Source organism: Calonectris borealis, chromosome 12 (assembly GCF_964195595.1).
Source record: "Calonectris borealis chromosome 12, bCalBor7.hap1.2, whole genome shotgun sequence".
Classification (NCBI taxonomy): domain Eukaryota; kingdom Metazoa; phylum Chordata; class Aves; order Procellariiformes; family Procellariidae; genus Calonectris; species Calonectris borealis.
The window spans coordinates 13,108,089-13,229,984 of record NC_134323.1 but is presented as its reverse complement, the minus strand read 5'-3'; the positions used below and the strand labels follow the sequence as shown (position 1 = coordinate 13,229,984).

The 121,896-nt window shown below is 37.4% G+C and overlaps 5 protein-coding genes across 13 annotated transcripts; 2 read left to right on the top strand and 3 right to left on the bottom strand.

Moving 5' to 3' along the window:
* Positions 1-550: 550 nt before the first annotated feature.
* Positions 551-29,747, bottom strand: DYNC1LI2 (dynein cytoplasmic 1 light intermediate chain 2). 6 transcript variants are annotated; one of them, XR_012675410.1, is made up of 14 exons: positions 29,566-29,739; positions 28,568-28,641; positions 28,032-28,148; positions 20,977-21,207; positions 14,151-14,317; positions 13,743-13,836; positions 13,036-13,171; positions 12,581-12,692; positions 11,426-11,485; positions 10,653-10,694; positions 10,086-10,203; positions 8,942-9,058; positions 8,031-8,156; positions 3,516-3,583 (listed from the first exon to the last, which is right to left on the bottom strand). XR_012675410.1 is itself a non-coding variant. In XM_075161427.1 (13 exons), the coding sequence occupies exons 1-13, from the start codon at positions 29,658-29,660 to the stop codon at positions 3,477-3,479; spliced, it is 1,470 nt and encodes a 489-aa protein (XP_075017528.1). In that variant the 5' UTR covers positions 29,661-29,747; the 3' UTR covers positions 551-3,476. The 6 variants fall into 6 exon arrangements, 3 of the variants coding, with proteins under 3 accessions (XP_075017528.1, XP_075017527.1, XP_075017526.1); XR_012675408.1 differs by lacking the exon at positions 8,031-8,156 and adding an exon at positions 6,560-6,652 and having other exon boundaries at positions 3,520-3,583; XR_012675409.1 differs by lacking the exon at positions 3,516-3,583 and adding an exon at positions 6,637-6,652.
* Positions 29,748-30,393: 646 nt separating this feature from the next.
* On the bottom strand, positions 30,394-51,806 carry TERB1 (telomere repeat binding bouquet formation protein 1). Its single transcript, XM_075161440.1, has 22 exons — positions 51,341-51,806; positions 49,425-49,483; positions 48,390-48,500; positions 48,069-48,197; positions 47,474-47,605; positions 46,957-47,017; positions 46,744-46,859; positions 46,484-46,606; positions 45,789-45,941; positions 44,517-44,648; positions 42,439-42,564; positions 41,276-41,433; positions 39,934-40,295; positions 38,704-38,765; positions 37,592-37,684; positions 36,075-36,245; positions 35,512-35,592; positions 34,077-34,190; positions 33,571-33,683; positions 32,833-33,032; positions 32,163-32,256; positions 30,394-31,027 (listed from the first exon to the last, which is right to left on the bottom strand). The coding sequence occupies exons 2-22, from the start codon at positions 49,456-49,458 to the stop codon at positions 30,929-30,931; spliced, it is 2,664 nt and encodes an 887-aa protein (XP_075017541.1). The 5' UTR covers positions 49,459-49,483; positions 51,341-51,806; the 3' UTR covers positions 30,394-30,928.
* A 451-nt stretch (positions 51,807-52,257) lies between these two features.
* Positions 52,258-67,956, bottom strand: NAE1 (NEDD8 activating enzyme E1 subunit 1). Of its 2 annotated transcripts, none has more exons than XM_075161442.1 (20): positions 67,866-67,956; positions 66,635-66,738; positions 66,485-66,545; positions 65,523-65,553; positions 64,851-64,922; positions 64,468-64,547; positions 63,205-63,314; positions 62,736-62,845; positions 62,087-62,149; positions 61,765-61,828; positions 60,561-60,652; positions 59,202-59,261; positions 58,982-59,115; positions 57,279-57,354; positions 56,879-56,918; positions 55,640-55,726; positions 54,508-54,600; positions 53,964-54,078; positions 53,839-53,888; positions 52,258-52,486 (listed from the first exon to the last, which is right to left on the bottom strand). In XM_075161442.1, the coding sequence occupies exons 1-20, from the start codon at positions 67,919-67,921 to the stop codon at positions 52,386-52,388; spliced, it is 1,599 nt and encodes a 532-aa protein (XP_075017543.1). In that variant the 5' UTR covers positions 67,922-67,956; the 3' UTR covers positions 52,258-52,385. The 2 variants fall into 2 exon arrangements, with proteins under 2 accessions (XP_075017543.1, XP_075017542.1); XM_075161441.1 differs by lacking the exon at positions 52,258-52,486 and adding an exon at positions 52,519-52,749.
* Positions 67,957-73,299: 5,343 nt separating this feature from the next.
* Positions 73,300-82,467, top strand: CA7 (carbonic anhydrase 7). Its single transcript, XM_075160726.1, is given in 8 exon segments — positions 73,300-73,440; positions 73,443-73,467; positions 75,385-75,582; positions 78,153-78,271; positions 79,163-79,258; positions 79,503-79,565; positions 81,902-82,057; positions 82,345-82,467. Coding segments are annotated over 8 exon segments (921 nt in total).
* A 9,746-nt stretch (positions 82,468-92,213) lies between these two features.
* PDP2 (pyruvate dehydrogenase phosphatase catalytic subunit 2) lies at positions 92,214-97,512 on the top strand. Of its 3 annotated transcripts, none has more exons than XM_075161424.1 (3): positions 92,214-92,436; positions 93,438-93,530; positions 95,384-97,512. In XM_075161424.1, the coding sequence occupies exon 3, from the start codon at positions 95,440-95,442 to the stop codon at positions 97,042-97,044; it is 1,605 nt and encodes a 534-aa protein (XP_075017525.1). In that variant the 5' UTR covers positions 92,214-92,436; positions 93,438-93,530; positions 95,384-95,439; the 3' UTR covers positions 97,045-97,512. The 3 variants fall into 3 exon arrangements, with proteins under 3 accessions (XP_075017525.1, XP_075017524.1, XP_075017523.1); XM_075161423.1 differs by having other exon boundaries at positions 92,214-92,469; XM_075161422.1 differs by lacking the exon at positions 92,214-92,436 and having other exon boundaries at positions 93,030-93,530.
* Positions 97,513-121,896: the final 24,384 nt, after the last annotated feature.

Sequence of the window (121,896 nt, the reverse complement as noted above, 5' to 3'; positions counted from 1 at the left end):
CAGGGGAATATATAGGCATCCAGTTGAAGTAACAATGAAGTAAACAAGTAGAATCCTAATTAAATCAGTCTACTCTTTCTATGCTTACCAGGAAGAACTTGTTACACCCACCAAAGGGAAAAAACTTAGCTTTGCTATTGGCAGAGAAGAGGCATTTGCACTACTCAAGCAATTCACTCCTGAAACTTCTCATAACCTGGATTGTAATCCTGCAAATTTAGGACCAGTGCTCTGCTTGGATACAGTATTACACAAAATATATTAGAATGTATACATCTTAACTGTTTATGTGTAAGCTATCACGAGCACACCTCTCTCGGCAAACGTAGCTGTACGACTTCGCTTTACTTACACAAGGTGCATGCTCTAAACTCCAGAGAGGAGTTGCATTAGCAAAGGCTGGTACAAGAACTCCCAAGGAAGTTGTCATTAAGGTACACAACTGTACAAGCCAACTTATTTCTCCTGCTCACAGAACTCACTAATATTCTGCTCCCACAGAAACAGCTCTAGAAGGGGGATCTTAAAAACAACAAAAAAGCACATCATAAAGCAGTCTGGATTCGTGTTTATTGAAGCCAGTAATTAAAGACGTCCTCATTTTGCCAGCACTAGAAAGCAAGATGCCACATGACTGCATACTGCACCTGGTTAAAGCCATACAACTGGACTAAGGTTTGTTTCATACATTTGCAGTCCTAATTGTAAGTTGGAAAAAAAACCAATAAACTTAGTATACAGGACAGTGAACTTTCATTTACAGCATGTATATTGTTAAGTTCATGATGTACAGAGCAGTCACTTTCAACGTAGTTAAATTAAATAAAATACGAAATTCTGTTCAGTTTAAACAGTTTTTTAAATGCCAATAAAAAAAGTGCAAACTTAAAATCAAGCAGCATAACCACAACATTTTTATGGAGGGCCAATCTTTAAACTTTTCTATTTGCTTCAAGTTGAATGCTTTCATCTTTTGTTTTCTTAGTTTAAACATGAACAGTAGATGCAGTCACTATAATGCATATAAATATAGTCATATAATAGTTTAAACAGTCTACCATACAAGTGTATCTGCAAATAAAATGAAGTTTCACTTGAAAATGTAAAGGCTGTTTGCAATTTGGCCTTTGGTTCCAATGCTTGAAGACACCAGAATAACAACTGTGCAGCTCACCAAAGTTGACAGACTTTGGCAACCACAGGATGCTACATTACTTACAACTTTCTTTCAATAAACTAGGAGCATTCACTTGCAATTAGAAACCGGAAATCTGTTTCTGTTTTGTCAAAAGCATCTTTCTGCAAAGCTGTTAAGTATCATACATTATCAGTTTTGATCAATTTTAGTATATTTAACATTTTTATAAAACTGGAAAGTACTTCAATTTTAAGTTTTAGCCATATTGCTAGAGAAAGTGCTTATCAGGATAGATGACAAAAAAATGCAGTTTCAGACTGAGGTTTTCAAACTATATCCCGTTACGATCACACACTTTTTCAATTTTCCTGTCGAGTTTTTCATGTTTTAGTCTCCAATCTCAATTCTCAGTGTCAGGAGGACAGTGTGTAATTACTTCTTCTGGTGTGGTAACTTGCAGCTGGCACACATTACACCAGGAAGTACATCCACATTACCCATCAGCCATCCACAGTCTTAGTCTAACTGTTATCTAGACAACTGTGTAACTTCAGGTCATACCGTTTATTTAAAAAAAGTAAAAAAAAAAAAAAAAAAAGAAAAATATAGTTTTTTCAACAAAAAAACTGGCACAAAAAACATACTCATGTTAATGTTTGTCAAAGAGGCAAGTAAATACTCTTAGCTTTCTAGATAATGTTTAGACAGACTTACAAGAACAGCCTCTTGATGTAACATAGGATTCGAAGTTAACATCCAGTACTGTGTTAGTGGTCAATCTAATTCTGTATATTTAAGTAACAATATATATTAGGGAAGTTATATCCAGACATCAGATTTAGTACAACAAGTTCATATCAATAAAAAGTAAACTCTGCATAATTCAAATTGTGGTTTTTCCCTTCAGCGTTAAGAGCACAGAATATGCTTGGTATTTTTAATTTATGGTAGTGTGTACATGTAAAACAAGCATACCGTATATAAAATCAAAGTGCCACTTCAGTAACCATAGCAGTTTTGTTTGTTTTTACAGAATGATGGTTTTATGTGACCATGGACAGAGCTCCGTTATAGCAACGGGGACAACCACAACCCATCTTTCCAAATGAAATGCTACATTAAAGGAAATACAAAACAAGTTATTGAGTATGTTCATCATGTACACATTCATACCTTTTAGGTTACCTTCAGAATTGGAGCTGGCTGCACCTGCAGCAGATGTGGTTGGAATTAGGGCCTTGAAAGTTTTTTTTAAAAACCTCCATAGGTGTAAGGCAGGAATCAATTTTAGCTTGGTAGCTAATATTTAGTTACAAAAAGTAAGAAAAAAAAAATACTGAGAGTGTTCTGTAGCACATTTCATTATGGGAAAATGATACGTCACCCACCATTCTTCATAGGCTAGCCTCTTGGCATAAAAAAAAAGGCAGAAGCTATCAGAAAACAGGATTTAAAATTAAATACAAATTGCCGAACTACTGATTTTAAAATAAAACCAAACAGTGACTGTTTGTACTACAGTGCACAATAAGTTCAAGCACCTTCTAAAGACACATCACACACTGTGCCAGGCACTTGGATCTAAACAAGTTATAGTTTCTCCCTTCGTCAGCTACACCAGAAAGGGCATCCACACTCTTAGACTTTTTTAAAAACTAAAACAAGATTTATAACAAGAATAAATTCCCATGATGCTTAGTGTTTGGCCTGGAATTCTCCAATGTAAAGTAGTCTTTTTAAAACAGTGATTATTTACCCTATGTGAAACACAGGGTTTAACAACATTGCTCCTCTCCAGTCAATCCAACATTCTAGTTTCTTACTGTCCCAAATCTGTTGCCCCGTTTAGGGCTCCATTCCCTACCTGGGCTTCTTTCACCTAATTAATGCTCTCTTACACCACCACCACCACCACCACCACCACCTTTCCAAGAATATAATGCATTTGCAAACATACAAGTAGCCAATTCCAGTAACTCTGAAAGAGGATTTCATTTCTCTTTCTTGCCTTGTGTGCAGTCAGTAGTAGTATTTTAATAAGAATTCTCCATTTTGCTTCTCTGTGTTCCTCACAACAGGAAATGCAGCTGCACCTGCTTACCTCCAAAACCAAAAGAATTGCCCTATATAAACTCTAAATGGTTATCTTATACAGAGGGATTTTATATGCAAACTTCCTGAATGTGCACTTTTTACTGGGACAAGGCAATGATGTAGTAAGCTCATTTCCCCTGCCCCAAGAAAACTGATAGCATCTGCCATAGCAGAAAATTCCTGGTCTTATCAGATCAATATACATAGTTATTTGGTCATTTACATATGCATTTTTTATGCGCTATCAAGCTTCGTTCTCTGTTGGAGGAGAGTTTGTTGTTACCATAGAGTCTGGCTTGCGAGTCATCCTATCCAATTCCTCTTGAACATTTGTCAAAACTGTTTTTTGTCCTAAAAAGAAAAAGGACAAGGTTAAAGCAATCTAATTTCAATGAAATGTTTTAACCAATGAGTACAAGTATTCATAAAATCACTTTTATATGACAGTATACTATTTAATTTCTCATTATTTCGCACCTACCCAAGAACACAGGGCCTGACACAATGCAAGGTAATGTCTATGTAAAGACTAAGATTTGATTCAGTTTAAAGAGATGAAATGCTGAATTATACAGCAGCATAAAGCACAAAAATATCTGTGATATATTTTACAGCAACTAACATTTTAAAAACAACCACATTTAGAATGTTCTATAAAAATCAACTGTACACAATTCTATTATTAGTATCGATAGCAAGGACTTTATTTAAACCCAGATTTTAACCACAAGTTTTTCCAAGGTACATAGGACACCTGCTACAAAAATCATATTTGTTTGGTCACACTTACACTTGCTGCGTTTTTATATTAAACAACAAACAGGAAGAACTCTTATGTCTGCCAACAATGTTTCCCTTAAAAAAGGGGACATGAATTGCATATTCATGTAATATCTCAGAGCAGTCATTTCAAAGGACTTCTTCAATTGGAAACAGACACACTGAAGTATTTCATGGAAAGGCGTATCTTACATTTTTATATTAGACTCAAAACTTTTTAACAATTCTCTAACTGAATCATCAGTTGAATTCTCTCATTCTGAAAATTATAAACCCACAGACAAATTAATCGCTAAAATTGGAACAATACGTTCTAATGCTTAGAGCATACAAGCATTTAAGATTAAAAAGCTGTATTTTTAGACAAAAAGTAGATTATATAACCATGTACAGCTTCCTTACATAGCCAAAGAATTTAACAAGCATCTGTTTTCCAGCTCAAATGTGTGTGAAATATTAGGTGGATTTTTTCCAGGGTACATGCTGAAAACATTAAGAAGGCAAGATTTGACTGTTAGAGATGGAAGTGATTTTTTCCCCAAAGTACAAAGACATAATCAAGTTAAAAGGTTACCTTTAATCACTATAAAGGTTTTAGATTTAAGCACTAGTCATAAGCCACAGTACTCTTAATAGCATCTATTCAAAGCATGAGTATTTAAACAAAATTTAAAAATTAGTACATTAACTGTAATATAACTTAAATTACAAAACACTTTACATGTAGACTAATGGCACCTTGGAGTTAAAAAAACCTAAATCCTAAAACAATAAAAACCACATAAAATTCTTGCTCAAACAAAAGTAGGTCTAAACAAAAAATGTGGCTTTTTTTAATGCTAGATGAACTGGATTCTTAAGCCTCCAAAATAATACCACGCAGCTGTCTCCTGCAACTACCTCATACTGGACAGGAAAAACATTGCCAAGCTGTTCAATAATGTGTAGGTTTACATACTCCCCTTTACCACCATCATAGGTGAGCACCTTTCAAAGGAGAAGAAATACAAGGACCTGTTTTTAAGAAAATAAAGATTTCGCCTCCGTTACAAATTAAATTAATACTTGCTTTCAGTTTCCCTACAAAAATATTGTCAAGGACGGTAATAACCTTAGTCAATTAGATGTGTTCTATACAATTATATGTATTCTCCTTTCTCGATTAGAGTGAGAGCAGGGAACCCTAGTTTTTTATCTATTGCACAGGAATAGAAGGGCGAAGGCAAATCTTAGAATTTACAAGAATCTTCTTGTGAATATAAATGAAATAACTTTTTAAGTCTAGAAGTCCATGCGAAGAGAAATAATCCACCACAGAAACCACCAATTGAAGTTCTTTGAAATATCACAGTCTACACATAGAAGACAGACAGTCCAGAAACATAAAGGCACATAAGATGGGTGAGGAATTACACAGCATGAAAAATGGACATGACATTGCAGCATCTGCCCAGATGACAGAGTTCTCTCAAGTAAGAGTTAACATAGCAGAAACCAATCAATCAATTAGGCTGACCAGTATGTTGAGAACCACAATGTCTCCCTCATCCTGTAACAAAATCTAAACATCTCAACCACAGGATATTCATAGCTGTGGGAGAAACGGAAGGTCTCTTTAAAGCTAAATATTTATAGTGTCAACCTTCTGAAAACTTAGGACTCTTTGAACAGTTTAGATTAGACATTTAAAATGCCTACAAAGATAATTTTAGCACATTTACTCACACAGAGGATGCTGCCATAAATAAGACTTTCTCCAAGATATTCTCCTCAACTCTTCCACAAAAGAGCAAGTAATCTCTTGTGTTATCACCAGCACCAGCTACCTTACAAATTCAACAAGAGCTTTTCAGATATCAATGTGAGGAGGCCTTACCTTCTCAGGAAAGTTTAATCTTACATTGGTTGAATATAAGATGCGAACACATCAGCTGACAAGGAACAGGCATATCCTCTTTTGAGTGAAAGCCGATTGTTCTGTTCCGAAAGTCAGGGAATGAGTGTGAGCTGCCAACTTGATGCAGCCAAGAAAAGGCAACTGCGATCTTGAGATCACTCGGGAGAAGTACTTCCACTAAAGAAAGAGAACTGCTGTACCAGGCACTACAATGAGATATATCTGGAGTGCTGCATACAATTCCAATCACTCATGTTCAGGAAAAGGTAAGATAGATAAAGATAAAAGATAAGACGGGAACTACTGAAGAATAAACTAGTAGGGAAAACAGAGCTCAATCTCTAACAGAAGACTAGAAGAGAACTTATCTAATTTAGTGCAACAAAACAAAATTAAGAAAGGATATATGACTGCTGTCTCTAGATGTTTCAGGAGAGAAATAATCTATTTAAGTTAGAAGTTAATGCTGACACAAGGAGGAAAAAAAAAAAAAAGAAGGTACACATAGCCATGTGTTATCTTTGAAAACTCCTGAAAGGCACATGATGTTCTAGAAGACTGAAAGAGGAAAGAGTAAAGCCCATTACAGACTAGTTAGTTTTTACTCTAGTATTTTTTCCAGAAATTGCAATTATGTTTCAGATGCTTACAAACAGCCTACCAGCACAACAATCAACACGGATCTGTTACCAACAAGTTGTGTCAAGCCAACCAAATTTCTTTCTATGATAGGATAACAGGTCCTGTGGAGAAGGGAGAAGTGGTCGATATCACATCTCACATAACCTTCATATAAATAAACTAGAAAAAAAAGTCTTGTATTTCAGAAAAATGAATGTATTGTAATTCATAAAATTACCCATTAGTTATCCATCGTACTAGTCGATGTTTTTATTCAGCAATCTACCCTGTCCAACTGTTGAAGATATCAGATATGTAGGCAACCATGCTTGAAGGGCTACAAAGGATTTTGGAAGACAGGATTGGAGGTAAAAAGTTATTTATATAAGTTATCAAATGGAAAACAACGATAAAGCAAACATTCACCCTTTGGAAATACTAAGCTAATTTGATACAGACTAGAAAACCTCCTGCTAGGAGGCAGAAATTGTATTTAACTGGCTATACTGTTGTAAGAAATCCTGATCAATATCATACAGATGAAAAAAAACTAGCATCATGCTGAGACATCTAAACAGAAGCACAATACAAAACACAGATTAAGTAACCCCTAGTTAGGGCAGACAAAGCCTTGTCTGAAGTACTGCATTCATTTCTGAGCACCAAAAGAAACAGGTCATCTGAGTAGACAGTCCAAAGGAGAAGAGTAAGAATTATCAGAGCCATAAAAAGCATGTGCTGTGAGGAAGGGCTGACAGAAGTGTATTTTTGTAGTCCAGACAAAAGTCACAGGCAAAAGGGTAATAGCTTTCAAATATGCAAAGGACTGCTGCAAAGACAAAGGGGCTACACTGATCTCTGTCTCCACTCAGAAATACTGACTGTACAAGAGAAAAAATAACTAAGAAATTAAGTACTGGAATAGGCTGTCTGGAGAGATGACATTACATCTTTTATTTCAGAGTTTGTTTGCTTTTTAATCATTAGCCAGGAACTCCCTAACTGATTCTGCTTTAGATAAAGAGCATGGATGAAATAATCCCTAAAAATTATTTCTAGTCCTGTTTCTATAAAAGCAGGTAATTTGACATTGTGGTCAGTAATAGCATGATGCTGCACTTGATGAAGCAGGGGGCACCTTTCAGTGTTTAACTAAAGAGGGCATTCTGGATTAAGAAGGAATGAATTAAATATTTTTATAATGTAGGTACAATAATATTATGTAAATGATACATAACACAAATAATTATTTTATTGTTATCTTTATAATAAATAAATTTAATAAAGATAAATTACAGAATTCATCATGCTAGAACAAAAAAACCCAACAAAATACTGACTTGCCTTAAGTCAAATTCTAGCCATTTTTGAGCTTTCAGAGCATGGAATGTCATATAAACCCTTCCCAATTAAAAAAAAACCCTACTTCCCCTCTCCAGGAATAGTTTCAGTTCAAATACCACACTCCAACAACTGCTCTGGTTCTCTTACTGGCAGTACCATCACTATGGCTGGCATCAAGTACTTTTCATTTCCAGTTCAGAAAGTCGGGGCCTTGCACACTCCTCTAAGCACCAGAAACTGTGGGTTTGGCATCACCATCGAATTTTACGTGATTTCACAAGTCTGGGATCAGAAGTAGAATATCTATCAATAATTTAGTAATGAAATAATTCTGGAAGGAAAACTCCTAAACATAAGTGTGATGGGAACGCCAATATCAAAAAGAAACAGTTAAATAATCAAAGTAGTATATTTCTAATATTGGGTGGAACAATCACGCGTTTTACAACACTGAGTTTTGTATAGGTACCAAGTATTCTGATGGGTTTCTTTTATTTTCACCTAAACTAGTGCAATTACTTATCAGCAAATAGCTTATCCAATGCAGTCATAGGCACATACACAGAACAAATCCACTTGATCGGTGTTATCAGTTGTGTGGGATCACAATAAAATACTAAATCAATGAGAGAATAACTTCAAACTGTCATAAGAAGTAATTCATTTAAACCTGAACTCTGGAGAGATTTCAATAGTTTCAACTACAGTCCAAACCCAATAAACTCCATTTCCTTCAAGCAACAGCTAAGTGTCAAGAAAGAAAGGAATTCTAAAGTAAAAAAAAGAAAATCAGCACTTTCTGAATATGATCCAGACTCAAACGTTATTCATATCCCAGCCGTATAACTTCACTCAAAGAATCAAGTTACAATAGGCTTAATAGAAGCCCTGGAGTTGTGAAGTTACAGTAGTTTACTTCTTTTTTAAAGATTGCACATTTTGGCACTGTCACCTGCCAAGGTCTGTCGCTTTAGTGACCAGTTTAACAGATACACACAGTTAGACCCATGTGGGCCAAATTAAATACTAAAAATACGCAAAAGAGCCTGCAATAACAAGTCCAATACCTGATTTCTTGGCTGTACTTTGCACTGCTCCAGCACCAGGACTCCCAGGAGAGCCAGTCTTTTTGCTCAAGAGACTGTTAAAGAAACTAGCCAAGACACCTTCACTTGCAGCATTATCTAAATAAAAAACAAACATATATATACACATATCTCTCACAGAATAGTTATTGATGGTAAATGATAGAGCTTATTTTTTAACATACATATGTAACTCTCTTACCAATCAGGGAAATAAACCTCAAATACGAGAGAGTCACTTTGCTCAATTTAAAGACACTAGTCCTTTGCACTCTTTGGTAAAGTCAGAGATGACTGAAAGCATATTACTGCTCTTCTGGAATGGCGGGGGGGTGGTGACAAAATTTTAATCTAAGTATTTGTATGCTTTTGTATTTTCTAAATGTAGAAGCCAAGAAACAAAATATTAAGTATGGATGTGCAATTCAAAGATTTATAAGTCCATTAACAAACTGCGTAGATGTTTTAGTGCAGTCTTTTCATGCTACACTACTTTTCATAAATCAGAACTGGGATATACAGCAATGAGACATGATCCAGAACTGCATGACTATTTTATCCACTGTAAGTGAGGTGTGGCACCACAGTGCATAATTAAAAACAATACTTTGCCCTACCAACTTTCTTAAGGCATAGAGAAGAAAGAAACCACTCAACAACGTGGAGCTCCATCTTAGGGCTGAGGGAGGAGAAGGGTGCAACTTCCAAGTTACTTCACGTACTATAGAAAATGACATTCTAGAGAGGGTTTAGTAGAAGAACAGGTTTCATTGTGGATTCCAGAATAAGTGATATGAAGTATAAAACTGCGTGTAGTTTAAAGCAGTCCCCACTCTAATAATCCAATTGATGCATAATAAATGTATTTAGGCAACTTAAGGAAATAATGTATTTGAACTCTGTCTGACTGCTTGGCAATAACAGAACTCTACTTCAAGTCATATGAATGACTCAAAAAAAAAGAAAAAAAGAAAATCAAACCTGAAGCTATGTCATAAATTCATTCCTGTTATTAAACTAACTATACCATTAGTGAATAAATTCCAAAATCTTTCTACAAAAGAGAATTTTTTTTTTTTTTAAGGGAAATAACACATGATAAAAACAGTAAAATGCTTATTCATACTTTTAATATTTGGATCTGGTTTCTTAACTGATGTTATTGGTGAGGCACTGGGTACATTGGCGGGACCAGCTCTGCCTTGAGTTCTTGGGGATCCTGCAGGGCCTCTTGCAGGAGATTCCTCAAAAAAAGTCCAAGTCACACAAATCAGAGAAGAACTTAAATGGATTAGTTATATAAAGCAAATGTAACATTATATAGAAATTCCTTTTTAAACCTTTATATTAGCACCGTAGTGTCTGCACACTGGGGAAAAAAAAACCAAAGCAAAACACCACCAGTTATGTTGGGCATGTGCCTCCACTAAAAGAAAGGATGAATCACTGTAGGAAATTTTCAGTTTAATGATTATAAGTATATTTCTATGTTTCCACAGTGAATTAGAATGAAGTAATTTATAAGCAACATTTTAAAATACTGGCACTTTTTTTTTTTTTTAATTTACTTTCTGCAGTTTGGGGAGATTATGTATTTTACATTTACATAAGGAACCTCTACAGGTTAGAATCATTCCCTCTTCCCTAGAAGGAAAAGCAAAACACTTCCTACTTTTCTCTTGGATCTACTTACTGATGCTCTTGTAGGCGTTGCTGGCTGTTTGGCAAGGAATGACTGCAAAAACAACATATTAAGAATATTAAATATATTTCAGAAACTATAAAGGAATAAAATACAGTGAAGCTGACTAACCATTAATTTATTTGATAATTTTTTTTTCTGATATTTACAGGCTTCCTCTTTGATATTTATATACTTCCAGACTCTACCACTAGAGGACAGAGTTAAAATGAGTAAATAAGCTTCAGTCCTTTGTCTTACACAGCCATTCCAGAACTATAAGCCAGAACGATAGACACCCAAGTCTGTAACCTCTATGATATTTATAATCAACTATACAGGAAAGTATTATTATTTTTTAAACAATAGAGCCGTAAAGAAAATAACAAGATACAGCATAGCCAAATTTGACATCTTTAAGTCTTTCAAGCCTCTGGCTGTAAGAAAACTGCAACACTAAGATGTTATGTTTTAAAAATATTTCTATTTTACAGATCAATACATCTATGTTGTGAAATTTCAAATTATCTTCTAGCTCTTCTCCTTTGAAATGTAAATTATTTCTGTTCTCAGCATATTTTCCTTTCAACTTGCCAAGATAAGTGGCCATATTTTCTACTCGTATTTGTTAAAGTCTTATTTCACAATTATATCTGAATTTGCAAAGCTGAAAAGTGGCTATCTAGTGATTAAAATGAGGAATGAAAAACTGAAGGCAGTAACAATGGAGAGCTTAAAGTGAAATCTCATTTATTAAGGACTTCTTTTCATTCTTCCATTCTTACCTGCTGCTTCATAAGAAATACTTGTTCATCTTCTGCTGCCAGCTCTTTATCATGGACTAACTGTTGAACAAAATATTTTGTTATTAGACGTAAAAAATGAAATTACTGTAACTGTTTCTATGTTCTGGTGATCAAAAGGGACAAAAAAGAGGCAAATTTTAATACCATTCTTTACTTTTTTAAAAAAAAACAACCCACAAACTTCTTTCACATTTAAAAGAGTAGTAACATTAAAGAAGCTGTCATTAAAAAAAAAAATACTGTAAGTGAATGGAGTAGATTAGCACTGATGTCAGCCTGTGGGTATTCTCCAGAAAGATGAGTACATTTATCTTTTTAAGTATTAATCTCATCAGCATCTCTTCAAAGACCTGAGATTACCTTACTCCATAAGACCCCACACTCAATCCCTCAGCCCCAAAAGCACTATACTAGTTTTTATCAGTCATAACACTGCTATTAGGCAACGATTATTTCCTATAGGTGCCATGAGTTACAAACAACAGGATTAAATCTTTCCCTTACATGAAAGTTTCAAACAGCTCTTCCCTTTTCCAAATACTGGGGCTTGAGCTAGAAACATTAAGTGTGTAAGGAAGTTGTAAAAGAAGCTTTCCGATACAGACGAGAATGCAATTTCAGTTACAATTATCCATTTTACACATATCCTATTTCTGTGTGCCTATACTCACAACATTAGCAATATACAGAATTATATGGATTATTTACTGCTCTTGCCTTACATGAAGAAATCTGTCATTAATAATATCTTAATGCAATAGTGATATACTGTCTTGTTTTACAAGATTTGCCTTCACATGGTAACCTCAATGCCATGTGTGTATATATGTAAATTGGTGAAGTCCTTCAACAGTATTCTCCATTTTCAAAAAGTGTTTTTTGCCCCATGCATGCAAAAAGGTTCATGTGAAATGGTTATTTTTGGACTGCCTTTCATTCACTAAGGTGAATGATTTCTGTGTTTGCTTGCAGTATTTTAAACAACTGGAAAATGAAAGCCTGATGTTTCACACATTTGGATAAAAAAAAATTACATTTAGATTTGGAGTTCTTCAATATTAATAGTTATCAGTAGCCATTCAAGTAAACTGCACTTATTTGTCGGGGGGCAGGGAAGAGTTTACGCCTTTTTACCTTTCTTATAGGAGGTTTTACAATGAAGTCCTCATATGCATCTTCTGGTTTCACTGTTGTGAAGTTTTCATGTAAAATGGCAATTTTCTTTTCATTGTCCCAACCAGCAGGTCTATAAAAAGAAGGAAAGCTTTGCCTTTTCAGTCACAAAAAGCGCTTCTACAGAGACCGTTTATTTACTTCCCCCTTACCTGAATAAGGCAATTTTATTACAGGTCAGTCCTAATTCTCAGCTAAATTCCAAAGATAGTAAAAAGCTGGAATGGTATACTCTGAGCCAAGTAACCCAAGTAATATGCACTAAGTTGGTTTTTTAATTCAGGATTTCAGAAGACTCACATACTAAGCTTTTGAATGACATAAACCATTAAAGTTATTTTTATACATATGTTATATGAAGTGTAGTGCTTAACAGAAAACAATCTGAAACCATGCTGCTTATACAATTGACTTACATAAAAACTGCATCCTTTTCTACCACTAAGGCAGGTGTAGTAAACTGAAAACCGTATGTTTTATGTACAATGTACTTATACAACAGATCAAGGTTCTTTTCCTCCTTAACTGATGTATAAATCAAGGCAGCCCCATCTGATTATTTATTTAAGGAAAATTATGCAAGATATAATTTTTAAATTATAGTAAGAATTTCAAAACAGGAGCTAATGGACATATATCTACTAGGCCTAATTTTGAGAAGTAGTTCAAAGCAAAAGCTATAGCCATTTAGTATTCAGGGAGAGGAAGCATTATAACAGGAGAAGACTCATAATACTTTTCTTTGACATACAGAAAAGTTAGCTACCCTCCCAAGCAATTAACTGTGAAAAAGTCAAAAACTTAAGAGACAGCTGAGATCTCAGGTTTACATGGAAATTGCAAGTTCTGAGCGGAAAACCAAGACAAGCCACCTCACAAAATGCAAGACAAATCCTTTGTAAAGGAACAAATGCTCCAAATTCCATAAACAATTTAAAAACTATAAAAAGTTTTATACATCTCTCAACATTTTCAAAACAACAAACGCTACATAGTAAATAACTGAATACCAAGCAATCTTGAAGTGCAATTTTCTCAGATTAACTTTATGTGCAATTCAACACTAAAGTGTATTTTCTTGCTTCCAGATTACAGCAAATCTCTTCAGCGCAGGAAAGGATACACTGTAAGCAGAATCTACGAATGTGCGACTGAATGAAGTCGAAGTGTTCTTCTCTGTAATCATGCTCCTTCTCTAGTACACTCACTGCATCACACTGGAAGAAAGGGAGAAAAACAAAACCAGAAAAACCCAGTCAATTAATCCCAACATCTTCCTTAATATTACACACACATCACATTTACTTTGAGCCCTTGGTTTTAAAATGCCACCAATAAATCAAAAGATAAAGTAATTAACATATAATTAATAAGGTTATTACCCTTCTGCAAAATTAAAAATTGACACTGATGGCAGAAGCTTACTTTCAAAATAAATCCAGAATTCATTTTGCATGTCTGTATGAAGCATGCCTTCTAAAGGCAAAGTAATTAAACTTTTCCATAGTAGCCAACAGAACTAGAAACTCACTTTTGTACAAACTACCAGCACAGGAATACCAAGGTTGTGAGTCAGCACATTTTCTCCAAGTGGCAAAGAAACATGTTCATCCTCTTGGCCAGAAGAAGGGCCTCTTCTCTGCGGTGATCCTTGATAGCCTTCTTCAGGTTCTACATATTCTTGAAACTCCTTTATAACTATTAAGAGAGAGATCTTCTTAAGGTACAACAAAGGAACTAGTTCTTCTTTTTAAACCATAATTAATCTATAACTAACTAGAAATCTCAACTTTTTTTTCCTTTTATAATGAGGCACTACATGAGAACAGAAATCTCAACTCTTTTTTTTGCTTTTACAATGAGGCACTACATGAGAACAGAATGCAAGCTTAAGCCTTGTTGCCCCTTCAAACACAACAATTCTCCTCCATCAAAATTTACAGCAAGCTAAGCCAAGTCCAATTTGGAGCTGTTAAAAGTACTCAAAACTAGCTGCAAGAGCTATAGTATGCACAAATGCACATTCCTCAACTCAATGCATTTCATTATAGGGGAGCTGACAACAGAAAACGTAAATGTAGTTTAGCAACATAGCCTATACTCACTGCAATTTGTACCTGGTTTTGGAAGAAAGCATGGTGAAAATGTAAATGGACACAGAAAACACCACGCTTTCTTATAAACGATTACTCAATTTAAGTTTCTATTACTCTACATTTCTGTTGCAGGAGTCCAATGATAGAAAGATAAAAAAATACACTACATAAATACACTCTCAAGGACTTCAAATGTTATCTGAAGAGAGTCAGTTATATTCTGGAAAAGTACAATGGAGTCCAGAGGAAACTAGATGCTTTCTATGTTTTCAATGTTTTAATTTTATGGCAACGATGAGTGTTCCAATAATACTGAATACTATCAACTACTGAAGTGCCTAAGAAATAGCATTAACACCATTTTGGAAGCGCACTGTGACCCCATGCATGCTTTGTCAAAATTGGGCTGCAACTTACAGCTTTTATGTCTTTTTTCAGGATGAAAGCCACAGACCAGATAAATCTGCCTAGCGGATGTGTCTGCTCCCAGGCACAGCACTTCCCGAAGGCCCAAGGCTCTCTTCACATGACAATCCCACCTGAAGCCTCCTCCTGGCTCAGCCATGAGGAGCCCTCAGGAAAGAGGCAAGCAAAGCTCCGGGATTTGCTCCCATGACGGCGTTTTTATTTTAGAAACAGTGGGAGCAGGCTGAATGTACATCCAGTAAGCAAAACTCTCTGAAAAAGCTCCCCATCTCCAGCACAGTCACAAAGACAGTGTTGTTCAGTACATCCATCCATGTGACAGGGAAGGAACTGCAACTGTATTGCAGGCCATCTGATACTTCTGAGGTTTAGGAAGAAAAGTTTATAATACAAATCTTGCAAAATAAAGTCATTGTACCTTTTCAAAATAGGAACCATTCCTGCAATAGAATGGGCATGTGGAAGGAAGAACAAATCAGAAAAATACTACTGTTCAAAGCTGCACAATCTACAATTTTTATTTGAAATATAAAATCATGTGATTTTTGTGGAAAACAAGAGAGCTCTAGTCCAGAGACAAGCTTAAAAAACCACATTAAATATAGACCATAAGACCATAGGACAATCACCAGTTCAATATACTCAAGGTCCAAGGAAATAAAAAAAAAAATTTGAATGCAGTTGCTTTTAAACTTGGGGAGGCAGTGCCTTCTGGTGGAGAGGAAACAACAATGCTTTCAAAGAGATGCTTTCCTCTAGTACTGTTTCATATTCAGCAACTGGAAACCAAAATTCCATTATACATTCTGCACATTAAGTATGTTTACTGACTATCTCACAGAAAGCAAATTAATTCCAGAGCATTTAACTAGAAAAGGGTTTAAAAAAAGTACTTATTTCATTACTCAGACTTTTCCTAGCTCAGGATAGGAAAAAACCTATTGAAGACAAGTGTATTTCAGCAATTAAGAGCCTATCATTAACATGCACTACAAGCATTCAGATAAGCCTCTCTGACTTAATTTGACAATACTGCTCTCAATTTACTACAGCATTATAATCAGACAATATTAGTTTCCTAGGTTTTGTTCATATCAAAGCAGAAAAATCTTTTTTTTCTGAGATATCTATTAGTATAAACCCCCTCAAATTTGGGAAAGAAAAGTTTTCTCTTGAAAACAGTAAGACTCTGACAACATGATACAAATCATGATTCAAGATACCCCAAGAACTTTACTAATATAAATAATAGCAAATGCCAACATAGGAACTTCAGAAATCTGATGGCACATCCTCATGAATTTCTGCTGAATGGGAATGAAGACCATAATCTAGAGAACCGAGATTCCCAACTCCTCCCTATCCCCAAGAGTAAGCATCACAGACCAGCGACCAACAAGGTCATATCTCACTCTGGTTGATCCATGCATGGAGGGAGAAAAAACTTGACTGTGGAGATGAACTATTGTTGGGGATTGTTAATAATGTATATGGTCTGGCATTAACCCTTGACTAGACACTGAGAAATGCTACAGCATACACTCAGCTTTAGTTAACAAGGTGTGTTGAACAAGAAAACACTAGAGTTAAAAGAAGGTAAAAGCTATACTAAGAACCTCTAACTACTGTATCCTGAAGGCAGATACACTTGTCTCTAAATTAAAGTAGTTTAAATCCCTGTTAGTGATAGGCTCTTAAACGCTTTTTAAAGACTCTCATTCAACCCCCATTCCCATTCAAAATTTAGTCTTGTTAAATCCAAAGTAAACCTGTACCACAAGTGCTGTCAGACTACCTCTTATGAACAAGCTGCATTCTAAGCAGCTAATAAAGCAACTCACTTCAGTTAAAGTGTTTTTGTCACACAGCAATTTAATATTTTTTCCTTACCTTCCATATCTATTTCTCACTTGATCTCCACTCTCAAACTTTTCATGGACAAAGTTCTTTCTCCTTTTTTCTAGCAAGCTATGAATATTTTCTCCTCCACATAATTCATATTAAGGAATCACATTCTGTATGGTATGGGAAATAACTCCTTTATTAAGAAGGAGGGGAAAATGACTTTGGTTTAAATTTTTTTGAGCAGGAAATACAGATAAGATGATGCACATAAAATAGGAAGCCAGAAAAACAACTGTTCATCTGACAAATCAGTAATATTCTGCTACCTATCAGTAAGGCCAAGTACTAGGAATGGCCTATTAAATTTGAAAAATTATCACCAGGTCATAATACGCCATAAAAATCACACCCGCTACAGTGTGCTAATACATCTACCAAACTTGTGGCTTATCTAGGTAAAAAGCCTTTTATTTAGACTTTTGCATTTAACACAGCAAACGAATGCAAGTTTCCAGTTAACTGTTTTGTTCTCATGTTACTGCTTATTTACACAAGCTACTAAAAGCTAACTATAACAATAGATGTATCATTCATGTCACAGGAGCAACTGACTTGAAGTACCACCAAGAAAGCAATCCACAATTATTCTTAGGTTTGATTGTTCTAGTAACAGTAAAATCCTCAGTCTTTTAGTACTGTTTAACTGCAATATGGAAATAGCAGACAAACACTACAACTTACTTAACTAGACGGATCACAAAAGCACTGAACAGCAGAACAAGAAAAACACAGAAAAATTTTCTGAGACAATCATTCCATAATTACACTGTATTAAGTTTCACAATCAGTTTGTGCAGCTTTTAGCTTTTTTGTGCACTATCTTTACTGATCATAAATTTTAGTCTTGTGAAAAGAATTCCTAGACAAAAGATATCTGGGCAAAGTGAGTTTCTTTTATCTTCAGAATTCTTTTAGCTCTACGTCAGACCAAAAAAAAAACCGAACCAAAACAAAACAAAAAAACACACCAGAGAACCTGAAACTAATTCAGCTTGAACAGGACACTACTTAATTTTCAGAAAAATATGTTATTGTGTTTCAAGTCTTCAGCTTCAAACGCTCTGGAGGACATTAATATAATAGCCATTTTACCAGTATACTTCCTTTCTGCATTTCTTGATTCTTGACAGTCGTCTTTTCTGCTTTGTTGTCATAAACAGGGAGGCAAAATTTAGATCTTCCCTGAAATAATTATTCAAATGTGTGTTATTTAAACAATGATTTATTATAATTGAGCCTGAATTAAATTAGAACATTTGAACTGACATTATTTATCTGAATCCACACTAGCCAAGCTTTTTGCAAGGAATTTCCAGAGCAGCTCAGTGGTAGGAGTGAGTGCAGACAAACAATGCTCTTGGTATACACTGAATAATTCAATTTCTTTCAAGGCAGCCTGTTGCTTCCGTATGTGTGTCCTGCCTCCCATTCTGGAAGCTCTTCAACAGAAAAGGAAAGCTTCTCGTATACCAGATGGAGCCTAGCGTCATCCACCCAGTAAAGCCAAGAGTCAGCATCTCAAATAGCAAACACAAGACAAAAGGCTGGGTGGAGAAAGGCCACCAAAACCTTGAAAGCAAAGACAAGCAGTTCAAAGTTCAATTCCATTGAAAATGGTGAGCTAACAAAAGGATTTCTGGAAACTGGTGTTAAGATCCTGGTGTTAAGTAATGGAGAAAGAACAACCCAACAGCACTTTAAACAGATGCTAATGGGATAATACTAGAAAATGTTTCCCCACGTCAACAAGAACTACTGGTTACTGGTACTGAGTGTAATAGCTAGGGAAAGCAGTGCAGGCAGACATTCAGCTTGGTCCACGTGCCCCAGCTTACATCTAGAAGTAAGCATAAGGCAATTTGGTTCTACAAGCTGAAGTCAAGAAACATATACATCCATGTGGTGTTATGCTGCGGTGGCGCTTTACTGGAATGAATTTAGCATATCTCCTCTCTCTGCACCCTGTTTCTATGTTTTGACTGCCTGCTTTGCATATGCACTTTATTATCCCAGTTTTTTCATATCTAGGCTATTGCAACACAGTGATTCTCCATTTTCTAAGCGGCAGCTTATCTCAGGAAGCATATGCAGGACTTTAGTAAGAAAAACTCTGCTGGTGTAGCTTTATTGATGGACCACAGTCACAAGGCATTCTTCAGGCATGTGTGCTCTATATTGTCGAAGCAGTTACACTAATATAGCCACAGCTGTAATAGGAATTTCTTTTAGCACAATTTGCTGTTAACAGAATTACAAGCTATGGTGGCCAAAGTTTTAAGCACAGATCTGGCCTTAGGGACAGTCTGCAAGAACTCAGAAGACAAGGGTCATCTGAGATGACACAAGTGTCCTACACAGCAACTGAGAAAAGGAGAGAGATGGAAGTTTGGGAGCAGAGACATTAAGGCCCCCGGTTTACCTGCATGCTGGTATTGGACCGAAGTTCACCGCTCAGCCATAGGATGGCAGCAGAGTCCTGCACAGGTGTGAATTAGGCAGCTCTCAAATTTTCCTTTTCCCTCGACTCTATTAAAGCGCAAGAGAAACTAGGAATTTCTATGATACTTCAATTTAGAAATCTCCAAGACAATACTATTCGAATGTCTTCTAAGTTCCCCAAACATGGTGCTAATTTGCCATAGCAGTAACTGGCTCGTCCACACAGTTCACTCTCAGTGAAGGCTGAAAACACTTCTCTTTTCAAAAGTAAAACTTAAGTGCACAAACTCCACATTTATTTGGATTGCCATAAAACTTGGTGTATCTCAGAAAAGTCAAAATCGGGTTAGCTGCTGTATTTTGAGAATAGAACTGCCTTTCCACCTCCCATTCCCAAAAAATCTCTCACACTTAAAAAAAAAAAAAAAAAGATGCTTTTTGCCTTAAAAATTGTCAGGGTTTTTTGTTTGTTTTTTTTTTTTTAAAATATAAACTGGTGATCAACCCAGGTAGTTTCAATCATTAAGTTTAAACTCTAGCTAGTATGCTGTAGGCACAAGCCTTTTGGGAAAGTAGTATTTAACATTCAGAAAGGAGATCAGCTATACAAATATGTCTGAATGCTCACACGCCAAACAGATTACGCGGCTCCCTAAAGTGAATCTAAGAAAGCTACTAGACAGTATTTGCAAGGTTTAAACACTCCAGTACAGTTAGCCACCAGTCCTGAACAAAAGCAGCAACCAGCAAGGATCAATCTGAATCTATACTTCAGCTGAAAAGGAATGCATGTTGCTAAGGTCTTCTCCACTGAAGAAATTTATTTTAGAGTAATTCAATATGAAAACAGAGAAAACTCTCAAGAAACATTCAAAACTATTTTAGGAAAGAAAAGAAGCTGCAGCAATGACTGCTCGCCAGTGCCAGATTCTTTCCTGCCACAGATATGCCAGGAAAGAAAGTTAATTTATACAACATTCCTAAAGTCACAGGGTAGGAATGGCTGTAGTGAGACACAATTAGATGTACCAGGACCACAGTCTGAGCCTCGTAACAAAAAAGGGCAAAGAGACCTACTAGAAGACACAGTACGGGAATGGGACCTGGCTGAGATACCACAGAAAAGCAGACAGCTCACTTTGTTGCTGAATTTTGTCACTATTTTTAAAAATGTGATTCTGTACGGAGTTAGTTTTTTTAAAAATTGGCCTTTCAAAAAATCAAATTATTGAAATCTCATTATTGCAAGGGATTTAGACCATTAATGCACCTGATGTTTTGTTAGCACAGCAAAATTGGAAGAGTTGTTTTAAAGCCTAATAGAGTCTATTTGAATTAGAGTTGTAATCACAACTTCAAAGTAATTCTTATCCAACCCATTCTCAAAACACTAATCTGAAGAAATTTATCATTACAAAAGAAAGTTGCAAGAGCTAGTTTAAAAAAAAAAAAAAAAAGACAAGAAGTATGGATGGATGCACAAAGACTTACATTTCTGTTCCATCTCTCTCATCTCTTCCGGAGGAATTTTCATCTTATCAATATGTTCTTGCAAGACACTGGCCCATTTCTGTAAAGACTCCATAACAGTCCAAGGTCTAGACATATCTGCAACAAAGACTACAATGGTGTCTTGCAGCGATTCTGCAGAAACTGCAAACTTCAATAGCCCTTTATGGTATAAGTCTCCATCCAGAATCCAAACGTTACAGCGAGTATGATCTGAAAGGAAAAGGTACAGTTCTAATTCAACAGATGCCAACTTTTTGCTTTGCTAGCCTACAAGTAAACAGATGAGCGCATTAGTGTTAAATGAAAGACCAAAGCCCAGCTACCACCAGATCTTGCCTGTTTATTTTTAACACAGGTGCATGTGTAAATGCCTACATTACTTGGTAGATGCTTTCATTTAACAGGATTTTTTCTGTTCAGGTTCAGACTCTTTTCATTTAAAAAATAATTTCTGTTCTTTACCTTTTACTAAGGACAGCTGACACAACAGGTTTTAGATGCTGCACAGCATTCCTGAATTTGAAATATGTATATTCCAAGTAAAACCAGAATACATATGATACATATGTAACTCCAAGTTCAAAAGGGGGTGGTTATAGCTGAGTCCAGCAGGGAAGCCTTAGGTGTCCCTCAGACACATAAGCTGCTTTAACATACTAAAGACATCTCACAACAGAAATAAGCTGCAAACAAGATGCAAGCAATAAGCAGCTTAGGTTTCTAGCACAGGAGTAGGAGGAGCAAACACAGGATAAACTTACAACCTACCAAACTTTAAAGTTGTGCTACCTGCTCTTAATTCACACTGACATAACATTGGCTCCTACTTGCAGGCTCCTTACAGAATGAGTACTGGACAAAAGATTTGGTATTTTAGGTTTTGCGTTTCTCTCCCCAGTATTTTGATAGTGACTGGACATTTTTTGTTGAAATGCAAGGGGCGGGGGGCAGAAATTAGCTGGGACAGACAGCTGGCATGAGAAGTTTTACCCCAAACATGAACTTTGGCAAGAACAGAAGAAACTGAAAATGGAGCATCATCCAGGAACGATGTATCAGGTACTCTGAACAACCGATTGTGTCCAAATTTTAAAAAAAGAAAGGAAAAAAAAAAAGAAAATAAGTACATGATCCTCAGAACTTCCTCCCGAAAAGAACAACTCCATTTGTTCCTATCTTCTAGATTCTTCCTAGTACTTCTTCCAAAGTATTCCCTATTCTACTACAGCTGTCCAGAGGGAACAATGGGTCTCCATAGGTATTACATGCAAGATACGTGAATTCTGAAATACATGGATCAGCAAACCAATCACTGCAGAGCCCAGATTTTCAAAACAGCTACTGAGTTTCTATCGTGGTTTAACTCCAGTCGGCAACTAAGCACCACACAGCCGCTCGCTCACCGCCCCCCACCACGCCCCCAGAGGGATGGTTTGAGGTAAGAACAGTTTAATACTTGAAATAAAATAATACTAATAATAACAGCAACAACAAATTGTAATAAAGAGGAAAACAACAAGAGAGAGAGAAAGAGAGGAACAAAACCCAGGAAAAACAAGTGATGCTCACCACCTGCTGACCGATACCTAGCCTGTCCCTGAGCAGCAATCGCTGCCCCCAGCCAACTCTCCCGTTTATATACTGAGCATGACATCATATGGTATGGAATATCCCTTTGGTCAGTTTGGGTCAGCTGTCTTGGCTATGTCCCCTTCCAGCTTCTTGTGCACCTGGCAGAGCATGGGACACTGAGAAGTCCTTCAGTGTAAGCACTACTTAGCAACAACTAAAACATCAGTTGTTATCAACATTATTCTCATACTCATAAATCCAAACCACAGCACTATACCAGCTACTAGGAAGAAAATTAACTCTATCCCAGCCAAAACCAGGACAGCTTCATAATTACTCTGCCTCACTGTATTTCCCTGCCCTGTGCTCCAAATCTTTTAACTTCACAAAATAAATCCAGTTGCTGTGGCTATCGTAACTTTACTCTGAGAAAGAATCCATCAGGATCAAAAACACTGGCTTTAGAAAAAGGCAAAAACTTGACTAAGGAAATTGGAAGGAGAAAAGAGTACAGAGATACACAGACTACCCTCTAATCAGGTCTTGGATAAAATTACTGAACAGCCAAATTACAGACAGATTAATTACATCAAGATGCTATACGTGGGCAGTCTTCATTTGGCATTTGTTATGCTCCTACTTAAGTACTGTTAGGCTGTCATAAGACATTCAAACATCAGTCATCACACAAATAGACCAACAGTTATGCTCTTAACTTAAAGATCTTCTTTCTTCCAACTGTGCATCTCGGATCTATCCTTTGCAGTAAACAGTTACGGTAATCGTTATGTATCTAAGAAATGCACCTTTGTGTATTCATCATTTCCCCCCTCTCTCCCCACCACTTAGGAAACCATTTCAGTGATATCACACAGGATTCTCACAGCACTGGATGTACAAATCTAAAGCTATCGGAAGACCTCTAAGGACAGAGGCAAAGTCTGGTAAAAAAGTTTGGAAAAACAGAAAGGAAGCTAGGACATAATGTGAACGCATTTACTATTGCACAGCAGTAAATGAAACATCAATGCAGAACTCTCTTATCCTCTGCATTCCAGAAGCATCCTTTGTATATTCCCAAAAGCAGAAATCTACCAGTGAATAAAAACCCTCTGAGCGTTCTACAAGCGAAAGGTTATTAATAGACATTAACTACATCTATGCACAACTGTCTCCTTGAAGAAAATATGAAAGTTTTAAAAACGTAACTTAAGTCTACCTGTAGTCTATGGAAGTTTACAACTCTCATCAGCACTTTCATAGCTTCTCCTGTGGCGAGTGCTTTGATTACAGAAAAGATTTTCACACCTTAGCAAGCAACAAAAATTAATAAATATCCAAATTCACTGCTTCTAAGTCACATTTTTAAGCCAATATCTAAAGGTTACAAAGGTTTTGTTTGCTAAACACCTTTATCCTACTTAAGGATTTAGTTTCTGCTTAACATCTAGAATACAGACTGGAACTAGAATAGAGGTGGAACTAGAATGCATTTGCAACTATCACTCAAATGAAATCAATCTGCCAGGAAGACTGGAAGCACTCACATTAAAATGTACTTTTTTAAGAAAAAGATAACATTGCAAGAAAATGAAAGGTTTTCCTCCTTTCTTACAGTAAAGAGGTATGACTTGTGATCTACATTTGCTACAAATACAAAACACACTTAAGATACAGTACTGGTTGTTCATCAGTACATTTGACAAGGACTCGATGGCAAATTCAACTTTGTCAGCACCACATCAAGCTCCTAGTTAGTCATATGATGTGAATGTTAACTGGACCTTTCATAGTGGCTATGACATGAGACACCAAAACAGAACAAAAAATTACCAGATCCTGTTGGAAAAACAGGCGCTATTTATTAAGGACTATTAAAATAGTTGCTAAAACTACATTTCTAAATCCTGTCAGTATTTCATTATCCCTTTAGCCATGAAAAAGATTTTCCAGCTTTGATGAATTTTACTGCAGATATTGATTCTGTGAACTGCAACTACATCTCCTGCATTTATTCAAAAGGTATCAGTGGTAATTAGATATCCCTTGTCCAAGCTGTGAAGAGAAGCAAAACAGGGAAAAATAATTTTCAAGAGAACTACTTTAAAGATATTGACAAAAAAAACATTTTTCCCATTAGAAACCAGTGTACCAGCAGCACTTAGCTCAATCTGGAACAACCAGTTCAGCTGGAATATGCATATGATATGACTGAGGCCAGTCCAAACCTGAGGCAAAAAACCAAGACTACTCGATTTTGTTACAAGGAGGAACACAACAACAGAATGGCTCTACTTCATTGACACGTTTGGCACAGTCAGGACAACTGTATTGCATTTGTAATCTGAGGCAGTTCAACTGAAAGTTCTCTATGGTGTTTATAATTACCAGTTAACCCATACAGTATCGCTACAAAACCAGTCAATGTAGTTTGTCTCACTGTCTTGCTGTACGCCCTCACTTTAACTCTGCCCCATCACTGCAAGAAACTTTGAAAGCTACTCCAGAAATACATATCCTTTAACAAAATTGCACAGAGCCTCTATTCTACCTCCTACAAAGTAAGATTTTCAGCTCTCAAAAGCAGACTAACCAGCATAGACACAAAACATCTGCTCATCCCAAAGAAAGGCAAAAAATTAAAACTGGCCACACTCCCTGAGAAATTCCACTAACAGAGGACTCTAGGGCCTGAGCTCCAAGGTCATTTAATATTTGGAGTTAGCTTTACAGCTAGTGCTGTAAGTGCTTTCATCCAGATGAACTGGATACAGGTATACAGAAGAAGCCATATGCTCCAAGGATATTGTACCTGGGGCTAATGATCTAGGAGAATCCTCCCTCTCTCAGGATTGCTTCTCAGGCATCCCCGAACCTCTTCTGGAACAAATGCCTTAGCCTAGGCAAAATTTGGGATAGTACCCTAGGAAGGGGATTTTTCAGGTAGAGATTCAGTAGTGGACTTATTCTAAGTTATCCTGAGACCTAGGGACCAAAGTACTGCATGTTACATTGAACAACTAACATCTAACAGAACTGAACCAGCTAATTACCAACGCAGTGGTGATGTGTATCTTGCCATCCAAGCTAGGTATCAGCCACTGCCAAGAAACAAGCAGATGACAGTGAAAACCATAAAGTTAGTGGGCACCCGTATTAGCCACGGGGGTTCTTCAAAAAAGAGGTGTGTTCTGTGCATTTGTTTAGCTTTCCTACAAAAAAAAAGAACAATTTAATCACTGATCTAATCTTTAGGGGAAAACACAAAAGTAACTGTAAACTAAGATATGCACCCAGCAATCTAGAGTAATTCTACTTCAAATGTAGGAGGAGACAGATTCAAATATCCCTTGAAGAGGAAGAGGGAGGATAAGAAGCAACACACAAGATTTTCCTTAAGATTTCCAAAGGGAGGTGGGAGGTAGATAATGACTCAGCACTATGACCAAAATATTTCTCCTGGACAGAATAAACTCTTCTGAAATGAAGAAGAAAAAGGCAAAGAGAGCAAAGAAATCTTCCAGCACCTGAGAAAGAACTTGAAAAGATCTTCTCACTCCACTACAGAGTTTCAGTTACCAGTGTTGATCTGACACCCCTGGAAATCCTTGTGCTTTGCTGGTTTTGAACAGGTTGGGGTATAATAAAAAGTAGATACCCTCAAAAATGAATATGTGATAGTAAGCTCCTGAATGCCTATCCTCAGTTTCTTTATGGCTTCCAAGAATTGTGAGTCAATTATAAAGGCTTTGTTTTTAAATCTGTATCTGAGCATACACACATCTATAGCACACAGAGAGTTTAAAGGAACAAACCCAAACCTGTCCTAGAGAAGGAAGAGTGTTATCTTTGCCTGCTGGGAGGTCCTGACCCACTTTGCTATTTATTTTGCTTGCTGATGACACTAATGAGACAGAAAGGAAAAAGGCATGCATTATTAGATCCTAACACATCCATTAAAGGGATGCATGAAGACCTAAATTCTCCAGCTGAGTCTGGTAGTCAAAAAGGTCTTTTTCTTTCCTGCTAGTGCTGCCTGAGTTCTTGTGACAGGCTTCTCCCAATCACCTCAAATACTTATCACTTCCAGATACTCAGGAATAGCCCCAAAATATTTCCGAAGTAGGGACATACTCGAGGTTTGATAGACAGCACCAGAAAAAATAGCACACCAAACATTTTTCTATTTAAAATACTATCTCCTTTGATATTGCAAGAAGCCTCATGTCACAGGCTGTCTTAACACTCCTAATCGTGGGGTTTTTTTCCCCCTAAAGTATTTATGCAGTACTAAAGAAGATTGTGCATGGTGAGAAAGCCCTTACACCAACAACCTCAAGAAGCCAAGAATGGCTCAGCACTTAAAATTACAGCACAAAAGATTTTTAGGAACTGCAAGATTAGGTGGCCACTGAAGACAAGGCAACGTACTCATCCTTTAACTGTGCTTAACTTAGTATCCAAAGACAGTTTATCACCACACGAGCGCAGGACAAATCTCCATAACAACCAGTCACATATGGTACTTAATCACTCGTGCAAGCTTTAGCACATTTCCATTTCCAAAATACCATTATAGGATCTTCCTAGTTCATTTGTTTTCAGGAACATGGATGAACCACCATCATTGCTTCTCTCTTATGAACTGAAAACTCAGAAGGAAGTAATGAACAGGAAGACTCTCATTCCCTGTTTTTGAAGAAGGAAACTAACACAAAGAGGTCCAGCAGTTTGCCCAAAATGAGACAAACAGAGGCAGATTTAGGAGCAAGGTTAACGAACTCACTCCCCATCTCTTCCTGCCCCAAACCTTCCTAAAAATAGGAATATTCTGATCATTAGACCTGCTTTTAAACAGTCTCATGTTGTCATCCCCCTCCCGTATAGTAGAGAAGAGCAATCATCAACAGCAACAAAGAGAAAGACAAGGGGCAAAGAGACAAGCTCCAATTTGACAAAAGGAAATACTAATTCTGATTTTAAGTTCTGTTCTTCACTCATTCAACTCTAACAAAACATTTCAGTTATAGTTAACCAAAATTCCGCACACAGCCCCCACAAGGAACACAAATCCCACGCTCAGAAACCCATACTGAGAATTAAATTCTCACAGATGTATCACTTACTTTCTATAGTTATCAAGTAGCCATACCAAATGACTGCTAGTAAATCAACATCAGCAAATATATCTACCCTAAAAGTAAATGGATCCTGAGAGCTGCTCAAGTGTACTTTTTGCTGATACACAGGCCAAGCTGCAAGAAGGGTAAGAGGGAGAATGTACACTGAATGTAAAATGCATTTCACTTTTAAGAAATTGATATAGCTTCTAAAACATACAGAACAATGCTGGAACCAGCTACTTGGGCGTAACCCAAAATACACTGATGAAACCACAGTTATAAAAAAAGCATGTCAGCTACTTAATTACAGTAAAGAGATTACATATAAAATGAACTTACCATCTCTGTCTTCATCGTGAATATTTAGATACAAGTATTCCAGCCCTCTTCCTTTCTTGCCATGCTCTGCTCCTTGTATTTTAGCCATAAGTGTGGTTTTACCTGAACCATCATCACCTGCCAGTAAGTTTTTACAGGAAAAAAAGACACTTTCAGAATTAATTTTAACTTTGTAGAAAAGATTTTTCAAAACACGTTTAAGGAGTCAGAAGTATCCTTGTACATTTTTGGACTGTACTTATTTGTTGTTTTCTTTCAATTATTCCAGCTAAATCCAATGGCTTATACCATGACAATAAGAACGAAGCATTTACATTCTGTGTTACATTCAATTTGTTTAAATATGTTATAAATCTAACAGTGTAAACCAAAAAGAAAGTAAATCTATCAGCCTGAAGACAAAATTACTGTAGATCGTATTACATAACCTAATTTTAACAAATTGATATGTCAGTTTGTTCACATCGTTGTTTTAAACACGCTTCGTTTCTACAAAAAAAACCCCAACCACCCAACTGCTTACGTGTGTTACTTACCAAAAACAAGAATATTCTTGCCCGATGGCAATTTAGACCTTGAACGGGTAGAAACTTCACTCAATATTGAGGACCTAGAAAAACAGCATCATTCTTGTTAGGCTGACATGCACACGGACATGCGCACATATGCACGCACACATACAAACACAACCCACGCGTTGCCCATTTGACAGCACCGATGAACTCAGCAGCTCTGCACGGACCAATCCAGTTACATTCATTCTATTTACAAACTAGAGATGCTGTCACAGTTAAAGATTTAAGTTCATTTTAAAAGACCAAAAATATGCCACCTTTTTGAGAAAAGAAATGCAGCAACATTTTCTTAAGTTTTTCTCCTGCATAAGAGATCACATTACTGCAAAACATTACTTTCCAACTGATGACTAACTCTTCCCACAATCCATTACTGCATTTTATACACAATTGTTTCTGCCATTATTTTTAAAAGCGTTTCTCAGAGGTAAGCGACGGAAAAACAAGAGGTCGAGTCCCCTGGAGCCTATCCCGCAGAGCCAAATCTCCCGGGCTCCGCACACCTGCTCTCCCTTATCCTCGCAGCAGCGATGCTGCCCTCATTCACGCAGTGCGGGGCTCCCCTCAGGCACCCCACGAGCCCCTTCAGAGCCGGGAAGAACCGCATTCCTCACCGTCCCCGGCGCCTCGGCCGCCGGGCGGGCCGGCCCCCGCCGCGGGCAGCTCCGTGCCGCGGCGCCGCCACCCCCCGCTCCTGTCAGCGGGGCCCGAGCGCGGCCCCGCATCCGGCGCCCACCGCCGCCCCTGCCCCGGCCGAGCGGGGCGCACGCTCCTCTCCAGCCCAGCCGAGGCAGGGGCTCACGCCCGCCGCGGGAGGGCCGAGGCGGCTCAGCAGAGCAGGGAGACCCCGACGTGATAGGAACGGGACTCCCGAGAGCAGCCCTCGCCTCCGCCGCCGGGGTGCCGCGGCCCAGGAGGCGCCCCCCTCACCCCCCCCCCGCCCGGGGCAGGCCGCTCACCAGAGGTTCTGTCCCTCCTCCTCCTCGCTGGGGAGCTCGGCGCCGCCGGGCCCGTCCGGCCCCAGCAGCTTCTTCTCCACCAGCACCGGCGCCATCTTGCCAACTGCAGCCACAAAGAGTGACCTCACCCGGGCCCGCCGAGGACCCCGCTCCTCCCTCTCCCCGGCCCGCCTGTGCAGGCGCCCCGCGCTGCCGGCCCCGCCGCTGCTCGCCACCGCCCCCTGCCCCTCGCGGGCGCACCGCCGCTCCCAGCCGCGCCCGCGCCGCTTTCCGATCAGGCGGTGTCCGGGCAGCCCCGGCAGCGCTCCCCGCCCTGGGCGGTGCCCTCCGCGACGGGTGGGGCCGCCGCCGGCAGCGCCCCCTGGTGCCGGCGAGGCGCGGCCGCCGTTGTGCTGCCCGCCCGAGGCGCTGGCCGCCGCCCCGCCGCTCCCTGCCGCGGGGCCCGGGCCGGCGGCTGCCGCGTAACCCCGGTGGCTTCCCGTGCCGCCACAGCCGACCGGGAGCGCTGCCGGGCTGCGCGCGGTCTGTCAGCGAGCTGCTGGCACGGGCCCTGCTCCTGCCCTGGCTGCAGCTGCTGCGCGGCCCTGGCGCAGGGAGTGCTGTGTGTAGCGTGGCAGCTGAATTAATTCCTCTGTTCAGATGAAACTGCCTGTTTTAATTGCCACCCAAATTCTTACACCCCGCCAATAATTTTTGTTCTTCTAATAGAGCTACAAAGCAGTTCAAGGGTTTTTGTAAACATGCTTTCCTTCAGCTTTTCAAAGTGCTAAAATACTGTTCTTGGTAGCTTAAACAGCCTGAAAATGACATCAATTATTCTTATGCAATTATATTTTTATGATGCCCATTAAAAGCATTTTAAGCAAGAAAATTAATAATATCAAGATTGTACAGTCAATCAAAAGGGGAGAAAAAGATTAATTGACTTGCACAAATTCACACAACAGGTTTCTGCTTGCTTCTAGTCCCTGACTCCTCCCTTTTGGATTATACAAGAATGTTTTAGTGATGTCTTTTTCAGCAACTTGCGTCACGAGAGTAGCTGAAGCACCAGAAGAGGTTGCCCAAAGAGGTTGTGGTAATTTCATCCTTGAAGATCTTCAGAACTTGACAAGGCACAGAGCAACTTGACTGACTTTGAAATGAGCCCTGCTCTGAGAAGGAGATTAGATTATGGACTCCAGAGGTCCTTTCTAACCTAAATTGTACCTAAGCATAGATAAATTGTCAGTATTGTGATATTCTGACTTTGTGTCAAGTAAAGATTTACGCCTTACATATTTTCTCCACTTGAAATACATTTAGGCCAGAATAATACGGATTACTAACACACATTCAGTCCAGAGATGAAAAAGCAGCTTGTCTAGACTAGCTTTTGAGTCCTTGGAAAAACACTTGTCTGTAGCAGACCAAAACCTCCTGTTGTGCGTACCGCTCCTTGGTAGTCCTTTTGGCTCATATTCTGCAAATACAGATGCCAATATTTAACTATGCTGCTTTGAATAGCTCCATTCAAAGACATCCTTTATAGATGTTTGAATATTTTAATAATATAAAAACCAAAGTGCAGCAACTGAAAATATTAGAAGACCTATTTATTAGATCATTGGCATCATCTTTACTGCAAGTCTTCGGTTATCTTGCTTGTTTTTAAGCATTTAAGCTACATAGTAGTGAAAACCTAGTGCCAATAACTAAACTTTTTCCATAATAAATGAACTATCAATTAATCACTCCTTTATCAGAATAGATAGAAAATACAAATGAAATACAAAGGCTATCACTGAAAAATCAAGTTACTAATGCTTTCATTAAAGTTTTCTATAAAAATTGTGTAATTAGCAGAAATGGTCATTCTGCTCACTTACTTGAATAATACACCAAAAAATGTCCAACTGTAAACAGAGGCCAAATTTTATCAGTACCTGCATTTTACTTAGTTCAACAGTGAAGTATTTTATGTAGGTCCAGGAATGTTACCCCAGTCGCTAGTATCAGTCAAGAAATACTGCAGCTGAACCACACACTAAATCTTCTACCCAGAAATTCTGAGATTTCCACAAGCTTTCTATTTCAATTTACTTAATGTACCAGTGTAAGATCTGCCTACTATATGCAGCAGTGTTTAACCACGCATTTGGTGTTTTCTGTCATCGATATATTTTTCTGCACATATAGCACATTAAATGCATGACAAAATATTTTACCCGCTTTAAACGTTTCACTGATTAAGCGGAAACAAATTCAGACACAACATTAACATTTACCAATTTCTGACATAAAATATTCATTTTAGCAATATAGTCTTTTCTTACAAATGGTATAAAGCAAACTATAAAAAGATTCAAACAGAAAACCAAATCGAATGTTACATAAATCAAATGTTCAAGAAGGTTAAATTAAGGAAAAAACATAAATTTTACTGATAAAGATTTTGTTAGCTATGTTAGCATTATTTAAAAGAAAAACCTACTTATCAAATTACATGTAATTTAAATTTACAAAGCATAACAACTCTGTCAGTGAATGTTATCACTGAAAAACATAAGTCCAAGCCAATCTAAATTCTCTCAGGGCTCATATTGTTGTGACAATACCTCACTGTTAATAATGCTGTTCTTCAACGTTCTGCAACAAAATCCAAAATACTCTTGAAAGATGTTATTGATGATCTTTGTTTTTTTCTTGCCTCTATAAAATGGAGATACAAGAGACAATACCAAGACAAATGTTGACACAAAACACTGCACTTCAGAACTTTAGAAAATGTTTCAGTAGAAAACCACCACACACCCAAAGCACAGCAGGAATGCTGTCTACTCCATCCATAGGTCACACCTCTGTGTAAGAGTGTACATACTAAACACTGTGAAAACTGCGAGAGAGATTTTCACAAACCATCATCAGAAAAGAGACTGAACAGAGAAAATATCAACTTCCTAATAAACATAGCGATTAATTTAGAGTCCTTAACTGAATTTCTTATCCTCTTTGTATTCTATCAGGTGGCACTGGAAGGTTTAAAGGCTCTCTAATACCAGTTTAGTTCTCTCTCTCCAAGCACAAGCCCCAACTGATTTACATCAGAGACCATTCTAATGCTTAGCATGCACACTGTTGAACTGACACAAAGCACAGTTCCATGGGCTGCAAATTCTGATAGCCTGTCCTTTTTTTGCAAGTCAATTCAGGGTCAAAAGCTGAAAACTGAGCTGACAGCATATATGATTAGTAGAAAACTCAATTATGATTACTTGCAACTGTAACCTGTAGTATTTCTTGGAAAGATCAACACTTGTCCGTCCTTTCTGAAATGGGTAAGACCACAAAATTAAATTCCAATGATTACCCATTTTTTTTACTCCACTCAAAAGACAGTTAATTTCTTCAGTCGTGAAATCTTTTCGAGTTCTTCTTTTCTTGTTTAAGGTTCTTGTCTTCATGTCCAGGGAACATATTTCGTTGTTCTGCAAATATTTATTTTGGTGTAATTAAAAACTATGTAAATTTACATACTATTTCACATTTGGAAGTAGCGCATTATTACTGACAATACAATCTTAAGTAATCCTAAAGAAATGATCGTTTTCTCAAGATAACAATGGTTCTTCAAGATTTCTTCACTGTCACCCACTTACTGAAATACAGTATTTTTCCATGACCTTTACCTTCATTTCTGTTGTGCCTACATAGTTTATACCTTTAGTATGTTTATTCCTTTAGGTTTCTGTTATTTCTATACTATGCAAATTTTCATTAGTGCAGCAAAAAGCATACCTCCATATCCATTATTCAGAAAGGACTGTCAGTTGAAAAATGCTTAACTTACTTCAGGGATAAATCAGTATGACCAGAGTAGAATCAACAGAATATCTTTTTAATAAGGCTCACTTTGCTACTGGGCTCCTGTTAAAGGTGACTTAAAAAGAAATTATGTAATTCATAGTGATGTTATTTGGACATTGATAAATATGTGAGTGTATGATTAGGCTTTGCATAACTAACCTCATCTTTGTCAAGTGAATATATGCAATTTTCTTCTAAGCGCTGACATTCCTGGTTGCACATTTCTTTGACTCTTTGTCTCTTCAAGTTAGCATCTTGGTTTTTTTGGAAAGCTATGAAATTGTGAACAAGACCACCTCTTAGTTACTTTAACTGAAATCTACTGTAAAACTGAATATAGTGTTGTAAAGGAACATTTCTTCTAACGAACTTGTATATGTAAATGTTGCTTTATTAGTAATATTCCATTTTCATTAGATTTTTTTCTCATCATTGACATTAACACGTGAAGATTATTTATGCATTGGAAGCAACTAGCAAATAATAGGAACTAACTCAAATATCAGTAATACTATGATTGAAGGTACAAGAAGATACCTGTTTAGATTCTTAGCCATTTGTCTCCAATAGCAAGCACAGGTGCTTTTCTCAATGCCCTGACTTAAATGCAAAACTTGATCTTTAAGTTATGTTTTTTACAGAATTAACTTTCCGGTAATACTCACACTTTTCATATGTAGGTATCAAGTTATAGTTGTCAGCCAACCTAGTATTTTTTCTATGTTCATCTCTATTTGAAGTATCAGATTTGTTTTTTCTAATTGGAGTCAAAATAATACCTTAAAAAAAACAAACAATAGAACATTATGCATGTCTCTCAAAAAACCACAAAACACAGGTAATGTTTTAGGAATTAAAATTTAAGAGAGAACCATCTTTTGAGTCATAATACTACCTGGTCTTGGAAGAAAGACTGGAAAATTCAGTTTACTTCAGAAAATGTTTACTTGCTAAAGGTAATATATTAGTGAAATGGGCTCTCGAGATGAAATAAAGTTGGGGTTTTTTTTAAATTTTAAAAGACCTCCATGGCTATCATGGCCAAATTAATTGGGGGGGGGGGAATTAAAAGTATTTAAAAAAAAAAAATAATCAATCTACTAGCTTTTACCAGAAATTAATGAAATAAAATAACGATGTAAACAAGGTTTTTGGAAATAGGAGACTAAAAATAAATTCCTGATGGGTGGACTGATTTTTGAAAAGAATGTTTTTTAAAGTAATATTAATGTTTTAGAATATAAGTACTGATTTAGAGAGCTGCTTCAGCCTACTTTAAAATTTCTGGTCATCAATCATAAGACACGGTATTGGTTACTGGTTGATGGATGTAGTAATGTATGACTGTGGTTGGAGCTCTGCAGGATGTACCCACAAACACCACATTCTGAAGAAAATTCCTTGTGAATTACGTAAAAAATATATATCTGCAGAGTAAAGAAAAAAATTATAACCATTAACTTTTTTGCTACATTACAGAACAAAATACTGTAAAAGATATGTACACTGCTATTTACAAGTGGACAGTTGTGTATTATAAAGAATACCAGTTTTTATGGGCAACTGACGGTTCTGCAAACATAGGGTTCCTAAACCGCACTGCAGAAATTGATGGAACTTATATTCACTTTCTATCTCTACCTTGTTAACAACATCTTATTCAACACCTCATAATACAGGACAGATAAATAGATCTCCTGTACTTAATTTTCTGATAGGTTGTTTTCAGTTACTTGCTCTAGTATTGTTGTATATGTTAAGCTTTACCTTTTTAGCTATTTAGCACACAGAGACCTAAATCCTTAGCAGAGCTCCAAGCAGGAACAGAAACAGGTATAATAGGGTGATGCTGAATCCAGGAACAGGCAACTGCACTGTGTTCTGACCTTGATTATACCTCTCCATTTTAAAAATTAATGCCACAAAACTGAAAAATAGCAGACGGCATGGAAGTAACCCTGACAGGATTCAAAGCAGTATCTACAAAGCAAGTGCCAGATAACATAATTCCCTATCCACAGCCTCCCACGGTAAAGTCCTGCAAAAGAATTGCTTAGACAGTAAGGGCTTTTTGCATTAATTTCCAAACCAAGCCCTTACTTTGGAAACTATCCTTTTTGCTCCTAAAAGTTGGTATTTCTGTATGCAGTCTTTCTTTCTTCACTGGGGTCAGCATTATTTCTGGAAAATATAAGATAGACACCAGTACAAATGCCAGTAAGTAATAACTGTTTAATTTTTAAAATGCCTCCTTTAAACCAGAAAAATATAGGATGCACTTTTATTTAATTCCTAAGCCCCTTACATCCATAAGTATGTAATATTAGAATGAAATTACTTTGTTATGATATCATACATCCATTCACACTTATTTCAACTTAATATATTCCCTTCTATTAGTACTTGACTAACTTTGGCAAACTGTCAGGACAGAGTCTCAAAGCCTATAATGAGGATGTATCAGTACTGCCAAGAAATACACAAGATCCTCAAAACATAAGTGGCTAGTTCTGATCTCACTTAGTACAAATCATTGGTAAATCAAATTAAATGAGTGAGTTTACAAGAGCAGGACAATAAGAATCAGACCAAAAAAAGTTCGGAATTTTAAATATGGTTTAAAACAATAGTTACAACTACTAAAAAAAAAATATCATAATTACTCTCATGGGCTGCATATCTACTGTTATTACAAACAGCCAATTTGCGAAGTTCCTTTTTATATCTTTCTTCAGCTTCCAGAATGACTTTGTGATGCTCACACTGGTATGGACAACTTTGCAACATCTTCATAAAGGTTTTACTATTGAAGGACAGTCCTCCTGCTGTACAACCTGGAAAAAAAAAATAGGATATTGTAGAAACAGCAAGCACGAATGCTACAGAAGCCATCACAACGTCCAGTGTTCTGTTTTGCTCACTATGATCTACAATTTGACCTCCAGTTTTCCATATACACATCTCAAAAGAGATTACACTTTTATGTATCTTCTTGAAAATACTTACTTTTGTTTTGTATTTGCTCTCAAAAAAAAAAAAGTGTTTTCACCATGACCTATGGGACCAAGTTATATTGCACTTCAACTCCAGAAGTACTAAATGAGGCATGGATCCTCTACAGAAGTAAAAATATCAAGTGGGATGGGAAGAAAGGGGCCTCATTCCCTTTGCACATTTATCCAGGAGTCAAAATATAAAAGATGCCTTTGCTATACTTTGAAACTTTCTCTATGTTCTAACAGTTATCTGTATTAAGATAGAATGAATAGATGATAAGTCTAACTTAGGTATGAATTTCCTCACAAGAAGCCTTCCTGTTCGATTTTCAGGACATTCCTAAGGTAATTTATGGTTTAGTTATTCTTGGATGTTCTCACAGTTTGTTACATCAGCTGAAGGAGAACTTCTGCACTGTGAGCAATTCTAAGGAGGGCACTGCAATATTCTAGCCTAAGATAATGCAGTGCTAAATCTCAGGTTGAATTTAATTTGACAACTTGGGTTCATGTGCCTAAAGGCCTTATGTCCAAAGGTGGACTATGGGCTTTTTTTTTCTTTTGGCTTTTGGCAGTTTTTTGGTTTTGTTTTGTTTTTTAATAAAGAGACACAGGCTTGATGAAAAAATCCACTTATAAATCCTGAGTACCAGCAGCATTCTTATAACCTACTGATAGACCATGTTCAGGAAGTAGAAGATGGGGTAACTGAGGGCTGCAGTCATGGATTACTGTAAAACTGACTGCCTGTACTTAATAGCAGTAAGGCAGAGAAAACAGAAGGGCTGCAGAATAGTTAGGAGGCTTAGCAGGGGAATACATGACGGAACTGAGGAGGGCTACATGTTTTTCCTCCCTCTTTCCGATCAGAGAAAGGAGGAAAACACCCGCTCTTAAGTATTCTTGTAAGTAGTGTGTCATCTTTTAAGCTGTTGTACATTCTGTTTGTTAGTAAACCCACATTAAGAAAATACATAGACCGAAACTGGAATATGTAAGCTTTATTTCAATATTTATGTTTTATTTTAGGGGCAGAAAAAGGAAAGGAAGCAGTTAAGAATTACATAATAGATAATTGAATAGATGTGTTAAAATTTGTGTAATGTCAGTTCACTTACTGCATTGCTGACTCTTTAAGGCTTCTTTTATGGACTCAGGAAAGAAAGACCTAAGATAATATTTACCTAAACACCTTAAATCTGCCATTTTATGGGATGCAGATGTAGTTGAAGTACTTTTTTCTTCCTTGGTTATCTCTGAGTAGAACGAACGTTGATCTAAATTAAGACGACAAAAAAACCACTAAGAAAATGCAACCTATCCTTTGCTGCAGAAATTATGCATCAGCATACCTATATTCAATTGTATTTTCTATTTGTAGATTATTAAAGTTTAATTTACATAACAGCAGAAAATCCAAAGGAAATTCCTGAAGTTAAATGGATCGCATTTACATTTTTGTAAATCCAGACTAATTACATTTAATTCAATGCTTTTTCGTCACTCTCCCAAAGCATATTACTTCATCTTGAACACAGCAAAATAACCCTGTAAACTTACATTGCTTAACTAAACCCTATAAACTTTATTTCTATTTGGACTCAGATGCTGAAAAATGTGATGTACTGGAATAATACTTATTCTCCATTTAAATAGGTATAACCTGGAGATCAGCTTGGTCACCTGTAAAGCTACCATTCTGGCAAATACTAATCTAACAAATAATTACAAATTTTATAAATTAACAGAAAACTAAATTATGAATAAAGATTTGATTGAACAGATCCCAATTCTGAAATAAATATATCAGACTAAGAAGACTCATGCAAATCTGAAAAACATTTATCTTAAACACATGTTCAACATGTAGGAATAGCTTCAGGCAAAAGTCACTCTCACGGGTAGATTCTATCCCCAATCTTACGAGTACAGAAAAAAACCAGCATCCTTATGCATTTTCTGTTAATGGCTTTCATTGTTCAGTACGGATTGCATTCAGACTAAATTTAAAACATTTATCTGCGATACATTCATTTGAATAGTTAAAATCAATTAAAAAAAGAACGCTAAAAAATGTATTAGAAGAAAAATAGAATAAGTATTCTTCTGGTAAAATTATATACAATGTAAAATTCCAAAACTATGCAAACAGTTAAAGGATATTATACATAATTTACTTTGTTATGTAATTATATATAACATCTGATAAAAAGTAGTGATAAAAGTACACAAATCTAATTCAAATCTCATTAAGAACAAAATTTTTTAAGAAAGGAATATGTTTAGCTATTTGTACCTGATGTGCATGTTTGCTTCATATTTTTAACAATCTCTGCTGGTTGTTTAAATAAGTGTTCACTGGGAAGATCAAAATGTGAACAAATTAAAAAAAAAATCAAATTTCACAACATACATTTACCTGTAAATTAATACACACATTCCAAAGGCAAAACAAAAACCACATTAAATATACAAAAGGTAAAACTCTAAAAAATTTATTCTAATTATCCCGAGTTACTGGGCTTGTAGTATCCAGCATATAATCATTGTGTGTTAGAAATCTGATTACCAGAGATCTGTGATTAGCATTCCTTGCAGTGCTGTTCAGCCTGTCTGTTCCACCATTTGGAATGCAGTGCTTTCAAGGGATGCTGGTTTCCAGAGTCATTTGCAATTCTGGTTCACGTAAAGATTACTTAGTGCACATAAAACTTTCACAAAGTCTTCAAAATACTGTAGCCTTCACCAGATGTAGCAATTGCTCTAAAAGGTAACTGATTTTCTTCTTCTTTTACACTGATTAATGTTTATGCAACCAACATGCTCCTATGATACGGTGATCATGCATTTTTCTATGTCATTGACTACTTCCAAATGCTAGAGGAGCAAGGAGCCTAAACTATGGTTTTGCTTGAGTAACTCCTGTTTTCACACAAATACATATGCAAGGAGAGAGCCTTTTTTTTAAAAAAAAAAAAAATTTAATTTCTTAATAGTTTTGTGCTTCAGAGGTCAGAACAACAAATAAAGAAGCTGTGTGAAATTATGCTAATCAGTAGCAAAGCAAAATTTACCTGAATGTACCACGGAAAATATCCTAGGCTCGTGATAATTTCTGTGGTAGTTGCAAAGTTACAATGCAATGCGTTCAAGGAAACGACATAGGAGCAGGGTCCAGGAAGCCACATAAAAAAAGCATAATAAAAATGTGGAACTCAAAAAAAGGAGAAACGTAGTTTTGTTCATACTCTCTCATTGCCTGTCTTGAGGGATATTCCAGATATAAATTCAAGATAATGGAATCTGTATTTATCCTTGCAACTTGCCTATACTTAATTTTTGTTTATCAATAGGAAAAATAACAATAAGAAGCAAAAGAAAAAGAGTAAAGTAAGCGTTTGTGTGAGAGCAACAAGCAAGAGAACGGTTAATGACTAGTAACAGATAATTTAAAAGGCTGACGTTCATCTTGGAAATTACTAAAGAAACACAACTTAGTATTTCTACTTATGTGCAAGATACTTACCTTACTTGAAGAATAGACTGATTTTTTACACAAGCAGTTTTTTCATTTATACTGTGACTTTGAAGTACACTGTATGTTTGCATTTTATTAACTGAACGTGGAATATTACTCTGTTCACTTTGTCTAGTAGAAGCATTTACTGGATCCATAGTGTTCACTATTTCATTTTTCAGTGGAGAAGAATTTACAGATGGAGCAAGAACGTGATCATCTGACTTAGAGGTCAACTGTGGACAGTGTACTTCTTTATGTATTCTTTTTATATAAGTTTTTGGATCAGCAGGATTCACTTCATGGTATTTTGATGCTTCAGTATTGGCTTCTGAAGATCTGTCTACAAATACTCTTCCTTGCACTCTTTCCTGTATTGAAAAATACTAGTTAGCGACTATATGAGCTCTATAAAAACATTAAATAAATCTAGTAACAAGATTAATTAGGATAGACCAGTCTAACTCTGAAGGTAAACAAATTCCAGAGAAGCTTCAAAAACCCCTGACTGAGTTGAGAGCCAACAAGACAGCAGTGCTGTTGAATGTGTTGAAGGGGTAGTTACTAAGTGATAGTTCCAGGCTGAAGCAATGGATTTGCTATTAATCAAATCATAGAATCATAGAATCGTTTAGGTTGGAAAAGACCTTTAAGATCATTGAGTCCAACCATTAACCTAGCACTGCCTAGTCCACCACTAAACCATGTCCCTAAGCACCTCATCTACACGTCTTTTAAATACTTCTAGGGACGATGACTCAACCACTTCCCTGGGCAGCCTGTTCCAATGCTTGACAACCCTTTACAAGGCACTTCTAGAAATGAAAATATTTCATTAACTTAAGATCCAGCTAAATAACTCAAAAACTTGCTGTTCTACACCCAGAGATACCAAGTAGTTATACAGCACAAGGAAAATATGAAACAACTTTATTTCAGTTTATGTTCACATTTTCCATTATCATTTATGCCATTATAGCTGTACAATCATGGGCATTTCATGCATGCAAATATTAAAATTATAGGTTCAAATGATCAGCAATTAAAAATAAATCCAACTCTTGTTTCTCCAACCTAAATGATCTCAATTTTGTAGAAAATCTGGTTTTATAATGAACTAAAACGCTTCACAAAAATACAGATGCTTGCATTCTCTGATTGCCCTGCATACTTCTAACTTTGTATGACATACAGTAATGGTAAAAGTTGCAGGTTGTAGTTTCACACACATCCAATGTTTTCCCTACTTTTCTAGCTCACACTGAAATTATTTTAAGGGTTTACTTTCTATTTCTCCCTAAACTCTGGAAAGATTTGCTTAGTTTTATCCTACTTTGGTAAATAGGCCAACCTCATCATGTTCTTTTTCAATCAAGTTTATTCTGTGTAAAATTTCTTTTGCTTTCTTCCAGTAGTCTTGTAGACTTCTTTTTCTGACTTGCATATCCAACTCTTCTGCGTTGTTCACGTTTAATGAATTATCATTTATTTTCAGGGACAACTGTTCAGCTTTATAAAATGTAAAACAATATTAATATTCCAAATGTTATCAATGAACACCTTAATAAGTATTTCTTATATTTTAGTATGCTGAGGCACAACCCCAACAATTTAATGCAAAATATAACCTCTGAAAAATGATTTTTATATAACTTAATTTAAATTTACACATAAATGTTAATACACTTCAAATATAAACTGCAGTTACAAGAGGTGAGCTTGCAATTATAGTTACTATAAGCTGTTTACACAATGGTGCTGTGCTCTAAAAAATGACTTTATCATGGACTTAATCCTAACTCTATAGGTCCTTTACCAGTATGGATCTCTCTTTAAAAAAAAAAAGAACTCCATATTAATGGACACTGAAAATGACCACACCCCCTCAATCTTAGACAAAACTCTCAGTTATGTTTTCAGTACAAAAATGTAGATGCATGCTTTTTACTAATTATCAATTGCATAATACCATCTATGCTTTAGAGATTAAAGGACAAGGTGTTTTTCTGTTTCTTTGATGGTATTATACAGTTAATTAAAACAAACTTAAACAGGATACTTCAAAATACAGCCTACTTTAAAAATAAAGATCAAGATTTTTTAATATTGCAAAATAATTGTAGTCATGGTGATTTCGGGCTTGATTATCTACTGGTTTAGTCTCTATATACAATGGTACATACCTAGGAATAGAGTACCAATTGCATGTTGAATGACAATATTAATATTTTGCACATAATTTACAGATGGGAAAGCTTTTAAGAACTGGCCCTACATATATAGGTTTCACAAATGCATTATTGCAACATCATTGGAATTTTTACTTTTCTTTTTTCTGCCCAAATGCCATAATCAGTCCCTGGTGGCAAATACCCAACTTTTCTGCAGAAAACAAACACCTCCTGGAGTACACAGAATTACAAAGCTGTTACAGTTAAAATCATTTAGAAAGTCAACAGAACTTAAAGATGGAAGTCATCTCTGTAATTTTTAAAGCAATAACAGTAAGCTTACTCATTTGTTTGCAGTTTTGCAGCACAAAAGTAGCAGCTTTGTTTAGTTCCTCATCCTGAGACTCAGTTAATACCTGAATCATAAGTGGAAGACCATTGTTCTGGAGCAGTTCACACTGGTTTTCTTCTAAAATAGGACATTGTAAAGGATAATAGATTGGTTTCAGCCTCATACACACTTAATCTTACAGTAATTTTAGAAACTAATACTAGTAACTTTCAGGCAAATTCTGAAAAAGAGATTTTCATTATGGATCCAAGCATGCTGTAATGACCTACTACCCGGGTTGCAGCAAAAGCGCTCTAGATCACACAGGATGATTTGACCATAGCTCAAAGTTCTTGTAAGAAAACTGAAGGAGGACTGAGACAAATTATATGACAGAGATTGAAACTCATTTAATTGTCACCTAAAATATTTGAATTATGGCTTCTGTATTTCTTTTCCTCTAGTATTGTCCTGGTTTCGGCTGGGATAGGGTTAAATTTCTTCCTAGTGCTGTGTTTTGGATTTAGTACGAGGAGAATGTTGATAACACACTGATGTTTTCAGTTGTTGCTAAGTGCCCTCCTAGTCCAAGGACAGCTCCCGTGCCTACTGACTGAGCTAGGTACACAAGATGGGAGGGAACATAATCAGGACAGCCAGCCCAGCTGGCCAATGGGGTATTCCATACCATGTGACATCATGCTCAGTATATGAAGGGTAGGCGTGATCCAGGAAGTACCGATCGCTACTTGGTTATCGGTCAGCGCGGGTGGTGAGCAATTGCATTGTGCATCACTAATTTTGTATATTTTATCATTATCATTATTATTTTCCTTTTTTTTCCCTGTTCTATTAAACTGTCTTTATCTCAACCCACGAGTTTTTTCTCACTCTTACCCTTCCGATTCTCTCCCCGTCCCGCTGGGGGTGAGGGGAGTGAGTGAGCGGCTGCGTGGTATTTGGCTGCTGCCAGGTTAAACCGCGACAAGTATATACTCCTAAAGTATATACACTACCTTTATGTAAGCCTTGAGATGCAGAAATATCAAAAGCTTAAAGCTTACAATTAGTAAAACTTTAATAAAATTAGTAGTTTAATCCTGGTCTATCTAATTTATTCCTCCTTGTTAACTATGTAATTAGCTAAATTTTTTAATTGTGATCTCATTTGCAGTATGCATTCATAAAATTGACAACTTTCTAAAAATAGTTTTGTTGTCTAAACTTGATAAAACAAAACAAAGGAATCAACAAAAGATGAAATATGATTATTTTGTCAGTGTTGACATTTAAAGAGAAACTTTTATTCTGTTGGTTTAATCATATTTCTATTTGAAAGACATTTTCCAATAAGCTTTGTTTCAATTAATTCTTCATGAAAAAATGTCTTTTAAAATATCTGATTTATGACCTATTAAGCTAATTATTGAATGTGTTATTGACATTTAGAGGATGATAATCAGGATTTTTGAATATAATCCCTTTTCCTTGCGTTTCTGAACATACAAGAGAAAAAACAGTAGTATAAATAAACGATGATCAGTATCTCACACCTTCTGTTTGCTTGAACTACCATAAAATACCAACTTAAGTGTTATGTTTTCACGAGATATGCTTGGGAAAGCCCTGAGGAGCCTAGCAAAAACATTTCAAGGTTACCTACTGCTTATGTTACTTCAAAACCAATACTATTATATAGCTTTTTAAAAAATTAATAGCTATGTAAAAGGGGACAAAAGCTGTATATATCAAGGGCCATTAAAATAGAGCTCAAAAAGACTTATTTGGTATGTATGTATTATAGTAGTTTTCAGGTCTGGATGAATTTCATCCTGTGATACCTAAGCCCAGCTCTGAATTCTTGCATAATAGTCTACTTTTTCTAAGCTCTTAAAGATACTATCTGCTAACAGGTTATAAAATTTAAAGATGGAACATTATAGCAAACATTTTTTTCTGAATATTAATATTACATTATTTAATAGAACTTTCCCTCATGTTCCAGTCTTGATGAAAGTACACCATTGAAGTAGTAAGTGTAGGAGAATTTAATAGAAACTGACAGAAAGAAAAAAAGAAAAAAATCTTACCACAAACTTCAGTACAGTGTCCAATTGTTAGAATAATACTAATTTTTTCTCCTGTATCCAGAGTGTCATTGGACAGCAGCTTCAGTAGCTCTGACACAGTGTGATACTTAGTCAAGACAACACCCATGGCAGCTATTATGTTAAAAATAATTAGAAGGAAAATAAAGTAGATTGTAAGTATATAGGCATCGTCCAAGTATAAAATGCTGTTTTTCAAGAGAACCCTACAGACCTCTAAAAGCCTTGGGCCTGCACAGTCCTCCTCTCTCTTTCATTTTAACACTTCAAATTACCACATCCTTCCTGGTGTAGTAATTCCGCCCATGCTGCTTCCCATATCCAACATTGCCCTTTTTCCCAGATTGTGCTCTATAGAGATGTGGTAGAAGATTTGATGAACAAGGGTTTTGCAACATGCAAGTTTTGTAGACCTCTGCCGAGTTTCTCCACATCCTTTATAAGCTCCAGAATAGAGCAAGAAAGAGTACAATAAAGTTTGACACATAGACTATCTGCCACAAAAAGAGCTAGGAGTGTTTCTGGTAGAGGGCAACCTCTTCCTGAAACTGGGAACACCACTGCTAGTACATACATGCTGAAACCTAGTCTGGTCACATACCAACTTCTTTGAAGCTAGGCTCAAAACTAGTGCAGGTACATGCTTTTAAACTCTTTTGAACTTCCGTTAGGGAGCACTTATGGCAGAAGTGTCAAATATAATAATCATGGCCAACAGTAGAGATTCATCAGGCTCACAGGTTTCTCAAAATCTTCTGATGGAATACACAAAGACCTCGTTAGGATAGCACTATCCAGACACTAAATGAGAGTAAAGATGTGTTATGCAGACATACCACATTTGTTCAGCTCCACGCCTGAGTAACTAAAGCATCTTAAAGCTTACAAAGCTTATTAGTTTGGCATAGGCCTACAGAAACACAGCTCGAACTCCAGCATCCAAGATGACTGCCGCGCCCAGTTCTCAGCTTTACTTACACGAAACTGGCTCTAGTATCTTATTTTAATTTTCAGTATAGTTTAAATTTCACTCTGTTTATTTTAGCAACAATGGGAAAGTAACCCACCTCAGATGAACTGAATCATTCCCCATATACACGTTTGAATTTTAAAAAATCTGCAATATCAACTGGGATGTATATAACTTAATTGCCTTTTAGCATCCATTCTATCACTTTTCCACCAAAACCAGACTTTAAAAATTGCATTTTAAAATTGCCATGTGTAAAAAATGGTAGCGGTCTTTTCACTCACAGTCATTAGCAATGCAGGCATCCAGAGTCTTTGTTACTACTACTGCAAGTTTTGTGCTTGAGTGGCTCATACGGGAATCATGCATAAGCTTGATGAGAACTTTAGCTAAGGTATCCAATCCTCCAACAGAAACAAAATATTTCTGCACATATGCTTAGTGAAAAAAAGAAAAAATATGTCTTAAATAATACAAGTTGCAAATTGTTTTAGCATTTTATCAGTTAGGTTCATTACAATTTTTCTGTGCCTGTATTAATCATTACATTTCAACCCATACAACAGAAGTTGGATATATATTAATCTCAAGAAACGTAGTAATTGTCTTATAAAAATTAGTTAACAGGAAAGACATGGCCCTTGTACACGCATACAAGTGGCAAATATTATGCCTGAGTTCCACCTAAGTCATTGTTTTCAGAGATGTAATGATGACTTATATTTGTAAAATACTTTTAATCAAAACAGCTCCCAAATAGTTTTTACTGACCTTACTAAATGCAGCCAGTTTGTGGCTATTTGTGGACTTCAGCACAATGCAGCGTAAGTAAAGATGGTGGAATATAGTCTTCATAGTAAAAGTTGCAAGAACAGCAAATGAATTTGTAGAGGTTGACAAAAATAAATCAAACATTTAACTATCAAATTAAACTTACTTTTACAAAAGAAAAACTATTTAAAGCTTGAGCTGCACTTACAGTTATTTGCAACTGTGAGACCAACAAATGAACAAATAGGACGAACTATCTCAGGCTCTGTGCAACTTTCGAGCCACTCTTTGGCATATGGAAAAACTGAACAGCAAATGTTTTGATTATCTTCTGGAGAAGTAAAAACAAATAACCCCAAATCAAAATGTAATATGAAATTTCAGTTGAACAGTAAAAATGAAAACAAACTGTTGTCACTTTTGACAAATACTTTAAACTTTCTCCACAGTTTTAACAGCAACACTTACCATTCTGAGGATTGTTAACACAGGCACAGAGAGTACTGCAGACTGAAGACCACAGCTGATAGCACTGATTAGTATTTTCTTCTGACAGATTCATCTCAGATGTGGAAAGAGTTGTTCTGTTAAGAACAACGCAAACAAGTCCCAAATAGTCAAGCGAACTTAAGTCCTAAATAGTTTGTCATTTTTCTGTTTGAAGAGCAACTGTTCGTTTACCTGAATAACTGTAGCAGAAGACCAATGCAGCCTGTATCTCTGACATAGGTTTGCCCACTTTCTAAAAAAGAACACATACAAGACTTTGAAGACACATGCAACTTGAGACAAAATCTTAACGTCAAGTTTAATTTACATAAATACATTCTATTTCCATTTCCTAAGCATATATCCCCCCAGAAAACAAATACAAAATCATACCAACACATTGGCAAAAGTGTTCCATTTCTTTCTATGTCTGTTTTTTTCTATACATTATCAGAAACTACTGGATTGCATTTTTTTTTTCTTTAAACTGTAATTTCATTTTTAGAACGAAACCGCTTTCTGCTATTTAAGGAAATCCCAGTGAGCGATGATCTACTTACATAATTCAGGTTCAGTTACATGAAATCATTCATCTTTATAAATTAACTTTACTAAAACATTACTTATTGAGTGTTCCAAATTTCTGTACTGCAGATTGGCAAATAGAAAAAAATAGTGTTATAACACAGAAGAAAAAAACCCAACTTACTATTATTTGAAACCAGTACTAAGATGACATAAACAGACATTCTTTTCAAGTTCACACCAAAATCCTTATTAATTAAAAATAAAATGAGGTCTTCAAAGAATGCAGAAGTACACAAAGTTTGTTGACAATAAACTGAAACCAGAAGATAAAAACCATTAAGCCCTAAAGCAAGCCATTCATAATCCTAAATTATTTTTGTAATATAGTAACTAGACTCTCAGTTGTGCCCAGTATGCGGTGAGTGGAGACAAAGCAGGACTGTAAAGTGACTGAGAGCTTCCCCCTGTAGTCAGTTCTAAACCAACCAGGACATAGGCAAGCGTTGGAACAATCATTTAACACCTGCTGCTGAGGAAGAGAAGTAGTACAGCTGTCTGGTATTATAAAGACATGCTGTCTACACAAATCAACAAGGTATTTCTCCAAATCTGGGGATAGACAGTGAAACAGTGGCACCTTTACTGCACCTTGCTCGAGCTGATAATCTTGTAATCTGATTTTTTGAGACAAAAAAAATAATGGAGACAAAGCACAAGTAGAAGTAATAACATGGGATCATAACTCACTCGGAAATACAAATAATATTAATTTTTACCATTACTCTCTATTATAATTCCTAATGTAAATAAAGCCGCTTCCTTTACTATGCAATGAACACTTGACTTTGCAAGATCATTTATCAACATCAAACCACCAATTTCTCGAAAATATTCGCTTGCTTCACCTATAACAGAAAAAAGAACAAAAAATCAAACTTTTTTTGTTTCTCTGTCAAATGAAAACCTTCCAAGATCTTATAACTTCTCAGGCCTTCTATCCTTTAGATAATTTTTTTTTTTTACAGTGACAACCAGCTTCTTAACATATATTGTGAACATAAATGATTGCATTGTTTCTGAAGAAAAACACTTCTTACTGTTTTGTTGACAAATTGAATAAATGGTGATCAAAGCCTCTTTCTGAGATACAGGGCAGTCCATCTGATATTTAAGGCATTCAAGCAGTAAGTTCAGATCTGTTTTCATATCTAAGAGCAAACACAAAAAAACTCATGAAAATTGCTATCTTTTCTTTATGTTAATCTATTTAGTATTACAATAAACCTGCTCAAAAGTGTAGTATGTATATGTATTTTAAAGAAAAAAAAGCGTGCGCAAAAATGGAGCTATGCCACTTCTATCCATCTATAAATAACAAACTTACTTAACCTAAAAATATTCCCCTCCGTAGTTTGTTATTTGAGCATGATTTCCTTTGCTAAAGTAATAGCTCCCTTTTAATATTTCTGGCCTTTAATTACCAGTAAGTGTTAGTAAATGTGATGTAAATTACTAAATATTAAATTCGCAATTGCAAGGTGCATTAAGTGTATTAAGTGAAAATACAATTGAAAATCTACAGAGTGAATAGGGAAAGAATCCAACAAAGCAAGGCTTACTATATGATACTTAATTACAGAAGACTTAATCACTTACCACATCAGCTAGAATCTTGAATCGGGTTGTTAGGTTCGTAAGTTAACACAAAGCATTTTCTGGGCACCTACATACAACCCTAGGTAGGTAAACCACTTTGAAAATCTCCTTCTTAAGTCTTTTGGGTATAATAAAAAGACTCATTTGATAATTATTTGCAACAGTAACAGCAGATACTGTATATTTTAAACACTGGTAGAGTTTGGAGTTTCTTAAACAAGTTAAAATACAACAAAAATGTGGGTAAATATTAGCAAAAAAAAGAAGTGACTTTGTGGTGGTATTATTTACTTTATTTGAAAGTTTGTCATTAGATTTGCCCTTTAGCTATCCAATACAGAACCCAAAAACTTGGCAACAAGGAAAAAGAACATTTCCCCGACAGCTCACCACCCCATGACAGACCTATCAGAGTCTACTAATATTTTGTAAAATTGATGCAGATAATAAATGACAAATTATATTAGGTATCTTACCACACTGTTTTTTCTGCACCTTTTGAGTTTCCATTTTTGGTTGTATCTCTGTTCTTGTTCTACAATAGCAAGGGAAAAGTGTTTTCTTTTCTGTTCAGATTAGCAGTGTTTATAATATCATATGCAGTATAAATTAAATCATTTTTCTTAAAATACACTCTTTCCAGTTTTGTGGTTTTACTCTATCATCTGACACACACACAGTCTAATATGCTCTTGCATGGCAAAGATTTCCTTTGGAAATACAGTATTTTATAGTAACACTGCATTTGTAACTATTGTGTTGTTATCTTTTGAAAGTTAACATTTTGCAGAAATCAGGTGATTCCAAGTTACCATTGTGGGGCACCGAATTGTGGGGTCCCTGTCATTAAAAATATACCCAGCTCTGTGTCATTTATCACAATAAATCTGATCCAATTTTCCTTACAATAGGTTGCCAACTTTGTCATCAGCCAACAACTATCAGTAAGACCACCAAATAACGTTATGTAGAGGATCAAGTGCGTCTGACATACACTATAAAACATTCAGCTTCCTACTGCTACTCAGTGAGCCACTAAACCTTATTTATGTTGTTTTATCAGTATTGATCAAAACCAAAGACAAGCACGAACTCAGACATTATTTATTAAACTAAGAATTTATTTTAGTTCACCAAAGAAATTACCACATAACATGAACCATGTAAACCAGAAAAACCCACAGCATTGATTCTACATAAACCTAATGTGCCAGCATCTGAGTTAGTTGAGCAGCAGAGTGAAATTCAGGTTTGGAAGCAGAAAGATGGTCCCTTAACCGTGCCCCGAGTCCCAAACACAAAAGGTTGATGCGTCACAGTAACCTATTTCAATCTCTCAAAAATGATTTAGCTCCAGGTAGAAGCTTTAAATCAGTGATAAATCCAGCTTAATAATGGATTAGTTATCCTTCTCAAAGTAGAGCAAAGGCTTTAAGAAATATCAATGTCATCTTAATGAAGACAGCCAGCCCTGCTTTCCATTTAGTTACTGATTGTCCCCATTCCTTTGCTGCTACCATTAGTTCAAATGCTCCATACACATCCTTATGGTAGCATTGGTGAAGCACGAGTTTTGAGAGGGAAAGTTTAGAAAGAGTTCATCTCCCTTTACCCTTTCAGAAGTAATGCATTTCATTTTCTTGCAAATCTAACACTGCCACAATAGCGGAAAGCTTGCAAGTCTTCCTCACCTCTTTTTGCTCCTCCTGATACCACCCTGCTAGCCTCAGAGAAAACAAAAACTACCTACATATTCCTTAACAAAAGAAAGGCTGTAAAAATGAGCTCTCTTTGGAGCTGACTTCATTTCAGTTAAGTTTAATTAAATACACATTTATACAATTAAAGAGCCTTTAATATAAGAAGCACAAGTTTTTTTAAACACTCTAGAAAGATATGTCTTGATCTTAACTGGATCTTTTTCTTTTGCAACATACAGAAGGTACACAAAGCAATATTTATAAGCCAGCCTACATTAAAATGCAAATAGCTTAACTCTGTTGGTGCATCACAGGGCAAAGATGAAGAGAAATAACAGGATTTGCTGCAACAGACTTCTGGCAAATGTTCTGCATATAAAAGAAAATAGATTACCTCCTCCCCATCAGTTATGGACAATAACCCAGTAACACCCTTTCAAACCTCAAAAAAACAGTCTTAAAAAAAGTGCAGATATATTCATCTGTTTGTTCAGCAGCACACGGCTTGAACATTCAGAAAGACTGACACCAGAGGTTAGCAGTGCTCACATGGAGTGATGGGGGCCTGGGCTGCCGGGCTCACCCCTGCACAGCCACGCCAGGGATATTTTTCCTTTTTAAAACCTAGTGGTCAAATCCTGTACAGTGGAAGCAGTCTGGACTCTTGGTGTCCTACTGAAATCAAAATTCACACCAGCAGCTGAGGATGCGTCCACTAACTTTTGAGGAACACTGTTCAGTAACAGGCCTTTGAAGTCTTCCAGTGCTATTTTAGCATTCATCCCATCCCTCCTCCCTCTCAAATGAGCCATGTATGATTTACAGCTCATTATCAGAGTTCGACTTTGAAGTTGAAGTCTTAACTAGTACTCCAGATCTTCCCAAATGTAAAAAGAAAAGAACATATAAAAGATTTTAAAAAGTCCAACAGTCTAAAGATGAAACAACAAAAGCATTCTTCTGCCAGCTTTTGGGAGGGTGGGGAATATCAAGAGGACGGGAAACAGGGCACGGATTAGGTACCTGTTGATCCACAGTGGGAGTGGTTCTGTTCAGCCACGAAGGCGACTCCGGGCCCCTCCGGGCCCCCCCCCCCCGCCGGCCTGAGGAGAGCGGGACGCCTCACTGCCGCCCTCAGCCGCGCGCCCTTCCCGCCCCGCCGCGGCGCGCGCGGCCGCTAGCCCCCTCCCCCGGCCCCCTCAGGAGTCACCGCAGCCAGCGCCAGACGAGCGGCGGTACCGCCGTCGCCGCGGGGCAGGGAGGCACCGCCAGACGCGGCTCCTCTCGGGCACCAGGAGATGCCTTTTAACCTTCTCCGAGCGCTATCCGAACCTCAGCGTGGCTCCAGGCCAAGGCGAGGGGGAAATCACTTGGTTTGCAGCGCAGCTCAGTTTCCATACTATGCGTTTTGGAAACTACAACGCCACAAAATGCAGTTAGCCACCACTTGACATTTGCCAGACATAGAGGGTGTACGAAAAAGAATCTTTTACTAGATGAATATAGATGAAAGAACCAAGCTTTCAGGCGCACAATCCCTTTCCCTAATGTCCTTGAACTCAGTAAAAGGTATTATAGCTTTCCTTAGCTCTTCTCACCGTTAGATCCTCAGACTATCATAGTTAAATTAGCCTTTTTCAACCTTTTGCGAGTCCTCCCCCCCTCAATCAGAGGAGCAGCTTTTATAAAAAAATTCAGCTCTGCTGCAAATCAGGTAAGCCAATTTGTAAATGCAACTTACCATGCCAAAGAACAGCTGCTGCTTTTTTCTTTCAAAGGTGAATCAGAAAATTCTAGATTAAAAAAAAATTTCAGGATTTGGTATGATTTTATTTGTCCTCAGGGAAAAAAAAAAAAGAAGATAAAATCATTACAAATAAAGGAACTTTAATTCGCAGGTAATACAGAACAGTCCAGTCAGTGGCAGAACACCACAGTATTTATAGAACGCAGCAGCAGCGCCTGGCGGCAACAAATGTGAGATTGTTATCCTACAGCTGGAAAGTCGCTGAAGTCTGTGACATTCCACTGTAAATATAGGTGTTATTAAAAATTACAAACTGCCCTGTAATGACTTTAATAACCTCCTGTGCAGCAGCTCCTGTAAAAGAAAAAGAAAAAAAAAAAAGATAGAACAGAAGGTAGTTAGCAGGTCATATTTAAAAACAAGTAAAAGAACGTTATTTATCTAGAACTCACTACACCAGAATTATTTCAGAAGCGCCTGACAAAACTCCTAGGAGGAAAAAATGCCTTTCAGTATTTCCCAGTAGAAAAGAGGCTCAGAAAGCTGTTACTTCAAAAGTTAGCTTTACATACACTTTGCTGTATATACTTTCTCTCTTCTCTCCATGTACGTACACACACAGAGTAAAAATGTGTGAGCCGACAGACCCATGCAAGTTGTAACTTCTCTAAATAAAACTGAGAAGAATTAAAAAAAACATGTACAGTTAAACTGTAAAATAAATTGAAGGGTCATTTCACTGTGATCCCTTTGTGTCCTCCTGTAGTATGAAATATTCTGTAATTTCTTCAGAAGTTATCTTTACATATTTTTCTAAAGCACTGCACATACCAAGTTTCACTTAATCAGAAGAAGATTCTGGCATCCACAGAGTGTTTAATACATAATTACCTTCAACATCACATGAAGCCAAATAAAGAAGATAAGTTAACCAATATAACAATTTTGAGCATCTATTAAAACATATTAATTTATGTAATATCCGCAGGTTGAATTAAGGTAAGCAATCAAGGCTATTTATATTTAATAGACACAGTGTATTGTGTTAATTTAAACAAAGATATGTGCTGTGTTAATTTTAATATTACTACAACTATTGCTTTTTTTTTTTTAAACTCAAAGCCTCTTTCAAGCATTTTGTTTTTAAACACATTTTTAAGCGACTAGAATTGATCTACTGAGATTATTTTTAAAGCTTATTTGGTTTCTTTTACTGACTTTAAACCCTTGCTGTGTCCACTTTTTCTATATACCATAGGAGCTCGGATCTGGAGAATGAAGGGGGAGGATTTTGTTCTAATACTATCTTTGACTACAGTATGTGATTACAGTCTTTGCCCTGACAATACAAAGTAATTAAAACAGTGGAGATGCTGACTCAAATATGTACTACAGCAGGTTGGTTTGGTTGGGTGGATCTTAGAAATACAGTGACATTCTTACCTCCCATGAAGGCAGCAATAGCATGGGGCTCAGCAGCTCCGTAGCGACAACTGGATAGCAAAGTAACAGTTAGTATTTTGAGGTCAGTTTTACCAACAAAGTAACACTTAAGATATAATACTTACAACTCATGAACATAGTCATCTTTCACCACTACAGACAACCCATGTTCTTGTAAGAAACCAGTAAGGCATGATTTTAGTTTTCCAATATCATCTTCTACCTGATAGTTGTAGACACCTGGAAAATAAGTTAACTATTCCATCACAGAACTGTAACACCATATTCAAAGTTAATGGGTTTAAATGGCAGCATAAGTATTTTATTTTTCTGAAAAGTTTCTAAGCTGATTAATATACTAAATTATTAATACTAGACTAATAATAATAGAATATTCTGTTGATGCTACTCATGATAATAACAAATTACTGCATAGCTGAACTGATTCATAATCCATGCAACCCATTTCAGTAGCGTGAATTCAAATTAATTCCTTAAGTTCCCAAAGCAAAAAAATTCTCACTTTAATTTTCACATTCTTAAAGTTATATTAATATGGAAACAAAACCACAGCTAATGCTATATTTGTAGTTTATAACTAGTATTATAGTAACTGTTGGATCTTTGTATTTCTTTTGATGACATTAAGTAACTCTGGTATTAACATACCTGGATATCTACCATGCTGCTTATAAAATCTATCTACAGCCCGTAGCATCAAATACAGCACTAGTTCGCTGTCTGGGTTATCCATATGGGAAACTGAAAGCAGGAAGAGAACTGGTTAGCTGGTACAGATAAAATGGAAAAAGAAGGGTTTTGAATTACTTGAAATCAAGTATATCCCATGTGCTTAAACTGTAAAATCTGCAGTAAAAAGAAATCTTAATGAAAACAACCTGCAACTGAGAATCTCAATGAGTCAACTGCCAGATACACAATTTTGACTCCAGAGAGTATGACAAAACCATACTGTATGTATTTGATACAAACTGCTCAGTGAAGATATTCACGTTTCAACTCCAACAGCTGCTGTAACATTAAATGGGATATTCCTTAGTTATAATTTTGGGATTTGAAATGCATGCTTCATGTATTTAACTGTAATTATAAAACAGGTCTTAAATCCCTTAATATTCATCTCAGTAGTCTTTCTAAATACTAACTACTACTTAAAATCTCATTGCATATTACCAACTAATTCAAGGAGCTTTCACTTAAATTATAAATATTACAAAATGTATGTATACGCAAAATGTATACACTTTGCACATACATTTTGTCCAAAACACTTAAAGGACATGTTTAAGCTTAATTTAAACAAACTTTGATAAGAAGTATTTCCAGCTTTTTTTTTTTAATTTATGCAGGTTCAAAAAATAAAACGCAATATTAAGTAACTAGTTTGCTAGTTCACATACTGAAAAGATAAGCTGAGAGGGGCCAAGACAATTATTCTCATATCTCTGGTCAGGTGAAAGCACCTTTCCAGCTCTGTCAGAAATAACTGACATACAGAAAAGAGAAGTTTGAAGAAAACAATGTTTTATTTATGTGCTATCAAAAAAAAAAAACCTGCCAGGAAAAAACCCTGAAACATGCATCAATCTAAGTTCATTTTTGAACTTTCAAAGTCAAATTGAATTCAACATTCTAGACTTTAAAAAACCATACTTCTAGTTGATGCCAAATTATAAAACTGCATAATGAAATAGAACGTGTAACATACAATTCTTTTTGATCACAAAACCATTTCAAGTTGAAAATGCAATTAAAGTATGTGCCAAAAAGGAGTACTCACTGATTTCATCCTTGTTAAAAGTGTTCAAACCGTATTCTTCAGACAGAGATCTACATCGTACTACTCGGAGAAAAGATGAGTTGCTGCCTAAGCAGACGGTGCAGAAAGGAGAGCATTACCTACTTGAACGCGTCACCAATTATTACATCTTTGTAAGTCTGTACCTCTGATGTGTTAAACCTGAAAGACTAAAACTTATCATAATTTCATTTAACACTTTTCTGTTTCTTCTGGAAGCTTGCAGTAATAAAATCTATTAAACTCCATTTAGGTCTATGATCATAAATATTTTAGTGAAATACTTTGTACCTATTTTCTTCTAGAATCTAAACGTATCTGCCATGTTAATGTAACAGCTCACAACATGTGTACCTCTTCTATAGCAATTCATCAATCACAGCCATCAACTTCATGTTCTCCTCTTCCATGCTGCAAATGAACATGGGTTCTTTTCATCTTCCACTACATCTACCATCGTCTCACATATTCTCAATTAATATTCTAAAAGTACAGCTACGAGCAGGAAAAGGTTCTTGTCCAGTATCACTGCTATGAAACAACCCAATGTGCAGCTACTGAAAAATGAGGAACTGCGAGGTTCTCAAAACTCCCAGCAAATAATACATCAACACAGGGGCAGCGTGCTCTTGGATACATGCTTACAGGAAAATTTTGCAGTTGCGGGGACACTTAGCCAGACTGCTGTGTGGACATGTATACGTATCCAGAATAGAGAGAACCTAAAATGCCATCAACAGTACTACTCACTGCATCACTGTTTTACCTTTTCAGACTACTAGAAGTTTACAGAGCCTGCACTCCTACCCTTCCGATTCTCTCCCCATCCCACCGGGGGGGGTTGGGGGGTGGGGGGGAGGAGTGAGCGAGCGGCTATGTGGTGTTTGGCTGCCTGCCGGGTTAAACCACAACAACTCTGAAGTCACTATCACAGAACGGGCAAGAGTGATTACGCACTAATCACAGAAAGTAGAGGGCATCTGCTACCTGTTGTTTGGACTTGAAAAAATACCCTATCTTTTAAAAGCCAACCTTTACAGACTCACTATTGAGAGATGCTGAACATTTGATACTTCCACTGAAGATGAGGTATGCAACTGCTAAGCACTTATTTGAAAAATTCAAATATTGACTTATTGATTAATAACTACATTATTATTTCGAAGTTTTTGATTATTTGATCATTTGCATAACACAGCAAGAGAATCCAAGCATACTCACAAAGCAATTTTAATTCTCTCTCTGAAATAGATTCGGGTGCCTAAAAGAGAGAATATACTCATTCCAGTACATACAATGACCACAGAATTTATATTTTCAGAGATATTTTTATATTAATTGTGAAATAACTAGTCGATTTTGTAAAAAAAAAAAAAAAAAGACATCTTAAATTGTAAGTAATATATCTCTGTATGCCTTTTCCTTTTATATGACCAAACCAAAAGTGATAAATAAAACAGACCACAGATTAAATTTCATTAGAACTTACTTAGGCCTTTTGAAGAGAATGAGGTAATTAAGCTTTCTCTTTTCCTATCTGTCTCCTGTGACTTATTTCTGTACAGAATATCAAGGTAAAAATATTTCTATCCTTTCAGAATGGCCGTACATTCGCAATTACCTTGCCTAGGGATTGTAACAATTTAGCAGCATGGTTACCCACAGCAGCAATATCCTTCTTTGCTTTTTCACGGTATCTGTTAATAATAAAGAAGTCTTTTAATAATTACAGCAAAAAGCCATCAACTTCACAGTGAAGACCATTTCTTTTTGTTTTATATCATAAAGACAAAATACAAGCCACATGAATGGAAGTGAGCTACCTCAAGGCCATGGATGCACTTATTACCTCCCTGTATGACTGTTCGGCATGGCTGAGCTGTTCACTGAACATGTGGCTTAGAAACTGGTTGAAATTAAAATGAATATTACTACAAACAGTCAGAGGAAGAATATTAAGTAGTTTCAGAACAACAGCTATAAGTCCTTCATTGGGCTTCTAATATTTCGTTAATTTCTGTATTTTAATATTTGTAGCCATAGACTATTAGTTCCGTTAAGACCTATGACAATGCAAACATCTCAACAACACAGTATTTAATAAAATTCAATTTAAGAGCTTATTTGAAGGAACTGTAATTGTTTTACCTGTGAATTAAAACCCTGTAATGCTTATTGGAATTGAGAACTGAAGTACATAATGATCTGGAAATTCAGGACTGATGCTTATAGAATTCAGATTTACAAATTAGGGTATCTGTGCAAATTCAAGCAATTATGGTTTCATATACCAAAATAATGATACAAGTTCTTGGCTTTACTGTCATTATACAGAGTAACCTCCATGAAGCAACAGCAATCAATTATTTTAGACATGTAACAGATCTATATTTTTATATCCATCTTTTTAATGCTATTTGTCACAGTTCTGAGGAATGCACCTCTAAAATTACAGATTTCATTTTGATTAGTAAACACTATTAAGGCACACAATCCTTTTTCTAGTAGAGGTTGTGTTTCAGAATCTATGGAGAAACAACCAAAATCTATTAGAAACAGTATTTTCCTATTTGAACAATTCAACACTACAATTGCACAGACAATAAATTTAACAAAGTCGTCTGCAAAATACTGCTTCATTTTAAAGATAAAAAAAGGAGGAAGCAGCAGTCAACTGCAAAGAAAATGTGGTAACACCGTAAGAAAGTCTTTTTGGGCCAACAATTTGCATCATGTCCAGGATGCACAGGAATAATAAGTTCATGTTGAGGATACATGCATTCAAAGATGGCCTTCCTGAAATCTTGATCCACGCTGATGCTGTTTAGAATTTGCAGTTAATGTTCATTCACACTCTTCCTTATCTACCAAACAATCCCATCAAAGGCATTAATTAGAATTAAGTATTTAGAATTAAATATCTAGGAACCTAGAATTTCTGTAACCAGGCTGACATACATATTGAGGAGAAAAACCAAAGGCTGTGTTTAAGCAACAATTTGCTTTGGACAGCAGTAGCTGGACTATGGGATCTACTATCTATAGGAAGGTCTTTACTAGATCCGAAACTAAGAAAAGTGATCACTTACTACCCAATCTTAGGAAACTGGGATGTACTGAAGGCTTAGGCCCTGGTTCCAAACAGCAGATAGCTCTAGACAGGGAGCAGATAGCCCCAGGCTGCTGTGCTCCCACACCCCTCCTCACTCCGGTCCCACATACACACTTTTTTTTTTTAAAAAAATACAGGAATTCATGCATTTTGTGAGGTCTGAAGTCATCACCATTTACTGGTAACTATTAAAGAAAAAATTGTATACTTACACATTTTGCAATTTGATAAATTTATTGGAGTCTGCTATCATATCAGGAATAGTGCCCCGGAGAGGCAAGCTTCCTTGCCCCTCATTTGCCACAAATTCCTTTACAGCTCGAACCAAAACCCAGAAGGAGGGTGACTGCAAATGCACAAGAGACAGTCATGTACACAAGTTATTTATGATGCTTTTTCTACATTTAAGTCTTACCCTTAATTACTTATTACCTGCTCTGTGAGATTTATGCAGCAATCATCATTAAAAATCTCTTGAATGCATCTTGGAATCTATGAAAAAAAAAAATTAGGTTTGTATTTACTTGACTTGGGATTTCTTGAATTATCTCAACATTCATTACAGAGGTGATCCAACTCTAAGTGACCTCAGAGTTTCATACCAAAACCAACCTCTTCTGAATCTTAACATAGTCAGTGCTTCTCAGACATATTTCAAATAGTAGCACTGCCTCAGAACAAAGCACATGCTTCTGATCAAGATGAATGTTGCAAACAAAATCTCACCTTATTTCTTCTACGTGGAAGATTTAAAAAAACTGGTAGCAGCATCAGCAAAAGGTACTACCAGTCCCAGCTGCCCATGCTACCTGCTAGAGGCAGAGCAGCAAAAAAGCCAGGGAAATGAAGAGGGGCTGCAAAAGTGAGTGTTTTGACTCCTTAACTGCTGCACTTCAGTCTGGCACATAAACTGCAATCAATCACTAATAGCCTGGGACATGGCTTGTAGTAGCTCAGATGTCAGACTAAGATTTACCTGCTGCTTTCTTGGGAGATTTAATGTGACTGTCCAAGCAAGGATCAGCACAGTTCAAATGAAAATGGAGTGTAATCTAGAAGGAATCACAGAATGTGCTTTTACCTCATGTAGCTTTTGCAATTTACCATGTATGAGAGATTAAGGAAATCAGAGATCAATTCTAAACCATGAGTTGTTACTACAGGATTTTTTAAAAACAATGAAAACTTCAATTTTAATGTTTTTAAGCTTGATCAGTTTATGAAACGAATTCCGTAACATGTTTCTTCAAGAGGAAAGTACTGAATTTGTGGAGTCAAACGTCCCTTGCAGCACTCCATTTCTATACAGAATAAATACTATAGCAAGCGGCTTCAATATAGCACAATTTCAACAAATGCTTTCTGAGCCTCTCCCCTAGCAAAGTATTTAAATCGGACATTATCCACACTAGTGACTGCTAATTCTTTAGAATTGTACCAAGCACTTTACAGTTTAATCTGTAAACGAAAATCTCATAAAAATCTAAGACAGGAATACACTACTAATGAACTCTGGTTACTGACTCATTCTATACTTGAATTCAAGTCTTCAGGAAGGAAATGTAGCCTCCTTGCATGAGCAAGGAAATAAAAGAATTTCCTTAAGTTACAGTGCCACCTAGTCTAGGTCTATTTTACTACACGATTTCAATTTTAAAAATTGTATTAATCCTGTTTTACCTAAATATAAATCTTGCAAATGGAATTCCTGTCCTAAAAGTGCATAATATGTTCTGAAAAAATGCGGTAGTTGAAATTTCTTCAATTTTATCATATAAATGTTTATTTTACCTCTGTGGTATTTAATGCTGTGTTCACATTTTTTATAGCTTCTTCAAAGTTTTCCTCATCTTCTAGGGTCCCATTTTCATTCTTTAAGATACCTTATTGAAAAAAAAAAATTAAAAATACACAATCCCCTGAATTACATGTCATCATTTAGGTCTTACCAACAGACTGGCTTTGGATGTATTTGTGGCATAATAACTAATCAGCAAAAAATTGAATTACCAGTAAGACGTACTGATAAAACTAACTACATACACATTTTGCATATGATTAATTTTCCCATGTTGTTAAATAGAAGTTACTTATCACAAAAACACCAGTTTATTTGTGTGAGAAAGAGTAAAGTTTCATAATCACTAAATTCATGTAGATGGTGGTAAAAAGACAATTCAACTCTCCTTCCCATCCCCAGTCAGGTTGTGTTGGGGTTTTTTTGTCAAATTTGGCAAACAGTTATGAACCCATGCAGCAAGCCAGACCAAGAAATGGACTCCACTAAAAACCTAATTTAACCAAAGGTAATTACTACAGATCAGATCAGCTCCCTAGCCCAACCTGGGGATAAGGATGACAGAACCACTCAGTAATCTGCACACAGGCCAGTTTTAAACGAGGAAATAACAAAATTTAGTTAATGTTTTTATTCTACAATCATTTAAGACAATGTATTTCTAGATCTTAAAAATGCCTCATTAATTTTAGCACACGCAAAAGGTATTAGATTGAAACATCTGCAAAAATGAAGTCTGTTCATATACTGGTTACAGTATTTCTCTCTCTCTAAACTAGTTATTTAGAGCTGCAATGATTACCAACAGTTTGGTGGGTCAACTGACCAACCAAATATTTGCAGTTAATAACAATTTCAGTGTCAAAAGCCACTTGCTTTCCTCTTTGTCACATTTTCCGTGTTAAACATCAACATTTTCTACAGGATTTTCTTTTAAGGCCTCTCCTCCCACCCAAATCAAAACATACTCTTGATCTTGAAACAGCAAACAGTAAGAAATGTTGGCAAACTGCATTTACAAGCAAGTCTGGGATCTTAAGATCCACCTGTATAAAACAATCATTTAGCAGAAGAACTGTACTATATATGCCAGCCGATTTTCATAAATTAACCCTTAGAGAACTTCTGATTATTTTTCAGATATTGCCTTATATATTTCTGTCAGTATCAATAAGTGACTCCTAGGACATATATTACCTTGCTGAATCAGTTGTCTGAAGGCTTCTTTTTCTTTGTAACTCTTAGGCAGCTGATCACTTCTCTAAATTTAAAAACACAAAAACATTTTGTCTTTAAAATATCTGCTACTAACCTCATTGTGTTCGGACTGCTGAACTCTAGAGTTTGTCATTGTTCACGTACATTCGCTTGTATTTCAATCAGTAATTTTTTTTATGATTCCACCTTGTTTTCTTTATTTGTTATACATTGCCAAAATAATAATCTAGTTTAGAAAACACATATCTAAAGTAGTAATTAATAATAATAGACTGATGACTTGTCCAGTTTTGCAATATACCTCGTTGAACCATTTTGTTAGATACTTGGCTACAATCACAATCCATGGAGTGTGGCTATGGTCCTGTAATTGAACAGCAGAGAAATCTTTGTCAAGTTGAGAAAAGACAAAAATGGGAGACAAATTAAAAAACTCTTTTAAATGTAAACTAACATCCCTTCCACTAGTGTAAAAACACACGACATGTTCCAGATTTTGGTTCAGAAATAACATTCTCTAACTACTATAAAACAAATTATTAAATTATTATTACTTTACTTAAAAGAAGGGTGGCTGAGCCAAGTTCTCCAATACTTCTCTAGAGTGTAACTTGTTATGCACCAATACCCACACTGCAAAGCTCTGCAGCAGTAGGTAATCATAAAAATAATAAAGAAAGGGAGGGTGAGGGGGAATCAATCTAACAAAAGATCAAGTTGTCCAAGAATACCCCTTACTTCCCAAGACCCCCACTTGCTTAAGATTTAAATACAGACTATAACATTTGGGGCAGAGGTCAAAAATAGTACCTCGTGACTGATTCTACAGCTGCCTCTGCTCAGATGAGACTCGGCACCAAAAAAAGTCATCTGCCAAGAGTCATTTTCATAGAATCCCCTTTCTATGTCCGCATCTGTCTTAGAGCACGTAGTGCAAACCACATACCAACCTTTTTGTCCATATGATCCAAGTCATAAGACTGAATGTGTTCCCTCAGTTCTGGAAATGGTTTGTCCAGTCTCAGGTCTTCTAACATATTGTCAGGATGAGATTCAACAACTGTGAAAAAAATTACACAATGCATTTCACAGTTTTGTGTCCAGCCTTCAAAACAGAGCTATATGTCAAATACAGCGCATCATCTGCTCGTTTAACTGCTTGATTCTCAAAATAAGCGTTTTAGGTAAGTTAACTTTAATGTCAGGATAGTCTCCAATTTTACTATTTGTTGCAGTCCGTAATTTCTATCATTCCTCAAAGAATGCTCCTGGTGATGAACTGCAAACTACGTAAGACTTAAATACTAAATACATCACAAGATAAAGATGAAAAAAAAAAAAGAAAAAAAATCAAAGTGACATTACATATTGAAGCTTTAAACCTTTCAGAAAAGTCTTTATCTCAGAAAACCCTCTAACCTGTATGTTCTTTAATAATGACTCTCATATAACCAACCAGTCCATAAGTCCTGCAGACCAGCAGAGGAACGTTAGAATTCCAGAGAAGTTCAGCCAAGCGCAGCAAGGTACTGTAAGGATAAACATTTTTTTTTTCCCCCAAACGTACAAGAGGACAACAGTTAACTATAAAGTTAACTCTTATACAAGTCACTTGTGAAAGACAAGTTTTCTATGAGAGAACTCTAGTCTTATCATGATTCTAAGCACAAATAAGGTGATTAATTTTATACATGAATTTACACTAGGTTAGAAATATATTTATCCATTAGCTTACTTATATTTAACTCCATCCTCCCAAATGCTCCAAATATCAATTAAACAAAAAACTTCAATGAGTTGTGAAAGAAAGAAAAAAAGAATTAGATCTATGTATTGCTCAAACATAAATTCTAGTAGGGGCAATTCCAATCATCGGTTTTTGAACAGCACATAAGAAATGCTCTTTATTCACAAATGCCTGCAAGGGAATCACCACTTCAAAGAGGCAAGTTGGCTCTTATTTCTATACGTCTACCTCCTCTGTAAGTAGGGGGAGGGAGACATACATAAAGTATGAACAACAGCCACTTCCTTACAAAGGCAAGATTTAACGATTCTTCTATCCAGCAATCTCTTGCCTCTGTGGAGGCAGCTTGTCTACTGAAACAGAAGTACGCTCCTCTCCCCCAAGCTTCTCAGTACTTTGAGAGCTGCCATTTTTCATCTGTACTGTTTACTGGAAGGCAGCATTGGAAAGGCCTCTCAGCAGGAAGAGGTTAAAAAAATTAAAAAAAAAAAAATCAAGAACTTCTGGTCTGGACAAAGTTTATACGGGCAAAATAATGACATACTTGGGTAAAATGGAAAGACCTATACAAATGATAAAATACATTTGCAAAAATCTAAAGGTATCACAGCTCCTATTATCTGTTAGGTTTTACATAAGAATACTTGTTATAGAGATTTTGGACCAGAAACAACTTTCACTACAAAAGAGTACTTGACATAGACAAAAACACCTGGAGAGAGCACCTAGGAGTCAGGCATGGATCTGAAAGAGATTTTAAACTTTGTATTAACATATAAAAAGGTCCATAGAAAAATGCCATCATTTACTGTAACTTTCCTTCACAATGACAGAGTTCTGTTTTGCATAAGTTTACAAGAATGTGCCTGCAATTGAAACCTGCTTTTACAACTGAATGAAAACAAACAAACAAACATCTTTAGATGATTCTTTACCTTTCTGGTATTTGCGTTGCAACCACCAAGTTAAACCGATTAAAAAAGGAAGGGTCATTGTCTAGAAGTTTTTCTGGACTCTAAATAATAGGGAAAAAAAAATATGTCAGGAAACACCGAAAATTTCCGAACACGCAGCAAGTCTGTTCAACATTCAATGTAAAGTGTTAAGTGAAAGCTATAAAATTATGATAAAGTTATAAAATAATGTTAAAAATACATAAATTGACTTTTTGCAGATAACTTAAGATCTTCTTCCTCAAATGTTATTTTATCATGAAGCTACTTAAACTGAAACATTACAAAGACAGCACATGGCTATTATTCCACACTTTTATCACATTGTATAACAAGAAACATACAACCAATTTAGGAAAACAAACCTCTTCAACAAAGTTTCCAGAAACATCATTATTCAATTCCTGCAAGAGCTCAGTGGCACTCTGGGCACGACTCTGTTTCAGAACAATGAAAAAAATGTTTAACCTCTTGAAATGTAATTTATATAGTATATAAGTACCACACATGCTACATGCTTTAAAAAAAAAAAAAAAAAGAAAAAGAAAAAAAAGGACTTCATCATAACCTAGGATTTCTTATTCCAAGCCTTGCTTATCTGAAAAAAAAAAAAATCCCTTAACAGCAGGCACTTGTTTGAGACCATTTTTAGTAACAAAAATTATGTGACAGCTATTTATTAATTTCCAGGAGTTACCTATGCCTTTTGTACTCTCCTGTTTTTGTAATTTCCCCCCCCATCCACCTCTCTACTCTTAGCTTTACTCCTTCAACCACAATTCTCTTCCACCTTATCCTTCCAAAGATTCTCTTAACGATATCCTGTTCATTTTTTCCATTCAATCTTGCCAGAATTGAGCTTATCTTCTCACTTGTGAGCAACTAAAAAGTAAGCATGGGGAATTCTGTCAAAGAATAAATACATATTAACCTATACATACATGTTTTTAGTATTACTCATACTATATATATTTGAGTATTTACTCAATACCTTCATGCTTTCAATATACCTAAAGTGATATTTGTTACCTCCTTACCTGACCAATATGGCTTTTTTGTAGAAAGAAACTGAAAAGGAGACAAGAAAGAGTTACATGTGAAGTTTTATTCTGAAGAATTAAAACATTCTGCAGTGCAGAATATGTTGCTGACTCTCATACAACAAACCGAGTTGCCCCTTAAATCTGCTTTTCTTCTCCCCAGACTGTAATATTTTCCTCATGATCAGTTTCTTAAGGAAACTTTCCAATGCCTCAGCAACAAATCTGAAAAATAAGACATGCCAAACTCCTCTAGAAGCCAGGACCATACTGCAGATTTTTTTTCACTAGGCTAATTAAAGACCCATTAGTACTCATTTCCTCATGTAATGGAATATCCTTCCTCCATATATAACCCTTGTAAGTGGACAGATATTTGTAGGTATCTATCTGAACCATAACAGAATGTGATCTAGAATTAGTAAAAAAAATTATTTTTTAGAGGATTTCTAAAGAGTTTCTTATCCTTTCCCCTGCTGCACACAGCCTTTCAAAGCTATGAAAGCTAATAAATGGCTATCAGTGACAGTTTCACAATGATCAACTAATGAAGAATAAGTTATTTTTATCACCAAAATTACAGAAAATACATTTAGCCATGCTGAAACACAAGCAAACCTTGCATTGTCATACCTCAAGATTACAGCAAACAAGTTATTTTAAAATATTTTTATATTGAGTAGACCACTGTCTTTATAAACTTGATGCGTGAAGCAAATAGATCTGTAAGATACAAAACTAGCAACTAAAATGTATGTAAAATTTAGCAGCTAATATCAAAATGATCGTGCATGCTGTATATGTCACAAACATCCAAACCCCAAAAGACCTGGGGAAACATATAGAGACTTTTAAAATTATTAAGAATTTTATAGAATTTCTTAACAAGTATAGAGATGGAACTACTCATGAAACCCTGTTACTTCTCAATTTGTATCGGAAACTAGTAACAAACCTACTTATTTCCAACATCTTCTCCAGAGACCCGATTCCCATCGACAATTGTAAATGAACCAATACCTTGGGGAAAAAAAATTACTATGAATAATTAGGCATTATTAAATTATCAGATACATTAAAAAGAAAATACAGAAGAGATATCTACTTACCTGGTAGCACTAAGTTTTTGAGTATTTCGGTTCCTGTCGCTGTTGCATTTATCACACAAACATGGGCAGATTCTAAAGCTTCTTGTCCATGGTCACCCCACAATCTATATTGGGATAGAAACAGAAACATTCTGAAATTATTTCATTTCAGATTGTAAGGCCCGTATAAAGAAATGAAAAAAATGTCCACAATCACAAATGGAGGTGAGCGTACTACTTTCCATTCACTGTTGAGAGGGGCTAAATAGCACTAACCAAAATAAGCTTTCCTTAAGAAAACTCACTGTGACAAACTTGAAACTTTCTAAAGAGCAACCCAATTTTACTGACATTTCATTTTCTCCATCTTTATACTCTACACCATATGAATGCGCGCACCTTTTTCGGCTGTAACATATTCCACTTTTTAAAAATCAGCATGGGTCAAAACACTCCCTACACAATTTCATCCTAAAACTGAATGCTCTCTTTTTCGTGAGTTTTATTATTTATAATACATTTTTATATTTTGTATGATTTATAATACAAGACACTGAAACGTGGATGGAAATCAGTCTTGATGAGTTTGGCAATGTACTTAGGACAGCTATAAAATAACATTCAGGCCGAAATCGGGACTTGACTGTACTCAGTCACAAATGCCCCACTGATCTCACACGGCTAGTAATTTTACTCCCTTCAGCTGCATAAAAGAAAGTTACTGAGGAGGCACAGTAAAGCATTATAACTACTACTAAGACTTTCAAATGTATGCAAGCACGTGAAAATTCACCCATCGGCTGGCTCCAGCACAAGTCGCCCCTCTCCCATTTAACTTTGCTCTTTTCCGCCTTTTTCCCCGATGCCGGCACCAACACCCAGGCAGCTGCTCGGCGCACCGGACGAGCGACCGGCCCACAGCAGCACGACTAGTTCGGACACAGCCGCCTCCGCGGAGCTCAGCGGGCGGCGGCGAGCGGCCCTGCCCGCCAAGCGCAGCCCCAGGCGGGCCGCCCGCCCGCCTCTCCTCACAAGCGGCCGCGGAGGAGGCCTGTCGCTTGAACGGGCAACCGGAGCTGCGGCAGCGCAGACTGCGGCCCCCGGCCCGGCCTGCAGCGAGAGGCAGGGCCAGGCGCCGCGGCAGCCCGCTCTCCACCCGGCCAGGACAGCGACAGGACAGCGACAGCCCCGCGGAGCCTGGGCGGCCCCCAGCAGCTCGGGACCGGGGCACGCTGCAGCCCCGCCGCGCTACCTCAGCTGCCGGTCGTATTTCTGCTCCTTGAGGCTGGCCTTGCCCGGCTGCGCCATTGCCGCACGCTCCCCCGCGGCGCGCGCATGCGCGGGGGCGCGGGTCCGCGGGGCCGTTGGGGGGCGCTGTGGGGCCGCCGGGGCGGGAGGCGGGAGGCGGGAGGCGGGAGGCGGGAGGCGGGGGCGGGGCGAGGTGGAGCCTCGTGGGCGCGGGCCGGCGCGGTGCCGCGGCAGCGGGCTCCTGCGCTCTGCTGCGCCGCAGGGCCGCGAGGCGGGTCGTGCCTGCGGGAGGAGCCCGGTGCCTGCGGGCTGCGCCCCACACGGCGCTGTTAAACACGGACGTCCCCTCGCCCTCCGCCGCGCTGGAAGCGTCCTGCGGCTGCCTGCTGCTCCCAGCTGGGCCCGCCTGAGATGGGGTAGTGGGCCCCAGGGCCCGTGGCTTCCCGGCTGGTACCGTGGGTTACTTAGGCTCCGCTGCGGGGCTGCAGGGTTCGGCCCGTGGCTTCGTCCGTGAGTCACGGGCGTTGCTTCGGTCTTGTGTAAACAGCAGAAAGCGTTCGTCTCGACACGGAGATGTTACCAAATCCGGTCGGGATACGGGAAGAGCTGGGATATGGGAAGAGCTGCCATCATTGTTAAATGGAATTGAGACGGCAATTTGGAAACCGGTAGAAAAAAAAGGTGCTGGGAGAGCGGGCCTTGATGTCTTTGGGGAACACTGAAGTTGATGGGAATCACGAGCATAGAAACATAGGAGGCTGTTTCCTTTGGGAATGTGTTTCTAAAAATACGCTGCCATTCCTGGAATTTATATTCAAAATGGGTATTTCTCTTCATCTCTCAACCCACTTTCTGCTATGAAGTTTTGAAGCATTTTACAGCAGTCTGAGTCGGAAGCCCTGCAGGTACCTGCATTCAGAAAAATCAGTTTAAATATATTTTGCTGAGGTGGTGTACATTATTACAATTATTTCTATTTAGTATTGAGACAATAAAATCTGAAATCTGTTGTGTCTATGTACTTCTGTTATGAAAATCTTTCCATATAGGATCAATACAGATTGTACTATAAAAGTGTACGAAAAAAGAGAAAACTTTCACATCTTTAAAAATTTCAACTGTTTCTGGCTCTAATTTTCAACAACAAAAGAGAGGTCCTAAAATGTGTGCACCGTTCCAGCTGATTTGTTAGCCCATAAAAGGGTATTCTGTTGTCCTTTTAATGTGCTTCTCTTTAGTAAATTTAACTTGCTATGTATCTGCTGGAATAAAGTATACAACAGTGCAATTATAATTTAGTGTTTTATACCTTGCAGATGACGTTTTAATACCACACAGTGCTTCCTCTTTTGTTTTCCCATATACAGTATCTCCTCCCAAGTTCATTTTTCTCAGGCTTTGTGTTTGCTATGTTACAGTAAATCCTTCCTTCGGTTGAAATTTCAGTGACTGGTTGCAACATTTGTAGGAATGTTCTGTTCACGAAAATCAAAAGTTGACTCATTCTGTTCTTGCTATCTGCTACAATTACACAGTTTCAACTGGACAAACCATAAATGATAAGAATTGTTATTTCAGACTTAGTTCCATAGACCCCATTTCTGGTATAAAGCAGCCAAGTGTGTATAGCTTTAAAAATCAAAGATAAGTAATAGTAAAAATGGCATGTGAAGGCTGGGAAACTCCCTAGGGAGCCAGGTACCCAGTTCCTCTTTTTCTGCCCCACATTCCCAAGAATGTTCCAAATAAATTCCTTTTTTCCTCTTGGCCCATATCTTATTCAAGTTTTTTCTCTTGCAAAATTGTCTGTTGATTTTATGTATGTCCTTTTTGTCATTTTCTTCTCAATTCTTTCTTTACTTAGGGACCCTTTTTTTTTTTTTCCGAATCCCTTATGCCAGGAAGAGATTCCCAGTAAATAAATGTTGAGCTCTTTCCCTTAGAAATCTCATTAATCTCACTATGTAGCTGTGGGAGAAGGATTACCACTTTCAGCTCCTGAAGTTACACTGGATGCATGAGAATCTCAATATACAGTCATCACGTTTTTATGTTTGCAATGAAAAACTTGAGAATATAAAATTTGAAATTTCTATGGCCAATCAACAAGTGTAGGCAGTCACTTTTAAAATAAAATACTAACAAAATGAAAAAAAAATCTGGACTGATTCTGCTTTTTAATGTTTAGTGTTGGCAGTACACCCTCCTGTTTATATTTACCTTGTAAAGTATTTTTGTGCATTTTCTGGATTCATTATAAATTATTTTAATGCACATATTAAAAACAGATGTCACCTTCGTATAACTCCCATTTGAAAACTGCCAGCATTAGTAACGGCAATGTAAGAAGAGAGATGAGCCGCCTGGATAAATAAGATACTCTTTCAAGAACCTGAGGTGTAGGCAAGCTCTGGAGTGATGAATGTTTTAACATTTAATCTGCTCCTACCTATTGTATTTCAAAGGGTCTAGAGTGAGCAGCCTGTACCCAAACTGACTGTATTTCTGCCATATTTTTGTTAATAGGCAATGACACATCAGACACACTCATATGCATTAAAGAAGGCACATGACACCTCATTCAAATGTATGTTGCCATTATTAAAGATGCTCAGCAAAGATAATTGCCAAGTTATTTAAGCAAATACACTTAGAGTGCCATTTAACCATTCACCTTGGAAACAAATAACTATTCTTTCATTTCACGTTTCCTAAAACGCCGCTCTGCCCCTCTACAGTGATATATACCAAACGCATTACTCTCAAGTGACATAATCTTGTGCAAATACCTCCCAATGACTCCAGATCTGTATTATAGACACAACTTGCCTTAGAGATTCAAAAATCCAATTTCCTCAAACCTGCAAAGCTTAATATGTTCAACTTCTATTTGGCATTCCAATCTTACTTGGAGCTTTCTAATTGTAATAGTTAGTTCTTATACAGCAATTTTAATAAAGGGAACTCAAATTAAATCATAAAGAAAATTATTCCATATATAGGGATGGGAAAACTGCAGCGTTTGTTGTTAGTCCAGTATCACAACATAGTGACAGGTTCAGAAGCACCCATGTATTTGTCCTAGGCTGCTGCTCTGTTCACTCATCATTATTGTCAAAGAGGAATAAAACCATAAATATGAAGACTGGGGAAGACAGAATTATTCTTTAAGGTAGCTTGAAACATTTCACTGTTGTGGATGGAATTACGTCTTCCTGTCATTCACTGCTAAGCAGACACTTTTGAGATGTAGTCAAAGCCCATGAGAAATTTGTGGAAATCACGAGTACTTCACTTTTAGCTCAGCATTGGAGAAATCCACCCTTTAAGCACCTACCACTCTGTTCTTCTCACTTCCATAAGTTCACAAGTGTGATGTAATTATCCTCGATACAAGCTAGTAAAATTGAGATCAGAATTACATTACTACTGCAACTTTTGAAGTGATAAATGATAATTTGAGGACAGAGTCAGTGAAAGTCCAGTCTTAGAGGCAGCCAATATCAAGAGGCATGAGGGATACAGAATAATGTGATATTTGTGTAAGCAGCAGCTTTAAGGAAAACATAGTATTTTCCTCAAAAAAAAAAAGAAGGCTGATTTGATGGGGGAGCACATTAAACTGTCCTATACACACTGGCTATCATTTATAGCTAAAATTTTATTCAAGCTATTTTGTTCTTTCCTCGCAGGTATTGTCATTCCCCCTTCTCACTTTTTCTAAATCCAACCATTTAAACCTCCATTTTGTGGAGTCCACTTCCTGCCATGTCTTCAAGTTTCTCTTGAAAACAGTTGCTCAGTATTCTCTATCTTGCATATGGTTTTCCCCAATCTATAGTCTGCTTTTTTCACATACAAAATTCCTCTTCCATTTCTTCTTTTCACTGGTAAGTTGGTATTTTTTGTACTTTTTCCCATGGTCTAGAACAGATTTCCTAACTATTTGCAACTGACTGACTGTCTACATCTGGCTTCCCTGTCTACAAACACAGCACAGAGCCACACAAGAATAAGAACCAAAGCATCACAACTTCTCGCACTACTAAGCAGCAAATGGCAGCGCTGCTGTACTACTTCCAGTATTTGAGTCACCATGAGGACCTGTGTGTGCAGACTATTTGGCCACAGACATACCTGCAGTGTCAGTGCCTGGTGTGTGTCAGGCCTACGCAGGGACCTGAGTAGATCACAGTAGATTAACAGAAGTAAATTGAGAAGTTGACCCGAGTAAGTCATTGTAGAACTACTCTGTGGACATCTTTACAGCAGTTTACATCCCTTATTGAGTGATTTAGCTTGCATCAGTGAATCTCAAAAGTTTTACAGCTGGCTCCTATGGAAAGCTCCTGAAAAAGGAAATGAATTCTTACAAGGCAGTACCACAATATAAAAATTGCATAAAATGCTTTCATTGATTTTTTTTCTTCCATTTTCTTGATTGCATAATAGAAAAATCCCTCTTTCTGTGTGCTGTTGTCTTTGTGAAAATCAATATGTTTATAAAATGTAGTCTTAACAGACAGCATTTCCTCAGATCTGACAAAATTACTGCCAAGGAGCCATTTTTCTTGCCACAAAGATGTCTTAAGACATTTTACAGCTGCAGATTGGGTATCTCATTGTAGCCTCTTCATGGGTTTAGCAGGGTGCAGGCAGCTACTGGATCATACCAGATACCTGAGGCTTCACAGATCAGCTCCTTTCTTTAGAGTCTGCTGTGTTCTGTCCCCTAATATAATTACATTTTTATTTTCAAAAAGTTTCTTTAGAGTTACAAAGAAAAAAAAATCAGATTGCCAATTTATCCTTAATTAGTGTGATTTTTACCTTATTTAAAAGTAGCACAAGTAATTTTTTCTGAGATGAGAATGTTCCCCATCTCATCTAAGCACTGATTCTGAAGTTTTAATTACAAATCAGGTGGAAACATCATTCATTTTTTGCAGCTGGAGAGAATGTTTAAGAAAAGAGAGGCAGTAACTAGATGATGTTTCCCTCTGCAGAACGTAAAAAAGAGAAGGGCAATTCCCATTACAATCTGCACACATTGCTGTGCCCTGATGCTCAGAGCAGGTTACAGCTTGTGCTTCCTTGTATAGAATGGGAAAATACGACTACTTTCTTCTAAATTTGGTTCCCATGCCACCTGGACAGTCTTGGTTCCTCTCTAAGTCCTGAGACTTCAGTTATCTCAGTTTTACATTTTCCTTCTCCTGTGCTGAGTTAGCAAGTAGAGTGAGCAGCAGCAGGAGCAGGAGCAGCAAAGTTGGGAGCAGGAGGAACGTGTCTGCTTTCCCTGTCCTGCAGGAATTGCTTTGGTTGCTCTGTATCTTTAAGGGGCTGACCCTATCCCACGGTGAGCCATTATAAAGGCAGGTAAGCAGCAGTGCCCTGATCAAAGAGCTGAGAGCAAAGCAGGGTGCAGCTCCCCTGTAATGACTGGCCACCACAGTTGGGGATATGGGCAGGATGACGGTAGGTTATAGCATTTCCATGCTGCATCTCTCTATCTTCCCCCACTCGTTTTCTTTCTAGAACTGTTGCCTGAGCCCTGCAGAGCTGCCTGCATTTCGATGTCTGCAAGCATCAAGTATATACAGCAGGTAATTAATTACTTTATTGATAATAAATAGCACCCCGAAAGTGGCACCAAAAGATGCACAAACTTGTGCCTGCTGCCTTTCATTGTTGCAATCAATGTTCCAAAACTGAGAGAAGCAGTACTGACTGGTTTTGCTTCAGGCTGCAGATACTACAGATGAGTCCCTTTCCAAAAAGCTGTTATGAAAAGGATTAACTGTGTCTGTCTCTCCAAAAGCAATTCTTTTAAGTAAAGAAGATTTAGTAGAGCAGTAATAGATTTTCTGATCCTCTGTAGCTGTTGAAAAGTGATATTTAGGCTTCCATAGAAGTGAATAAAATAAGGTGTATGTTATATATTTCTAGAACATCAATAAATTGTGCAGATCAGTATCAGAGATCTCTTATAGAACAGTTTATGCTTTCTGATTTGACAGTTTTTAATTTAGTCATCCTCCTTTGCTTTCCACCTCCAAGAATGTGTGTCACAGAGTGAGAGAATATGTGAAGCTACTGAAAGATTCCTACAATAGTGTTTTATAGCACCTGTATCCTTTACAGAGAAGGATGGATGAGTGACTGGTGTTGTCCAATAAGATAATCTTTTGCATAACCTTCAGGAGTCTCTCTCTCTTTTGACAGCGATTATTTTAGCTGCTGAGTGTCCAACAAAAGTCTTTTGCATAACCTTCAGGAGCCAGTCTCTCTCTCTCTTAACAGCAATTATTTTAGTTTCTGTGTGTCCAAAAGCAAGTTTGAACACTAAGTGAAGCTGGTTAGTGCTAGTAGATAGTGTTATGTGTTTGGGCATATAGGTAGTAGTAATAAAGCCATGTATATTCTTACAAAGCTCATAAGAGAAAAATTATATTGCCTAAGCTTGTGTAACAGCATTTAAGTCCTAAATCTGCTTTATAGGCAGGCTGAGAAAAGATATTATTTTATAAGCTTAGCTTTTCAGAAAATGCCAAAGACAAATAAGAGTATAATAGATCACTGTTTTTGTTATATAAATTTGAGGAGGGTAAATACCTGTGCCTGATTAAAAAAAAAAGTTTCCACTTGTGAAAGTATGTGAGAATGCTACAATTAAAAATGTGCTTCTTGGGAATGTTAAAGTAAAATCATTACTGTTAATAGTTTCTGAATATAAGCAGTAGAAGAATTTAATTGCTTCTTGCACTACCATACCAAAGTAGAAAAAGAAGCGGTAAGAATAAGTAATTCTTTGATACAGATAAGGTTTTGTTATCTCAAACAGCATAAGAATGTTCCAGCTCTGGCAGCAGAGAGCTGTATTGTTAGATTGGTCTTTCTCCCCACTCTATTGGGGTCAGGAAGTCCAAAAATGTTAATTATCACACTCTACTCTTCATTCAGGGTAGAGAGATACCATAATGGGCATGAGCGAAGAAAGAAGCTGCCTCAAAGATTTACTGCAGTCATAAAATGGTTTTAAAAATAACTGCATAGTCAGTAGCTAAGAGATTGAGTCATCTGCATCTAATCTGAATCACTGGAGCTTTTACACTATCTTCCCAGGAAGAACTAAATGCTGTTTCTCTGGGAGAATGTATGTGTGCATGCAAGTGTGTTTATACCTGCACCCATCTTGGAAGGTCTTCAGATACTTTAGCAATGTAATTACAAACTCCACAGAAAATTAGTGGCATAAGTAACTGAAGATATAGCCGTCTGTTGATGTGCTGTGATTTCCTCAGTGTGTTTTGTACAAGATATTTGAATCCCCCATCTTGTTGCAGCCTGTTTGTGCTAATAAAAACACACCAGCTTAGAATTTAAGTGAACTTCTCGGATACCGAACTTTCAAGTCACTCCTGCTCAGCAAGCTTTACTTCAAGCCTCATGAAAACCTGTAATGATTATTTTGTGTATAGTAGGAAGAAAATAATGGTGCTTTCCTTTCTTTCCTTTTGAAGGACCATCAGAGTGGCACAAATCTTATCCTATTGCCCAAGGGAACCGCCAGTCACCTATTGATATAGTTTCTGCAAGAGCAGTTTATGACCCTAATCTGAAGCCACTTATTATCTCCTATGAATCATGTACATCTCTCAACATCTCCAACAATGGCCATTCAGTTATGGTTGAGTTTGAAGATACCGATGACAAGACAGGTGAGACTAACACATAGCCAACTAACACGGAATACCATTTTGTGACTTAGTGAGGGAAACAATTAAGTACATCCTGTATAGTATATTTTATATGATATATAATTTCAGTTTAGAACAAGGCATATGACCAGAGCCCTTAATATTTTGTCTTCCTGAGCTTCACGTTTGTTTCTTCACTTAAGTCTCTCTAGCAATATTGCACAGCAGAATAGTGTTTCTGCATTAGGAAAAGCTCTTGCATCAGGAAAATCAGAAGTTTGTTTGCAGTGCTTCCCTTTTAAATGGGGATTATCAGTTTGCTAAACAGAGAATCCATGCATCTCTCCAGCACTCCTAGACCACATCCAGCACGCAGAGTAGGTATGTACACTCCTCACTACCCTGTTTCCATGATCATCCAAATCAAAGATGCTAACACACATGCCAGCTCTGTCTGGCTCGCTGCCCAGGGGTAGCGAAGAGAAGAGAATTAGCAGAGATCAGGTCATACAGTGTAGTCGTCATAATATAGTCCACCACACCAAGTTGTATCTGGACCAGTCACTAACTGTTACCTTGCATTGTTTTCTTTATTCCGTGCATCATAGCAGTTCAGTTTCTTCAGAAATTATAAAATCTTCAGCTAATTTTGAGTTGGTAGCAGCTTGTGGATGTTGGACTCTCTGCAGTTGTATATTATTTTTGTCTCTTGGCAGAGACTATAAATGCTTTCATTTATAAGCATTGATTGATTACTTCTGTTAATTCTACTTCCATAGTAGACCTTGCTTTTACATCTGTGGCGTAGGGGAAGAGCATTCAAATGGAGATGAAGTAGCTGACAAATGGAAAGACTGCATTTTAAAAAAACACTCCGAACAATTTTTAAGCCTATCAGCTGATTTCATCTTCCATTTGGGTGTGTTTATTGATTCTAGCTAAATAAGATATCCTAGGTACTCAAAACAAGTTACTTTTTCTGTGAAGTGACTTTTCTGTGCTGGTAACCCTTTGAAATAAGGGCTGGGGTTAAAATTCCAGCCATTTTGTTTTAAAATTTCTCCTCTTGAATGAATCTAAAACTGCCCAACTGAATGGTCAGGTTTTCAAGCATCCGTAGTGAATTTGAAGAGAAGACTGGATGTGCATTTTCCAAAATCTTAATATACAGATCCATTAAGCATGTTGTTCCACAAAAAGAATTTGTAAAATATATCTGGAAGTATTATCTTAGCTTGCTAACTACTTTTGTGCAATTCTAAGCTGAAATATATCTACATAACAGTGTTCTTTACCCAGCTTTATAAGTTTAAGAACATCACCTATTACTCTGCATTTAGAGATACAGACTCAGAGCACATGCAGGAATGAAGACCTCTGTCCTTTCTGCACTAAGTACATGCCTTGTTTTAATAAGACTTTCAAGGAAGAAGACTGCTAGGAGTGGAAACATGGTTTAAAATGGTTTTAGTTGTGTTGAAATAGATCTAGTGACTCACAGCTGTGCATAAATGGCACAACAGAATTTTGACAGTAGCCATCATAGCTAGATTTCTTAAAATAATGTTTGAGACAAGTGATGCATTGCATTGCTAAGTTCAGAAAAACAGACTAGGAGGTACTTACATTCTTAATTAATACTAAAATTTTGCTTTGACAAGGCCAGTTTCCTGCATAAAGGCCAGCTGGAACTATGCACATGTGGTAGCACTGCGCAAGCCCCAAATTTAATTTTTTCAATAAAATGTTATGGACTACACTGAGGATGAACGCTTTACAGATACGAAATGTAATTTTGATTTTCTTAGTATAAGACTTTGATCAGGTTTTCATGTCTGTTGGGCAAAATTTATTTGATATAGTGCCATATAAAATTACAGGAGGATTACTGATGCTGTTGATAAAGTATCTTCTACAGGTGGCATCTTAAACATTAATCTGTTCTTAAGCGTTATTTCTAAATGATGTATGAAGTTTCTCTGCAGCATTTCCTCACCTTTATAAGGTGATTTGAGATTCTGAATGGTGTCATGTAAAGTACAAGCTATTATATTACCTCTTTTATGGGATCAGGTATTTAAAGAAAACAGAATATAGATAACCTTCACAGGAAGGAAAGACACTTCAAAGAGGAAATACTGAGCTGAATTGTCTACCTGATGCTCAAGATATCTACACTCTTTTGCACAAAATCTCAAGTGGCACTGTCAAAAATATTTTAGATACATGAGTTTCAAATTGTGATTTATTTTTTTAATATTCAACTTGGATTTATTGTGTTTAACAAGAAAGGCATAACAAAGCTACCACATCTTCATATGTCAAATATACTCTTTCAAAAAAGCTACAAAATTCTGTACAAGTAGCCACTCGATGTATTTTAATTTAAATTTTTACATGAATTCAGGTGCTTTCCATTAAGAAATCCAACCCTTCCAAATGTCTGGATGATGCATATCTTTGATATTGGCAATTGGGAGATGCTGCTGGCTTTTTTCCACTATTGTGCCAACAGTGGTTAGATTTTACTAACAGGAGGCTAAAAAGCAAGAATGTGTAAGCTTTTTCCTCTCTTTTTTTCCGCTCCCTAGCAATCAGTGGCGGTCCATTTGAGAATCCATTTCGGCTAAAGCAGTTTCACTTTCACTGGGGGATAAAGCACAGCCAGGGGTCGGAGCATACAATTGATGGCAAACCTTTTCCATGTGAGGTAATGACGTGTTTTTACAGATGGATTAATTCATGCAAATGCTGTTGACAAATGACACTGTCTGCAGCGCGGACTGCATGTCCCTTAGGATTCTGATTACTTACTCACCATGGTTAGGTCAGCACAGACTTTAATGAGAATTTTATTCCTTACACTGAAGTTATCTGTTGATCACCCTGGTTTTTAGAATGCAAACTTATCCCTCCAGTGCAGCCCTTTCTCCAAGGTCCTCAGCCATCTTATCCTATTCAACAGGACACAGCTGGCCCCACAGTTTATCTGCTGTGCTCACACAGCACCTTTAACAATCCTTTGCTGTGTAGTTTAGCCTGCTGCACACAATTGATTACATGCTTTTACTGATACAGATGGGAAGGATATACCACAAACATGATGCTGAGAAGCCATGTATAGCTCCACTACCTGGCACAGTTAGTTTAGGCTTCAGCTGGTGATCACAACCTGTGAAACCACCATGCTGGTGCTATCCATAGCTTAGAAATGGCTTCATGTGAGGGCTCTTGAGAGAGTTCTGCAAAGCTAGGACAAGGCACAGCCTTTCCCAGCACAATCTATCCCAAATACTACAGTTGCGTAGCATCCTGGAGTCTACCAGTGAGTACTAGAGCATAGTGCTTCATAGGATGAAGGCCCATACCAGGGAAGTTGGGTCACAGGTTAATGCCTGATTTTTTTCAAATTAAGGCTGATATATAGAAACTTCGTTTAATGTCTGTCCATGCTTATGGACTGGTCCAAAAGATTGAACTTGCTCATCTTTCCAAAGATGCCTTTGGAGCAAAACCTACATTAGTGCCTGTTAACATGAGACAACCTATGTTCACAGCTTCTATTACTAATTTGTTTAATTCTTGTTATTTTTCTTTAAAGCTCCACTTAGTTCACTGGAATGCTAGAAAATATGCAACATTTGGAGAAGCAGCAGCAGCTCCAGATGGCTTGGCAGTAGTTGGTGTTTTCTTGGAGGTAAGAATCACAAAAATAGCATGTTTACACGATGAAAAGCATTATGCTGTCAAGCGTTTGAGAACCAAGCCATGTATTTAAGAAGTGCTTAAGAAAAACAGATGACTTATTGGAAGCAGTAACTAATGGCAAATTGTTGTTAAACTTACTTTAGTAGGAATGTTGAGATTCAGATAAGAAAACAACACCTATTCAAAGCATAATTATAGTCATTCTTATTTAACCTTCTATTCCATTATTTTAGATTGGGAAAGAACATGCCAATATGAACAGACTCACTGATGCTTTGTACATGGTAAAATTTAAAGTAAGTTTTAAGCTCTTTAAATTTAATTGTTTCTGGGATATCCTTTAAAAATCAAGCTCACGTACATGTTTGAGACAAAAATGGAAAATCGCCCGCACAAATCTTCCCATAATTAGAACATCACTGTAGTTGTATTCTCCTCTTCCCCTCTAAAGTTCAGCTTATTTGTCTCATCTCAGGTGCCTCCCAAAGCTATGCTGACCACACTAGTCACTCAGAGGTTCTACCTTTCACAGAGTATCTAAAATCAAAAGCTCCATGACCCTTCACGCTCAGCTCTTACGTTCAGCAAAACAATCCTTTTCCATTGAGCCTAGCCTTTAACAAGTCAAAGCTGGCTTTCTATCTTCTGCTGCAAAGCTCTGTCAGGGGACAATCTTAATGAGGTCCTGAGCTAGTCTATTCTTACAGTGATACCTGAAGGTGGTCTTTAACCAGATATATCTGAGAGCTTTGCTGAAGATTGATAACTGCTGCACCTTCTAATGTGCAGACTGATTAGACTACTACAAATCCTTTCTGGATTTAAATGAGGTTAATGCATAATATAACATGCATAAGTTCTAATATGCAAAATAAACTATATCTAATACTTGAGTGGGCATAGTATTTCTCGCTTCTCTGTATATGCTTGAAAGACAGGAAAGGAAGGCAGTTACACAGCAATAGGTAGGCTGCAGACACACTAAATGATACTTTGATGTTTAAGTGATTTCTTCCACTTGCAAGAAAGAAATAGTTATCCCGCAGTTGTAGTGATGGAAGGTCTGCATGTTTGCCACTGCTCATTCTGTTCCTTATGAGCAATTTTACAGACAATTGGACAGTGTTTTCTGAATGACTAAGTACCTTTCAGGTACTTCCATAGGCTGAAAAATCTTGCCCTAGACTGGTAGTTAAGGCAATCACTACTTTAGGCAGCACCTCCTTCTATTTCTACTGGTCTTCCTCTAATTTTAGACTTGCACATTTGATTTTTAAAGCCAATATTTGTCATAGAATCATAGAATCATTAAGGTTGGAAAAGACCTCTAAGATCGAGTCCAACCGTCAACCCAACACACCATGCCCACTACACCATGTCCCTAAGCGCCTCATCTACACGTCTTTTAAATACTTCCAGGGATGGTGACTCCACCACTTCCCTGGGCAGCCTGTTCCAAGGCCTGACCACTCTTTCAGTAAAGAAATTTCTCCTAATGTCCAATCTAAACCTCCCTTGGCGCAACTTGAGGCCATTTCCTCTCGTCCTATCGCTAGTTACTTGGGAGAAGAGACCAACACCCACCTCGCTACAACCTCCTTTCAGGTAGTTGTAGAGCGCGATGAGGTCTCCCCTCAGCCTCCTCTACTCCAGGCTAAACAGTCCCAGTTCCCTCAGCCGCTCCTCATCAGACTTGTGCTCCAGGCCCTTCACCAGCTTCGTTGCCCTCTGGACACGCTCCAGCACCTCCATGTCCTTCTTGTAGTGAGGGGCCCAAAACTGAACACAGTATTCGAGGTGCGGCCTCACTAGTGCCGAGTACAGGGGCACGATCACCTCCCTGCTCCTGCTGGCCACACTATTTCTAATACAGGCCAGGATGCCGTTGGCCTTCTTGGCCACCTGGGCACACTGCCGGCTCATGTTCAGCCGGCTGTCAGCCAGCACCCCCAGGTCCTTTTCCTCTGGGCAGCTTTCCAGCCACTCTTCCCCAAGCCTGTAGTGTTGCCTGGGGTTGTTGTGGCCGAAGTGCAGGATCTGGCACTTGGCCTTGTTGAACCTCATACAGTTGGCCTCGGCCCATCAATCCAGCCTGTCCAGGTCCCTCTGCAGAGCCTTCCTACCCTCGAGCAGATCCACACTCCCGCCCAACTTGGTGTCGTCTGCAAACTTACTGAGGGAGCACTCCATCCCCTCTGTCCTAGCACTCGATCCCCTCTGTCCTAGCAGACAATGACTGTTTGGGGCCAAGTTTTCTACTGAAATAGATGGGAAGCATAGAAAATAGCAAGTAATGAGACAAGGAATTCTGCCATGATATTATCTGTAGCTCACACTGAATACTATACAGAATACACTTCCTGCATTATTTTTAGATCTTTTGTGACAAGACCTTAACTTTGGTAGAGGCAATGGGGCAAGAACTCAAAGTCGAGTAAGCCAGCAGCAGGCATGACCCTTGCCATGCTACTCTGAGATAACAGTTGTTATAAGGCAGCCAAACCTTTATAGACTTTTCCTTTCACCTAATTTTTAATATTACTTTAGCATTTTTTCCTCTTTCAGAAAGAGTTCTTTAACCTGCACTTAAAATTAAAAAGATAAATTTAAAGTATCAATTTTTTTTTTCCAGGGAACAAAAGCTCAATTTAGAAGCTTCAACCCCAAATGTCTCCTGCCTTTGAGTCTAGATTACTGGACGTACCTTGGTTCTTTAACAACACCACCCCTTAATGAGAGTGTAACATGGATAGTGCTGAAAGAACCCATCACAATTTCTGAGAAACAGGTAAACTTTTGATACTCTCCCAGTTCTTATAGGATTCAACACTGGATAAACTGGCAGTGACTCTTGATTTGCAATGGGCATAAGTTAAAAGACCATTAGCCTGTGAATAATCAGCCTGTTCAATAATCAGGTCTTCCGTTTTTCTCTGTTAATACTCTCCAGGATCTTTGCTTGAAAAGATCTATTAATAGATTAAAATGTACTGAATACTTTCCTTTGGTCCTTTTTAAAAAACATTAATATTGATTGCCCTCTTAAGCAGTAAATTATTTCACCTGAATTTACAGCTGGAGAAATTCCGCATGCTCCTCTTCACCAGTGAGGAAGACCAGAGGATCCAAATGGTGAATAATTTTCGTCCCCCTCAGCCTCTTAAGGGGAGAGTAGTTCGAGCTTCCTTCAAGGCCTGAAGAAAACTGATAACGGCCCTGAGATATCCAAGAGCTTCCACATCTGAGATACTATAAACAGAAACTCTGGTCTTCAGATCACTCAGTGAACACACAAAATAAGCCATTTCCATGAACACTCTACTTGGAGGGGGACAATCTTCTGATTTTATATTATATTTGAATTGCTCATTCTTTTAAGAAATGGGATCTTTTTAACGAACTCTTTTTAATATAAGGGATAGTTGAGTAAACTAGTGTTCTGAAAGACCTTAAACTAAAAATGAAGATGAAATTAAAATCCCATTTAATCTAAAATGGGAAATTATATAGTGATCTACTAGTACTGATGGCCACAACTTCTAATTATCTCATTTAATATATGATGAAACAGTAGTCAAGAATTTTGGACAAATTGGACTTAAATTCTCCTTACCCATCTCTTGTTAGCATTCGCTGAGCTCTGCCTGATTTAAAGATTGCTTTCACTGTATTCTTGCTGTCTGTAGACACATACAGTGCACATGAGTAACACAAAAAAAGTTCTTTACTCGCCTCAAGTAGGCACTGGTATGAAAACTACATATATATTTTAAAGTTAGTGTTCTAAGATGCTATTTTATAACTAATTTAAAATAACAATGTAAATGCTGTATTTAAAAGCAGGCCATTTTATTACACAGTGTTGTTCAGACACTTGTTCTTTTGGCCCATGCAACATATGTAACTATAATGCCCTTGTCGATTTTGTTAAAAAACTTTTATAGCGATTCAGGTATGTGTTTTGTGGTTCTTAATTGTTCAAATTCTACCTCAGCTAAGTGATTTGCTCTGCAATATGACCTCCTTCATCGTCTACCCTAAAGAAAGTAGATATTTTGTTTATTTAGGGACTTAACATGGGTAGACCTTGACTGCACTGAATGTGCATTGCTGCACAAATCAACCCCTCACTATGGCAGTCTGTCAGCGATACTCCCTGTAGATATGAGGCTTCATCAGTCCTGAGTCCTTTTACCTCTTCAAAAGAAAGTTGCTTGAGAAAAGCCATGTGTTATTATTACTGCTTCTGCAGCTTAGTGACAAAATTCAGACTTGTATCTCCAGTACTAAATACAGTGATGTTATCTGTAACTATCCACAGTCTCTTTTCAGTTACTTTAATTCTGGGCTTAAAATGTTCTACTTCATCTGTATAGTTCAGAGAGAAATTGCTGATGTTTATCAATTTTCATCAGTGTAGATGGAGAAATAATCAAGGGTATACAATGTAAAGGAAAGTGGGGTGGGGGGAAAGGAGGAGAAGAACAGCTGCTATGAGCTGTTCTCCTTTTTCAGAAACGGGGAAAAACACTAGATGTGAAGTACAGTACAAAGAATGGAAGACTAGAATTCTAGACCTAACTCTTCTACAGTTTTTCTGGTATGCTGACTTAAAACTTTCTGTTCCTCAGTTTCCTCTTATATGAAATAACAGTAACACTGACCTACCTCACAGGGATGTTGTGAGGGCTAATTCAGCATTGTTTTAGATGTGAGATTCTTATACAGCAGATGCTAAAGGAAACAGAAAATCATCACAAAATGCAATGTTTTTAGCTATTATGAATGTAACTTTGCTAGTAATGCAAACTGGTATTGCAGAAAATCTATTTAATGTATTCTGATTTCTTTAACAAATGAAATAAATGAGACTTTAAAATTAAGTGTGCATCTCTTTGTCCTTTATTTTGAATAGACCTACCTCTCCCTACTTACAGCACTGTTTTTCTTTGACTTTCATTAACAGAAATGCTGTTTGATATCTTCAACTGATGGATCTATTTCGCATCAAGGAATGATTTGATTGTTTACCTTCAGTTTCATAGAAACCTTGATTATGCTATAGTAGAATAATCTAAGTACAGATTAGAGTTATCCCTCCCAAGTTTCTGGGCTCTTTTTAAGTTCTAGAAAGCCTACTGCTGTTTAAAAACTATAAAAAATATTTTTAGTCTATATCACAATTCTTCCCAACTTCTGGAACTAACAGTTCCTACTTCAGCTTAGTCCTTTCACTCAAATTCTGACATATTTTGTGCATCTTGGATGACTTTTTGTCCAGTCAGAATTAAATTATTGTTGTCATGAACCTATGAATCTATGTCCCCGTTAAAGTTAAAACATACATGGAGACTCATTTTAAAATGTAAAAAGTCTTTCAAAAGAACCTTACATATTTGATAGCCCAAATACACTTTTATTAGGGGTAAATTAAAATTTAACCAATATTACTTACCATATATAGCTTAATCGAGCTACTAAAGTACTGCTGCATTAGTACACACTTCCACAGAACAGGTCACTGATCAATATTTTCAGTGTTTTCTCTCATTCTAAGCATATAAGTAGGTTTCTGCTTACTCACAAAAAGGTAAAGAGGGCTTGTATACCAAAACTTTGTCCAGTTTTTCCCCAGCTACAACCACTCAGTCTAATAAAATAAAAATCTTATTTATCCACAGAATATGTCCATCCTGTGACCTTGAACACAGTACTTAAGCTTCTTTAAGGGTGGTTTACTCATGTACAACAGAAGGATAATGTTTAGCTCACAAGGTTATTGTAAAAGCTTAGCTATTGTAAAGAGCTTTAAATGCTGAATCTCTGAAGGTGTTCAGTTTCTGGGAGAAACTGAACCATACCTTCCTTCAGAAATAAATTTTATCCTATTTACAGGTTTGTTTTTTTTTCAGTTGCTGCTGGATTAAAGAACATGATCTATTTTTACCACGGTGAAGCAAAATATAAAAGGAAGTCTTTTATATTCTTTGTCGTTTCTTGAAACCCTGGTCATCCAATAAAAAAGCACAAATATTTAATTTTTGTATGGTTTTAAAACTATATTCTACAATTTAATGCACTTCATTTATTTTGAGATTACAAAAGCAAACTGTAAGAAGAAATATCAAATACTATATGAAATAGTGAATTTTATTGTATATTCAATAAAATATGATGAAGGTATAGTATTCAGTTAGATTATGCTTTGCTGTACTGTCTTTTCCCTGTAACTGAAAATATAGTCCACCAGGAAAACATAGCAAAAGTAATAACAATAAAACTGATTGTTCCCCACCAAAAGACTTAAAATCACCTATCTAAGCTATTTTTCTGAAGGGGTGGCATGAAGAGCTTCACTGACAATTCTTTCTCATTTAGCAATGTTCTCCTAGTAATAATATTCTGGGGTGCAAGGGACCATATTAATTTGTATTCCTTTACAGATTCTTGACTTGTTAGTTAACATATTGGTTGAAATATAGTTAACTTGAGAGCCTTATAGCAAGAACTCCTTTATTTCTTTTACCAACATTATTTTATCTTGTTATTCTTGAGGTGAGGATAATGAATCCCGAGGACTGTGTACTATATTTATAATATGCTTTGAGACCCCCAGAAGATACTAACTATAACAGTACAAACTTCTATTATTTAATAATTCCACTTTTGATCTGAGCTCCGTTTCGGTGCTTGCATACACAGACGTGACCATCAATTTACAGAAGTGCTGCATTTTGTAAGACCATAGGAATCAAGCCACTATTACCAGCTTGCTTGTCTGAACTCCTAACAGTATTCTAGTATAAATATTCTAGTACACCTCTAGTACAGATGTCCCCCTCAAAGGCAATTCACAGGGCCAAATACCTGTGCTAGGCATCAGTACTTTTGCAGATTTGCAGAAACTTCATTTTTTCTGTTTTCCTTCTGAACTGTCTTCCTCTGCACACAAACATTACTCAGCAAAGCTCCTCCATCAAGGTCGTTCAAATTCTGGAACATGTGCTATCCTTATCTTCTACCAACTATGTTAAAGTAAAAACAGCAGTTGAGTCTAACTACTCCAGCAAGACTTAGCTTAACTTGTAAGAGGATCACAGTTGTCATGACTGAGAGAACACAAGGCTTTTTATTTAGGACAGTGACTGAAATTGCACAGCTGTAAAAGCTAGACTAAAAATGCCATCTAGTGGCTGTCTGTTTCCATTTCTTACCACAACGCTTAAAACAACTGAACATTTAAACAACGTTTACAAAAATTTTTAAGGCCAATTCAGTCAAAATACAACAGATGAGAGAATTTAACTTTAACTTTGAGAATAATTATTTTTAAAGGTGAGTGTAATTGAAATCCCTGTGCTGGCAGTCCTTGAAACTCCTTTGTAAAGATAAAGATAAAAATCGATCTTACAAAATAAACTCAATAAATAAGTTACAATTTTTATTTCACCTTTTCACTGCCAGAGTGGTGATATCCTCTGCCTGGTAAACTGCATACTATGTTAACTTCAACTTTTTAACTTCAATAGCTACAGTTAAGGTTCAAAGGAAAAGATTTTTAAGCAGTTTCAGTGATATAGTTGATATGATCTAGCAGTGATTTATAATGATAAATTTCGTGGTGAGTGTAAATTAACCAAATATAAGCACCAGGAGAAAAGTGTTGTGAGGTACCTTGTCACCAAATGGTGCTTTTGGTGGTATTCAAAGGTCAGAAAGATAAAAAAGGGAGCATTTCAGGAAAAAAGCAGCGATAAGCCTGAAAAAAATGAGATGTTATCTTATACCTCAGATTAGCTGTTTTCCTCCCTGAATTCCTTCAGCATGCAAAAGTGACCATTTAGTAGAGACACTGAGTATCGAAGCATGTTGCTCTACACTGCCTATAAGAGGGGGGGGTCTCAAGTTTTTTCTCACTTAGCCTGAGGAAACTACCGTATACTGATGAAACCTGGCTGGCTTTAACAGAACTATTCCCAATTTGCATGGCTGTGCGCCAGAGAATGTTTATACCTCTGACATTCTATTTATACTTGCATTACATTTGAATTTTAGTAAAATTTCAGCCCCTCACTCCAGGTTGTGAACAGCAACATAGCAATGCAAACCATCATTTTGTTTCATTTCACATTAATATAGTGGAATATTAAATGCAGCAATTCAGGAGTCAACTCAGCCTGTTCATCTGTTGGACACGAAGAAGGTGGAAGGAGGAGAGGGAGGAATATAATTATGAGCACTTCATACCAAGCCAGAAGACTTTCCTGCACTTGTAAGCTGTCTCCAGTAAACTTAAACTCACTTTTACAGTGGTACAGAACCTTTACTGAACATGTATTTCAGTTTAACTCGAACCAGTTTGTAAGCAACATCCAGTAAAACCTATATACGTGGAGTTCAGATCAAATTACAGCAACTAGATAGGCCTTTGCACCAGCCCAATTACATTAACTTAAACTGGATCTTCAGTTTAACCCCTGCAACTTCATATATAGACACACTGCTTAGCCTCTGCTGTAACAGCAGAGACTAAATGAAATTGGAGAGTTGGAACAGCATTCTTCTTAGAGTTCTTCATTGTGTTTACCTCTGTTCACTGACATTTCTTGCAGCTTGTTTGCTTTGAGTATTTGTTTTAGACTATATAGGAAGATCAAAGACTGGAATTTGCTGTAACCAAACTAGGAAAATGCAATTGCTTTAACAGACCTAGAGGAAATTTATTTTTCCCCAGTCTCATTCCTGGTAATTTTTTTTGTTTATAAGAAAAGATCTCTGCATCTAAAGCACTAATATAACTTTTGTGAAAATTCAAAATATGATATACAGCAAATGAAATGTATTTCGCTATTCACAGGGCAAAATACATACAGTAAACAGATGACATTTTTAAAGGCTTTGAGTGGGAATGTATCCAAGCGTTTTGTGGACTGGCATTGTATTTGTTTCCTTTCAAAAAGCTGGTTAGCTAAACTGTTGTACTTTTTGTGCAAAGGCAAGTTCTGACTCAATCTGTATTCTCTGAGATGGACCAGAGAGTCAACCCATTCAAAGGACCTACCTTCCTTTGCATGATGGTCATTCACAAGTTTCCAAAGGGTTTGGATCTATCACTATTTTCTGATGTGTATTGCTAGACTAAGCCTTTCTCTCCATTTCAGGAAAACTTCTAGCAAACTACTTTTCTATGGATTCAAGTTGTGTTTGTTACTAGTCAGCTTTTTGGAAAAGTATTAGTTATTTATCAGAAATATTATTCTGATTTTTAACTTGTTTTCTTAGGAACATCAGGCTTATTTGATGGTTCTGTTCTTCATGTCCCCATAACAAGTAATGTTTACAAAGCACTAGGAGTCCCACACCTTTCATGAATATCAATTAGTTAGTGGAAAGTAATCCATCATAGCACCTGCTGTGAAGGCAGCGGTAACTGATGGGCATCTGTTTGCAGCTTCTGGAAGCAGAAGCTGTATACGTTGCACCAAATTAGCCACAGCCAGTTGCCCAAACAAACAAAGGGAGAAGAAAATGTAATGTTCCATGGGAACAAAGAAAACCCCAAGTAGTGCAATATCAGTGTAAGGAAAGTCAGATAGAAAGTTTTAAGTTTCCCTGCCCAGTTAGTCACAGAATTAGCCTCCTTTTATAAAAGGACATGAAAAATTCCACCTCCTAGATACATTCTGGCTGTTTCTTAACTTCAGCTAAAGACTTTATTATCCCAAACTGTCAGAGCTATACCAAGTATACTTTCATATGCCATTTCCAAGTGATGCATATATATGACCTCTTTTGCTTCCTAAGTTTTTAAGTTCTTCAGACAGCGTTGGCTTTTCAGAGAGAAAGGGTGATACAGTGCTGTTAGGAGTCCAGTTACTGTGGAACCACAATTATCTGAACTTCAGTTAACCAGAATTCTTTCAGCAACATAGATGCTCCCAGAGTTGAGTTAGCTGCTGCTCTTTTCAAAGCAGAAAACTAAGTCCTAAACCCCTCAAGCAAAGTTTATGGTCTGTGGGACACCTCTCTGCACTCCCTCCCAAGAAGTCAGTTTTGCAGACATCTACTTCCAGTTCTGTGTATGAAAATCCTCATTGTGCAAATATTCTCTGCTAACACTGAATAATTCAGGTACTTCTGTATTAACTTACTTGAATTACTCCAGGTGTATAAGATTGTGCCTCTTCTATTACACTTCATTAATTTTTTGGAACAAATGTTTAAAATTCAGAACAGACTGCTGAAATATGTCTGGTTTGCAAAGTCTGCACAAAGTAATTTACTTTTGTCTTTGTAAACAGATTTGGGGAATTGATGAAGTAGAACAAATGCAATTGTTTCTGTGATGGTGTCAGCATCTTCAGTATATTGTAATTTAACCTTGAGCTAGTTATTCTCCTCAGATCATTCTTAATGCTTTGCTAAGAAACTTGATATAGCTAACATAATGAATAATAACATTCATTTTTGCCTTAATATTAAGATCATCATAGAATCTAAAATTAAATCAAGGCATGAAATATCACAAAACGGTAAACCCAAGCTTATTTCAAGTCCCTGTATGCAATGGGAGGTATGCAATATAAGCAGAAATAAAGCAATTTTTTAATATTTTGGTAATCCCCCAAGATCAGAAGTAAAGATGCCATGTGCTTGAGTGGCCTGATCGCAACGTGTTTCATGTAATGGCCTTTCTCAAACTGGCCTTTAAGGCTCAAATAAGCATTTCATTTTATCTGAAACCTATTGAAGTCTGCTGAAACTGTCGTTGACTTTAATGGGAGCTGGATCATGGCCTAAGCAATATAGAAATCAGCACAAAAATGTATTTGCAAAGAAAATCAGAATTGCTGACTGTACAAGTCAACAGATAAAATTATATCTTCAAAAAATCTAAATACAGCATTTGCTACATTTTAACCTATCACTGCACCTCAATGCAATGCCCCTGGAATTGCACTCATTTACTTATAAATACTGGTAAGAACTTTCTCCTGGCACAGGACATTTGATACTGAACTTTAGCTCACCTATAAACAGGGAAGTCAAAACCAAATCTTAATTTTATTTAAAGAAACTCGAGTTACAATTTTTTTTCGATGCAAATTAACAAGATAGAGCACTATGGCAACCAAGCCACCGTTGCTACAGAAATTTGCCATTTTAATTAGATATTCCTGAAGGCAAAAATACTGTAAGACTGAGCAATACTGTTTCTGACCTCAAATCATATCAGAGAGTAATATTTCTACTTTTTTTTAACTTTAATTATGTATCACCCTGGTTCATCAGCATAATCAAACACCCCAAAGCAGAATCTAAATCTCAATTCAACTTAATATCCAGTCCTGTCAAGTACTGGATATTAACATTGAAACACTGAAAACCATTACATTTCTTGGAAGCCTTCAATATGGTATTCCTTCTTGTGCTTAGAAAATATGGAATGAAAACACCACCTTCTTCTGCAGGACTGTTAATTGTTTCACCTTTATTTATACATTTCCTAAATCACTTCATCTTATGCATATGAGTTTATGAAATTACTGCATTGCATGAACATGTGAGCAATAGGTATTAGCTTCCAGCTGAAGAGAAGCATTTAAACATGCAGGGAGCACAGGAAACCCAGAGCAGTCAAGTTAGGTTTTAGGCTGCTGTATGAGGTTTTATCACTGTTGTAAATGGTACAAAAGATGGAAAAATTGGTAGGTCAGAATGAAGAGTGCCTTGAGACCCAGAAACTACTGTCAGTATACCCAACTAGTGGAGCAAAGCAGAGAGCAAAGCAGAGAGATGAAGGTAAGGGTTGCTGTGGGTGACCTCTTTCAGTTCAGTAGGTTTGTCAGACAAATAAAATAATTATGTCAGACTTGAGATAATTGTTTTCATGTGTGCTAGAAGAATGTCTTGAAATTTTTCTTTAAGGTGACCTTCTATTTTTTTTTCTTGGTTTGGTCTTCCCTTTGACAGGAAGCTATGTTTCATTGCATTAATAAAACAAGAAACAAACGAAAGCTCAGACTCACAAAGGTGATGGCACATCCTTCCACTTCAGATAATCTGGGAACACATTTATCTCATTTAGGATACCTGCAACACATTATTTAAATGAAAAATGCTTCAATACAAGAAGCCAGGAGAATAAAAAATGCACTGATAATATTAAACCCTCTTATGACTTGTGAGCCCCTGTTTTTGCAAAATCACTATTACAGGTTAAAGCAAGGACTACTTAGTAACCAATCCATAATACACAATAACTACTTATTAACCACCATGCACTTTGGGCCCATTCCTTGTCTTGTTACATGGTATAAAACCACTCAGTAGAAATTTTAACCAAGACAAGCAGACACATGAAACAAAAAAAAAAAAAAAATGGGGAGCCAGCAAAATGAGCCTTTAATTTCTGTTCTCCATAATTTATATGGCCTATCATTTTCAAAAGGGCTTTGTGATTTTGAGCCTCATCAGCTGATGGCCTCAGCGCTGAAGGGTGTAGAATTGTATTTAAACAAACACCCAACCAAACAAAAATCCTAAGGACCCTGCCTCATGAGAACAACGTTTTTTGAACTTTATTAATGGCAAAAAAAATCTTGCTGATGCTTTATTTTCTAATGCATATCATCTGCTTGCTTTGATTGCTCACTTTATTATCCTCCTTACGCAAGAAACCGAGAAGCGCAGGGCCGAGGTGGCCTGACCTCAGCACCTCATCCGCGCTGTGAGGCAGCCAAGGGCACAGCTCTCTTGACCGAGCGTGGGGCAGCTGAGGTGACGGGAGGCTCCGGGGCCCAGCGCGGCCCGGCCCGGCCCAGGTCCCGCCCCCGGGCATCTCTTCTCACCCCTGGGCCTGCCGGCAGCTCCGGAACGAACTTTACCCGCAGCTGTGCCCAAGCTTGCCGGCGGCGGAGCTGCTGCGGGCAAAGGCAGGCGCTGAGGAGAACATGGCGGAGGGGCGGGAGGGAGGCCGGGCTCGGCTCCACGCGCTTCGGCCGTCACGCCGTGTCCTGACAGGAACCCGCGCGCCGCCCCACGGCGCGGCCGTTGCTCGGGGCGGGGCGCCGAGGGCGGCTCTGGCGTTGGGGGCGCCGGTTGGGCGACGGGACTGTCAGTCAGCGCCCACCGCCCGCGCCGCGCCGGCAAGCCCGGAACCTGCAGGTGGCGGGGGTCGCGTGGCGGCTGCTGCGGCCGGTGGGTGCGGCCGGGGGCGCCACGCAGGGTGGGGGGGCGGGCAGGCAGAGGGCGCCGCCGCCCAGCGCAGAGGGGCGCTTCAGCCGCCTCCGGGTGAGCCGCGCGGGGGAGCGCCGCTCGCGGGGGCTCGACTGGGCGGCGGCCGCCGGCCCTTCAGCCGTGCCGCGGGCTGAGCCGGGCAGGGCGCGATGCCGCGGGACAGAGGGAGCGGAGCCGGGCCTGACTTGACGAGTCTGCTCAAGGGTCAGCCCTCACGGCAGCGGGGGGACGGAGCCGCGGGGGCAGGAAGGCCGTGGGGCGGCTCTGCCGGGAAAGGCCCGCGGGGGTGTGTGAGGGGTAGGGGTGGGAGGGGGCTGTGTGTGTGATGGGGCACGTGGGGCAGGGTGCGGGGTCAGTGAGGGGAGCCGGGGAGCTTGTGGGGGGGGGGAGTGGGGTAGGGTTGGTGTGAGGGGATGTGTGTGGGATAAGGGTTGGGTGTGTGGGCAGTGTCGGGAGCGTGCGTGAGGGGAATATGGGGGGGGACTGTTTGGGGGGGTTCTAAAACTAAAGGTAATGGATATCTGTTATTTTATTGGAAAAAGTGGGCGTTGCTTTTCTGTGAGCCCCCAGTGTGTACCCTGACTGCCCGGCAGCAAGTGGGTTTCAATGATTACACTGATTCACCTGATGAGGAAGTGCCGGGTTTGGTGCTGAAGTGGTAGGTGTGCCACAGGGAGAGTAAGGTTTATGTAATTGGCTCTTACATAATGGTCTTTAGCACATTGCTTTTATTAGCACCGCTGCCGTGTTTTAACGTGGCTTGTGCTGGAGTGGCTAATGGATGTGGGTGGGTGTCCTGGGCAGAAGCGGTGGAGTCTGCACACTGTGGCTGGGTAGGAACCCCAGGATGTGAGAATTGTAGTTAGGGGCAGTGAGTAGGGGTGGTTCAGAAATGTGCTTCAGGACTGATCGATGCTGCTTGACCTTAGGCAAACACATGTCTAAGTGGTATTAGGCAACTCTGCTGCTAGGAAAAAAACCCATCACCTTGCTGTGTCTGTCAGCCCGCTGAAGTGAACACGGTAAGTTTGCTTAAAACACTGTTTCTATCGGCTTTTTGAGTCAAGAACATGAAAGGCGTCATTGTTTCAATGTCCTGTGGTTCAGAAGGGAGGGAAGAGAAAGAAGAAAAAACAGGATGGGGAATGACCTGGGAAAGGTTGGCAAACACAAAGGCTTTTCTTACACTGTTGGTGCTTTTTGGGTTTAGCTGATGCTGAAGTTAGCAGTATCAGCTGTTTTCCTATTAGCTTTATTTTGGTTACATTCCCTCTGCAGTGCAACAAAAGGTGTCAGTTGTGTTGGGAGATGCCAGTGTCCCAGGAGACTGCAGGCAAGCCTCAAGCAATGAACTGGCATCACCTTTTCCATCTGCTCTCCTGACATCAGCAGTAAAATTATGCTGTGTCTTTGCCTGTCCTCATAGAGTCCCCAGAATTATAGCGGTGGGGTCCTTTTTGGTGGGAGCTTATCTACTCTTTTCTGTTGTTAAGCATGGGTGGTACATTTCAGAAATGTTTTGTGACACATTGCTTTTGTTTTCCAAATGGGATTTCAGTAAAGTCCTTGGGTTATATCAGTAGGCCTTTTGTTTAGAATAGTTCAAGTTTGTTTTTAGTTCCTGCTGATTTCTTAGAACAATTTTTATGCAATGGCCAGGCTGGCTTGTTATTTCTCATGAAATGCCCTGCTAAAAAAACAATATAGCAGTAGTATGTAGCATCTTTGGCCTGAGACCTAAAGCACAGTGCTACAGGCCAGCTGAAAGTGATTCAGAGCTCACAGAAAACTATATTGTTCTAACTGGCTGCTAGCATTATCTTATGGGAGTAATTGTACTTGCAGTGCTACTATACAGTTAGCTTTTGAAATCCATGGGGCAAAATTCTGTTGTGGAGTAAGCATCCTGTTGTACTTAGCAATTTCCCACAGCTTGAATACCTTATTTAAAGTAGGAGACAACATGATGGACCTCTCCCATGGCAACTGAAGAACTTCAGCTGTTCAGGTGCCCTAGGTTTTAGTGCTGTTGGCAGCAGAGCTCTTCACAGCTGCTTGTTCTAATCGCACTCCAAATGAACAAGCCAAATTGTAAACCTGTAAACATTGTCAATGTAACAGTGCTGTAACTTTCACTGCATCAAAGTGCACAATGCCATGATAAATGCATTAATTAACCAGCAGTAGAATCTGCCTTCAGCTGCACAAAGAAGTCCTACTTGAGTGAAGGTTGGTTAAGACCTTGAAGGTTAAAAAAAAAAAAAAAAGAAGAGTTGACCTTATAAGCTGGAACAGAATTGGAAAGGTAGACAAGCTTGTTCCGGTTGTGAGGATCATGGCAATTCATATAAATCATTAATTTGCCACATCTTTCAGTTTTTCTGTAGGGTTTGAGTAGTGATCTTCTCTTGGTTTTGATATTTAGAGTGTATTAATAGATTTATACTCTAGCAGGCTTTTTTAAAGTTACGCATTAATTGTCACTTAAGTTCCTATTTTCAAACTTGTTGCATCTGTTTGTTCTGTGTCATGTTAAACGAGGCTTTTCACTGAACAGTTTACGATTACATTTCTTGTAATGTTGGAATTTCTTGTTAGCCTTGCCACAATGAGGAAAAACATGCCTGGAAAATAAAAATTAGCTTTTCTGATGAGTTAGCTGGAGAGAGGCAGTCATATCCTAAGCTAAATTCACCAAGTTTATAATTAAGTGGTGGAAATTTTATCGCTTTTAAGATGCCTCTATCTAAAGCGGTCTTTTTTGGAAAAAAGTTCTGAATATTTCTGTGAGCTCTAGACTTGCTTTTGTATTGCTATATAGAAAGCTTCTTGTGAACCTTCTAGATTTTATGCCTTTCCTATTCTTGCATTCCAGGCTGAAAGGACATTCTCTGTTACTGAAGGAAGGTGTTCCTATTTGTGGAGTGACTTATGATGTCAAGAACTGTATCATCCTGGATCTTAAGCTCAGCAAGAAACAGCATTGTTTTACAAGAAAAAGGACGTTTGTACTCCATCTGTATCCCAAATAGAAACAAGATAAAATGGAAGCTTGTTTTCTCCAAAACATGTCTCTACCCTGCTGGGAGCTGCAGCTTGGACAATACTTTCTCCTTAAAGAAAGCGTTCCGACACACTTCCACTGAAGAAGAACATTTCTCTTTCCAGTTGTCTCCAACACAAATCAATGATATGCTCAGAGCAGGTGAATTATCCCATAAAATACTGGATTTGAATGGTAAAAATGCAAATTCCGTGTTGAAGTTTGAAAGTAACCAATTGGCATCCAACACCCCTATTGAAGACCGCAGAAGTGCAGCCACTTGCTTGCAGACCAAAGGGATGATGTTTGGAGTCTTTGATGGTCATGCAGGTTCTGCGTGTGCTCAGGCAGTAAGTGAGAGACTACTTCATTATATAGCGGTTTCTCTCATGTCTCGGCAAACCTTGGAAGAGATCGAGCTTGCTGTGGAGTGCATGAAACCAGTTCTGCCTATTCTGCAGTGGCACAAGCATCCAAATGATGTAGAGTATCGGGAAATAACTTCACAATATTTCGAAAACCTCCGGGTTTACTGGCAACATTTACTGGACCTAGACACTGAGCCAGGGTTTAGTTTAGAAGAAGCCATGATATGTGCATTCAAAAGGTTAGACTCAGACATATCACTGGAAGTTCAGGCTCCCCAGGAAAACGAATTGATGAGAAATATTGCCCTTCAAGTAGCTTTTTCTGGTGCAACAGCCTGCGTAGCTCACATTGATGGTGTTCACTTACATGTTGCCAATACTGGCGATTGCAGAGCAATTTTAGGGGTTCATGAAGAAGATGGAACGTGGTCTACTCTCCCTCTAACCCGAGACCACAATGCCTTCGATGAATTTGAAATCAGAAGACTGAAGAGAGAACATCCAAGATCTGAGGAGAAAACCCTACTTGTGAATGACAGATTACTGGGGATTCTCATGCCCTCCAGAGCTTTTGGAGATGTGCAATTAAAATGGAGTAAAGAATTGCAACACAGCGTTCTTGAGAATAGCTGTGATGTCGAGGCTTTAAATATTTATCAGTATGTTCCTCCAAACTACCATACACCCCCTTATTTAACTGCAGAGCCTGAAGTCACATACCACAAATTAAGAAGCAAGGATAAGTTTCTAGTTATTGCTTCAGATGGACTATGGGAGATGCTAAGTAATGAGAAGGTTGTAAAACTTGTTGCTGGACACCTTACGGAGCTTAATGTGCAGAAACCGCAACTGGCTTTTGAGAAACCAGTTAATTTGGGTTATATGCACAGCTTGTTACTTCAGAGGAAAAACAGGGGCATTGCCTCACTTGACCAGAACATAGCTACTCATTTAATAAGGCATGCAATTGGAAGTAATGAGTATGGGGAGGTGGACCAAGAGAAACTTGCTGCAATGCTGACACTGCCTGAAGACCTTGCAAGAATGTACAGAGATGATATCACAGTTACTGTAGTGTATTTTAATTCAGAAACAATTGAAAATTACTACAGAAACAATGAATAGGGACTTGCACTGCTGCTGTTCTATACCACTAGCCAGCTTTGATACTGAAACCATTACTGTTTTTCTCTGATAGTCAAGCTGTTACCAGTGTTATGGTCTGGAATTTCGTAAGTCTTTCTGTTACTTACTAGTCTTGAAAATAACTTTATAGAAACGAGTTTGGTGAAAGGTCCCTGGGTTTCCAGGGCTGTACACACTGAAGAAAAATGTTTTAATAAAAGTTCACTGAAATGTAACTGAACTAAAGATTGCTGACCCAGTTCTGATTCCATGGGAACCACTGGTAAAACTTTCCAAATGAACAAATGAGACAAATTTCACTGAGACTGGTACAATTTAATAGAGGGATGGATAATACATGTAGCTGCATGGAGTGTAAGAAAGGCTTCGCTCTTGTGGAAAATGAGTAGCATCCTACTGAAGCACTGTAATTGAATTAAATAAATAAACTACCAAACCTTTATTTGATGTAACAGTGTCAGGTACTTTAATGAATTGCCTTGTATATGTGAAGACAACACTAAAGAAGGCTGTTCAAAGAGCCCTGGGATTGTCAGACTTTTTTTTTCCCAATTCTTTTGTTTTAAGCTAGGAAACAAAATTGTGTTTTCTTCCATAATTATTTTGAAGTGTGAATACATATTCTCTTAACTGTGTGTGGACTTCTGTGACAACTTACAGCTCAAACACACATGAGGAACTTCACAATTCCCTGTTTAAGAATTAACAGTACTAGACTTAAGCATTTAAGTGTCTAACTTGCTTAAAGAATATACCCTTTTTTTAAGTTTTGGTCTATAAAGTGCTGTGCATCAAATCTACCAACTGTAATTTAAATGAAGTTTGACAGGTCCAGAAGTTCAAAAATTCATCTAAATATAAATACAACAAAAGAGAGAGCACCTTTCTCTTCAGGTTTAACTTAGAAGAGAGAAATAACAGTGCTGATATTTCACCAAAATATGTTTAATCTTTATTTTACTCTTATTCTTGCCTTTGGATGTCAGGTTTTCCTTATAAGTGCAGACTTATTTTCTCTAATGAATGTATGTTCTAATCTCTGAACATACAGTTTTGTGTATTTTACAATGGTTTTCTTTTATATTGTGTTTTCTGGAGAGCCAATCCAAGCTTGCAAATTAGCTGTATTTTCTTAAATTTCACATATGGTGTTCTCTAGTGACTCTTTTCCTTGTTTACGCACAGCAGTAACTGTTGCCCGCGAGAATGTGCGTACTGGGAATACAGGACTGTTTACTGCTGTTGCCACTGAGTAAGAACCCGTGTGGGTGCAGCAAAGAAGATAAAAATATTGCCTTTTTTTCCCTGAATTTCACTCAAAATAAGTGTTAATCCTTCTGCAGTTTAGCAGATGAAAAAGTACTTAAGTTTTTCTCAAGACCTTAAGTAGATGAGATCTTGGGGCATAAACCAGTAGCAGTTGTGGATTTGGGGCTTTTTGTATACCTTTCTTCGAGATAAAAATTGTTGGTGCTTTTTCAGGCATTTAAATAATCTGTTTTGAAGATTGATTAGAAGGAAACTAAAGCTGTTTAAAAAATATTCATGCTTTTGACTATTCAGGATTGACCTGTAATTCAGTGCTACAATTGCAATCACTGAATGCATCCTTAAAAGATTTCTGTTCTGGAAAACTAATTTACTCTTAAGTTTTTTTTCATCTAGTATGTATTGGAGTACATCCAGCAATTCAACCTGGAGGCAGGTAGCCCTATTTTTCAGATAAAATTAGTAGGTTTATTCCCCTCGATAGCCACAAAACAGGATTGCCTCAAGAAATCTGACGCTTAAATCTTGGTGACAGGGACTGCAGGAAAACTTTAGGTATGTGCAAGATGTTACAGAGGTTGCTGAAATTCTTGTTGCTTGAGCCCAACTTACTTTAAAGTGTGCCTTCATCCTTGAGGCTGGTACTGCGGGGACTGAGGTTTCATCTGCTGGAAAAAGGCAAACAATGAAGGTCAGGCCCTGTCTTAACCTCAAGAGGGGTCTGGTCTACCTACCAGGCAATTGGGTGAGGAGGGGAGAGCTCTTCAGCAGCATTCCTAAATCCTTTCGGCTCAAAGTGGGCTGTTTCTATTTGCTCATACAAATCCTTTTGTGTGATTAGTTACATGTTTCATTGCTTGAAATTTCGACATAAAGCAGTAAAAGAATGCATTTCTAGACTACCTCTTAACAGAGAAATTACTTAACAGTGTAGCTAGAGGAACAAAGGGGCTAAACCATATTAGAGCTGATATGAAGCGATACATTTTTTATGAAGATAATCTAGAAAACTTTTGATACAGAGCAAACCTGCAACTGCAAAAGTAATGTAGCAAACCAGCTATTATATAGTCATAAAACAAAAATAAGTTGTTTTGTTCTTTTCACCAGCCAGTGGTGAAATCTAGGTCGTCTTTTGAAAGAGTCATTGTGGCACTATGTCATTTAAGTGTTACTCCTGGATACATAGGTCATTGCAACTGCAAATTGATAATGATTATTTTGGGGAATGTGTTTGACAGTAAGAAAGGTACTATTTCTAATTTCACGTTAGTTTTGTTCAGTTTAATATGCAATGCTATAATTATCCTGTAGTGGGAAAGGATAACATTAAACTAGTTAGAGGTTGGTTTGGTTTTTGTTTTGGTTTTGGTTTTTTTTTAGTGCAAATTGTGGATTTAACTGCATACTTCCTGGAATATGTTGCAGGCCAATGAAAGAAACCTATCCATACTTGTGGTAAGGAAAATAATTATTCTACCCGTTTGAACTGGATCATTCTTTCATCTCTAACTGCAAGCACAGCTAATAGGCATTAATAAGTAGTATTTTGTGACTTGGAGAATCAACAATGTTTAAATGAGCAAACTAAATTCATTAATCTGCTCCTGCAAGCACAATGATGTGAAGATTTGATAGCACATTTAGATGCAAGTCCTGCAATATTGAAAATATGTTGGAACAAACATCTTTGCGGGTAGTCTGCTTGGTTTAGGTTAGATAGTTCTGCTTGGCATTTGTTTTCTTTATTTCCATAGCAGTCCAGAGAAGCAATAGTCAAAAACAGAGTCACACAAATTCTGTGTTCAAAACATGGTATTATGGGCATTGACTCTTAAGTAAAACATCTGAGGTTAAGCACTGATGTAAATACTAGAAAAAATATTATTTTCTTCCCTAAAACTTAAACCTCGGGTTGAAATACAACTTTGTCACTTTTTTTCCTCCGGAACTCTTATTCCATGTTCCTAAATTATGATGTTTATTTATATTTAAGTATTCAGGCCTCCATAATGTATTGGGAGTTTCGGGGGATCTTTTTTTTTTGGTAACTTCTTTGTTAACAATGAGAGAGTGTTACTCTGTTTTCGTAAGTAAAAATATTCATTTCACACTTAAAACTAATCTTTATTAAATGGATAAAAGACTTAAAGTTTTGGTTGCTGTACTGGAATCTGGCATTCTTTCTGCTGAATGCTCATATGAAAAGATGCCAGATTCCAGGTCAGAGAGCATAAATGTTCCAGCTGGGGTAAAAGTAGTTTGAGTAGGCGTTGTGAGTTTGCTTAAGTGTTTGTAGCTCTGCAGTTTTCCGACAATGGAAATAATTGTTAATACATAAAAGAAAGGACATCCTCATACTATTGAGGTTCCACTAAATTAACCAGTCAGCAGAGGGAGCACGAGTTCACTGGCCAAGATATCCAAATTGTGCTTTAGTTAATTTGACAATCTACATAAAAATATTTTAACTTTGGTAGGCTCATATGCACATATGTGTTTATCAGCAGTTAAACATCTTTGTAACATGCAAATCAAGTGAGCGTTGTACTTGTCTTAAAAATAAAGCAAAAAACCCTGCAAATACAACATCTATAGAAACATGGATTAAATCTTTGAATTATAACAGACCGGTAGCAAGGCAAGTGTTCATGTACTTAGTCTTTGAGGCTTAACTTTATTTCCATTGATTCAAAGTGTTTGAATTTACTTGTGGGGGTAAAGAGAAAAGAAAATTATTTGGGACAGATTTTTTTTTCTTTCTTCCTTTTTTCTTTTTTTTTCCCCTTCTGAAGGAAGATGTTTGTCTAAACTTTGAGAAAGAGTTTTTTGGTATTGTTTTAGTCGAACAGAGGTTTCTCTGTTCAGAGATATAATAGTACTGAGAACTGAAAGTAGAACTGCGCACACCTTGTGGTTTTGTCGGATATCAATTGGTCACACTGGTGGCGTGTGCTCTTTACTACCACAGGCTTAATACTTCAGTAGAAAGTAGAAAACAAAGAATCCAAGGCATGCGTTTCTCTTGGGGTTACAAAGCATGGTATGACATGAAAAAAAAAAAAGTTTTTCCTTCTTTATATTTGCTGTGGAGAGGTTAACCTTCAAAGAAGTATTGTTAAATAAAACACTTGAAATTTTACTAAATCTTTGTCTTTATCCTGAAGAACCAGTTCAAACTGCTACTGTTGGATCTCTCCAGTTGTCGGTCAGGTAAGAATCTTACTTCTTACTGCATTAGTTAATTGCTGCTCAGGGACTTTACGGCCCATTGGCCTGCACTACAGTACCGTGCTAACAAATGGTGGGGCGTCTACTTGAGTTTGGCTTCTTTGAGCCTGTGCTCTTGGAGACTCAGAATGGTTTGGCTGAAGTTCTTTAGCAACTTGAAGGAAAAAGATGACTGGGAGCCAAGCAATTGTGGAAAGGAGGAAGAATTATGGTTTCTATTTGGGTTAAGCAAACTTAACTGGGTACTTCTCATTTCTTAAAGAGAAAAAATACATTTTTTTGTCTTCTGGTGAGGTTTTTTCAATTAGAAACAATGCAGAGGGGAAAAATGTGGTCAACAAGCAATTCTTAAAAGGGTATTGGAACGCTAGGCAGCAGATAAGTGGGTCATAAAGCATACTTCTCATGCCTTCCTGCTGAAATTTTGGAGCCAATCCTTTAGGGACTTGTTCTAGAGTGGGTTGGTTAGTTCAGACTCTGACTTTGTACTTCTCTCAAATCAGCCAAAAGATGCTAACTGTGGAAGGCTGGCTGTAGGCTACTGAAGTGCATTAGAAACCAGCAGCTTGCTGTCAGCTCAGGGGGGTTCTGAGCTCTGGTGGTGGAGCCTTTGGCATGTTCTTTCCTATTTTTGTTCAGCGTGCTTTGCTTCGTGCTCTCTGAAATGGTCTTTGTTGCTTTGAGGTGGCTGTTACATCACTACTTCATGCTCCACAGTTCAGTGATGTTTTTCTTAACAAAAAGGATTTCAATTTCAGTACTTTACTGAATAAATCTTTGATTTCGTACCTGCAGAACCAAGGTTGGCCAAAAGATGTCATCTGAGTTTTGCAAAAGGAGAGCTGTGTTACGACTTCAGTCTCTCTTCACTGTTACATATGTGTTCGTAACATAAATTTCAGGTGTTATTGAAAAATGGAGACAAAGCTCCCACCAATCACCTACGCACATCTTAAGAATTCTATGTGATTTATTAGTACTTCCAACTTATGAACGGGGTAATCTGAGCAAGAGTTTGATTAACTTTAATTCTTTGCCGAAACCAAGTTTTAATGGCCCAAGTACCCTAAGTGGTTAAGCTTTGTGGAAAACAGTCTCCTTGTCCTGGCAATACTAGGTACAAGAACACGAAAGTGAAGTCAAGAGGCACCTGTCTGAATTTCCTAAAAAGTCTTCAATTGCACAAGAAGAAAAGATGCTTCCTAAGCTGAGGAAGTCTTTGTTCAAGCATTAGCCAAGTGTCTAGCTCCTGCTGTTATGAAGCTCAGAAGCTGCAGGTGGCCACAGCTGCCCCATGGCTACACTATGGCTTAGGTTAAGTTGTTTTGGTTTGAACAAACTTTTAGTCCGCAAATTACACTGAAATGCTCCTGGAGGAACTTGCTGCTGTGACGAGCTGGAGATCTACTGTTCAGCCTAGGTGTTCGCAAAGATCTTTGTTCAACCTCGTTGTCAGCTGGGATTCTTGAATAAGATGAGGGTTTGAGAAATAAATCAGTGTTTGGTTTGTTTAGTGGTGGAGGGGTTTTGCCCCTCCTTTCCCTCCCCTTTTTTTTTTTTTTATTTTTGCCTTTATCTGCAGTTCTTTCTTCTGGACAAAGTTGCCTGCACTGGATGCTGCTTATCAAAACTTGCATCTCTTATGTATTCTCGCTGTTGCTCTTTCCACCCCCTACCTCTCTCTTTCTTCTCTTCCCATTGATCCATGGAGTTTTGTTTTCTATTTATTGTTCTGGGCAACTATGTCAAGGAAAAGGGGCAACACTGCATTTTTTTTTAGAGCAATATGACAAGAGGGACATGGCTTTCTTCTACACACAACAGGTGAGGGAATTCTCAAGTGTGACAGGATGTGCTTTCAGCCAGGTGCATACGTGAGTGACCATACAAGCAGTTATAGAAAAGCTTTTCCAACTGTTTGCTGCTGTTACAGCAATGCAGTATAGCACAGCAAATATCAAAGATCTGAAGTGCTGGGTGATAGCGAGCAATTGCTTTGTTGTCTTTGTTATCACAGATAAAAGTAATGCATCCTCCTATTAGACCAACTTTACCTTCTTTAGTTTAATCCCAAACTTCACCCTGAGATATGTTTGAGTCTCTGTTTCTAATCACTTACCATGAAAGTAAAGTATTTGGATAATACTGGCAACTCAACGGAAAGATTAAAATGATGGGCACTAGTGGGGCAGAATAAAGCTGCAGTGTTTGGGTGACAGAGCTGATCCTCCACAGACTTGCTCCACACATGGACTTGGGTCAGCTTCTAATCTCAAACCCATTTGATATATTTGCTAATCAGATCTTTGCTGTGCTGTCTCTATTAAAAGTGAAATCTAGTCATTTGGCTACATTTTCAGAGAAACTAGGTCATGATTAAAATCTTCTGGGATTGGGGCTCATGTTGCATCATCTTATTTTAAACAAAACAAAATAGTTATCTCTCAGTGTTTGCAAGCATATGTAAAGCAAATAAAAGCTATGCATCCATCCCTAATTCTGATGTTGCCATGCATTAAGAAACTTACTGTTTGCCAGTGGTTTTCTTTGCTGTGATATCCCCTGTGAATTCCTAAGGCATGTACTAGGACCTTTCATTTGTAGAGCTGTGTTTATGAATAAGAGATAATTGCTGTATTTTTTAAACTATGATAATAGTAGAGAGTAAATTCCCTAACGACCGTGATCCTCTTTCAAAAAATGTGCCTAACGCTGCTGAAAAGGTTAGTTATTTTTATTATGACTTTGTTTAAAGTAGGCCCCATGTCTTTGAAAGCTTTGACTACAGTAGATTGCACTAGTCAATAGTCTGAAAGTTTCCCTGGTGACATTATGCAGAAGAGAGTGTAGAACACTTTGTAAAAACCACAAAAACAATATGACATCGCTGCCCTTTTACAGCTATGTTACAAAAAGAAAAAGAGGATTCAATTTCATTTTGAATTCAATTTCTGTGTGGTTTTCCAACTACCTGACATAAAAGCAGGTGCACTCAGTTATCTTAATTTCCTTTTCTGGAGTGCTAGTTAATTTTTAAATGTGTTTTTTTGTGGGGTTTAGTTTTTTTTCAGTCAGGCTTTTAGAGGCATTCTAGTGTCATTTTCAGTGAATGCTAGTAATAAATATTTCTACCTTATTCAGCTGCCAACTCATCTTTTATTCATCCTGCTGATGAAAACAATCTCCTGTGAAACTTCTGGTGCTGAAAGAGTTCAAAAACTTTCCCGTTACAGATGTAGTAGATCCTTTTTCACCTTAGTGTAAGAATTTTCTATTACTTTGTTACACATTTTTTACGAAGTTAGGAATTGTAAAGTTCTGATGTTTAATTAGGGCAACAAAAATAATGTAACCCAGTAAATGTAGCAACAGGTGAACCTGCACTTATTGCAAAATGCCAATGTTGTACCAAAACAAAAACTGTCTGTCCTTATATTTCCTTAAAACTTTAGAGGTGTTGGTTGGTGCAGCCATACCAAGTCCTTATTCCTCAAACACTGGTGCGCTGGCGTGATGGCAGTGGTACCAAACACGCAGGAGAATGGTTACTTGTAAAGTTTTGTGTCTTGGGAACTGGAGTTGAGAATAAATTAATCGGCAATATGTGTTGATGGAAAAAAGGAAGTACCCACGATACTGACTCCCTTCTTTCCTTGTAGGGTAAGAGTGTGCTTATGTACAAATTTGGAGAGATACCACTGAATGAAATCCAGCTAAGTGATAATTCATTTCTCTTACTTGAGTTGAAATTGCAAATTTATGCAAACTACTGGTAGCACGATCTCAGCTTAATTGCTCGTACCTCTTTGTTAAAAACTAGCAAATGGCTTAGCTGTAATCAAACAGCTTTTGTAAAAACTGTAAATTGTTGCAGGAGTTTACATATCTAGATAAAAATGTAACAATTACTAAATACATTTGAAACAGGATGTAGTATTCACCAGACCAACTGATTTATGCAGCTTTATATGTTATATATGTGTATCTAAAAACCATCATTTGATATACAGATGAAAAGCAAGAATTGTATGTAATCCTAGACAATCATGAGTGCAAGGATTTTGCTATTTTAAATATATTTTTGTAATATGAAAATGTGATTTTTATGCTCTGTGAAGAGAATGTGCGTCCATTTAAACTTTTATTTTTATCTAAAGAGCTTTTCTGTACTCAACTAGAGGAAATCTTAGCCCCTTCAAGAGCTTTCCTATGAACTTAGAGGCATGACTGCATGTTTCTGACATGTTCCTTAGGAACACGTCAAAGTCTGGCTCTGATTTTCAAGATGGTGTTGAATTAAAACAAAACATGCCAGTGATGTAGGCATTGCTTCTGAAGTCAGATCTCTTGAGGCACTGGTCAATAGGGTCATCATCCTCTGAGCTGTGGCAGTGGATGAAATTGGTAGAGTAGAAAATAAACAAATGTCCACCTCTAAAAAATCATGGGATTTTTGATTCCCTGGCCTGGAGTAGAAAACGCACTGTTGTGCTCTCCCTTGAGATCACATCAGATTTCACTGCCATAACATCCTGGGCCTTGGTCCAGAGCCAATTGACCTCTCCTTGAAAAACTTGGAAGGAGTAAGAGCGTGAAACTCCTGGATGTGTACATTCTAACTGCAGAAGAGATGTAGTTTTAGATGTGCAATACCTATGACTCTGATGCTTCTAGATCTATATTCTTATGGCCTTGCAGAAGTATTTTAGCTATTGGCTGATAGAGTGTATTTTTGTTTTGCTGACCAGTTCTTGAACTTTGCTTTTTTTTTTTTAGCAGAAATAGCTTAGATCAATAACCTATTCAAGCCCAAAGTTCTATTCATCCTCACCCTCCAAACAAGAGGTATTTCCATTGTTCATTATTATGTGCCACTTCCATTTCAACCCTGAACTCATAAATCATAAATGAGCTTGAAGTATTCATTTCCCTCTTTCAGCACTACCTTTATCTAGTATTTGCTGACATGGCTCATTATAACTTATTTTTGAGCACAGTCAGACCTTGTTTTCTGAACAAACGAATTCATTGTTGGAAAGGACTCTATAAATAGAACTTAGGGGCCACCAAAATGAGAAATTCTGGCTCATTAATATCTCAGCTGGAACAATGTGATCTGATATACAGAAGTTTTGAGCTGATGAAATGAAAGCAAAGACTTAGCTAATTGGTTCTAAACCTTTAAATTACAAATGGGCTATTTTTGTGTTACTGTTAAGGATGATAGAAACCATCTGGAAAAGAGATTCAAGGCAGCATATATTGGAAGGAGAGAAAGGAGAAAAAACTAGGGTAGTTAATATTAAGGAAAATATATGAAGTGTATACAGTGGGATAAACAAAGGACTTCTGGTATTCTGAACTATCTTCTTCAGGTGAGGCTTGCACAAAATTAAGATCTTGTTAACTTCTGCTTATCTTCCTCATATGTAAAAGGCAGATACTTGGTGCTGAAGTGGTGAAGTAAATTTATGGATATGTGACTCTCTTTCAATATCTCAAGTAGGATTACTAGTGGAAAATGCATGAATCCTCTAAACTATCTAGTCTCAAGGAAGACTAAAGGCTTACTGCATCAGCCCAGAAATATGTCCTCTGGGAACACTCTGAATAACTGCGTGCACGTTCTGCTTTGAATAAGTGTCTGGCACACAGTGCCTTCCAGAAGATGAAACTCTGGTCTTGGGGCATGCATGAAGACTTTGCCCTAATTCTTCCCTTACTGGCAGGCTTCAAACATGGTTGGATGCCAAACTAAGTCAGTTAGTTTTATTATCATGAAATAATATCCTAACTAATGTCTTTACTTCCGCTTTCCTTACTGAGAAACAAAGTATACTGTGCAGGGTGAAGACCCTATAATCTTGAGACACAGTAAGTAACTGAGGAAGAGCTGTAGACCATTTTTCTAGAACAGGTACATTTGCTGTTTAACAATTACATTATCTCACTGTTTTCTACCCTCCTCCTATGACGTCTTAACTTTAGCTTTTTTACTGCGTACTGAAACCAGGTGAGTCCATGTGTTGCCTCTAGAACAAACAGTTTACAGGAGAAACTGATTACATTATTTTCTTTATAACTTATATATTTAAAATTATTGTGCTTTAAATAAGGGGCCTGTGAAATATGAGTGAGATAAAACACATGCAGGTATGGGATGGGATCTTTGAGTGGCAGAAGACCATATAGCTTTGGTAATTAAAAAGTCGGGGAAAACCAGCTATTAAGAACGATTTATGACTCTTACAGAAGTGTGCAGCTTGGAGACGCTTGTCATGGTTGTCCTGCTGTCCCCTATATGCAATGTACAAGAAAGTACATATACTGTAAATACCTAAAAAGGAATAAAGGGTAGAAAGGGAAACTGGTGAAAAAGTGAGAAAATTTGCTGACATCTGATCATCTTAGGAGCAATAAAATCTGGGAATCCTGATAGTGTGCTGTCCCCTGCTGCTAATTCACAGTTCTTAGTTCGTTCTTAGTTCAGACTCTGTCGCATGGCATAGACAGGCCTTGTGGAAGTCCCGCTTCCTCTTCCTGAGTATGAAATAATGAAATTTCTTTGACATAAGGTATTTTCTTGTTCATATCCAGAACTGCAAAATTAATCTAGTTATACCAAGAATTCAATCTTTTGAGGAGCATTTAAAGAGATACTTTTAACTTTGAAAAATTGTATTTTTTGAAATAAAACAACATCTAAAACTTGTATCTGAAAGATTAAGAAGACACTGATGTGTTTGCAGTACTGCATTAAGAAAAGAAGCAGGGATAATAGCAAGACAGGTGGTTAATTTTCCCAACTGTTTTTTTCACGTCTTTTGGGTGATCAGGGTGATTGCTGAACTTACAGAAAGAACTGCAAATGTTTTTGTAGCCTTGCTTGTACAAACCTAACAGGAAGGACACATAAAGTATCTGAAGTTACAGTTGGATTTTGTGTTTGTGACTTGACAAGCTGCCTTTTCTTACACAGTGCAGATTTTTTTAGAGAAACATGAAGTATTGTCAGTCTCAGTATTCACAGCCTGCATGGCTTATAGGATTTAATGGAATACGGGGCGCGCTCTCATCAGCAATTTAAATACGTGACCAGTCTCAGTGATGCTGTAGAGCATGCAGTACAATGCAGAGGTACCTGAGCTAACTCCAGAGCTAGATAGTAGTAATTTGGCACTTTGCTGGATTAATTTGCCTCACTAAAAGAGGAAAACTTGCTTGGATAGTCAGAGCTGGCTGCAGCTGGACCATGTATAGTGTATGTATGTACATCCTATTCTCTGCTTGCTGAGTTGTAGATGCACATTATTTCTCTGGAGCAACTATCTATAGCATAGTGTGCTGTCATGGACGGGACTGTAACATGATGTGATGGCCTAGATGGAAGCGAGTTCTTAGACATAAAGGCAAGCCTAACACTTAACTCATGCTGTTTAAAGTCTCTGCAAGTGGGTCTATATAACTGACAGAGAACTGTAAGAAGTCTTTTAATTTTCCAGTAAGCAAGAACAGGCATTAAGAAAAAATAATTGAGAAGCATGTTCTTATTCTGTTTAATCTTAATTAAAATGACAAGAAGAATGAATGCATTAATTCTGTCTATCTTTTTTTCTTGTCCTTGTCATTTCTGTTGTTAATACATGTAACTTCAAAGTGATGTCTGTCTTTCCTCCTGTGTTTTTTGACATTTATTTTAAAAATCATTTTTTCACTTCTCTAAGATGGGAAATTTCTGATGTAGCTGTGTAGATATATTTCTTTGACTAAGTATTTTGTGACAAAATTAGAGCTACTAAAATAGATAACTAGTGCATTCAGAAATCAGAAGAAGAAAAACTAAGGCTCAAAGATCACTCCTGTAAATTGTGTCTTATGACAATTTTCTGTCCCTTCTCCAAAAACTATAAAAAAAACCCCAAGCTCCATGAAAGCAAATATTATCCTCTCAAAAACAAGCAAGTATGAATGGCCAGTCTATCTAAGCAGATTTTGTTAGTGTCTGTGAAGGTCAGAGGATTCAGACTGTAGCAAAAACCTGCATACACAGTTCAACATTACCATGCTCACATTCAGCTAACTTGCTCTGTATGTAGTATCCAAGCTGAAAGCACAAACTGATTTTTTAAAATCTATTTCAATTTTAGATTAAATTAGTGATCTTATTTATGCTAGGGGTAATGTAAGCCAGGACTGATTAAGGAAAACAAAGTAACAGAAAATCATGCGCTGACCTGAAAAATAAATTTGCTATGCTTATTTAAAAATTACTGAAGTATTTCTTGCATGCTTGGTTTTTTTCCTTTGGTCTCTGTGGATTTGTAAACCTTATGTTCCTTCTTGCGAAGGATGTGTTGATTTACATCATATACAATGCTTATGAAAGCATGAGGTTAAAAATAATGTATTGTCTAAATTTTTTTAGGCATATGCACTAGATACTCATTTTGCTGAGACTTGTCCTGTTATGAGGAAAGAATGTATTTAATAGAGTGGGAAAAGAACAATCGTAAAGTACAAAATATTAGCAAGCAATACTAAATTGGGATTATTCAATATGAAAGTCTTAATGGTGTATCTTGCCTTCTTATGTTAGTGGATTAAATATAATACACATCCTTAAAATGTATATACTGTGCTCACGGTCACTGTCTCTAGCCAATCACCATTACTTCACTAAATAATTCTATGTATAGATGTTGACTTGCCTTATTAGTCATCAGCAGCCAATATAGCATGCTACCATCTGACTCATACCACATTTAATTGGATACTGATGGATGAGTGAATTGTTTCAGATAAAGTAAGAAACTGCTTACAAATGTTGTGTTAAACTAGGCCCTTTTGCTTTGTGAAAATGCCTTATTAACAGGTATGATATAGAATAGTCTAGGTGAGAGCACAGTACTTTCCCAATGTACTACAAGAAAGACCCTGTCCTTGGGAGTTGGCCAATTTCAAAAGCCTGGATTTCAAAGCCGTACCAAAACAACTTTGGTGCACATCAGACAAATATTGAGGTAAGGTCACTGAACCAAAACTCCAGTTATTTCTTAACCATCTCTGGTCATGCAATTGTTAACACAGACAAGCTAGGGAGCCAATTTTAAGAAGCTGTTACATTTCATAGTCTTAAATCTTTAAAAGATGATGATTCATAACCTTTATTCATTAATGGGCATCTGATTCATCGCTGGTTATAGTGGAAATAGATTTTTATATTGCAGTATAATTGTTCATACTGCTTTATAAAGACTGTGCAATTATTTCTATTATTGATGTCTATTTGAAGGATTTATAGCTTGTCTGTAAAACTTATAACCTGCCAAGCTGCAGCATTACAGCAATCTCTATCTGGAAGTGATTTAAAGTGGTCATTTTTAATTTATGAAAAGGTTTTTCTTTAAAAAAAGGAGTTTCAAAGCATTCACAGCCTTTTCAGTAGCATATAGAACTCTAATTTTCATTTAAAAATGAAAAATACAATAATTTTCTGATGGTTTAGCTAAACTGAAATGTTTCATAGTCATGTTTCACAGTCTCACACACTCTGATTTTCACAGGATAAAAATTGGAATGTTTGGAAGTAATCAACAAAATATTACAGCGAAATAAACCCTGCAATTATCTTTTTTCCTCAGGGAAGGGATGAAAACCCTTAATTTTCTATGAAAAGGCAATTCAGAACTTCCATTGGCGCTTTTTAAAGTTAAATGGCTTATTCAGGAACAGCTTAGATGAAATGAAGTATTAATTTTTAAAGTTTCACTGGCTATAACTTGAGCAGACTGATTCAGATTGAATCATGACAATACAGTGCCATTAGTCTTTAAGGCCATGTTTGTTGTCTGACCTTGTGAAGAAACTTGATACTTGTGCCATAACTGGATTTGAAACATGCTGCTTCCTGCACTGTAGAAATTTGCATCATTCCGTATTGAAAGCTTGCTCTTTTCAAATCCCGTCATGAATGGTCACTAGCTAGAGGCTGACTTGTATTAGCAATCGTATGGTGCGGTGTTTTGTTTTGTAGTTGGGTTTGGGGTTTGGTTTTTTTTTGGTGTTAGTGCACATTTTACTAAATTGCCTGGGAATTCCAGAGGTCTAGCATACTGCTGGGAGAGCTGAGCTGACTAACGGCACCAGATTGTGAATGTTCTTTGGCATCTCAAGGTTAAAGAAACTGACTCATTTTGGGATGCTTTTCTTCACAATAAGAAAAATAATAGTAAAACCAAATTTGACATTTAGCATTTATTATTCTCATAATTTGGTCCAAAATGCTTTGCTTAGCTTTCAGAGAGTTTTTGGCAAGCAGTAACTATTTGTTCTCCCTTACTGAACGTGTCTGTTTCAGAGATTGAGACAGGATGTTAACAACTTTGCAAAAGCTACTGTGTGTTTTGGGCTGATGGAGTTTATGCCATGTATGTAAAATAATTTTCTGAGAACAGATTTGTCCTGGTCACTAGGGCAGAAAGCTTTCCCTGTTGTTATGAAATGATTGTTAGAAATTACTGTTCCTTCTTAGTTGCAACATGTGTAGTGAGTGGGTGAAAACATGATGTTAAAACCTGGAGTTTTTATGGGTAAAAGTAAATCCATCATAAGTTTTCAGATACTCTGTCTTGAAGATCTATTTCTGTCCGAAGGCCATTCAGTAAAGCTTAAAAAGATGCTAACTGTAAACTTCAAGAAAATGGAGGAGTCTTTAAGCCAAATGATTCTTTGATGTACCTGTGTGATTCTGATCTCACTTTTCAAATACAAAATCTCTGTTCTTATGCCACTCAGTATCTGAAGACAGCTTCAACTAGCTGAGTAAAATCCACTTGTATCAGGCAAGGATTGATGGTCTCCAGCATTACGGTTGGTGTGGAAGCTTTATCTCTGTCACCTTCCATAGGTTCTCTCTGAAGCATCCATCTCTGACATTCAATCCTCATATCCATGAACATTTGGGACACTTGATTTTCATTTCATTGTATTTTTTTACAATCCTGATGACAACTCTATTTCTATTTCACGTGTTTCTTTTTACTCTTCGGGGCTTGTTATTTCTTTCCCATGATTATCATTCAAGTTTCTTAAGGAAAAAGTTCATTCAATGTGAAGGCTTTTTTTTGGTTGTAAAAGAACAAAACTGGGAGCAGAACTTTCCCATGAGTTATGTTCAGGAGATATGACTGAATAAAGTTATATTTATGTGAACAGAAATCAGCTGAAGACCTCTGAACATTCAAAATACTGCTGAGGCTCTTCACAGTGTTCTCCTCCTATTGCTGGAACCCTGACTGAAATACAACATTTTCCAACTTTGCAGAGTTCCCACTACTTTAACAGTAACTGTGAAAATGTAGTCTCTGTACTTCTAACTTTATTTGCTATTCCCACAATCCTCTATGCATTTATTTTTTAATATAAATACAGCTGATTGGTATGAGATGTTTCACCTTTTGTTATTGTCTTCTGAAACAGTAATTGCTGTCGAGATGAAAGTATTAGGAGGGCGGGAAAGAAAACAGGCTTATATCTGTTTATATAGAGAAATATATTTTAAACTATCTTTTATTGTTGTATTTCTTTGAATTGGGGGAAAAAATGCTCTCTTTTGGCACAGTTTTCTCTGAGAACTGTGAATTGTTTACAGACAAAGTTAGAGAGTAACTGCAGCAGTGAATGAAATATGACTGTTTTCTACCACACTTTAGACTGGGCAAAAAGAACTGGTTTTATGTTTGTGTCTAGCTGGGTGATACAGAATGTGAAGATCCCTAATTTTAAATTGTACTTTTGGAGATGCTTTGGCAGTATGCGTAGCTTTGCTCTGATACTGTAGTATCAAATACCACTTATCAACTGCTTTATTTCTGTGTTCTTTTATCTAGTGTTTCACCTTCTTAGAGGGAGCACAACAGGATTAATGAGATAATCTTATCTTTTACAAGGCATTGGAAATGGCAAAGTAATAAGATGTACTAATACTGCCTTTAACCTAATGTACAAAGGATTTTAAACCTTAATTCTATGATAGGTTTTGTTTTGTTCTCATTATATTTAACTCAAAACTCAGTTTCAAGCCTACAGTTCTCCAAAAAAAGACAGGGAAATGGAACAAATAGAACATAATTTGTTTACAGCTCAAATAGCATGTTTTCAGTTAAAACCACAACTGGATGCATATGAACTTGTATTGATACACAGTTGTCAAATAACTACACTGTACTGCTTGCTCTGCCTGAGCAATTATACTTGGTGCTTTGGGTTTGCCAGGGGAACAGGGATATAGTCTCAGCTAAGGACACAGATTTAAGCATTTGACTTACCTGTTATTAAGGGCTTCTGTGTGGTATCCAAGATTACCTCTGTTTTACTGGTGAACTGAGGAATATTGTCAGTGGCTGGTATTTTGAGTTTACTTGCACATCTTTCTGAAAAGACCAATGATGACATGCTTTTTGACACTTCAAAAATCTCTATTGCTAATGGCTATACATCCATGTCACCTGGAATTTTTCTTTACTGTAGCTGTGTCTAAGTATTTGCATTCTGGAAGTGTGGGGGAACTCTTTGCATGGAAAAGTACCAGTTAAAGTTCTATCCACTTCAGACAATAGTAGAAAAATCCATTTTTCGATGAACAATTTTCATAGTTTTTCTTGCATATGTCTTCAAAATTATAACTGAAAATCATGAGATAGTATAAAACCTAGAATGACTCTGAGCAGAATGCACTCTTTCATTTCAGTGTGAATTTCCTCTTACTCATATTTTCATTGACTTCACCTTTTGAAGAGAAAAGCCAAATTCTCTGCTATCATAAATGTCTGAAATTCTACTCAAGTCTATAAACCATCTTATAGAAGGGCACCTGGCCCTCTTAAAGCAAGGATGACTTGAATAGACTCTATGGCTGATATAGACTATTTTTTTGAACTAATTTCACAGTGTTTCCCATGTTTTTGAAAAGCAGAAAGATATTTTTCAACCTTCAGTCTTGAAGACTGAAGGGTTTTTTTGATCTATGGATATTCTAAAATTACCTCCTTCTGAGTATAAAAGTAGTAGTGCTTCAGTACCCTGCTGAAACTATTAACCAAACTTCCCAAAGAGTTCTTAAAGTCTCAAATAGATTAAGTCATATCCACAGTATGAAACGGCATTTGTCATACCAAGTTTTGAGGTAGCTAATACCTGGGCTATGGGATACGTCCAAATAGGATTTATAGTTCCAGAGTTAGTTTATGCACAGCAAGTTTTGCCATCTCTGCAGTAGTAGCAAAGCTATGTTTTACATTACAACAGCATATTGTGGTGTTGTAATATAAAGGCACATTTATGACTAACCATACCCAAAATTACAATTACTTCTACATGTGGAAATGGGGTATTATTGAGACTGATCCACCCAAGAGGGCAGTGTTGGAACTGGGGGTATAAAACCACACAAGCAATTTGTTCAGGTGGTGAAAAACAAGTTACAGAAGCAGCATTCAACTGCGTCCCCTTGGGCCATCTCTGTGGCCCACTGCAAGAACAGAGTCAAGCTATAACCCAAACACTGGGGTAGAAAAAGGGTAGAAGTAATAGCTGTTCAGATTTAGTTAGGCTTTCAAAATTTAGCTAGAATGCTCAAGCAACTGATCTAAAGAGAAATAGAACAATTCTGTTTTAGTGATGTGACTGTGTATGAAAACAAAGGTAGCTCGTTTCACTACAATCTAAATGAAATGCAATATCATCATTTATTTGTCTATTTTGGCTAACTTTTTGTGCCTGTTCTGCACTTAATAGGCTCACAGCTTATGTTTCCACAAATGTGTTCTAGGAGGAGGAATGTATTCTTTCTTACAGTTACACTCAGGCAAAAGACAGATCCTCATCAGTCACCTTGCACTTTTTTTTTTTTCCCAAGTATATGTAGGAAACAGAAGAGTTGAACTAAATACAAGAAGGAACCATGTCAATTGTGGGTAGAATTTCTAGACTCTGTGTGTTAATCAAAGGAAAAAAAGACGATAGTGAAAACAGTCTCACTGTCTGGGAACAAAGGCATCTTTCCAGATTTTTGCTTTAGGAAACAGGTTGCTTTGCTGATGCCTCACAACTCAGAGCATGTGGGCAAGAGACCTTGTTTGAAATATGATGCTGAGCATTGTCTAATTTATGGTAAAAATATCACAGCTCTTCCAGAAAAGAGGCAGTAAATCTATTATTGAAATCTGGATGCAAGAGGAGCAGAGGTACTGTATTCAGAGATACTTGTCTTCAAGAAAGGGTAAAAATGTTCTGGTTTTGCACCCTTTGCTATGAGTGGATAGGGATTCATCTGCAGGACTTCACTTGATTTCCAGCAAGGGAAAACAAGGAAGGTGCCTTAATGAGAACTTGTACCAAAAATCTGTTTCTAGTGCATCTATTTTTTAGTACAGATTATTTAGACTTTTATAGTTCTGACTATGGAAATACTTTAAACTAGGTAAGTTTACTGTGATTCCAACCCTTATCCTGTGCATTTAGAAATTTGCTAATCTACACTGCATTCATGTCTGCTGAAAAGCCTATTTATGTCTGTTTCTGGAAAGGGAGGGTTCTTCCTCTGTGAGCTAAGAAAAGGTGAATACACATGACTGTCAGTCTAGAGAAATCCCCCAGCTCTGACTGACAGCTGGTGCACGTATTACACAGATGACTAGAACAATTCAGCTCTCGGTAAACCGCCTACTGACTACTTATCTGCCTCTTGCTTGCCAAATGTTAATTACACAAATGTCTGTCTCTCTGTCAAGTGTATATGTTGGGATTGTGGGGCATTTGACTCAATGCTAGATGTGTACTTTATCAGTCATCTGGCCTGCTGTCAGCAGAGTCCTCATTTCCACCTAGCCCATCAAACTGGGGATGAGAAAAACCTCCCTAAAGATTATGTGCTTGACAATTTGCATGGGATGTACTCAAACAATGATGCTCACATTTGACGCCAAGTTTTTTAAAAAATCTTGGAAATAAACTGGTAACACTTATGTGTAAAAACAACAGTCTAATATTGCTCTATAGTCTTTATAATTGATAGTTGTTTTGATTCTTCCCCTTTAAAGGCTAAATTACAAGGGCATTTCAGACATTAATTATGAATTGTCTGTAACTTGCATAATGGCATTCACCTTTTTTGGTGTTATTTCAGGCTGAAATGAAGAGAATTCATAATTACTCCCCTCTACCTGGCAATCTGCTGTTGACTGCAGGTTGTGTGCATTGTTCTAAGTATTGTTATTGCTTGTCTGACTCAGACTGAGTAACATAATCATAAACTTTATGTATTTAAGATATATAAATAGTGTTTCCAGTTAAAAACAGACAACCAAGCCAATAGAAAAAGAAAAGAATCAAGGTTTTGACTTGGTGTTTGGGGATCAGCCTGGAGAAATTCTTATTCTGTTGGGGTCACTGAATCCACACAAGTGTAATGTACTCGGAGACTTAGCTTGGGTATTTATAATGTATCAGGAAGTCCTCCACAGCAGGTTATAACTATCATCCTTTAAAGTAAGTATGTAAGCTGGTAAGTCAATAGTAAGATGAATAGTAGTCTGAACCAGAGTTTGTTTACAAAGTGAATTACGGCACATTAATGGTATGAATTTAGTTTGCTAGCTATTTTACAGTAACTATGTGTCCTCTTAAGACAGTTCTTTAATGAAAAATGGTGCACAGTGGAATGCAATGCCATTCACTGAACAATATATATAACTAGCTACAGCATGGCACTGAAGAGTGTCCAGTTTTGACTCCAGAGACAGCAAATAGTTACTGGGGTGCATCGCTGTTCCTTGGTTAAAAAAACTGTTGGTGGGACCTTTTGTACAGTGCTGTGTTGATATGACTGCTTCACTTTTGTTCTGGTCACAGCTTGCTAAAGGAAATCTGTACCATCTTTCATTTTAAGGGGAAGGCATGCCCTCAGCTCAGAGCATCTTTGTGCATGTGGACTGATTTTCTTTTAGAAGTGTTTGCACATGGGAGGTAGGGCAAAATAGATAATAAATAGTATTTCCTTACCCTGGCTTAATGGTCATGCTATAGGCAAGCCTGTTAGTCACTCCTCAGTGAAGATTGTCTGCCCTAGAAGAGTTTAGCAAAAAAGGTTTCTTCCACTGTAATTTTCTAACTTTCAGATTTTATAAAATTAATAAAGATGAGAGAAATCTGTTGTATGACTATGCAGCTCCTCACTGATAATGGCTGTACCTCTCTTAAGCTTTGATACTTAGCAGTATTTCAGTATGTTTTCTGACAAGGGTCAGAATTAAAAATCACTGCTGAATTTCTAAGGTAAAGGAAGGGAACATTCTCCTACTCAAAACAGCTCATTGTTTTACTATATATTTTTCTGTTGCCCTTATTCTGGTTGACAGTGTAAGTTATGACTCTCTATTAATTTTAGTTTAACCTGTTTTCTGTTGTTTTCCCAAATAAAGCAGTTCTGACAGATACAGTTCAATAAGATACATACTCTTCCATGAGCTGTTCCCTGTAGTCAGATCTGACTGTGGAGACCTGAAAAAGGCAAAGAAGAAATCTGCTAAAGCATAGGGACATACATACACAGATATAACACATATATTGTATATCAGCTTTTAGAAATAAAACTCACTTCTCTCATTTACCTTATCCAAAAAGCATAGTAACTTTTTGATTCTTCTGTTTTCTTTTGTTCTTTTCATTTTAGTGTTTACAGAAAGAGCTTTCCGTGGGAGGTTATAGTCTCTCTAGTTCTTTAGCTAAAAGCTAAAACAAAAGGGAGATTATGTACAGAGGGAGAGGAACAATTTACTGGTTGGATTAACATCCACGAATAAATTAATTAGCCTGCTTTAGGGGGGAAGTTTAAAGGACTGAATTTTTACTTAATGAACAGTGGATATTAACATTAGTGAACAGCTAAAATGAATAGGTATATGAAACTCTGTATTCAGCTGTAGCAATTGCTGCCCAGGCTTTGAATCTAATCTGGTCAGATTTTTAATCCTTTCAAAGTAATTGTGAAATGAATTGCATTCAGTAGTCTTAAAAAGTATACCTTGAGTATAGCCTGCTAAAATAGGACAAGTTGGAATCATCCTGCTTTCAGCCTTAAGCAGCCTTAATGCACTGGTATTTAGGACAATATTTATTTACAGAAGAAATAAGGTCCTATTCACAGACTTCCTGTGAAACCCACTTTTAAAATTCTTCAAATATTGCTAAAGTGTCCATAACACTGATTTTTTTTCCTTGTACTTTTATTACATAGATTGGCTGTTAAGTCGTATTGATCAAAAAGGGAACATGAGCAAGAAACTTTAATGAAAAAAAACCTTAAACTGAGAGCTGGGGATCTGTTCCAGTGTTTCTGATGATGAGCCATGGATTTGTTTTTGCCGTACTTCTTTACCTTCCCACTATTTGTCTGTCCTGAATATTGTATAGGGACTGCTCTTTGTTCTGTGTCTGTATGGTGTAAGTACAAGGCCTAGAGACTTTCTGAACTGCAGGCATTAAAGAATAGTAAACCATACCAGTAACTAACATTACAGCTACTAACTCTGAAGGCAAGTTGAAGGCAAATTTTCAGTCCCATAGAACTGAAGTAGTGCTGAAATGAGACCTCATCAAACGAATAATTTCTGCCACAATTTAAAAAAGTATTTGTCGGAAATCATCAAGTTTGGCAACCAACAGCTTTCAATCGTAAAGGAACTACTTTAACTCTATAGGCTGGTGTGGGTCTTGCCAGCTGAATTCATGGCCTCTAGCCTTGGAGATTTTCAAACCTCTCTGGGTAATCTGTTACTTTTTTTAACCACCCTTGTTATAAAGAATATTTTTCTTATGCTTTTCCCTTGTTACAACTTGTGACTACTGCTTTTTGTGCTTTTGTGGTGTCCCTTTGAGAATAGTCTGTTCCTGTCTTCTCTATAAGCCCCACCTTTAGGTAGCAGAAGACAACATTTAAATTCCCTTTCGGCCTTCTCTTCTCCAGGCTAAACAAACCCCATTCCCTCACCCTCTTCTCACACGCTACATGTTCAAGCCCCCTACCATCCTTGTGGCTCTCCACTGTACTGTCTCCAGAGGAGAGAGCTGGGAGACCCAAAACTGGACACAGTATTCCAGATGTGGCCCCTCACATGGCCTCTTCTCTCTTTTAAAGTTGTCCTTCCAGAGTGTCTACTTGTTTCTGTCTCCTGGTATTACGTTTTCCTAGGTAAAAGTTGATTTGATAGTCTGGGCTAGTATTTAATCAGCTGCAAATGACCCTGTCATCATGAAAATTGTAATTTTTGTTTGAAAAATCAGTGATGTTAAGATTTATAAGGACCGGAAAATTAAATTCCCTTCTAGATTCTGTGATAAACTGTACTGTGGTAAACTAGGTCTAATCTGGCAAGCATTTCTTAAGCTACAGAACATTTAGTAGCCATACACATTTCCTTGAGATTTGGCTCTGACTACAATAGTAAATATCAGAAATATGATTCACTAGAACGTTGATAGCAACGACTAAATCAGGTAATGCTGCCAAAATTTTTCTATTCTGTTATCCAGTTGTACTGAACTGTTGTGAGGTAAAATAACAAGAGCTCTGCCTACACAGTAGCTTCTAGTGCTGTTTATGACTGGTAGAGTTTTATTAGAGGTAAATTATGACTTTAAAAAAAGTGTTTGGATAAGGACATCTTCAATCTGAACTATGAATAAATAGTGAACGTCTATCTGCCAGAGGGTGAATTTGGCATCTGCCATTAGTACCACATTCTCTTATTAAAATAAATAAATATATATATCCTCTCCAATGTATTTGCTCATTTAATGACCTGAAGTCATCTCATGGTGACATTTCACTTCTAGTTAATTCAATTAAAAATTATTCTTTTCAGTTACATTAAGTATCAAACCATCAGACATCTTAGAACTTCTTGAAGTGTCAAGTCCTTCATACCCCAGCAACAATTTGGGAAACCGCATGTGATAGCACAGTCTCCATTTTCTAGGTCAGCTGTTTCTCTAGGGAGTACAAATATCCAGTAGAATAAACATATTTCCCTATCTTTAAGAAACGCCACAAGTACTCTGACAGCACCTGAGCTGTGTGCAAAAGTAGTCATGTAGGCTAAAGATCATGAAAGTTTCTCCAAGCCTTTGTGCCAAAAATAGCAAATGTTTGGTATCTGAAATCAAAGGGTTGCTATAAAAAGATGCCTCTAAGCCTGTGGAGTATCCGTGTCATTCGTCAGGAGAGTTTATTTTTGGCATTGAGCGTTGACACTGCCACTTACAATCAAGGCAGATAGAAAGTTACTGAACCGTGAGCTCCAGGAGCAATGTTGCACAAAGAGCACTGTGACTCTCACGTGAGGAAAGCCAGGGAATGTTACTGTCTGAGAGCTTTGTATCTTAGAGAAGAAATGATAATTATATTAACACAGAACTGTATCGTTCTTGGTGAAGTCTTCTAAGATCTGCATTTCCCGGAACAGCTCAAAGGCCCTATATGTGGTGACCCTTCCTGTAGGCCAGGAGGGCAAGATGCTGCATTGTTTATCAGTCAGCAGTGGTTGTTTAAGTGTCAGAAGACATGTTCATTACCCAAGAGCAGAGTTTGAAGGCTCTCTGCTACCACAGCCTTTTTTGACCCCTGTACTTGAACTCTGGTACAGTTGGGTTTTTTTGATAGATGAAGTAGAAAGCTGTGTTTCCAAAAAAAGTTTGTATCTGTCCAGTTTTCTGGTCCTCAGTACCATTGTATTTGAGGGCTTTGCAATGTTACCCTCAAGAACCCCTGCAAATATTTTCAGGCAGGAAAACGGGGCATTGACAAGCCAATTACTTGTTCGAGTCACAGAATAAATGTCTGATGGAACAGGATGTGAAAGAAAGTTTCCTAAATGTGGCTGTCCTCTGCAGGACTGCCAACTTCTGACAAAGGGTATCCTTTGGTAGAAGACTTTATTCTGACAGATAGGCTGAGTCAATTTATTTTGCTGGACTTCTGGAGTGCAGTTGTATCCAAATGCCATCTTCTGGCCAGAACGTGCTGCAAATGGCAAGATGCCATACCAGTGTGCTGGGGAAGAAGACAACGCTGAGACACAGAGTGCAGGCTGGCAGCTCAGCCAGCTGTTCTTCCTGAGCACTGCTGCCTGCTGTGAAGTGCGTGCTGCCTGACAGTATGTGCCTGGGCAGAAAAGGGCTCTTTGTGACCCCTAGTCTCTAATTTGCACAGGTGTAGTACAAGGTAGGATCTAAGCCGTAGTCCTTTTCCTATTAATTGAAACTAATGAATTATCC

Excerpts from the sequence above, each read along its gene's own strand:
- DYNC1LI2 (XM_075161427.1), bottom strand. The coding sequence starts at position 29,660 with ATGGCGCCGGTGCTGGTGGAGAAGAAGCTGCTGGGGCCGGACGGGCCC. Across the intron at positions 14,318-20,976 it reads GAGAGAGATGGAACAGAAAT|TTATAAAGGAGTTTCAAGAA; the intron begins GTAAGTCTTTGT and ends CTCTCTTAATAG. Across the intron at positions 13,172-13,742 it reads TCGTAGATTCTGCTTACAGT|ATGGGGCTGCCTTGATTTAT; the intron begins GTATCCTTTCCT and ends ATAAATAATCAG.
- TERB1 (XM_075161440.1), bottom strand. The coding sequence starts at position 49,458 with ATGGAAACTCAAAAGGTGCAGAAAAAACAGTGTG. Across the intron at positions 45,942-46,483 it reads TCTCACAGTTGCAAATAACT|CATATGTGCAGAAATATTTT; the intron begins GTAAGTGCAGCT and ends TTTTTCACTAAG. Across the intron at positions 32,257-32,832 it reads CTTTCCAAGAAATACTACAG|AGGCAAGAAAAAAACAAAGA; the intron begins GTTACAGTTGCA and ends TCCATTTTATAG.
- NAE1 (XM_075161441.1), bottom strand. The coding sequence starts at position 67,921 with ATGGCGCAGCCGGGCAAGGCCAGCCTCAAGGAGCAGAAATACGACCGG. Across the intron at positions 63,315-64,467 it reads GCAACGCAAATACCAGAAAG|TACCTTGCTGCGCTTGGCTG; the intron begins GTAAAGAATCAT and ends TTATCCTTACAG. Across the intron at positions 62,846-63,204 it reads CATTATTAAAGAACATACAG|TTGTTGAATCTCATCCTGAC; the intron begins GTTAGAGGGTTT and ends TTTTTTTCACAG.
- PDP2 (XM_075161424.1), top strand. The coding sequence starts at position 95,440 with ATGATGTCAAGAACTGTATCATCCTGGATCTTAAGCTCAGCAAGAAAC.